The sequence below is a fragment of the Mustela lutreola genome, chromosome 4 (assembly GCF_030435805.1).
Source record: "Mustela lutreola isolate mMusLut2 chromosome 4, mMusLut2.pri, whole genome shotgun sequence".
NCBI classification, from domain to species: Eukaryota; Metazoa; Chordata; class Mammalia; order Carnivora; family Mustelidae; genus Mustela; species Mustela lutreola.
The window spans coordinates 11,995,223-12,139,401 of NC_081293.1; the positions used below are offsets into that span (position 1 = coordinate 11,995,223).

The 144,179-nt window shown below is 43.1% G+C and overlaps 2 protein-coding genes across 2 annotated transcripts; both read left to right on the forward strand.

Moving 5' to 3' along the window:
* Window positions 1-422: 422 nt before the first annotated feature.
* CACUL1 (CDK2 associated cullin domain 1) lies at window positions 423-74,555 on the forward strand. Its single transcript, XM_059173057.1, has 9 exons — window positions 423-1,209; window positions 24,447-24,573; window positions 25,767-25,869; window positions 46,534-46,629; window positions 48,873-48,975; window positions 54,846-54,935; window positions 57,919-58,057; window positions 64,802-64,845; window positions 65,268-74,555. Exons 1-9 carry the CDS (start codon window positions 834-836, stop codon window positions 65,306-65,308), a joined length of 1,119 nt encoding a protein of 372 aa, XP_059029040.1. The 5' UTR covers window positions 423-833; the 3' UTR covers window positions 65,309-74,555.
* A 56,226-nt stretch (window positions 74,556-130,781) lies between these two features.
* Window positions 130,782-135,639, forward strand: PRLHR (prolactin releasing hormone receptor). Its single transcript, XM_059173058.1, has 2 exons — window positions 130,782-130,910; window positions 131,182-135,639. The coding sequence occupies exon 2, from the start codon at window positions 131,188-131,190 to the stop codon at window positions 132,298-132,300; it is 1,113 nt and encodes a 370-aa protein (XP_059029041.1). The 5' UTR covers window positions 130,782-130,910; window positions 131,182-131,187; the 3' UTR covers window positions 132,301-135,639.
* Window positions 135,640-144,179: the final 8,540 nt, after the last annotated feature.

Sequence of the window (144,179 nt, forward strand, 5' to 3'; positions counted from 1 at the left end):
CTTGCTATGTTTCAGTTTTTATTCTTGGTTTTGAAGGTTTCGGTTAGTGTGGGCTGAGGCCCATCAGCAGGCCCATCAAGGGCCACCCAGGGCAGTCCCATCCATTTGTAATGCGCGACCCCAGGCCTCTTGTGGCCTCCTAGCTCCGTGTCGACCAAAGGTCTGGACGGCGAGACCCTGTGCGGCGCAAAGACACAGTAAATCCGGCGGGCGTAAGAAAAACACCACGCAAACGGGGCCCTGTGCCGCAGCGAACGCCAGGTTTGGTGCGCATCTTCAGCAGCCGGCCAGATTCCGGTCGCCCTGGTAACCAGACACAGAACGCGCGTGCGCAAACTCCCTTGTCACGTGGGGCCGGCCCGGGGGCGGGACCGACGCCTGCTCCACCCGACCCGGGGCCCCTCCCCTCTCAGTGCGGGTCCAGCCGGGGCGGGCCAAACCTCTGCCCTTTTGCGTGGGGGTGACTTACAGCTCCTGCCCCTTTTTGCTTTGCTTTCTCCTGGCTCATTCCTCGCACCACGTGCCCTCTTGGCCGCTCCCCCAGCTGCCCTTTCCAACAGCCTGTTGGAAGTTGCTGTAAAATGTCGTGAGGGGCGCGGCCGCTTTACGGCTGCCTCTCCCAGGCTAGAGCCCGGGAGCGCCCACCGCCGTCAGCCCTGTCTGTAAGAGTCGGCCCGGCGGAGACGGAGATACCCGGCGCCCAGCTCCCCTCTCCGCCGCGCCCGTGCCGGCCTCCGGCGATGTGAACTCGAGGAGGCTGCGGTGCCCCCTGGCCCGGGGTTGAGACGGGCGGCAGGTGCCTGTGAGGCGGGCGGGTGCTGGGGGCCTGCAGGATGGAGGAAAGCATGGAAGAGGAGGAGTGGGGCAGCTACGTGGCGATGATGGACGACCAGAACCACAACAACTGGGAGGCCGCGGTGGACGGCTTCCGGCAGCCCCCGCCGCCGCCGCCGCCGCCGCCGCCCCCCTCGTCGATTGCAGCCCCTGCGCGAGAGCCGCCGGGGGGTCAGCTGCTGGCGGTGCCCGCGGCCTCGGTGGACAGGAAAGGCCCTAAGGAGGGGCTCTCGATGGGGCCGCCGCCACCGCCGGAGGCCAATGGGGTGATCATGATGTTGAAGAGCTGCGACACGGCCGCCGCCGTGGCCAAGGCGGCCCCCGCCCCCACCCCCAGCTCCACCATCAACATCAACACCTCCACCTCCAAGTTCTGTGAGTCCAGCCTCTCCCCAGCAGCCTTGGCTTTTCTCCTCCCCACCCGGACGTCGAATCCACCCTTCTCGGCCAGCCCCGCTTCCTTTGTCTCAGGCCTGGGTCTCTCCTCTCCTCCCCGCCTCCCTCCCCACCCCCCCCTCGTTCGGTGTCTGCGGCCAGCGCCGGAGCGGCCCTGGCTTCTTGTGTTACCTGGCCTAGAGGAGCAGCCGGGGGCGCACCCAGCCCCAAGTTCTCCTCCAAATGCGATCTTTATCACAGCCGGCTGTCTCGCCACGTTCAGAAGCTCTTTTCTTCCCCGTGCCCCCTTTCAAGTTTCGGCCTCAAACGTGAGGAGAAAATAAGGCCGTCTGAGTTTCGTTCGGGAGAGTCTTTTATTTATTTATTTTTTTTTTTTTTGGTGACCAGATTGAAATCTGGCAGTTGTGTTCTTGTGCTTTTACCTTGTCTGCGTTAACCAACTCAGAAATTAGAAAGTTGACCAATATCTGCACCTCGTTCTTTCCCTTCTAAAGTGTGCACGTTCTGCGTTCTGATAGAGAAATGTAGGAGTTGTTTCTTGGATAACACCAGTGCGGTGGGAGGGACGTCCCGTTTTGAGGCCAATAACGTATAAAATAACTTTTCAAAGCTTACATTCATAATAAGCCATTTACTGTGTCCAAGTCCAAGATTATGTTGAATATTGAACTTTATGTTAGTGATCTGCCTTGCCTTAATGCTCAGTTTCGAGCAGAAAGATTGAAGACTAAAATCTTTTGTAATTTTGTCCCCTAACCAGGAGGTATGGTTCTATAGCTAGGGAAAATAAATGCTTTTGCTTTGAGTGGGGTTTTTTTTGGAAGTGGTGGCAGTGGTGAAAAGTGACCGTGGCAGCCAGATTTTAGTCTCCTATTAATAACTGCAGGTTTTGAATAGCATCTGGTAAAGCAACTGGAGATTTCATTTCTAGTTACTAATTTTATCAAGCGGTACCAGTAATTGTCCAATTAGCTGTGCGGAGGAAATATCTGCCTTGGTTCAGATATACAATTACAGCCTTACACTTTTGTTTTTTTTGGTGGGGACAAGCACATAATCTAATTTATTTGCCTTCAATATAAAGCTTTCCTCAAGGATATTCATGTGTAGGTATGATTGGTAATCGGGTCTAATTTTTTTTTGTATCATACATATGTGAGAATAATATAGTTTGTGTACTGAAGTCTGTATAGTGAAACCAGGCTTTGAACACAGTGGCTGGCTGATTCTTCTAAATTCTGACCAGAGCTTGTTTTAGTGCTTACATGGTTCATTTGAAGAGTTCAGAAAATACCATGAAGTTAAGAGCAGAAACCAGTGAAATTAGGAACAACAGATTTGCTGAACCCAAAGATTGTTCTTTGAGGAGTAATAAGATACGCTTCTGATAAGATCAAGAAAAAAGATGCAAATATAATTAAGGAGAAAATGGGAAATAACTATGAGAATTTTAAAAAGGATTTTATGAAAAAAAATTTTATGAACTATAGGCTAATATGAGAGCCTAGATGAAAAGTATAAATTCTTAGAAAAATACGAACAAAGTTGGTATCAGAAGAAACGGATAACTTGAGCTTAATATTTAACAAACTGAAATGGTAAAGACCTCCCCTTTCAGAAATTGTAACGAGATCGGTGAGTTGCATTGAATTTTAAATAATAATTTGTTTTTACAAGTCGTTCTGGGACATAGGGAAACAAAAAGATGGCTAGCTCAATTTATAAGGTTAGTGTTAGTGAAATCTTGATTTTAAACCTAGATAAGGACAGTATGAGAAAGTTACAGATCTGTTTCAGTTATTAGCATAGGTATGAAAATCCTCCTTCATGTCTGTGTTAAATTGTGATCCGTGGAGTTTAAGAATGTGGATATGATTCAACATCTGTTTACTATTAATTTATCACTTTAAGAGACTCAAGGAGAAAAATCTTGAATCTCTTGATACCATAAAAATATTTGATAAAATCCAACAACGATATATGATAAAAACTCTTAGCAAGTTTGGAATATGAGATAACTGATTAAGGTCATTACCAAAAACCTACAGCAAATAATAATACTTAATGTAGAAATTTTAGATACATTCATTTTAAGATTACTAACAATGATGCCCTCTATCACTGTTTTTTAACATGGTAAAAAAAAATCCTGGCTGACATTACAAAGGGAAAAAATAAGAAATACAAGGATATGAAGGGAAGCGTAAGAACTAATTATTTGCAGATATTGGTCACTTACCTAGAAGAACCATTAGAATCCAGAGAAACTATTACAACTAGTAAGAGTTTCGCATGGTTACTGGATTGAAGATCAAACTATAAAAATTAGTAGCATTTACTACATAAGCTATAACCAACTAGGAAAGGTAATCAAAAGTAAATATTGTAAAAAATAAGAACATCAAAACTGTAAAGTCTCTAGGAATTAACACAAGCATACTTAAAAATTTTAAGAAGAAAACTTTAAAACTTTTTAATAAAGAATAGAAGAGGATCTAAGGAGAAACTTTCCATGTTCTTGGGATATATTTATTATTATGAGTGTCAGTTTTCTCCATTTTAATCTATAAATTCGATTAAACTACCATCAAAATTCCAGTTGGTCTTACAAACTTAGTAACCTAAATCTAAAATTCGTATGGCAAATGGGATAAAGTTTGTGAATAGCTAAAGCAGTATTAAATATTTGTGTTGGTGGAGCTTGGTTTATCAGAAATTAAGATACTGTTTCAAGGCTATAGTAATAAAAACTATAGTGTAAGTACATGAGCAGAAAAGTAGACTTGCGGAACAAATAGGAGAGACTTACCCATATGTGTTCAGGAACTTAAGGGTGGCATCATAAATCACTGGAGACAGGAGTCATGTTGGGAAGAGTGGCTCACTACGTGGAGGAAAAAAACAAACCTTAGCTATAGATAGGATGGGTTATGGATAAGTTAAAAAGACCTAAATGTAAGAAAAAATATTGACATAAGAATTCTTGAAGAAGCTCTTTCTTTAAGAGATAAGGACTTCCAAAGCTTCAACAATTTATAAAAGTAAAAACTAATGACTTTGATTATATAAAAATTAAAGCTTTTTATTCAGTGAAAGACAAGAATGAGAGAAGGTATTTGCAGTGCTCAAAATTGATAAGGGATTAATATGTAGATCAGACAAGGAACTACACATCAGGAGAGGGCAGCAACCTCTAGAAAAATAGTCAAAGGTTATTCATAAGTAGGTTGCAGAATAGTAAATCTTAACATGCATAGAAAGAGGTATTTGCAATTATTAAGTAATCAGAGGCAGGCAAGTTAAGAGAGTAGTAATGTCTTTTCCCACCTGCTAGGTTGGCAAAAAGTAGAAAGCTGGATGGCACCAAGTGTGGGTGGGGATACAGGATTTGCTGGTTGAACCAACAATATATGGACCTGTGAGGTGTCCAGATGCCCACAGTCTCTGTGGACCAGATAATGAGAGATAGCTGGAGTGTTGACGAAGCCCTGAGCTATGACAGTCACAAAGTGTGTTTCTGGACTGTAAGATGAGAACAGCTTCTAGTGGTATGTTTTTGGAATAGGTTAAAAAAAAAAAAAAAAAAAAAAGCATTTCTTAGCTTGATGGATGCATATGAGGTACCAGGGATTGTGTTGATTTGTCCCAATAGAGAGTTTATCTGGAACAACTACCGTTGGAGTCACTACTTAATTTGGTTTACTATAATCCACAGTCAATCACCAAGATCCAAGTCTTCTGCACTGGCTGCAGTAGGCTAGTGAAACAGCATGTCTTTCTGACAGTCCCCATCCTGCCATCTTTTAAGTCTTTGGAGTTGGTATTATCCTTTCCAGTTTCCACAGAGATGTACAGTTGCTTTGGATTTATTATTTTGTTAGGAAAGAGCACATCTAGGACATTTTACTTGCCCCCCCCTTTCTCCCCCCCACTTAGCCCTTCTTATGCTGTAAACCCTTACTCCATAGTTTAGGGAGACTAACTGTGTTCAGGAACCCGGGGTGGGTCCATGGAGTCACTGGGTCCACTGTAAGATGGAGCAAAGCCAAAACACTTCTTTCTCCATGTGCCTTCACAGCTGTTGATCTGACTGGTTTACCACAGTGATGTTCTGGTCCCTAAGGGTTAGCATGGGCTTAGAGCCAGTGTTGAGTAACCCCTAAAAAGCCCGAGTGATTCTGTTTCCCACATGCACTGTCTCCTTATGAAAAGCTGCATGTTCTCTCGGAAAGGCTAGGAGGAAGACTCCCAAGTATTCTCTTGATGAAATTTTGTAGGGTTCTTACTCAGTGGAACCCACTGTTTCCTTTTTTTTCCAGGGGCTCTAAGTCTTTGAACAAGCTCAGTCTGTGTATTACGTGACATGCCATAATTCTTACATTGTGGCCACTTAAGGCACGCCTCAGTTTGATATACCTAGAGGTTTTTTTTGTTTTTGTTTTCCTTTTTTCTTCTCATCACGTGTATTGCCCACTGTTTTTCCGTAGGACACCATGGTTAGCCACCACCAGGGATCCAAACCATTCTGTTGACAGATCTGGTCCTCTTGCCTTTTATAACCATGCCTACTTTATATCTGAGGATTAACAGCTTCTACTTATCCTTTGTCACTCTGGGAACCCACTGTCCCATTGAAATCAGGGAGCCCCTTTTAATGGCAGTATTGACCATCTTTAACCAGAACTACAAAGGACAGCCACCATAGCAGTTTTCAAGGAAATTAGTACATCCTTCAACAATACATTTAATTCCTTGAGAAAGGGTCTTCTTGGAGAACAATTTAAGTGTGTTGTGTGTAAAGCACTCAGACATTCTGCATAAGGCTGGATTGATTCATTCTGCGTACTAAGGAATATCTGTTGTTTCAACCTCTGCTTCCCTCCCTCGTCCTGTTCATTCTCCTCCTTCCTCTTTTTCCTTTTTGTCCATTTCCTTCTTTCTCGTATACCTTTTCTCCTTTCTCCTCCATTTATATTCAATGAATTGTACCCATTTGAGGCATAAAATTTTATCTAGGATTTGAGCAAGCTAAAAGCTAGCCTGTTACTGTTACTACTGGATGCTGGCAGAAACGGAGACTCCTGGATCAGAGAAAGAAATGTGTTATTCATGGCACAGCAAATAGTTTGAAAATAAGTGTATTTGTATAGGTTTCCCTTTCCCCAGGTCTCCAGAGGCAATAAAGTATGGCCAAGATGGATGCTCCCTTATTGGGTTTGTGTTGCAGCTGAAGAATATTGAACGTGGGGAATCCACTGCTTTTATAGAAAGTAGTAAGCGAGCTTGCTCTTTGTTTAGGGGAAGACATTACCTCATCTTTCAAGGTTACCAGCTATAGGATGGCTCAAGTTCAAGAGCAATTGGTCTGGGCCTTGCAGTCTTAGCACACTCAGCAAGACATGTAGAAGTGCAAGAAGCCCAAGGAAGACTCTCTCCAACAGTAACCACTAAATCAATCAATAGAACATGTTCATCACTGAGATATGTTTTATGTTGCTTTGCTTTTAGTACTCTTGCCCCTAGCCCCTCTGCTTTCTGTTAACTAGGTTTTACTGATAAATGGTATCATCTATATTATTTTATGCTTGGCTTCTTCACCTTGTTTTTGAGATTCCTACATGTTCTTGCATATTACTACATTTTAGGGCAGAGTTCTGTTTTGGAGGGGATACCAGAAATTGTTTATCTGTTCATATGTTGGTGATCATTTGGGTTGTCTCCAATCTCGGTTATGAATAAAGCCGTTTTGAACCATCATGTAGGTTTTGTGTAGACATAGGTTTTCATACAAATACCTGTAAGTGGAATTGCTTGGTCCTATATTGGTTGTATATTTTACTTTATGAGAAACTGCCAGTCTGTTTTTCAGAATAGTTGTATCATTGTACATTCCCATTCAGAATGTATAAAAGTTCCAGTGCTCCACATACTTACTGATATTTATTTATTTTTCAAGATTTTTTTTATTTGACAGAGAGAGAGAAATCACAAGCAGGCAGAGAGACAGGCTGAGAGAAAGGGGGAAGCAGGCTCCCTGCTGAGCAGAGAACCTGATGTGGGGCTCGATCCCAGGACCCTGAGATCATGACCTGAGCTGAAGGCAGAGGCTTAAGCTGCTGAGCCACCCAGGCGCCCCCTCACTGATATTTATACCGGGTACATTTCCCATTCTTGGTATTGTAAGGTTTGTTTTAATTTTAGCCACTTTAGAGGAAGAATAGTAATTGTGGTTTTATTTTGCATTTCCCTTTTACACATGCTATTGGCTTTTTCATGTGCTTATTGCCCTTTAACGTAATTTTGTTTGTGAGAATCTAAGTTTTTCTTGGGTTGTCTTATTGCAAGGCTTCATCATTAGTTTTAGATTCATATTCTGTGGGATAATATGTATAGTGAATGTTGTATCTGTGACAATGTCCTGTGAAGAACAGAAGTTTTAAGTTTTGGTGAAATCTGACATCAGTTTTTCTTCTATGGTTTGTACTTTTTTTATCCTAAGAAATACTTTCTTTCTTCACAGTTAGGAAGATTTTTTTGCCTATATTTTATTTTAGAAATCTTACGGTTTTAGCTTTTATGTTTAGGTCTATGATCTAAGTTATGAGTTGAACCTGTGTGTAGTATTATAATATGTATAATAAGGATTGAAGTTTTTTTTTAAACTTATATATGGATATCCAGTTGTTTCAGCACCATTTATTGAAAAGATTATCCTTTCCTCACTGAGTCACTTTTTTTTTTTTAAAGATCTTATTTATTTATTTGACAGAGATCACAAGTAGGCAGAGAGGCAGGCAGAGAGAGGTTGGAAGCAGGCTCCCTGTTGAGCAGAGTGTCTGATGTGGGGCTGGATCCCAGGACCCTGAGATGATGACTTGAGCCAAAGGCAGAGGCTTAACCCACAGAGCACCCAGGTGCTCCTACTTTGGCAACTTTGTTGAAAAATAACTGACCATATATGTGGGGGGTCCAAAGTCCATTAATCTGTTGGTGTATCATATTTAGGATGGTTCTGTCTTCTTAATGAATTGGTTGCTTGATCATTGTAGAATATCTTTATCCATCTTTGGTAATAGTCCTTACTCTGAAGGCTGCTTTTTTTTTTTTTTTTTTTTTTAATAAAACATCCTTATTTTATTATTTGCATAATACATCTTTTCCTATTTTATTTTAATGTATCTGTGTATTTAAAGTGTATTTCTTGTATACAGTATATGATTTTGTTTTGCGTTTCTAAGTCTAGTCTGACAACCTCTGCCATTTATTTATTTATTTTTAAGGATTTTATTTATTTATTTGACAGAGAGAGACACAGCGAGAGAGGGGACATAAGCAGGGGGAGTGAGAGAGGGAGAAGCAGGCTTTTTGCTGAGCAGGGAGCCCAATGCAGGGCTCAATCCCAGGACTCCGGGATCATGACTCAAGCTGAAGGCAGATGTTTAATGACTGAGACACACAGGCACCCCACCTTTGCTTTTTCTTTCTTTCTTTTTTTTTTTAAGATTATATTCATTTTGAGAGAGCATGCAAGCATGCACGCGAGTTGGGGGAGAGGCAGAGGCAGAGGGAGAGAGGAAATCTCCAGCAGGCTCCATACATAGTATGGAGCCTGACCTGGAGTTTAATGGCATGACCCTGAGATCATGACCTGAGCCGAAATCAAGAGTTGAATGCTTAACCAGCTCAGCCATTCAGGTGTCCCAATCTCTGCCTTTTAACTGGAGCATTTGGACCATTTACATTTAATGTAATTAACAACGTGGTAGGGTTTAAATCTACTGTCTTCTGATTTGTTTTGTCTTTGTCCTTTCTGCTCTTTTCTTTTTCTTAAATTTCCTCTTTTCCCATCTTCTTTTTGATTAATTTTTATGATTCATGTTTGTCTTCAGTTTGGCTTATTAGCATGCCCCCCTTTTTTTTTCTTTTTAGTGCTTATTTTAGTATTTACGATATGAAAATTAAGCGCATCACAATGTACTTTCAAGTATTGACCACTTCACATATAATGTAACAATCTTATATCAGTATACTTCATTCCTCCCTCCTGTCCTTTATGCTGCATTGCCATTGTCATAATGGTACTTCTAAGTATAACAAGCATCAAATATACAGTTATTAGCTTTGTTTGAAATATCCATTTATCTTTAAAAAAATTGAGGTGAAATTCATGTAACATAAAATTCATCATTTTAAAGTGAACCATTTGGTGGCATTTAGTACATTCAGTGTTGTGCAACAATCCCTTTATCTGGTTCTAAAGCATTTTCATCACCTTAAAATAACATCTGGTACCTGTTAAGCAGTTACTCTCTATTCCTGCCTCCCCCTGCCTCTGGCGTCCAGCAACTTGCTTTCTGTCCCAATGGATGCACCTATTCTGGATATTCATATGGATGGAATCATGTGTGAAATTTGTCTTACGTAATCAAAAACTGGAAAATAATTCTTTTTTTGTTTACTCAGAGTTACTGTTTCTGTAACTTTTTATTCCTTTGTTTAGACCGGAGTTTTCACCTCTTATTTTTCTTCTGTCTTGAGAACGTACATTGATATTTCTTACAGTACAGTCCTTTTGGCCTTGAATTTATTCAACTTTCATTTGTCTGCAAGAATATTTTACCTTCATTTTCTAAGGCTATTTTTGCTGGATATAGAATTCTAGATGGGCAGTCTTTGTTTTGTTTTTTCAACACTTTAAAGATGCTTTTCCTTTGACTTCTGGCCTGCCTTTTTTCTTATAATACATGTCCATATAGTCTTATCTTTGTTCCTCTCTCTAACTTGTCCTATTTTTCGGGCCACTCTGAGGATTTTCATTTATGGATTAAGTTTTCAGCAGTTTGATTGTTATGTTTCTTGGGGTAGGGTTTTCTTTAGGTTTATTTTTATTGTCCATTGAGCTTCTTGGATTTGTAAGTTTTTAGAATTTGTCAAATTTAGAGCATTATTGTTCATCATATATATACTTAATTATAGTTAATGTTGTATAATTACATCAATACATAATCATAATTATGTAATTGTAACAATACTACAATTATATATAATCTTAAAAAAACTTTACCACTCACCTCTTGGTTACTAATGTGTTAGACCACTTATTATTGTACCCTAAACCACTAAGGTTCTGTTCATTATCTTTTTCAGTTTTTTCCCCTCTCCCTGAGCCTCAGTTGAGTTACTTTCCATTGCTGTGTCTTCCTTGATACATTTTCTTCTCTGTTACTCTTGCTTTTATTCAGCAGGAGTTCTAGCTGTTGTTGTTGTTGTTTTTAAAAGATTTTATTTATTTATTTGACAGACAAAGATCACAAGTAGGCAGAGAGGCATGCAGAGAGAGGAGGAAGCAGGATCCCCGAGGAGCAGAGAGCCCGATGTGGGGCTCGATCCCAGGACCCTGGGATCATGACCTGAGCCGAAGGCAGAGTTCCAGCTGTTTTTAATGTTGGCTCTCATTGAGTCCAGGTTTCAGTCAGTTAACTGAGCAAACTATTACAACCATATCTAGTTCCTTGAGGTAGTACAGTAAATAATCTTTAGTAAGTATATTCCTTTTGATAAGTCTTATCTAAAGTTGTTTCGTTCTTACTCAGTAACCCTAGAATCTGATCCTACCTGCATTCTCTAGGTTTTTGTCAACAAGGTGTTAAAGTCTTTGAAGTCTTAAAGTCTTCTGAAGTCTCTAGTTTTTTTGGAATGTAAGCTGACTCCTGTTGGTTTAAATTTGGTACTTGTTATCCTAGGAAATCTGATTTGCTTGGAAGTTTAGGGTCAGTGAGGGCTGCTTGCAGGTAAGGCATGAGGAGATATTTTCACAGAGTCTTTACTTAGGTAAAGACTAGCGTCATGTTGTGGAGGAAGGGTACTTCTTAGGCAGGGAAAGCTCAGTGACTTTTGTGAGGTCAGGGTTCCCAGATGATCAGACTCCACCAAGCTGGTCCCATTTCAGGTCTCAAGGTCCTACTGTTCTACAGTCAGTATCCTTTCAGTTAAAAGATTTATCTAAGCTTTGAATTATTTTAGTATGGTAATTGTTTAACTTGCACAATCATTCTCTTTCTCATTTTTGGGCTATGTCAACCCTGTGCCTATAAGAACTAAGATTATTTTTATTTTTTAAAATTTTTTAAAAAAGATTCATTTATTTATTTGACAGAGAGAGAGATCACAAATAGGCAGAGAGAGAGAGGAGAGGAAGCAGGCTTCCCACCGAGCAGAGAGCTTGACGCAGGGCTCGATCCCAGAACCTTGGGATCGTGACCTGAGCCGAAGGCAGAGGCTTTAACCCACTGAGCCACCCCAGTGCTCCTAAGAGATTCTTTTAATGACAGTCATGGATGCTCTTTAGTCTTTGTTCATTGAGCTAATCATTTTCTCAAAGTTTTCACCTGTTAACAGAATCAGACAGCCCTTCATAGTCTTTGTTTCTCATTTCCATCCTAACTGCCATGTTGTTTCAGAACAGTCTGCCATGTTGTTTCCTCAAGAAGAACTTTATTCTGGGTCAGTGCAGGTGATAATTTGGGTACCTCTTTGCTGCTTCCTGCCGTGTACTGTTGCATTGTGTTATCTGATGTTGGCACTGCCATCATTGCCTCTAAATCCAGCTAGATTGGTAAACCAAAGCCAGCTTCCTGGCTTTAGAGAATGTGCCCTGTCACTACTTCAGTATTTTATTGATTATAGTTCAATGCAAGAAATCACTCTAGATACCCAAAGCAAGAAGATATTTAATACTGGAAATTAGGTCCTCTAAACATTGTTGAAAGGTTGGAGGTGTAGAAGTCGGTGAGGTGGCTCCATTCAAGCTGAGGGCAGGCTGCGCCACCACCATCCTGTGTCAGGATGCGTCGCTCACCTCTGAAGTGGATCACTAGACACTGGTGCTTGAAGTTTTTTAACTTTACTTGGCAGAATCATAAGCCATAATAATATGCTTTGTCTCACTTTGACCTTCCAAATTCCACTCAAATGTGTCTCATTGGTGGAATCTAATTTGGGAAGTGTAATTAGCTCAGCTTTCCATTCTGCATTGGTTAGCTTTCTATGATGGTAACCCCCAAATAACCCCCAAATCTCAGGAGCTTATGAAACAACATAGGTTTACTCTTGTTCATGTTATATTCGTGGCTGACAGTTGCTTGTGGCTTTTCACGTGTCATCTCATTCTCAAGAGCAGCTCTTTTCAGGGTCCTGTCACTCTTGGCAGAGGCAAACAGAAGAGAGTGGACAGAAGCACTAAATGGCTTTTAAAGCTTTTGCTCAGATGTAGCACATGTTACAGCTGCTCATATTGCAAATATATTAAACAGAATAGAATGGTTTCCTGTCACGGTGTATTGAGGATGGAGGCAGGTGGGACTAGGGTATGAGGATAAAGGGCAATGAGTGGATCGAGACAGGGAGGGTGTGTGTGTTGGGGGGGGGGGCGGGCGGATCTTGCATTAACTGATACTGTGCCATGATCTCCAGAAAATTATTGACCAGTGCACCAAAAGTTTCTCTTCTTCAGATGAAGAAAAGTTTCATGGAATTTTAAATGGGATTTGAATTCCATGAAATTATTCTGTTTTTTAAAATTAATGATTAAAAAAGGTGTTAAAGTTGACTTTTGAATTAAATGAAAGTGTTAACTGATTTTGGTAAATCCTGCCCTTTACATCTGCCAGTTTCCAGATTGGCTGATCCTTTTACAAGTGTATCAGTTAATGCATTCAGGTCTTAAAATATGCACTGTTTGTAGCATCTGTGGTGGTTTGGTATCTTCTTGCCTTCCAGCTTAGTGGAGTTGTGCTGCAGTAAGTGACACTATGATATTGATTAATGGGCTGAATTTCAGGGTCTCATTGGGAATCTTGTCTTGCTGTTTTTTGACACGTTATTGTACAAAGTGACGTCAGTGAAGCTTTAAGAGAAAGCCATAGTAATGTTTATATAAGGCCCAGTCCCAAATCCCTAAAGGAATGAATGCTGCTTATTTCTTCTTTAAACTGTAACTCTGAGCTGTAGACCATATGTAATCACATGGTAAACTGTTAAATACTATATAAAAATTATTGTGGATAGCCTTTTGTAACACTTCTTAGCAGGACAAACGTGGCCTTCTGTTTTTCTTCCTACTTTTATAGTCATTTGGCTATTAATCTCTATAGATAGAGTTATAGATCCCATAATTTGTAGATGCAGTTGTGCTGACCAGACATCTGAATGGTATTTTATCCCATAGATATTTATTTAGGGTCTTCTGTATGCCAGGGTAGTATTTTAGACTCTGGTGATGAGACAGAGTTTAGTGTAGGAGATGATGAGAGATAATTATGATATGATTAAGTGCTGTAGTAAAGCTGTGTAAGTACATGGTAGAGGAAAAAGAGAATCTTTTTATGAAAATGAATGAAAGCTTTTCAGAAGAGGGGCCCTTGGGTGGCGCAGTGGGTCGGGCCTCAGGCTCTTAGTTTCAGTTCTGGTCACGACTGTGGGGTTGTGGGATTGGGCCCTACGTCCCGCTCTGTGCAGAGTCTCCTGGGGTTTCTGTCTCCTTCTGACCCACTCTGCACTGTCACACTCTCTCTCTTTCAAATAAATAAATATTAAGAAAAAATAAGTTTATCAGGAGGATTGAGGAGGTGGGACTGGGTTCAAAGAAACTTCCTTTGCAGAGGGGGTATTCTGTGCCTAATACCCAGAGCTGACATTGTTGGAACACGGGGTATGCAGATCAAGTGGTGCAAATTAAACACAGATAGAAAGGTGTGTAGTGAGGGACATGCCATGTTAGGGGCAGGACTTTCTTCTGTAGGAATAGGAATAACTGAAGGGTATTAGGGGAGCTACCTTGGCAAATATGTCTTATTTTGTTAATTTAGCTTGGAAAGGATCATGAATGGAAGCCTGGAGACGAGTTAGGGGGTTGTAATTGTTGTAGTCCAGACAAGAGATGATGACCTGAATAAATAAAGCATTGGAAGAGGTCATGTCTCAGATTTTGGAAATATTTGGGACTAGGATCTACAAAATTTGGGGGTGAAGGAGGGAGGATACAGATCTGGGAGGAGCATAGGGGTGTGTGTGTGTGTGTGTGTGTGTGTGTATGTGTGTCTTTTTTAAGGTCTACGGAATAGTAATGTAGAGAGGTCTAGTGGCCAGTTGGTGAACTCTGAGCTTTCTCATTCCCCGTGACTTATTGGAAATACTAAAACAAAAATGTCTTCTCACTAGATTTTTTTCCTCTTTCTGAGGGCTTGAAATTTACCAAACTCTTTGGCTTTAAAACAACACAATTTTTTTTTTTTTTAAATACAGGTTTATAATTTATAAACTCAAATTGTATGAAAAAATACATAATGAAAATCAGTGATTCCCTCCCCTGCCCTTTCCTATTCCTGGACCTGTAACCCAGAGTCAGTCACTTAGCATTCATTTAGCTGAGTTCGTTTAGCTGTTTCTTCTAGTATTTATCCACACACTTCAGTGTATTAATGTTGTTATTGCTTGATTTATCACTTGTATATGATCAGTTGACTTCCAGTTACTAATATGAGGTTTTAGTTCCTTTATACCTCTACCTACCTTACCTCTTCAGTTCTTTCAATATCACAACTTTTTGTTCATTTAATAAACCATCTTTACATTATGACTCTCTAAATATTCACCAGAAGGCCAGAAGTGCACTCAGATTCCATTTTCTTTCACATAGATCTTTGTTATTAGTTGCTTTGTGTGTACTTACATCATTTTTGTTAAACTTATTTTTAAAACCTCAATGGCTTCATCAGATCCACCATATTTCTGTCACTGGTGTTTAAAAAATGTCCAGTTAGGGGTGCCTGGATGACTCAGTGGGTTAAGCCTCTGCCTTCAGCTAAGGTTAGGATCTCTTTCTGCTCAGCCTGTTCTCTGTCCCCACCCCTTGCCTCTCTGCTTGCCTTTCTGCCTGCTTGTGAAACTCTTTCTCTGTCAAATAAATAAATAAAATCTTTAAAAAAAATGCCCAGTTAATCAGCATTTTCTTTTTGTCTTGAAGTTGTTAATCTTTTTCTCTTTATTCCTTACAGCCACTACACAGTTGCCTTGCAGGGGCTTCCTAAATAGTTGGAATGATTGCTACTTGATGTCTTCCTTTTTATTGTTTTCCTGTGTGTGTGTGTGTCTGTGTGTGCACGTGCACACGTGTGTGTGTATAGAACATACCTTCTAGTAGCTTCCTGAGAAAATTTTAGTATATTATAAAGTTTCAGGTTTCTTTTTCTAAAATTTTTGCCTTCACCAATTGACAGTTGGGTATAGAATTAATATTTTTTAAAAGATTTTATTTATTTATTGGGTATAGAATTATTAAGTAAAAACTTTTCCTTGGAATTTTTTGTGTTGCTTCATTGACTTTAAGCTTGCAGTATTCCACTGGGGCATTCAGGTGTCATTTTAATTTTTGTTCTTTGTATGCGGCCTTTTCTCTCTTTGAAAAAATTTCTGAGATATTTTCTTATATCAATGTGTCAATACTTTTTTCCCTTTACATTTTTTTTCTATTCCTTTTTCCTGAAATGATTAGTAGTCAGATGTTGAGTTTCCTGTTTTTGTCTTCTATCAACCACTTTTTGCTATATCCTCTTAATGTTTGGGGAGAATTTCTTAATATTTTCTACGTTTTTTTTTTAATAGCTGCTATATTTTTATTTTAAGAGCATTTGGATTGCTGCTTTTTCATGGCAGTGGCTTTGATTTTTGTCTTAACCTCTTTAAGGATAATAATTATAGGGTTTTTTTCCCCAAGCTTTTAAAGTTCTCTTAATTATCTTTTTTTTAAACAGATTTTTTTTTTTTTTAAGATTTTATTTGATTCAGAGAGATCACATGTAGGCAGAGAGGCAGGCAGAGACAGAGAGGGAAGCAGGCTTCCTGCTCAGCAGAGAGCCCAATGCAGGGCTCGATCTCAGGACCCTGAGATCATGACCTGAGCCAAAGGTAGAGACTTAACCCACCAAGGCACCCAGGCGCCCCCTCTTCCTTTTTCTAAGGGAGGATCTTCCATCTTGGGGAAGATCCATGGTATCCTAGAATTTATGAGAAGGAGCAGGATTAGATGTTTGAGTGTTTCTTATGTTGATTTTTGGCTTTTACTTAATCCATCGGCCCTGAACTTCATACAGACATGCTTGTGCATGTGCCCCTACCCTCTTTATGTATCTTTGTCTCAGAGTCCCAGCCTTATATCTTTCAGTTTCTATACAGATTCCTTTTTCTTTTTACTGTTTTGTCTACAGATTTTCAGCCAGTCTTCACCTCTCCCCTCCCTACCCCTATTCTCTGCCTCTATTCCACACTCATTGTATCCTGTCTTCAAGCCCTGAACTTCTCTGGATCCTGCAGGGCTAGATTAGCTCACTTACTGGTGTTTCCAACTCAGCACACACTGCCTTGTACTGCTATTTCAGTTAAACTTTCCTGGTTTTAAATGTCATGGAGAGATTAACTTGTAGGAAATCAACAACAGACTTTTAAAACTACAGCAGACCTACACTTAGAATGATTTACACCTATGTATTCAGTTGAGCAGATGCTTCCTATATGAATATTAGATTTTGGATTAGTTGGAGTTAGAACTATAATAGATGATAACCCCTTGACTTTTTCATATGTACTGTCAGAGCATGTTCACTTTGTCTCAAGTGTGATGTTGTAATTGTAGAATAATAGCTCTCCTGAAGGTATATAGACTTCAGTCTTGCTGTAGGCCCCAGCAGCTGGTTTTCTGAGACAGTAGTGATGGATGTTTGTACCATTACATTTTGTGAAATTGAGAAATGTGTGGATTTTTAAGCAGTAAAACAATAATGAAATGCATTTCCTATATAATTTTTATAGTGTTTTGAGGAAAGAAACATGATATTTGAAAACAAAGCAGGTTATATAGTTTGACATAGTATGTTACAAGCCTTTTGTGGACTAAAATGTTTTCCTTTTGGGGACAATAGGATAGGATGGGGTAGGAAGCACAGAATCCTTAAACAATGAGTTAATGAGGACTTACATGAAATAAAAATAAGATATCAGTGTTACCTGTTTATGTGGATGTAACTTCATTTTTACATGGAATGATTTTATTTTAAGGTTTTATTTCTTTGTTAGGGAGCACAAGTGGGGTGAGGGGTGGAGGGAGAAGCAGACTTCTTGTTGCCACCGTGTGTCCATCCATCAGTAAAAATCTAGGAAACTTGTGTTGTCCAAAAGATTACCACCTGGTAGAATGCTCCATTCTCTACACCATGTGGGGCTTGATTCCAGGGCCCTGGGATCGTGACCTGAGCTAAAGGCAGACTCCCAACTGACTGAGCCATCCAGGTGCCACCATGGAATGATTTCTTAATAATCAATCACAAATAGACATTTTATACTGTCCATAGCATTTAATTGAATTTAATTGAATTAAACCACAAATTCTAAACTTTCTAAACAAACCAATACCTGAAGCATGCAGCTTTGAAAAGGTTTTTGCCTACTTTAGGACTTAACATTAAGTTAAGTTAATGTTCGTTAACATTAATGAACTTCGTTAGGACTTAACATTAGCCGCTGTCCTCTATTGGCAAATGGAAATACATCTGAAGAGTAGGGGGTTTTGTTTTTTTTTTTCCTCCTAGTAAGGAAAAGGATATTTAAGGTATTTGGTGATTTCTTTTTACTTTCTTTTAAGATTTGATTCAGTTTTTAAAATCACTCGTTCTCTTAGGAACAACTAAGTATTACTATCTCTTGTCAGTATTAAGTTATTTTCCTTTTGAGAGAAATAACTCGATTTTTTTTTTTTTTTTTTTTTTTTAGTTAATACCCCATTTATTTACTGGAATATACTAACTCGTTCTGATTCAGATTCTCCTGTTTCTTTTAAAGAAAAGAAACAGAACACCACCTTCACCAGAGGCTTCCCCCATCCCCTAGACTTTGTTCTTGGCCTTCAGCTTCTCTCTGTCCATTATTTGAAAGCATTGTCATCCCCTTGTGCTGTAGAGAATAGAGCATTCTACCAGGTGGTGATATTTTGGACAGCACAAGGTTCCTAGGTTTTTACTGATGGATGGACACACAGTGGCAATAAGAAGTCATAATTTTTTTTTTTTTTTTTCCGAGATCACATAGACCAGCCAGAGTTAAATAGAAAACCTAAAGCTTTTTTTCCTAGTACACTCTTTCACCTTATCTGGTTGTAATTAATTATAGTTAATCTAAAAAGTCATTGCTTTTGAAACAACTTAACCTCTTAAATTTGGCTTGATCATTTAATTCATAATTGCCTTTGCTGCATTCTTAAGGAGTCAATTCTGATTGAAGGTGGTGTTCTTGGTGGGAGAAAAAGGATGTGGAAGAGTAGAATGTTAAGGAGTCTTTGATATGAAAACAGTTCCTAGTTGTTCCTTTAAAAATTTTCTTTGATGCATTGGCACCTGTATTTGACTCTCCCAAGTTGTTCGGGACAAAGCATGTGCTAGCAGTCGAGAACAGAACACAACTGTGATGCTGGCTGTCCTGTGGCTGTCAGACTTCAGCAGGTGTAAGAATCCCCTGGAGGGGCTTGGTAAACAGATTCCTGTATTGTGAATCACTGCCTGCTCCTCCCCAAGTTTCTGATTCAGTAGTTTTGGGTTAGGGCCTGGCATTTGGCATTTACAACAAGTTTCCAGGTGATGCTGATGCTGTTCTGGGTATCCTGATGCTTTGAGAACCACTGATCTAAGGTAATGAGAGGTCTTTGCAGTAGACTAAGTATAGATTAATAATACCTGATATGATTTCTGAATATATCTTCCTCTTATAAACAAAGAAATAACAAAGACATTCAAAGGAAATAGTAGAGCTTCAAAGCCTGGCTTACTTCAGCCTTTGTGAAAAAAAAAATACACTTTAAGCTTTAATTCCAGAATGACTAATAAGTGGTATGCTGTCAGCTGTTTTTATAGTAAGGATTTATTTTGACTTTCATTAACTTAATTTATTTCACATATGTTATTGAGTACTTTACCATGTGCTAGGCACTGTTCGGAGTTGGGACTCGAGTAGTAAATTTCTCCTCTGGGGGCTTATGTGTTATTTGAGGGAGATCAATAATAAATGTCAAGTTTTGATAAATTACTTGAATTACTTGAATAAAAAAGTATGAGAGTTGAACATATTAACTCCTATATTATTAACTCCTGGTATAAGTTATATATTTCTAATAGTTTCTTATTTATTAGTAACCTGCTAATATTTCTTGAACCTTAGATTTCAACTATTCCATGTGTTTTAGACTTTTATTTCAGTTTATTTTAGAGAAAGGTCAATTAAACAGCTCTCTCAGTAAGGGTTAGACTGCGTGAACTTGTTATCTTATGTGTTCCTAGTTTTAAGTCTTGTGGCCAGCACTAGGGTTTTTACATATTTTGAACTTCACTGTCTCCAGAGAGCACTGCATGCTTCAGTTCTTTGAAGTGTTCATTGCTTTACTCATTTGGGTTCCTGGCCTAGGCTTGTTGGCTTTTGAGTTTTATAGCACCTTCTTTAAACTTCTGAAAAGAAGTGCATTATTTTCAGCTGGAAAATCTAACCTAGATAGAATTTAGTATTATTTTTTAAGCTTTTATTTATTTGAGAGAGAGAGAGAGAGAGAACGAGGGGTGGGGAAGGCAGGCAGAGGGAGAGAGAAGCAGACTCCCTACTGAGCAGGGGAGCCCTATGTGGGGCTTGGTCCCACGACCCTGGGATTAATACCTGAGCGGAAGGCAGATGCATAATGGACTGAGCCACCCAGGTGCTCCCCAGAGTTAGTAATTTAATGGTAATTTCTTTTTTGTTTAGTTCCCATACTTTGTATTTTTTTTTGACAGTCTGTACTTTCTTGTGGACAAAGTTAAAAGTGATTGACTGCATTTCTCCAACAAGAAGATCTAGTTTTAAAATTGAGGACTACATACCACACAATTCACAGACATGCTTTGTATATATGTGTATATATTTTTCAATCAGGAGTGGATTGAGATTAGCAGGGAGATAACAGATACCTTAAAGTTTATGGGATTGTTATTTTAGTGTTGCCTGCAGATTATGACTGCAGGTGTGAAGAACCTTCCTGATCTTTGGCTGAGAGTATATACCAATGTTTGTTCATTCTTCAGACTACCTCCAGTTCCTCTGATACTTGTCTGTATTCTGTTCTTTTACTACAATGGTGAAGATTGGCTAGTTTCCTAGAAGAAAGTTATATTAGCTAATATCTTAGTCCATTCAAGCTGTTACAACATGTCAGAGGCTGAGTGGCTTATAAACAGCAGAAACTTATTTTACATAGCTCTGGAGGCTGGGAAGTCAAGGCGAAGGTGCTGGCAAATTCAGTCTGGCAAGGGCCTGCTTCGTGGTTCATAGTAGACTGTCTTCTTACTGTGTCTTTACATGGTATAAGGGGCAAGGAAGCTCTCTGGGGGCACTAACTCTCTTCATAAGGGTCTCACTCTCATGACCTAATCACACCCCAAAGGCCAAACCCAGCACCATCACACTGGAGGTTGAGATTTCACCATACGAATTTTGGAGGAAGGGACACAAATATTCAGTTTACTACAACAGCTGTCATTTAAGGTCAACTGAATTGGTTACTTACATGCTTCTTTCTCATGCCAAATACATGTAGAAATAGATTTTTATTGTATTTGTATTTGGAAATGTAGAGTGGAAATAGATATGACTTTTTTGATATGGAAATAGGCTTTAAGATTTTCCATGATCATGGCTTTTTCATTTTGGTTTTAAATTCTCTTTTTAAAGATATGTAAAAGCAGAACATTAAAACAAAAACATGCCACATGAAAGACACCTGAGAGGCATCAGCAATGACCACTTCTGTAGCGGACTCCGTTCTGTACTTACAGCTGCACGACTTTACATTTTAGCTTCTTTTCCCTCCTTTGTATCTTTGACTTGGTAATTTGCTGAGGTGTAGAGCCTGTGCTGGAGAAGTGGGAGCGCTCCCCACCTGTAACAGAGGTGGAGTTCATTGAAAGCAGCAGTCGGGGTGCCCATGGGATTATGTTCGTTCTTGGCTTCTGTACTTGAAGTTTTCTTTCTGAGGATGTCACTTACCTTCTTTAAAGTTAAACTTTTGGTGTAGAGCAGGTATGTGATATGGCTTAGGTGATAGAATGATTGGAGATTTAGTAACCTAGAATCCCATAGAGCAAAAGGGATGTTCTTTTTAGTTATTTCCAGTTTTCTTTTTTGGTTTCCTTTGAGTCTTTCAAAAAGCAGAAAGGTGGTATTTTGGAGCTAGTGTGTAACACTTCTCCACATTGGCCAGTCTCCAGTTTTCACAGGGAAAGCAAGCGCCAGCTTCAGAACCTTTTATCAGGCGGGAGGACACGGCTAGAATTTAAATAACAGCACTGTATTTATTTCTGTACCACCTTTTGTTTAGTGGAAAATGACACTGCTTTTCTATTTTTTATTACTTTTTCTTCCTCCTTTTTAAAGCACAAATAGTTGTAAGCACAAGTGGGGGATACTAGGAAGCACCTGCAGGGCAGTGGAGAGAAGAGACAAAAAAGGTAAGGAAGCCAGTAAGGAAGTCACCACTGTGGACAGCGGGAGTGCAGACGCGTGGGGAGCTCTGGGAGTCCGTGCACCTGCCCCTCAGCCTTGTCTTACTCCAGAGCAAAGGGAGCTGCTGGGATATTTATACCAAGTTCTCATTCGTTGTTACTTGAAGGCCCCTGGGGTTGTTGATTATTCAGAACTTCCAGGCTGTCCCTCCTTCATCAGAGCAACTCTGATGGCCAGAGAGAACCCTGAGGCAAATAATGGTTGGTGTTGACAGTGGCCTTTTTGGACAGAGTAAATGGGTGGGCCACCAACCGTTTCCACTGGATTCTCAAATATTCTAGGCTGCTCTTACAGCCTCCTCATCCTAGTAAACAGCAGCCCCATCCTTTGATGCTCAGGCCACAAACTTTGGAGTTGTCCTTGCCATTTCTGGCACTTCTCCCTCCAAACCATCAGCAGATCTGGTTGGCCCAACCCCTAAAATTTATTCGAAATCTGACCTCTCTCACCCCCACCACTGCCTCCTGCTTCAGCCCCCATCATCTCACAGCCTCCTGACTTTGCTCACTTCTAACATAGCAGTTGGATGAGCCACAGAAAAGCTAGGTCAGATCACCACATCACTTCACCCAAAAACCCTCCAGTCCCCATCTTACTCAGAGTAAAGGAATGGCCACTAAGGTCCTCTGTGATCTGGCCATCTCTGTCCTTATGCGTGTGTGTGTCCGTGTGTATATGTGGATTCAGTTCTTTTTGGTTTTAGACTTATGTGTAGTCAAAATATTTGTTCTCCATTCTTTTCAGTGCAGGAATTCATTTGTCAAGATTTTCATTCCATCTTTACAACTACATGCTTGCTGATTGTCTTGTTTTTAAATTTTCATACAGTAGAGGCGCCTGGGTGGCTCAGTGGGTTAAGCCTCTGCGTTTGGCTCCAGGGTCCTGGGACCAAGCCCCGCATTGGGCTTTCTGGCTTAGCAGGGTACCTGCTTCCCCCCTACCCCCGCCTGCCTCTCTGCCTACTTGTGATCTCTGTCAAATAAATAAATAAAATCTTTTAAAAAAATTTCATATAGTAAATACACATTCTTATGATGTACAGTTATGTTGGTTTTGCCAAATGCCTGGAGTGCTGTATCCACTAGGGTGGTTCTACACGGGAGTTCATTCTCCCATGCTGCCCTTTGTAGACTGCCCTCCCTACCTTCCAGGCCCCAGTCTGTTTCCCTTCTTACAGTTTTGACTTTATTAGCATCATATAAGTGATTCTTTCTTATTTATTTTTTTAAATTTTTGAGAATCTTCTAATATGCAGCCATTTTGGTCTGATTTATTTTTCATTTGGCTAAATACATTTATGATTATTCCATGCTCTATGAATCAGTAGTCATTCCCTAAGTGTCCTTGAGAATAAATTTAAGCAAGAAAAATGAATTGATTTAAAGAAAATACTGAACAACAGTGACAGAGGTGGTACATACATAAGAGAAACATTTTGAACCTGAATTTAGAAATCAGTAATGTGATACAGAAAGGTGCTAGATAAAGTCTTTATGTGGTACTTCTGGCAGTCATTAGCCATGTACTCTTGGGGAAGTCAACTCTTTGCTTGCCAGTTTCTGGTAAAAGACATAATAAAATACCTGACTGAGTATTGTTAGCTCCTATCTCCTGAGATAGTGGAGTTTCAAAGACACATGGTATTTGGGCACCTGGGCGACTCAGTAGATGAATCCTCTGACTCTTGATGTCACCTTGGGTCATGATACTGGGGTTGTGAGATCAAGCCCCATTTCTGGGGCTTGTCCCTCCTGTGCCTCTCAAATAAATAAAAATAGAATCTTAAAAAAAAAAAATACACAGGGTATTTTTGGCTTTGGGATAGCTCTTTGCTCCAGGGCAGGTGGGTAGTCGCTCTTTTTTTTCACACTAGCATTTCATTGTTGCGAAGCAGCTGTTGGTCTGGATTTCAGAGTTGTTAGGACCAGCTGTTATAAAAGCTTTATGACCTTTGGTGAAGGACTAAGAGCCAGACAGTAGGAATGAGGTAAGCCTCATTGTGGGTCTCCCAAGTCATTGACGTTTTTCTGTTGGGCTTATTAAGTGTAAGATAGGTAGAATCTGAGTCAGAGCTGTGGAAGTGCTGGTGGTGCCAAAGATCCCTGCAAGTTTCTAGCAACCTCTTTTGTTGAGGTAACGTTTGGACTTTAATCCTTGTAGTCCTGTTGTTAGTTAGGTTTCCTCAGGGGTGTCTCAAAAGGTTGATTGTTGGGGTTTATAATTTCATAGAATTTTATTGTGGTTCATGGATAGGCCGTCTTGTCATCTCATTGTCAGTGTATAGCCAAGAGTGAGTGTGTATTGGAGAATGTCCCACTGTTAATAGATAATTGAAAAAGGAAACCAATGATGCTTGCTTGTTTTGTTTTTATTTTTTTATTTTTAAGGACAGACTCATGGTCATTCCTTTTTACATCATAATTAATGGCTGCTTTAAAAATCCCTGACAAGATTGGTGTTTTCTTTGTTTTTTTTTTTTTTTTTTTTTTGAAATGAGCAAATGAAAGGAATCTGAGAGCACAAAATTGCTGTGATTTGTGTTTACTTTACATGTGGTATATAGTAATCTTTATTTTACTTTTTACTTTTAGTAATGAATGTTATAACTATTGAAGATTATAAGAGCACATACTGGCCAAAATTGGATGGTGCCATAGATCAGCTTTTAACCCAGAGTCCTGGTGACTATATCCCCATATCCTATGAACAGATATACAGGTAAGTCAAGATTTCATTTGCCTTGGTTTGAGAGGGTATATTAAGGTCCATGACACCTTGGAATATGACAGTGTATGTACACATGTAATATCAGGTGAGGAGGCTCTCTATGTTAATTGTATATTCCACACTTGGAGGTTGGAGTTTGAATTATACTTTCTGCATCAGAATTGGCTTTCAAATCAAGGTAGAGTTAAGCCGAACTCTCCTAAACTTCTTCCCGCCTTAGCCTGCTACCCCCACAATACATAATGAAGAAATTCTGGAGGTCTGCGAATACGATGAGAATGACAAGTATCTGGTGCAGAAATACTTTTTGTCTCACATGGAGACCCTAGTTTAATCTGTTGATGTTTATTGATATACAGTCCTAACTATTTCTGGTTATTTTGTTGGCCAGTTCCTGATAAGTGGAAGCAGCAATTAGTGAGGGCCTGGGATGGGACCAGGAGATCAGCCTAGTCACAGGAGGAGGTGACAGTTGTGCTGTTCTACACAAGTGATGCACAAAGAGGTTACGTTACAAACCTTTTTGTGAGTTAGAAACTTGGTACTAATTTTCACTCTCTCGTGTTTTGACATTCACTGAAATGAGAGAATGAGAGAGAAGCTGGTTTGTGAGTAGTTATCGTAGTCAGATTTTCAGATTATCACCCAATACTAGGTTATCTAGTACTGACAAAATGTGTAATGCAGTACTCAGAAGGATTTACTGCTGGTGGTAGTATCTCTTTCATCTGAACACTGATTGGGGCAAGGTAAATGTCTTCTTCAAAGTGATGATTGGTCGGGGTGTCTGAGTGGCTCAGTTGGTTAAGTGTCTGACTCTTAATTTCCGTTCAGATCATGATCTCAGGGGTTTGAGATGGAGCCCTGGGTTGGGCTCCTTGCTCAGTTCAGAGTCTGCTTGAGATCCTGTCCCTCTGCTCCTCCCCTGTTTGAGTGTATGCACTTTCTCTCTCCGTGTGTGTGTCTCTCTCTTCAAAGATTAAAAAAAAAAAATTGTATTTAAAAAAAAGTTGTGATTGGTCACTTTTTTTAGGTGACCAATTAATTATTGGTCTGCATTAATTATTAGGTGACTGAATTAATTATTTAACTAGTGACTGTGTATCCAAAGTATGCATTCCTCTTAGGTTGAATAAAGTACTTCATTGTTAACTTGGTTTTTCTGTTTTGGTTTTCCCCCACAGTTGTGTGTATAAGTGTGTCTGCCAGCAGCACTCAGAACAGATGTACAGTGATCTGATTAAAAAGATAACTAATCACCTAGAGCGAGTCTCAAAGGAGCTGCAGGTAAAGAACCGATTTTTGCTTCTGTGGGATTTTTGGACTGGTTGGAATTAGTATATATAATACATATTCGGAGGCTTATTAATTTGATAATTGTATAAGTTTATAAATATTTCCTAGATGAATATTGACCAAATTATCTAACCTTTAAAATAAATTGTTGGAAAATTAGATATAAATTGTAGAACTTTTTAGATTGAATATACTTCAGACTTTAACTGATTCCAATTATTACATGTCAACGTTTCTTTTTTTTTTTTTGCATTTTAATTTTTAATTTTTTTTTATAAACATACAATATATTATTAGCCCCAGGGGCACAGGTCTGTGAATCGCCAGGTTTACACAGTTCGCAGCACTCATAGCAAATACCCTCCCCAATGTCCATAATCCCACCCCCCTCTCCCAACTCCCTCCCCCCAGCAACCCTCAGTTTGTTTTATGAGATTCAGAGTCTTATGGTTTGTTATGTCAACGTTTCTTTTATTTAAAACTTTATTTCTGCTAACTTCAGTATTTGATGGCTTTTGTAATATAAATGTATGTATATTTTAATGTTTTACTGTAACTTTTTTTGGTATTCTCTTTGAAGAGTGGTGTTTGCCTGCTAGTTTCTGATGTTTGCTAATATAAAAACAACTGATGTCAGCATTTTGTTGATAAACCTCTAGAGAGGAACATCATCCCAGCTATGAAATCTGGGTGGGAGCAAGTAGTAGAAGTACTCTGTTTAAGGAAGCATTTGGCTTCTGATCCTTACCCCTTCCTGCCTTGGTGAAGTTTCCAGTGCTTGAAGGTCAGGGACTATCTTTATGCCAGGGCCAGATGGTATTTTAGTTCTGACGTAGAAGTACCATGATGTGTAGAAAAGTCACTCAGCAGTGGATGAGCACGGTACGTACCACACCTAGAAAGGGCTCTTGCAATTCTGTAGCATCCGCAATTTCCAGCAACTGCTGGGGCGGGCTTTGGCCTTGGATGATGTTCCTCCCTTACCTTGTGGTCTGAGGTATCTTGGTCTTGTTTACCCCAAACAGTTGTTGCACTAAAGTAGCCTTTTTTTTTTTTTTTTAAATTATAGTGAAAGCTATGTTTATCATAGCCAAATATATACTTTTCCTGCTGTAAGAGTATAAACTGTTTTCTTAATCTTTTTGGCACTAAATATGAAATCTTTACTCATGTAACAAATATATTTAGCACCTAGGCGTTGTATCTAAGCTGTAGATGAAACCCAGGATCCATGCATTCCAGCTTTTGATTGTCTTGCTTACTGATTCTTGACTCTACCCTTGCCCTTATTTCTCTCATCCAGTTGATTACCAAACCTTGTTTACTCCCTGTTTCTCTCTTGGCTCTTGTCCATCTCTGTTCACTTGCCGCTACCAGTCTAGGATACCATCCATCGTTTCAGTGTTGTGCCGAAATGCTCATCTTAGCTGGCTCTGCCTGTAATCTTCACATCTCTTACTTGTTCTTAATTTCTGTCAGAGTGGCTGTTTCTAAAGCACAGATTTGATGATCATTTTTCTGTTAGATTGAAGTTTCAACTTTTTAATATGATTTAGGAAGCCTTTCATTATCTGATACCTTCTTATTTCTGTGGCCTGATGCATTACGTCTCTGCTCCTGCATACTGAACTTTTTCACTTCCTTGAACAGTTTATGTACCCTTTCACTTCTTGGTTTTTGCCATGTTAACTTGACTGCCTGGAACACTTTGTTTTTCTCTGCCTTCTTATTTTTTTGGTCAGTGTGAACATACCATTTTGGCTGCAGGTTGGACATCATTTGTTTTGGAAAACATTCTCTGATACCTTGTTCTCCCAAGCCTAGATTTGGGGACCCCTCATCTGTGCTTCTGTAATACGTAGCATATTATTGTAGTTCATCTGTGTATTTCTTGTTTAGCTGTGTCTGTCCCTCCCTCTGTCCCCTATATTCTGAGAGGGCAGAGGAACATGTGTGCCTTCTTTGTTACTGTGTTGTTAGTACCTGCTGAGTGAAATGTATATCAAATATTTACCAATAAATAATTTACTGCTTGTTTGAATAAAGTTTTTCTAGTAGAACTCTGAATGTGATCCTGCTTTTTAATATCAAGTTTTGGGGTTCAGGGAGTACCACGGCTTTCATTAGATAAGCAAAGAACTCAGTATCCTCAAAAAGGATTGTTTTCATAACACTGGTTTGCTATTACTGAAATAATACTAAATAATCTTCTAAGACAGAATGCAAGACAAAGTATGTGACTTGCCTTATTTATATCTATGAAATGTGAGTCGGATATTGTATTATACTTGGGCTCTAACTTCACGTATAGATCATAAATAGAATTGTGATTTGCTGAATTCATTTGTCATCTTGGAGTTTTGCTTGAGTGGATTTTTCTTTTTCTTTCTTTCTTTTTTTTTTTTTAAGATTTTATTTATTTGACACACAGAGAGAGATCACAAGTAGGCAGAGAGGCGGGCAGAGAGAGAGGGGGAAGCAGGCTCCCCACTGAGCAGAGAGCCCGACACAGGACTCGATCCCAGGACCCCGAGATCACGACCTGAGCTGAAGGCAGAGGCTGAACCCACTAAGCCACGCAGGCGCCCTCTCTTTCTTTCTTTTTTTTTTTTTTTAATATTATTTTTAAAAAAGATTTTATTTGAGAGAGAGAGAGAGAGAGAGAGAGAGCATAAGCAGGGGAAGGAGCAGAGGGAGAGGGAGAAGCAGATTACCTGCTGAGCAGGGAGCCTGACGTGGGGCTCCATCCCAGGACCCTGAGATCATGACCTGAGCCAAAGGCAGAGGCTTAACCGACTGAGCCACACTTGGCTACATTTTTGCCATGTGTTTGTTTGACCAATTGTCAGTAATGAAGGTAAACTTGTTACTTACCCAGCTGGGCTCTCTGGGGTGCCAGTACTTTGAAATCACTGAGGTTCAGAGAGTGAGTTTCTGAGGTTTTGGAGAATGGTTCCTGTGAGTATTCATTCTTTATCATGAATGTCTGAATGTTCATTATACCTTTATTGATGCACCTTCATTTATTTAGCTGTTGTTGGACTGAGGAGCTTTTGCATTGCTTCCAGTCTTTGGCTGTTACTACCAGTGCTGCAGTGTTCACTATATGTGAACATATTTTAGTTCATGAAAGTTGTACCAGAGTTGCACTCTAACCATTTACACGTATATCAGTGAAATGTCTGTTTTCCCCCACCCTTGCTAATAAAGCATATTACAAGAGTAAATAATTTTTGCATTATATAATAAGAATTTTGATTAAAAACTAAAACATAAGAGTGCTATCTCCTTTGTGTTAGCATTTTGGAAACCATCCTGATAAATGTAATATATGATGTAAAGCCAAGGAATTTAGTTGATTTTTAGAATCAATACATGTTCTACTTGGAGCTCAGCAGTATGGCCTGAAGGAAAAATCTTACTGCAGAATATCTTTTGTAAGATTATAAAGTCTAACCATTATTAAATGGCACGGTGAAGTGAATGAAAACATGGGGACCTTGGTTTCAGTCTCAATTCTGCCATGCAGCTGCTGTGTTCCTTTTGATTAAACATGGTAATAACAAATTGTAAATTTTCTCAGCATCAAAATGAAATGGCTTTACTGAAGTACCTGGTTGCTCTAAGTAGTGTTCTAAGATAACCTGTGTCCTATCTCCTGCTTAGCCAGTGCTGCTTTGTTGTTTTTCCAGGTGTAAACTCATTAGTGTCCACCTGTGTGGAATGTTCTGGAGTCTTCATGCTCCCCTCAGAACAGAATAGGCCACTGTCATTTCTTCTATAGTGGACTCCTAGCATCTTGTCAGTAACAACCCTATCAGCAGTGATTGTGCTGTGTTATTTCTGAGTCATGTCTGGCTGCCCCACAGGTTCTCATTTGAGGGCAGGGGTTCTGTCATGTGTCTTTTTATCCTTCATGTCTGGCACAATCACAACTCAGCAAATGATTGGTGAGTGATTGCTCAGCAACCAGAATTGACCTCTACCATGGAAAGAGTAGCATAATTAATTTCATATGATCACTAATCTTTATGTTCTCTAGATGTTTAGGCATTTTATTAATTTATTTAGAGTTTAGTTAATTTGGTTTATTAATTTATTCAGTATCACAGATATGTAGCATAATGTTCTTATTGAGACCTTAAGGGTGCTTTTCCCGTGAAATAGAACAGGATCCAGGAGCCAGAAAAGTTGTATTCGGTTGGAATGGTTTTGTTTATCACTTTGATTTTAGAAATGAAATATTGTTATTATGAGCTAAATGGATGAGTTACATTTGGCAGATAATCAGAAATGTAGTGCCAGTGTTGATAAATCAATAAGCTGGACCTTCAGAGTGTGGGCCTTTATCTTTCAAGGGTATCTTAAAATAGTTGATGGTTTGTATAGTTTACGTGTCAGAGTAATTTATTCATCTCCATCAAAAGTCATATTCTCATGGGGAGACTGAACAGTATATGAAGTAACGTTCCATGTTCTCCAGTTATTGACTTAAAAACTAGAGAATACTATTTTCAGAGATTTCAGAAGGTTTTAATTTGTGTAAACCTAAATATCCTTAAGGAAGGGTATAATCTCATGTGCTACCTCTTAAAAATTTGTTTCTTTCTTAAAAGAAACAATGACTTTTCCAGTACATAGTAAATTTATTTATTTATTTATTTGTTTTTAAAGATTTTATTTATATGAGAGTGAGAGAGAGAGCATGAGCAGGGGGAGGGGCAGAGGGAGAAGCAAGCTCCCTGCTTGGAGCCTGATCCTGATGTGGGGCCCATCCTGGAACCTGGGATCATGATCTGAGCTAAAGGCAGATGCTCAGCCAGCTGAGCCCCCCAGGCACCCCTCACTTCAGTAACTTTAAAAAGCATTTTTTGTTAAGTTTATTAAGTTACTAAAATCACTTAACTGGCTAACCCCACTTATTGTGCTTGCTATTATATTACACTGCATGTAAGTTTCTGCTTTTCTGTCTACTACTAGGTTGTTTGAACTGTGACAGTGTATTTTGCCTTAGTTTTTTAAAAACCATTCTCCCCTGCCCCTGACTTTTGCACTTAACTCCTCTCTTCTTTAAATGTGATAAAGTCTCTCTTAATATATTTTCCTTTTTCCATGTCTCCAAAACCTCAGATGTGACTTGCGAGTCATGATTTTTTTTAAATTTTTTTAAATATACCAATGACTGCAAATAGATGACAAGTGTCCTAGTTTAGTGAATAATATTCTGTAAGTTTTAGAAAATTCTGTTAAAATATTTAGCAATCACCATACTTTTGGTTGAGGGCTCAGACCGGAGTCTCTAAATGTATGCCGAACATTTCAAGTTGGATTTATTCTTGTGGATGCCTCTTCTTGTGAATTCCTCTTCACTCAATTAATTTTCACACTCAGACTTGAGATTCATGTTCATCTTCGACTCCTTTTTTCTCCCTGACCTCTTGTTTCCAGGTGATTGTCAAGGTTGGTAGAACACTGTCCTTTCACTCGCCTCTCCCCTTTCCTTCTCCATGTCATTGGCGTGTGTCTCCAGTATTCTCCTAATTGATTTGTTTTTCCTCTCTTACATGTTTTTGGGGGAATAAACTTCTAAAAACACTAATTTGATGGGCATTTTTTTTGTTCAAAAACCATAAAGACTCGCTGTTGCCTTTTTCAGTCACCATTGATTTTTTTGATTAGTATAAAAAACTGAGCTGGTTGATCTGTTGAAGGGGTTCCTAGAGGGCAACCTGATGTACCCAGAGCCTTCCATCCAGGTGTGCAGGGGACTCTGTTAGGTATAGCAGCAGATATGTGATGGATAAGACTAGATAATTTGGACCAACCCTCCTACGGATAACAATTTAAAACATAAACGAGGTTGCTGATAAAACAATAAGGAATTATAGAACCAAGATCTGAGAGAGGAATGAAACCCAGAGAGAGGAGTGTAGCATTTCAGCCATTTTTCCTCTAGTGGCACTTGTTTATTTTGGAAGAGGAGGCTAATAGGCTAAGAAATTTAATAGTGTTTTGATGGACTTTTGGGGGTAGAATGATAAAAATTGGGAATTTAAGGTCCATCACATTTGAAGGATCACATCCCACAAGTAGTAAGAATAATAAGTTACAGACTGTTGTAGCTGGAGCCTGACTTCCTGATCCATTAAGATGGTCTGGATTTACTGGTGCCTCTAGTTGCTTACCAAAAGCAAAAGTAAATTATCTGGAGAAAAATGACATTATCCTAGGCATCAAATTAGTTGCCTCATATTTCATAAACGGTATCTGGCACTCAGTCAGAATAACTAGTCATATTAGGAGGTGAGCATAAAAGTAATAGAAATGATTAATACATTTTTAGACAAGAATTGAGAGAATCCATCGCCAGTGGTCTCTAACCTTAAATAATGAAGAGTGTTTTTCAGTTAGAAAGAAAATGTTCTAGATGAAAATTTGGAGAATCAGGTAGGGATGAAGAACAATAGAGAAAATAAATACTCAAGTGTAGAATAATAATGATAATGTCTTACATGGCCTAAGATATAGTTAATCAAAACACATGACAGTTGCATATAAAGTGGATGGGAGTAAATGGAGGGGCACCTGAGTGGCTTAGTTAGTTAAGTGTCTGCCTTCAATTTAGGCCATGATCCCAGGATTCTGGGATCGAACCCTGCATCAGGCTTCCTGCTCCTGCTTCTCCTTCTCTCTCTGCCCCCCGCCCCTGCTTGTTCTATCAAATAAATAAATAAATAAGATCTTTTAAAAAAATGTTCTAAGGCCCTAGCATCATGTAGGAAAAGGTAAAAGTACTAATTTAGTTTATTAGACTGATAAAATAAGGATGCAGTTTATAATTTCAGGATAATCACTAAAAGAATGGTAAAAGAAAGTACAATAAACAGGATAATAGAGGGAGAAAATGGAATAATTTTGAAAATAAACAAGGAAGTCAAGAAAGGATAAAAAAGTACAGAGAACAGATGGGACATATAGAAAAAACCATAAGATAATAAATTTAAACTTCCTTGTATTGATTGTTATATGAAATGTTAAAGACTACTTTAAAAGAAGTAAGCAGATTATTAAACTAAATGAAATTCTGCAACCTTACTAAATGCTGCTAATAGGAGGCAGAATATTTAGCATTCTTTTACAGGCAGAAGGATTGCAAATAAATGATGGAAGAAGATACACAAACATCAGCCAGAAAGAAAGATGATATAACTACATTGATTTTGTTAATAGTGGTAGATTCAGAGCAAGAGGTATTATTGGATATGAAGAAAACGTCTTGTAATAAAAAGTTCAAGTTCCAGAAAGGTAACATTTCTAAATGTGTATAGATCCCATAACATAGCCACAAAAATTAATAGACCCAAAAGGATAAACAGATAGATCCACAGTCATAATGAGAAGTTAACACATCAATGACATTAGTAGCATTTATTTCAAGAAATTAGAAAAAGAATACAAAGGAAACCCAAAAGAATACAAAAGGAAAAAGAATTAGGTCACAATCTTTGCTAGTAGACGTTGGGAACAATAGTATTCAAGGAACTGTCTTTCTGCTTTGAAAAGTGCCCTGTCTGTCTAAAGGTGAAATAATCTAAGCCAGATGGAGGAATAAGGAGGAAGCAGCATTAAAGTGAATTGCCATTGGGGGGGTCCAGGTGGCTCAGTCAGTTAAGTGTCTGCCTTGGGCTCAGGTCATGATCCTGTGGTCCTGGGATCAGGGTCTGCATCACGCTCCCTGCTCAGCCAGGAGTCTGCTTCTCCCTCTCCCTCTGCCCCTGCTCATGCTGTTTCTCTTGCTCTTTCTTTCTCAAAGAAATAAAATCTTTAAAAAATGAATGCCATGAAAAATGGTGGGTGTTTGGGGAGGGAGCTGTTTAGGCTGAGAGAACTTCATAAGCAAAGGCTGTTTTTGGAGAGGTTTGGGTAGAAAGGAGTGGGCCTGTGAGGATAGAGAGTATTTGAGGGAGATTGGGAGGAGATGAGGCTGGAAAAGGAAGATTGGAGCCCTTTTGTAGAAGCCCTTACATGCCAGGAGTTGCACCGAGCAAAGACTGGTGTGGAATACAAGTGAGTACTTGATGGGTTGAAGTAGGAAAGAAAGGGAGGCAGGGAAGTAGTGGTTACGATAGACCAGGTGAATTACAGGTCCACGATTCTTTATCTGCAATTCCAAAATCACAAAAAAACCTTTGCAAATGGATGTTTCCTCTTAAGTTGGTGTCAGAACTCATGTGGTAGTAAGACTTGGTCTAAACTCGTGATGAATTTGGGGGGAACATTTATATATTTCTTTTCCTGAAATATCAATGTGTTATGTGTTTTCTCCTAGAAATATCAGTGTGTTGATATTTCTAATCTCTGTTGGGTATTTTACATAATACATTGTGTAGATATCACTATACCGTCTAAATCTGTGAAGTTCTGAATTATGGCACACATTTGGCCCAAGGAATCTTGGAAAAGAAATTGTGGAGTTGCTGGTAATGGGAAGAAGTATCTAGAAGAAACAGTATAGCTAGAACCATGACCAGCCGGAAGAGAGGCAGGGTAAGAGGATTGGGAGATCTATTTGGTTTCCATAGAAGTGTTGGCAGTTACTAGAGGGGACTTGGGGAATAGGGAAGGAGGGTGATAGTGCTTTGAGAACATTCAGGTCAGCAAACATTGAATGTCAAAACATTGTGTGAGCACGTGTGCTAGACTTAGCGTGCACTGCAGAGATCATTAAGATGCGGGTTTATTCTTTAGTACTGCTTAGGCAAAGGATGTAATGATCATTTTGATAGACTGGAATGGGATGAATAATAGGATAGAGATAGGAAATGAATCACAAATCTTGCTAATTTTCCTCCTTGTAAAGTCTCAAATTTATCCCATGCTGTGTGCCTAGCTTAGGTCCTCATGGGTACTCCGTGGAAAAATAGGAAGATTTCTAGCTTGAATCTTTACTGTGCAAGACTGTTTTGTTGCCTCAGTCCTTTTTTTTTTTTTTTCAGACTTAGGTCATCTATTTTCTTTTTTAAGATTTATTTATTTATTTGAGGAGGTAGGGGCAGAGGGAGAGGGAGAGAGAATCTCAAGTAGAGTTGCCGAGTGCGGGAACCAGTGTGGGGCTTGATCCCATGACCCTGATGAGAGCATGACCTGAGCTGAACCACCCAGGTACCCCTCATATCATCTGTTTTCTTAATCTTTCGACTCTCTTATTTACCTAAAGAGCAAAGACCATACTCCTTATCAAGGATTTCAGGGCTCTTCACACTGTGAACTCAGCAATATAGTGTTAACGTTTTTGCTATTAAAATTTAAATGGGGGGTGCCTAGGTGGCTCAGTGGGTTAAGCCTCTGTCTTCAGCTCAGGTCATGATCCCAGGGTCCTAGGATCGAGCCTCGCATTGGGCTTCCTGCTCAGTGGGGAGTCTGCTTCCCCACCCCCGCCTGCCTCTCTGCCTACTTGTGATCTGTCAAATAAGTAAATAAAAAAAATCTTTAAAAAATAAATAAATAAAATTTAAATGGGCTGTGTGTTTTCATCTTTGTGTATTTTCTCATTTACTTTCTTTTGCCACTGTAGTTGACCCTTGAACAATATAAGGCACCAATCCCCCACGCAGCTGAAAATCTGAGGATAACCTTTCACTCCCCCCAAACTTAACCACTAATAGTCTACTGTGGACCGGAAGCCTTACTGACAACATAATCGATTAACACAGATTTTGTTTATTTGTTATATACTGTATTTTTATAATAATAAGCTAGAGAAAAGAATATATTAAGAAAAAAAGAAGAGAAAATATATTACAGTACCATACTGTATGAAAAAATCCATGAGTAAGTGGACCCATGTAGTTCAAATCCATGTTGTTTGAGGGTCAACTCCCCCCGGGCATTCTCCTTGTCACGGTTCGCTGAGCTTTTAATTTCGGTGTCCCTGACAGTATTCAGAATCACTTTGTCTTCTCTGCTCCTAGAGCACTGTGTGTGTGTTGCTACTCTTGGCCTTAGTTTAGCACTTTGGCACAGGTTTAGTTACTAAGCAGGATGCCATCTTTGCAGCATTGTGAGCTGCTTGAGGTCCAGAATCCTGAGGTACTACTGTTGGTTTCTTTTGGCTTATTGTAATTGTGAACTAGCTGAGTACTCGTTAGACAAAGTTTGCCTTTCTCTTACTTTTCAATGCATGGTAAGAATATACGTCTCTATCCTGTTGAAATTAGACTCAGGCACGTGACTTGCTTTGGCCTCTGAATTGTGAATTCAAGTGAGGTGTGCATGGTGAAGTGTGTACCCAAAGATCTGAAGCCTTCAAGATCAGCTGTTCAGTTTTCCATGTTTCCATTTGCTTGCTGAGGGAATGGTGGCAGATGATAGAGGCTCTCTTATCCTGGGTCCCTGAGCAAGTTTGACATGGGGTAGACTCTCAAGATGGGCCTGTAAAACCTGAGAAAGAAAGCTTTGCTATGTATTTTTTTTTTCAATTTTTAACCCATTAAAAAAATTCTGTTTTGAGATATAAGCACATTTAAGATACAAGCATGTACTCTAATAACATTCATCTTTTTAAAAGTGTACAGACTCACTGGTTTTTAGTGTAGTCACAAAGTTGTGCAACCGTCACTGCTAATTTCAGGACATGTTAGTTGCCCCAGAAAGAAAGCCAGTCGTCACTGGCAGTAATTCCCGCCTTCCCCTTCTCCCAGCCACTGGCAGCTGCTATTCCACTTTCTGTCTCTGTGGATTTGGCTCTTCTGGACATTTCATAGAAATGAAATTAGACAATATGTGACCTTTGGTGTCTGGCTTATTAATTAACTTACAGTGTTTTCAAGTCCATGTTTATATCATGATTAATACTTCATTTCTTTTTATGGCTGAATAACATTCCATTGTACTATATTTTATTTATCCAAACTTTGTCATTTTAAGTCACTGAGATTTTAGGGGTGGTTTTTTGACTGATAACAAAAAGTATTTGAGTTGGCAGTATTTAGAATATCCTGTTTGCCCCACCATTTGGACAATTGAGTTTAATGGATAGAACATTCTTTACTCTTAAAACTGTCCTTCTGTATTTTGATTATTTTTGTGTAGGTCTGAATCCAGAATCCATTAGAGCAGTCATGAGGCTTTTGCCCCCACATAATGCTGATAAATTTATGTATTAATGCACTTTATCCTGTTGAGAGTGTATTTTCACTTTCACTATGTAAAAACTGTTTTGCTGTTTTGATCTGCTAGCTTTCTAGCCAGTAACCCATTAACAAGTGTGTTTCTTCCAGCAGTTTTTCAGTGATTTGTAACTTACACTGAACATTATGTACATGCACAGAGTGTTTAAACGGACTTGGTTCCCAGGCCAGGCCAGAACATTAAAGTGTTAGGAAAACCACCTATAATACTAACCTGAGTTCAGGTCCCCAAGAGAGACCACAAACACAGAGGTGGAGAAGAAAAATGTTGCAGTGTTTATTCTTCCAGTAGGGCTGAATTTGGGATGGTTTACATGACTGTTGGTCAACTAATTACATTTTAACCACTTATTTTAATAAGATTACAGTAGTGTTGATATCTTTTGAGTTAAATCCATCTTTGTTAAGTTATAATTCGACTCTGAAATCATCTACTAGTAATAATGGAAATTTATAGAGACTAAACCATAATTAGTCACCATTACTTAACTTAGTTTTGTTCTTCACGGACATCAGATTACATATAAGGTTTTACTACCAGACTGCCAGCAAACTGAACCAGATTCTCTTGGTTTTTAAAATCAGAGCAAGGTTTGCTTTGCTGTTAATGTTCTGTCCGGTGGGTGGCAGCATAACGCAGCTGGTTGTCTTGCATGTGGTCATTGGATATATATGTATGTTTTAAAGGCTGTAATTTCTACATCTGTTGAGCTGCACAGTGTGTTTTTAGAAAGACTTTCATTCCCCCAAATATGCCATTCACTCTTTGTGGAATGAGGATGATTTTAGGTAATTAGATGATTGCCCGTTCTCCCTAAATGGATTTCAAGTGAAATAAATTTCATTGCCAACTGGTAGGGATCTTCATATGTGTATTCTACTGAATTTTTTTCTGAATAAGTTATTTGGAGATTCATTTTTTGATTCAAACTAAAACTTAAAGCAGTTATAGCAAAGTGGTACTTATCTCAACAGAATTTGCCAGTGAGACCCTCAGCCAATGTAACCCTCAGCAGACCATAATTTTAATAAGTTTACTATCATATTTTTAAGATGGGGACTGCGTTTTCTTTTTATATGTCCTCATAGGGCTTAAGATAGTGCCAGACCTAAAGAGAGATTCAGTAAGACACTTACTGGTTGATTAAAAAGCTTATGCTTGAGGTTACTAGAACCATCTACTTGTCTGAATTAAAACAGCATCTTGAAAATGGAATTTGTGATGAGCAAGAGAGATCGCTTAAATAATGAGCAATTATTTGCAGTTGTCACCACAGTATACAGAGTGCACTGTGAGTTATATTCTTTTTTTTTTTCTTTTCTTTTCTTTTCTTTTTTTTTTTTTTTTAAGATTTTATTTATTTACCCGCACACAGAGATCACAAGTAGGCAGAGAGGCAGACAGAGAGAGAGGGGGAAGCAGGCTCCCCACCGAGCAGAGAGCCCGGGGCCCGATCCCAGGACCCTGAGACCATGACCTGAGCTGAAGGCAGAGGCCCAACTAACTCACTGAGCCATCCAGGCGCCCCAAGTTATATTCTTTTTAAAATAAACTTTAATTTTGAGACAGAGTTTTGTACTTGGAAAAGGTAAGGAAAAAAGTTTTCTTTGAGAAAGAAACACATGGGGTAAGTGGTAATTTTTGCTAAGTTTTAAAAGGGGTGAAGTGTGTAGGAGAGTGAGAAGTCATCCTAGTCCACCTGACTTCTTTAGGCATTTTCCTCTGTTATGTAATCCTTGGACCTTTTGTAACTGCCGTGTCACCTAGCTTAGTTATTGTTATATGGATAAGCTAAAGGAATCCAGGATCTCAGAAGCTGGACTTTTAATTCCGTTTACTCTCAAAGACTCAGTGCAAACTTCTATAAAGAAACTGGAGAGAAGGTGTGGACTGTCCTTGTGCGGAGACTCCCAGGGATTCTATACTATTAGTTTACACTTGGCCTTGAATGATTAGTCACAGCTTCTGTTGTTTTCTTACCAGCTTTTATGGCTGCCATTACCGATGGAGAAACTTTCCTTAAAAGAACTGGTCATTTAAAAAAAATTTTTTTAAAGGTTTTATTTATTTATTTTTTAAGTAATCTCTACCCTGGAACATGGGGCTTGAACGCATGACCCCCAAGACCAAGAATCACATGCTCTACCAACTGAGCCAGCCAGGGAGTCCCAGAGCTGCTCACTCTTTAGAATTTGTTTCACCTGGTTGGACTGGGCAGCTGTAAAACACAGAGAACCCTGATGAGCTTGGAAAATAATGTAGTTTAACTAGGTTTTTTTGTTATCAGGGTAGGACTGATGTTCTTTAGCAGCTTTCTGCATTTCAAGTAGATGTGGAACTTCACTGTTACATTCTAATTACTTTCTAAGCACTAAATTTGACAGCAGTCAAGAAGCAGTTAAATCTAAAAGAAAAATTTATGTAGAGTTGTACCACTAATGTTAAAATGCTAAGATATCATATTTTTACTGATTTTATATAGTTTGTATAATATATGTATATATGTATAGTTTGCAGCTAAATTGTTGCAGTTGTCCTGCAGTAAATCACGTCTTGTGTTAACTCAGCCCTTTCTTTAATCCTCTAGATTTCCTTCCCATAAAACTTCTTTTCCTGGTATACACTTGAATTCTCTAAGTGTTTAACGGCTGCTGGACTGGCTGTTTAAAGAGTCTCCTGAAGTTCTCATTAAAAAATACACACTTCTGGAAGGTTTCTTGAGTCAGGACTTAGGAGTGTGGCAGAGGAATCTGTCCATCATTAACAAGCCCTTCAGATGATTTGGAGAAGAGCATTCTTCGAGATTCACTGGCCTATGGAAATGCAGCCTTGTTCCTGAACCTGCTGTTACTTAAGCAAGGAGTGGTGCCATCTTAGGTTTAAATATAAGATTGTTTTGTTGCTGAGGCCACACAACACTTTTGCACCACTGAAGTTCTAGTCTGGAGTAGAAGGATCCATTCAGACCCAGATAATATACATAGTTAAGCCTAGTTTAAGTGTCTCATGAAGAAGGGCAAATGGAATAGACAGTGGTGTGTCCAGATGGTTCATTATGTTGTAGAAATATATTTGACCTGGCAGATGATGATATATAGCTGGGTGATAATAGCAAATTAGAAAATAATATAATTACATATTTTTTAAAATAAGCATACACACATAAACGCAAGAACAGAAGAAAATGTTAATGGTAGTTATCTACCAATGTCAGTAGTGGTGGTTTTTCTATAATAGCATTTTAAATCTTTTAAAATTTCAGTAAACATGTATTACTTCTATAAAGATACAGGTTTATGGCCTTCTTATGTTTTTTTAGTCTTCCTTCCCATCCTTTCTTCCTCCGTATTTCATTTTAACATGCAAAAGTCATTTATTTGAAGACAAAGTGTTTTTGTGAACATAAAAGCACGTAGTCCTTAACATTTTTTCTATGTTTCATTTTGGTGGGATGAGGCAGAGGTGGAAGAGGAATGATATAAGTATGAAATTGTGGAACTTGTTTGTATTTTACATCTGTGGTGTCCATTTTGGTAGCCCCTAACCACAATGAAAATGAAATAAAAACTTGGTTCCTTGGTTTTCATTAAATAGGTTTTAAGTGCTAAGTAAACCTACATGGCTAGGGGCTACCATATTGGATAGTGCAGATATGGGACGTCTCTGTCATCACAGAAAGTTCTCTTGGCCAGTACTGACCTAGATCATAGTATTTTCAAGTCTATTGGCTGGGAAATTATTTAAATAAATCAGTTGTTATAAAATTAAATATACATTTAAGAAGAATAACTGACCAAACTTCCTTATCTGGCTTTCAAAAGTAAGGATAACAAACTTGTTTTTCTTTCCTTTTATGAAGGCGTGGTATGATATAGCAAATCTTAGCCTTATGTCCTTGCTCTAAGGAATATACTTAGTAACTAAATATACATATAATACTAGTGATATTAAGCAGGTTAGGTCTTCAGAATTAGGGGGGGTCAAATTATTTTGTAACTATCCATAAGGTTATCATCTAGTTCTTTATTTTACTTAAATTTTTTTTTTTTAAAAAGGCACAGTCTATTAAACAATAGCTATAGGAAGTTAATAATTGGTAACATTGTGGTAGAGAAGATTAGCAACAGGCTATTCATGTGGAGATTGGTTAAATGGTAAATTCAAACATTTTACTTAGAGGAACAGATTTCTTAAAGTATGGTTTGAGGACCTCAAGAGTTCCTGAAATCCTCTCAGAGGGTCTGCAAAATTGAAGCTTTTTCTAGTACTCCTAAGATGTTATTTGCCCTTTTTTGTGGGTTGATATTTGTTCTGATGTTCTGATGGTATGGTTCTGATACCTTACCACGGTATGGTTGTTGATATTTGTTCTGATGCCCACCAAGCCAGTGGTGGGCAAACTATTGATGCCGTTGCACAAATCTTCCACCCTTAGAAAATGAAAGCATTTCACTTAAGAATATCCTAGATGAAGCAGCAATTTTTTTTTAAATTTCACAATTTTATTGTGATTTTTAATATACTTAAAATATTCTCTGTAGAGAAATGGGAAGCTGCATATCAAAGTACAGTGATTGTTTTAAGAAAAAGCACTTGTGTGGTTGGTGAATTTTGAGCTGAACTAGAGGGGTGTTTTTTTCCGATAGAATAGTGTTTTTATTTGAAAGAATGACTGACTGACAGACAAACTGGTTATTTAACTTGACTTTGGTATTCAACATTTTCTCAAAAATGAAGTGTGTCACTTCAAGGAAAGCAACTGGCAGTCTTTGTTCCCAATGATAAAATTCGAGCTTTGAAGTGAAAATTAGAATTTGGAAAGCCTGTATCTACTACCATGACCTTGATGGCTTCCCAGTACTTAAAAAGACTCTTCTGATGAAATAGGTGGTGATAATAACAAATGTAAATTTTTTTCTTTTTGATGTATAGTGAAATGCATCAACATGTGGAAGACATATGCAACTCAGTATTTTACAAATGACCAATTTCTGATGTTATAAAATGTATGTATTAAAAGATTCATTCAAAGTAGAAGATAGACCAATGGGTTTTAATGTAATAGAGTACAGAGAGTTCATTAATAGTTTCAGATTTCCTGTTTCAACTAACCTTTGAGAATCTTGTTAAGTTTTAAAGAAAAACATGCACAGTTATCTAAAAAGGATACTGAAGTATGCCTTCCTTTTCTGCCTACATATCGGTGTGAGGCTAGGTTTTCTTCATTTACTTCAACCAGAACAACATACCACATCTATATGAGAATTAAGCAGACTTCTATTAAGGCAGATGCTAAAGAGACTTGCATAAATGTGAAAACAGTGCCATTTTTCTTCCTTTTTTGGGAAAATAGTTATTTACATATAACTAGTTTATAATATAAAACATGTAACTTTTATCATTAAATGTTAAAATGCAGACTTCATTAATACCATTTTAGAATAAATTAGTACATATTTTTATATTTATATATTATATGACCCATATAATAAACAAAAGCTTTTTGGAATCTTCAATTATTTTTAAGAGTATAAAGATCCTAAGACCAAAATGTTTGAGAACCACTAGAATAAAAGTCTCCAAGGTATGTTCTTAGGAAAAGTATAGATTGGTGTGGTTTTATGTTAGCATCTGTGTGGAAAAGGATATATGTATATATATATATATGGGATACTTATTTTCATATATGATGTTTAATTCTTCTGGAAGGTTATAAATGAATTAAGTGTTGGTTCAGTGAGGAAGGAATAAAGGTAAACTCTTTATTTCCTTTTGAATGCATTTAAATTTTAAACCAGATGAATGTGTTACTCATTTAAAGAAAAAAAAGCAGAAGAAATTGAAGCATTCCTACGAGACACGTTATAAATTTTGGGGAATTTGGCTCAGTTATGAAGTCAGAGCAGGGTTGGAGCAATAGTTATTTTTCTGGCAGCTTGCGTTTCCTTCCTTCCTTCCTTCCTTCCTTCCTTCCTTCCTTCCTTCCTTTTTTTTCTTTTGAGAAGAAAATGAGACTTGCTTATTTTAGGGTAAAAAATATCATTTAATGTCCAAGCCAAATACATTCATGTTGAAATAATGTAAATCAAATAGGTAGCAATTTCCCCCATGGGGCCTAAGGTATACTGAACTTAAGTTTTAAGGAGGGACGATTTGTTATTTTTTAAATGGCAGTTATTTCTAGTTCCTTGTAAAGAGATTGGATTTATTTTAGAAGACTTATAATTTATAGTCCTGTCATTTGAAAGGTTTTGAGTAAGTGCTGCGTGAAATGTGGAACTAAAAAGCTAAATAAATGTTCTGACATTTGATTTAGTACAAAAAGTGCTTTTTAATACTCATAACCTTTGAGGCTTTGGGAATTCTTGAAAAGAATAACTAAGGAATTCAATTTTATTTATTCTCTGCTGTTAAGTGTGCCTTTTGATCAGTGTTCATACTTTCAGCTTTTGAATAGATAAAGTGTCCTTTTATGAAAAGAAAAATTATTTTAATGCAAAAACTCTTCAGTTTCTTTTTCTCATATAATGCTTCTAAAATTTATTTCTTTGAGTGCTGAAATATCATTTCCAGAGTTCTTTGCTGCAGTTTAGAAAAAGATATTACATACGATTCTGCCCAGTAGTTAGAGTTATAAGTTTGCCCATAATGTAGAACCATTTTCCCCAATTTCTCTAGTTAACAAAGAATGCATTTAATAATATTAATAGGTTTTTCTCAAGTATTAGGCAAATAGATAGTTAATTCATAAGGGAGTTTACTTACCCTCACTAGTTGCATATGCCCTTATAACATCTGACATTTTTCAGAGCATACACATATCATTTTCTTTGATTTTTGGCACATCTTGGAAGTAGCACAATTAGTATTTTTCCTTTTTTTGTATTTATGGAAATTGAAATTCAGAAGGCTAAATGCAGTGCCTGATGTCAATACAATCTTGTTAGGTAGTAAGGAAGTAGTTTCGATGGAAACAAGACAAGGTTAGGATTTAGATTTAAGCAAATTTATATTTAAGCAAGACCGTCCTTGCAGAAAAATGGATTTATCTCTGCATGCTTTCTTGCAGGTTTGCGGTCAGCTGTGGAGGTTATAAAGACAAGACAGAGGTCTTGCCCTCTAGGGGCTTGAAGTTTAGTAGCAGAGGCGACCTGGTGGGAAAAGTGAAGAAGTGGAATGGTGCTCTATCTGAGGGCCCTGTGTCTCCGGCAGTTTGGAGGAAGTGACACAAATCTAGAAGAGTGAATAGAAGTTAACTAGAGTGACTGATTAGGGGGTGTGGTAAAGGCATTCAGGAAGAAAAGATTCGAGAAAATCTAAAATAGCACATCATACTGTTAGTGCGGTGGGAGTGCTCTGCTGGGCTGCGTGCGAGAAGAACAATCCGTGAAAGCAGAGTGTGCTCAAGTTTTCTAAAGTTCTCAGCCTGCTAAAAGAGGGATGCAGTGTAAATGGCTGCGAGGACTCGGATGACTAAGGTTTGAGTCTTCGTTCTTGGGCTTACTAGCTGTGGGACTGTAGATCTGTGACTCTGAGCCCTAGTGGCCTCGTATGTACAATGGAAATAACATTCAGTTTGCAGGTAATTAGGAAGACTAAGAAAAATAAATTAAAAAAAAAAAAAGGATCTTGTATGTGCCAGATCTCTAAATGTGCAATCGTGGAAGATGAATTAGAAGTAAGGAACATTCACTACAATATTCTAACATCTCAGTAGAACTGAAAAAAATAAATGAAATCTTATATTAAAAATAGTATTGGAACTTTTGGACGTTTTAAAAACAGCTTAGCTGAAGTGGTTTTACAATTTAATTGTTTAGTATTCTGGAACCTCTCAGTGTGACATTTCCTTGTTTTCGTTGTTTGAAAGTAAGACAAAAGGAAAAGTAAGACTTTTCCTTTTGAAAGCACGGTATGTTTGTCAAGTAATGAGAATGCCATGGGTTAGAGTCACTTTTGTTTGCATGATGATTTGTGCCATGCCCATCTCCAACTCTCTGTGTCTGGAATGAATTCTTAGCTGGAAGACCTGGGTCTATCCTCTTTTTTTTCAGATAAGTGACTTGCCCATTTGTGTGTTTCTTCAGTATTAAAATGATACCTAGTTAGTTTAGCTTTAGAGAATAAAATGAAACAGTAGATGGGTATACTTTCCTAAAACATAGTGCCTTAGTCCGCTGGGGCTGCCGTAACAAAATGCCACAAACTCTGGGTGGTTTAACAACAGAAATGTACTTCTCCTGTTCTTGAGGCTGGGGGGTCTAAGATGAAGGTAGCAGCTGATTTGGTTTCTGTTGAGAACTCTCTTCCTGGCTCGTCCATAGCTGTGGGCCTGCTGTGTGCTCACATACAGTGTGTGCTGGGGGCGGGTACGTGGTGTGATAGAATAGAGGAAAAGACAGAGGAAGAGATGGGGAGGGAGAAGGAGCCATTTGGTGTCTTTTTTTTTATGACCCTAATCTTAGAGGATCAGGGCTTGACTCTTAAAACCTCATTTAGCCTAATTGCTTCCTTACTCCAAATACAGTCACACTGCTTTGGGCTTCATCATGGGAATTTGGGAAGGGGAACACATAATTTAGCCCATAACATGCAGTAAAACAGGAAGTGTTTCTTTTGATGGCCTTAGGACTTGGTGTTTTGATAACAATGAGTTAAAAGCCAGGCATGTATTATGTTTATTTGATTGCTCTTTAGAGGTGAGGATATATATGGACCATTTAAGTCTCTTCATAGCTAATTGGTTAGCTATAGAAGTGGTTTACAGTCAAGTTGGTATTGAAGTCAGAATATTATTGTGCCTAAGGTAACTGTAAAAATTCAATAGCTATTTTAATAGTATGTCCTGTACCATTTCCTGAGTATTTTCTCTCTTTCTTCATATTCTAGGCTCAAATATGGTTTGGTTCCTATAGGAAATGTCCACATAGCTCAGTGATAATTTTTAAACTGATTTATCTTAATAAACACAACTTGTGAATGCAGCTTTTTACTCACTAACTGAGTAAGACTTTTAGCTAACATGGTATAAAGTTACACAAGTTTTAAAGACTGCTAAACCACACCTCAGTTTTGCATAGCGGATTTTGGAACAAAGATAGACGTCTTAACCTTTAGCCTTCTCCCTTTCTTTATTGTAAATTTCAATATGAATTTTGACTTGGGATGTGCTTGGGTGACTCAGTTGGTTAAGTGTCTGCCTTCAGCTCAGGTCATGATCTCCGGGTCCTGGGATCAGGCATTGAGTTTCCTACTCAGCCGGGAATCTGCTTCTGTCTCTCTCTCTCCCCCCCCCTGCCCCTCCCCAGCGCCTGTTCTCTCTGTCATAAAATCTTGGAAAGAATGAATTTTGACTTAGACTTCTGAGTCTGCATTTTTTTTTAAATTTATCTGAGTCTGCATTTTAGATTAAAGGTCTTCAACTTGGTTTCCAAGAATAATCACGTTTAATGTTCTTTCTCACAGGCCAGCCCTCCAGATCTCTATATTGAAAGATTTAATATAGCCCTTGGACAGTATATGGGAGCATTGCAGAGCATTGTGCCTCTTTTCATATATATGGTAAGTTAGAGCTGTTTTCTCTTTCCAGGTATCTCTGTTGGTCCAAGTGCAGATAGATGAACTGTTTATCTTTTGCTATGTATTATGTTAAAAATAGAAATTCATCTATTTTAGTAATGTTTGATTGTATTGACATAGAATTGCTTACCCTTTTACTGCATAAAAATTCTATAAATAACACTGCTGAATAGACAGGCATACAGGAAGAAGTACTGAGTGATCAGTACTCAGCATTTATTTTATTTCTGCCGTATGGAAGACACTGTGCTTGGAAAGTAAAGATATGTGAGAAAGCTTTCTCGTCCTCAGAAAGTAAGAGTTAAGACAGCTGTCTAAAAACATGACATGATAAATGTCAAGTAAGTCATTCCATAAAACAAGTAGAATAATAAAATTTTCTTCCATTATGGTGATGTGCTCTCTTTCATTTGGAGAATTATGCCGCGAGTATAATTTTTAGTCTCTATGGACTTTATTGATTAGTCCCTTCTTCTTCCTAAATATATAAAACCATAGAATCTTAATGTTAGTGTTCCTATTGAAGGCAGGGGCCCTTAGCAATCATTATCTAAATTCCTTTTTGTTTATTAGAGAATGGGACATTTGGGTTGATCCTACATTCTGTAGCATAAAGATTGCTGTATGTGGAATACTAATCTTCAAAAGGATTTCTTCTCCATGAAATACAGTTTACTGAAAGAACAAAACAGAACATTGAGAGAAATCTGTATTATCAGCAGAGGACTATTAATTTGTGGAAAGATGCTTATAGTAGAAAAATAAGCGGTGAAAGGTAATGACTTGTATGTATGCTTAGAGAGAAATCTTCTCCAAATACATTAGCTGAAAAAGGAAAAATGCAAAGCAGTGTGTAATATTCTTCATAAAACGTGTTTCTTTATTAGGGAAAAAAAAGCATATACACACACACACACACACAAACACACACACATCCATGTATTTGCAAGGAGCATTTTAGAAAGAACATACAAGTTTTCCCAGTTGAATGGGGCCTTTGAGAATGCAACAGAGACTGGTTTTTATTGCATGGTTTTATTTTGTTACCATGTGCATGTTATTTTTATAATTTTCATAATCTTCTGTTTAGGAGAATCAGTGAGCAACTTATTAACATTCCTGTTTTTATTTTCCATACCTGTATATTGAGTTAACATTTAACATGAACAAATTTAGTCTTGTTTGGCTGGTCATTTTTTTTTTTTTTTTTTTTTTAAGATTTTATGTATTTATTTCAGAGGGAGAGAGAGTGCGAGCACAAGCAGGGGGAGAGGCAGGCAGGAGAGGGAGAAACAGGCTCCCAGCTGAGCAGGGAACCCGATGTGGGACTTGATCCCAGGACCCTGAGATCATGACCTGAGCAGAAGGCAAAGGCTTAATCGACTAAGCCACCCAGGTGCCCCTTGGCTAGTCATTCTAATCATGATGCTTTTGGCTGCAAAAAAAACAGAACACCTGATTCAAAGTGGTTTAAGTAAATAAGGAAAAGTTTTAATCTCTTGTAATAAAACTAAGCAAATAAGGCAGTCTCTGCCAGACTTCAATAGGCAGTCTCATGGTTCTATAGTGTTACCAGGGACTCAGGTTCTTTTCTCCTTCATGTACACAGCATCTGTTTCAGTTTGTTCTAGTGGTCATAAATGAGTTACAAGATATTTTGCACCGAACTAGGCTTTGCTCAAGCTGTTTGCTCTATGTTGGGTCACATGTCTGCCTTTGAACCAAAGACCATTCCTAAGAATGCCATAAGCTGAGTAACTTAGAGGAATCAGTGAAGCAGATTGTATGTTGGGGAATCAACCAGTGCATGTCCACTGCCTGCTCTCAGCGCAGATCATTGATAAATGGGGTACCTTTTATTAGTGTTTCCTGTTGTTGCCTTTTGGTGGTGATACAGTATTTTTAAAGGGCATATGTGCTTGTTACACAGTGTGGTCCGTTTGTCTATTCATCTCTGTATAGTTTATGTTGAATGTCTTCCTGTGTTCTTTTGGAGGTGTATGGTTCATAACATTTTATCTTTATCTTTATGTGCTTTAACTCCATGCCAGAAAGACAAATAATAGTAGCAGGGCTTTTGTTTTTTAATGTTGGGTTTTTTTTGTTTAAATCGATACCTTTATTAATTATTTCCTAAAATAATTTATTTTTTGGTGCTTCAGTTCATTAGACAAATCACTTCCCCCTAATTAAGTCACTAAAAAACAATTTATTTTCTTCTTCAGAATAAGTTTTACATCGAAACCAAGCTTAACAGAGACCTAAAAGATGACCTTATAAAGCTGTTTACGGAACATGTTGCAGAAAAGCACATTTACAGCCTAATGCGTAAGTAATTCAGCTTATAAGGGTGAGATAACACGAGCGATGATCTTTTTGATTTTTGATCAGAGAGCATTGGCATGTGCAGCCATTATTAACATCTGAATCGTATAGCAAGAGGTGTTACAAGTCCAGCTATAGAGACCCTGAGGAACTGAAAATGGAGAGCTGGGAGTAGCTGAGCTAGGTCATGGGACAGTGCCTTTATATCTGGCCTGATACTTACCTTTTTTACCCTCCTGACAACGGGGGAAATATTTATAAGGGGTTCACCCTAACTTTGTTACTCGTAATTCTAGAAGGAGCGCAATATTTTATCTTTGAAATGGTAGCACAGAATTCTTTCTGATTTTTACTCTTTGGTGTAAAATCCCTTGTCTAGTCTAGTCATTTATTAACTATATTTTAGGCAAGCTCTTCAGCTTCTGATCTTGAGTTTTTTCTTCTATGAAGTGAGATTTATAAAAGGTTTAACTTGGTAATGTAGATTGGTAAGGAAGCAGATCAAAGCACCAAGTTCAGTTAGTTTTTCTCTCCCCCCATTCTTGGGCCCCCTGCCCCCTCACGGTAGGTGGCGTCTTATCCTACGTTCAGTAAAAATGTATACCTCTCTAAGTGGAGTTTAGGAAGTTCCTTCAACCTAAGGTCTCAGCATCTTTTAAAAGTTCATGTTTTTTGCAGTATATCATTGAAGTCATTTTTTAGATTTTGGCACATACTTGGATTTATAGTATGTATTTTTAGCTTTTCTAATACTCATAATTACTTTCTGCCACAGTGAACTTTTACCAGTATTTACAGAAGAATTGTTCTACCCTTGACCATCAACTTTTTTATTTTTGAGTTTAAGAGAACAAATTGTTAAACTTTGGGCCAGTTTCTTCCAGAAAGGCCAAGTTTTCAAATAATACGGTTGATTAAGGTAATATTTGTTTCATTATTATATTCCCAACGGATTCTATCAGAATAGAGACCAAAATCTTGGGAGCATGACTTTCTAAAAATTTGGACAGATGTTTATAAGCATCTTTAAGTATAATCTTCTATGATATTCCAGGTCTTATAACCACTAAAGTATTACCTCTGATGTTGACATTTTCTTTACTTTCATTGCAAAATGGAACACAGCATTTTGAAGTCTTTCTATTAAAATTCTTTAAAGAAATGCTACTGCTTTTTTTCTCTGTGAATCTGTTTTTATATTTATCAGTTAATTTAGAAATCAATGTTATTGGGCATATGCGAAGAAAATACTTGAAGAGAATATATAGTCTTCCAGATCTGATGAGAGAGATCTCTCTTCTTAATCTGTGTGAGCTTTCCATAGATTCATGATATTTTACAAGATCACACCCTGTGAAGAGTCTGCATAAAGGCCTGTTGATGTGAAGACATAAAGTCAGGGAAAAAAATGAATTTTTTTTTCCTCTTAAACCTTCAATTAATTTGCACTTTATTTTTCCAAAAAAGTAATAATCTTCCTCTTGTTCATTATATAGTTTAGTTTTCATTCAAAAGTATACTTAAAGGTAGATAGGCCTTTCTTTTCCAAGTAAGGTGTAAAATTCCTTAAGCTTTTTTTTTTTTTTTAATTTCATTTATTTATTTGACAGAGAGAGAGAAAGCACAAGCAGGGGGAGCAGCAGGCAGAGGGAGAGGGAAAAGCAGACTCCCCGTTGAGCAGGCAGCCCGATATGGGACTTGATCCCAGGATTCTGGGATCATGATCTGAGCCAAAGGCAGACACTTAACTGACTGAGCCACCCGGGCGCCCCAGCTTTTTTTTTTTTTTAAAGTAGGCTCTACTCCCAGTGTGGAGCCCAGTGCAGGGCTTGAACTTACGACCTCAAGATCAAGACCTGAGCTGAGATCAAGAGTTGGACACTTAACTGACTGAGCCACCCAAGCTCCCCAAATCTTTTGTAAATTGTATAAAACTGAGCTTATCACATGTTTATTGAACAATTACCAAGCATTGTGCTTAGAGTAAGGGATTCAGACAGTGACCATTGGCCTCATTGGTTTGGGCTCTGTAACAATAAGGGACACTCTAAGTATTTATTAATGCTCTAAGTATTTATTAATGCTCTGTATTTATTAATACACTTGGGGCACTTGGGTGGCTCAGTGGTTTAAAGCCTCTGCCTTCGGCTCAGGTCATGATCCCAGGGTCCTGGGATTGAGCCCCGCATTGGGCTCTCTGATCAGCAGGGAGCCTGCTTCCTGCTCTCTCTCTGTCTTTGCCTGCCTCTCTGCCTACTTGTGGTCTCTGTCTGTCAAATAAATGGATAAAGTCTTGAAAAACAAAACTTAAAAAAAATACACTCACTGCTTACTCTGTAGTGGGACATGTTCTAGATACTTTACTAACATTTATTTCTCAGTTGTAGTAGTCATTACTTCATGTTACAGATGGAGAAATTGAGGCATAGAAAGGTTAATATTAATTAAATTGGAAAAACGGAGTTATGAAGAAATGATTTCTCATCTCTAGTTGTACATTTTCCTATACTTGCCCCTCATTCCAACAAAACAAATAACTACACTCAAAGTCAATATTCTAAATTCTGATTAGTTTCTGTGGCTTTAGATAAATTTGAAGATGCTGGTGTTTCATTTATTATTACAGTTATTATGCTACCCCAAAACATAGTCTTTTTATAAAGTCTTTTATTTTGCTCACAAACCTGCAGTTAGGGCAGGACTTCATGGGGTTCTTTATCTCTGCTGCACTCACCATGGGCCGATGTGATTTGCCCAGGGGTTGGGGACTTTGAAGATGGCTCACTCATGTGACTGGCAAGTTGTGGTGGCTGTAGTTTCCTCTCTTGTGTTTCCTCTAAGAGTGAGTGTCTCAAGATGCAGGAAATGGAAACTGCCAGTTTCTTAAGTCCCGGGCCTAGAAATTGGTACAATGTCACTTTTGCTGTGTTGTGCTGACCAGGCAGTTATCTGTAACTGGATTCCAGGTATGTGGGTGTGAGTATAACTCTCCATGGGAAGAATTTAGGGAAGAATTTAGGGGCCATGTTTTGCAGCAGAGCCAAATGAATACCCCCTCTGCTAAGGAATAATTGGTACTCTAGTGCCCTGTGTCAACAATTGTTTCATGAACGAAGACAGTGACTTCCTGCTGTAAATAAAGGTCGTTTTCTACCATCTCTCCATAACATATGTGCTTATAAAATAAAATCGCTTCTACCTTTGGCTGGTAACAAAATTGTTTTCCTTTGAATTTGATTTTTACTTTCATTAAACTTTGAAAACAGAAATACTTTTACCTTAGCCAGGGTATCTGTAGTATTTCTATATTGCTGATTCGGAGCAAATGTGACAAAACAGGCCAGTTAATGGTAGAAGTTTCTTAAGAAAATGTAGTATGTTGAGTTGCAGTAAAGGTTTGTAGTTCACTTTTGACAGAGGGCTTTAAAGAGTTACATGATTATCAGTTGTTCTTAGGTTCTGCCTTTAGTTCAGACTGATGTAGTTTGAATTTCTTTTTTTTGTAAGATTTTATTTATTTATTTGAGAGAGAGAGAGCATGAGAGGAGAGAGGTCAGCAGAAGAAGCAGACTCCCTGTCGAGCAGGGAACTTGATGCGGGGCTCCATCCCAGGACTATAGGATCATGACCTGAGCCGAAGGCAGTCCTTAACCAACTGAGCCACCCAGGTGCCCTAGTTTGAACTTCTTAAATGTCAAGGATATTTTTAATTTTAGTTTTGATTTTAAGAATTACTGTTCAAATTAAAAAAGGAGAGAAGCCATCAGGTGAAGGTATAGCTCTGAGGAAAAATTGAAGGAGGAGAGGATCTTGGTTCTGGCTCCAGTTCCACTGTTAGGAAGCAATGTGACTTTTAGGATGGTATTTCATCTCTCTAGATTTCAGTGTCATAAACTATAATAAAAGAGGTCAGTCCTAGGAGTTCAGGAAGGACCTAGTCTAGTTTCAAAACTGTTAACTTAAAATCAACAATGAGTGGAATTGTTGTGGAATTCTTGTTTTTTAGTTCCATAATTTTGGGGAGAAAACGAAGAGTAAAACTTCATTAGTACCCATCACATATAAGATCTGTATTTCAGTGGTGGCATGGTTAACTAGAAAGAATACAGAATTCAGAGTGAAACACAGGTTCTTAGACCTCTCTGCCACTTAGCTCTGTGACTTTGGGTAAATTATGCAGTGTTCTTTATTTTGTTTTGTTCTTAGCCTCAGTTTCCTTATTTTTAAAGTAGTTGATAATTAAGTTTGTAAGAAAGTAAATCCTAAATAAAGTTTAAAAGAATTAAACTTATAAAATACCTAGCAGTTGTTAAATACTCAAGAAATATTTTCTTCCCAGTCTCAAGCTGCTGCCCGTCCCCCCAGATGCCCTTCTTTTTCCTTGAAAGAGGAGACCAACTAACAAATCTCTTAAGCACCGTTCTCCTAAAAAAATTTAGGTGGAGAGGATTTTAGTGATTTTTTAACACCTTCTCAACTCTGTAATTGTTACTGAATGCAATTCTTTTCAGTAATTCATCCCAGATAAATTTTTATGTATTTTATATATAATTTAATCTGTGAATATATCATTTCTTCATTTACAAATATATATATTTGACTACATAATTAATGTGTGATTGAATGTGAAGAGTTAGTGGGAATAAGACTTACGAAGGCCAAAACGATTGTCAAAAAGTAGGGAAATGAATGAATAGAAAAAGAGCCTCCATATGGGGCACATGTTGAAATTAGAGATAACCTTGAGTTTGAAGAGACTCCCAGAACCTAAAATTTAGAATTGCAGTTTTTGAACATTATATCCTGAAACGTGATTTTCTGCAGTGCTTAACATTTGTCATCCTTAAAACTTACCTGCGGCATTCAGAGTTATCACTGTCTATTGCTGAGAGATAGAATCTGAAGGATCCACTGGAATGGTGCACCCCTGTCCTTCATCATATAAATTCAAACGTAGCTTGCATTGTATGTTTAAAAACTATAAAATCATTGCTGGTCAAGTGAGGAGGCGCTTTCATTTTTGAAAAGGCATAGCCTATACAGCTTTATAAGCCTGGCTTAGAATAAAATTATGCCAAGTCTTGTGAGTTTTGGGGCTACTAAATTACAGGCGGTCTTTGAGAGAGAAATTAAAAAATTAGCTGTTTGGAATCATTGGTATCTGTTGTATCCACTCAAATAATGTAATACATTTGTATCTGTTAATGGTATTATCTAGAGAAATCTTCTTACTTATTTAAAAATGTTCTAATAAAATCTTTGTTGGAGAATGTAACCTAAAAGAAAGCTGACTTGGTATGGTCGGTCAGGGTCATGTGGTGTGAAAGTTAGGAAAGTGAGGATGAGCCCCGCGATCTCTTGCCTATATGTTCAGTAAGGAAGAAGTACGTGCCGCTCTAGTGTTCGGGAATGTGAGTCTCTGACTCCCATCACAGTTACTAAAATTACCAGTAATGTGTCTTTCAGAAAAATCCCAAGAGCCTCTAATATGTTGATTTGGGGAAAGAGGAATGGTTGGAGGAGTTAGAGAACATTTTATTTTCCAAATGTAAATTTTCTGACTCATGAACTTAATGGGAAGCACTTTCAGTGCACTCGCTAAGTACCATGAATACTACTGCTTTTGGAAAGCTTATTTTCAGAACCTCCATGAATTGAATAATCTCCATTAGTGTTTTAACAGACCTGCACATATTTACTTGTTAGATTGAGCTCTACTGCAGTGGATTAAAAAAAAATCTTTAGCTTATAGACTTGGTTTGTCCTCTGGGGCTGTTTTTCTTGCACTTGTTTTACTTTAGTTTTGGGAGAAATAATAATAGAGAAACTTGCCATGTTCTATCATTTTTATAACCCATTTTCTCTTCTTTCAGCTTTACTTTTAGAAGCCCAGTCAACACCATTTCAGGTCACACCTTCAACTATGGCGAATATTGTGAAAGGCCTGTACACTCTCAGGCCAGGTAAAGAGCCATATATCTTTTGGGGTTAGACTTGTTTGTTTGTTTATGACAGCTCCAGCCTTATCCAAAGGTCAGAGTTTGTCTATGTGTTTTTTGAGACCTAATGGTATTTGGATTTGTTATAGCCAAAAAAAAAAAAAAAAAAAAAAAAAACCTCACACGAAAGCAAAAACTCAGTAGATACTGCACTCATCATTGTGAAATGTAAACTCAGGACTCCCCTGGAATTCCTTCTGTACTGATGAAAACCAGCTAGTTTAAGAAATACAAGAACTAATTGGTAGCAGACATTTTGGACAAAATTGATTCTCATATCCAGTATTAATCTCTGTCTTTTGTGTTGTGGAGTTTCTCCTTTACTTGTACCCCCCCCCCACTATAGATATGCATCGACATACATCTTCCTAGGCATCTCATCTTCCTAGGCCCATTGTAACTTGTAGGGAATCTAGAAGTGTTGGTAAAATTACAGTCATTTCATAAGTTTACTGTGAAGAAAGAAATACTGAGAAAAGCAGAACCAAATGTCAAAGAGCACTATATTCAAAGGCATGGTTGATAAATTATCTCAATGTATCTATCTTAAAAAAGCTACTGAATTTAAAGGAATTCCAAGATGTTTTGTATATATCTTCCTGTTTGTAAGCCAGAATGTCAAAATTTTCATACAGTTGTATAGCAGATTTTTTTTTTAAGATTTTATTTATTGATTTGACACAGAGAGAGAGATCACAAGTAGGTAGAGAGGCAGGTTGGAGGCGGGGAGAAGCGGGCTCCCTGCTGAGCAGAGAGCCCGATGTGGGGCTCGATCCCAGGACCCTGGGATCATGACCTGAGCCAAAGACAGAGGTTTTAACCCACTGAGCCACCCAGGCGCCCCGTATAGCAAATTTTAAAAAAATCTGTAGTAGAGAGATTGCAAAAGTTCTCAGGATAGAACATTGTGCTACCACCTAGAAACATAAGGGATGCTTTCTTGACAATACTATTTTTGTGGAATTCTCTTGTCGTTTAAGGATTAAATGAAATAAAACATTATCTAAAGAGCTTAACATAGTACTTAAACATAGCTAATAGCATTAGCTGTTTTTATTACTATCCAGTTAAGTCCAGTAGTTATTTTAATTAATTGATGGCTTGATTGTTTGCTTAAAAATATGTCAGAATTTAGCTTGCTGAAATGGAAACCACTTAAAAACAGTGGTATTGTAGGTAGACTGTGATGTCAGAAATACCTTCTTTCCCAGGCTACTTTAAGCAGTTAGTCTTCTAGAATATCCAGATGTCATGTTACCTTAAATTTTCATCAGGTCTTAAACTTTGTTCCTCATAACTTCATAAACAGGTTATTCTCAGTAATTCTATAAAGTAGCAAAAACATTTTATTACATATGTCCTATGAACTAATGTTTGTAGTTTGACAGTTTTATGTTTATTTTACTAGATGTGCTAAAAATGGCTCATGAATTTTTCTTTTAGTGCTAGGTTATGAATGATTTTCTTTTATTTTGGAAGACATCCAAGTGCATTATAACAAATTTCTAAATTCTGTCTCCCAAGTAGGCAGCTTTATCAGCTCTGGCTTTTATCGTAAATAACAATATTGCAGAATAAAGCCAGTCACTACATATAGAAAAATTTATAGGTATATTTTTATCTGGGTTTGAGCTCTTGTAATAGGATTCATACTACTTGTGAGGAGAATTCTGTATTTGAGAGTTGTCCTTTTGAAAAGGAGAATTTTATCAGAGAATAACCTTTTGCTGCCCTAGGCATTTTCGGAGATACTGTTAAACATATTTACATGCCTTCCCAGTACCCATTGTGTTCCTAGTTTGTTAAAGTAGTTTTATTCACCTGACAGATTAAGGTTAAAATATTTTAAAGTTATTTTAAATATTTTAAAAGTTGAATTTCAAGTGTAAAAGTTGCATTCATTGCACTGGTTCTCAAGTGCTGATCTTTGTATGATGAATACATTTGAACTTAAACTAAATTCCTGAGCCCTAATCTTTGTAGGTTCTTAGGACTATTAAAATTTTTGGTGTGTTTCCATCTGATCTTTAGAAGCTTAGTTTAGGCACAGTGCCAGCTGTCCCATCCTGCACTTCTTCATTTAATACACACTCTTTTCTTTGATTTCTTCATCTTTATTTTAATGATTGCCTGGAGTTCCATAAAATGGCAGATCAGTCTGTCTCCCGCCACCTCTCACTGATGGATCAGTGGTTCTCCTGGGGGCCGTACTGAGACTCTGAAGGTATATTTGAGTTGAGCTAGAAGGAGGGACACTGTTGAGAACATTTTGCCATAAGTTTATACAAGGGAAGAGTGGATTGTTTTTTGTGGTACTTGTTTTTTTTTTGTTGTTGTTTTGTTTTGGTCATGTCTAACTTAACTGTTCTCCTGTTGGACATGTTTTACTTACCATTGACCCAGCACTGCACAGCATCAAACATGTCCGCCCCCCCCCCCCCCCCCCCGCCGGCAACTCCCAGATTTAGAATTATTTACTCAGATTACAGTTTTTAAAGTGAGTTTACTGGATTAAACCCAGATTGACATTTTATGGTTTTTTGATCTGTACAGCGAAGATGTTTTCCAAAGGGAAAATTTGAAAGGGCAGCCTTTAAAAGGATCTGAAAGGGTAACAGTGCTAAATTAGGACCAGCAACAAGGAAGGCAGAGTACCCTTGTTACAGGTGGATGTTATTTATATTTAGTGTTCACAGATAAAGGGAAGAGAGTGTTCATTTATCAGCAAAATGTAAAAATATCTGCTTTCTTTGTACTGTTAGTTCTTTTTAGAAAGGAGATTTAACCTGTTTGTAGATTTCTTGTCAGAATGGGATTGCATTGCTTTTTTCCCCACTTTAAGTTTGGTTTAATAACATATATTCTTTCTGTGAACAAAGAAAGCTTTCCTTTTTTCATGTAATTTGTCTTTATGATTTCCTTAATGGATCTTTTCCTTCCCTCACAGAGTGGGTTCAGATGGCTCCAACTCTGTTTTCTAAATTTATTCCAAACATTCTCCCTCCGGCGGTGGAATCTGAACTTTCTGAATATGCTGCTGAAGATCAGAAACTTCAAAGAGAACTTATACAGAATGGTTTTACGAGGCAAGTTTTTTTTTTTCTTTTTAAACAAAATCTGTCCATTTCCTTTGGTCACTTGGTTTGACGAGGGAGGCCAGAGTTCTTAGAATGGGAAACAGCCACCAAGTAGTCAAGGTGATGCTGCTGGGGGAGAGGTTAGCTGCCGGTCTCTGGAAATGGTGAAGCTGGGATTTGAGTATATGGAAACTGCCCTTCACTAAACATGGATTTGGAAGAAAGGAGCTCTTTCTGGGGAGCAGTGAGGCTGGGAAGCCTAGAAGGGCTCTTCCAGTTGTGACCTTCTCCACTGTTCTTAGCATTGGTGAGATGTTATGATTACTTATAATGTACTTCTATGACTGAACTAGTAAATGACTAGTTTGTGACTAGTCAAAGCAGCTTTTCGATTCTAGTTATCTTATTTTTGCTTTTGCCCTAAAATCTACGTGTTTCTCCTTAAAAAAATAGGATATCTCTTTATATGTGCCCAGAAAATTTGCCTTGCTTGGTTTTGATATACACGTGTCAAATTTTAGGGGTGAGTTTTAGTTTTAGGGGTGAGTTTATTGATGCCTGATTTTTCTGAAATTTGCAATTCAGGATCCTAGCTATAACCCAGAAAGTCTTGAAAAGTGCATATTTTCAACCGAAATAGAGTATTCTGTGGGAAAACACCCAAGTTGCATCACCAGATCATTGAAGGGTACAGTAAGGCCTTACATTTTCATGATCCTTACTTTTTACTCAGCTCTTTTCTATATCTTCTCTTATTTAATTCCTGACATTAAAGGAAGAAAGTTATGGAAAGTTAAGACACCTTGGTTCCTCCCTGAGGTATAGTTGTGATCACAAATAGTAGGTTGAATTTTGACTCGCTTATCTGACTAGGGCTGGGGATGGACATTCCTCTTTTTTATAGTTTCTGAGGCCAAGCTAAATCTCAGATAACCAGTCTTGACCAAGATTATTTTTACTGTCTCTGGTCTCAGCATAGGTTAGGAAAGAAAGCAGAAAATCTGTTCTTTGCAGCCTTACGCATTGCTGTTTATTCCTGTTTCGTCCTGGTGCCATCTGTATTCCTGTGGATGCGGGGGCACTGAGTAATCCACGGGTCATTGGCTCACTCACTGGCAGCTCACAAAGGAAAGGCTCCTGGAAGCTGTGTAGGTAGGTCTCGTAGACCTGACTTTCTTGGGTCAAGTTAAGGGAAGGCAAGGTCATAGAAAATGCTGGAATGTTGGCAGGTAATTTTTCTCCTTCAAGTCCAGTGGTCAGGTGTTTTCTGACATTAATTACCATATCTCTAATAGTGGTATTATTTTCATATAGAGAATGAGCCTGTTTAATGCCATAGTAATTTTGCTTACTTATTTTTAAAGAGCTATTATATTCATGTGGTTCAAAAGTCAGAACGATACAGGGAGTACACATTGAGAAGTTTTGCTCCTACTTGTCTCCCCATCTATTCCTACCCCTTTAGGTGACTGTTTTATTAGTTCCTTATGATTCCTTTCAGTGCTTCTTTTAATATACAGATACAGGCAAACACAGCATGTATTCCTACTTTTACTCCTTTCTTATCCCTTCTGTCGTGTAGATAGAACTTGTGTAACTAGTCCCTTGTGGATGGCAACTGGACTTATTTCCAGTTCTTGCCGTGACAGAAAATGCTGTGATGAGTACCCTTGTACATGCATAATTATGTACCTGTTGCCGGTTTATCTGGAGAGTAAATTCCCATAAGTGGGATTGCTGGGTCAAGAGTAAATGCGGTTGTAACTTTGATTAATATCACCAAATTGCCCTTCATAGGCGGTTCGTGCCATTTTGCATATCCACCAGCATAGTTTGAAAAGTTCCTCTTCTTCATGGCCTTGCCATGGCTTTGGATTTTCACTGGTCTGGCAGGTGAAAAATAATTACTCAGATTGTTTTAATTTGCATTTCTCTTACTAAGAATGAAGCTGAGAATATTATCAGGTTTGTATTTCTTTTCCTGTATATGGCCTGTTTATGTCCTTTGCTCACTTTTCTATTCGTTAGCCTTTTTTCCTTGAATTCTAGGAGCTATTTTTATATTGAAGAGATTGACTCTCTGCCTGAGATAAAAGTCTGTTAGTTTTCACAATTTGTCTATGACTTTGCTTATAGTGTTTTTTTGTTTTATTTTAAGTCATGCAGAAGTTTTTTATTTTTGTGTAATTTTATCAGGTTATATCTTTATGGGTTATGGGTTTTGAATTGCAGTTAAAAGTTTTTTCTTAAGTAAATACAAAATAATCTGAGTCTAACTTTTATTGTTTTCTCTAGGTTTACCATAATATTGACATCTATGCTTTTATTAATGTTTTTATTTAAATGGTTGCTTTTAATTTTAGGGGTGAGTTTATTGATGCCTTTAAAAAATAAACAGGCTTCTGAAAAATTTCATTTCTATGAAGCAATGGATGAAGGTAGCTCTTGTGGATTTCTCTGAACACCTTGAACTCACCTTCCACAACAGTGTGTAGAACTATGTAAACATATCCAGAAACATTTTCCTAACCCTTATTTTGGAACTGAAAGAAGACACTGGGGTGCAGGGCTGCATTTAAAGTTCGTATTTCAAGAGGTGATGTGATTAACCTGTTTTGTTGCACAAACCAGATTGGGCCATTTCTAGAATTAACAACATACTATACATTAATATGAGAACAGATTATCCTGTTGGGTACTTTGCACATTGTAGGTCTTGCCTAACCTGACATTCTCGGACTTCCTGCAGTCCACTGCTGAGCTGGCCCACACCTGTCGGAAAGGATGGGCACACGTTCTATACTTAGCAGTTGAGAGCAAGTCTGTCTATGCTTCCAGCTCTTGTGTTTGGGCCTTCCACATTCTGCCCTGCCAGACTCAATGCTGCCTTTGACCATTATTTGACTAGGATTGTTTTGGAAAAAATGGTGTCCATGGGTGCAGAAAACCTTGAAAATATAATACGGGCTATTTAACAAGAATTCTGTTACTGGCTGTTCTGATTGAGCAGTCATTTTATGGTTTATTCCTAATCAGTCACATGATTCCTGTTCAGCTTTGTGAACTATTTTTTCATTTAGGACTATGTTCTGTTTGCGTGGATTGGTCCTGAAAGGCAGCACCCAGCTTTGATGTAGATGGCACAGAATGTCTTCGAAGTGTTTTGAAATGATGTGAATATTGTCAAATATATCCTCGACTACAGTTAATGGGTGTTTCTCATTTGAGCTGGAGTTTATGTGAAGCATCTTTAGATACATGGAAATAGACTTATTTGTAAGCTAGAATTAACATATAAGCTAAAAACAGCATTTTGTTTTTATCAGTTATCTGTGTAATAGAATTGATTATTGGAGGATGGGAGAGAGCAGGTTGGTGTCTATTACATTATGGAGGAAAGCTTGTTTGGGAACTTCTAACATGCATGCCCTCAGATGGAACCTTCTCTTTCGAGCTGGCCTGTTGAGCCTCTTCAAAGCTTGTAGTAAATAGCTTTTAAAGGCAAGTATTTTGCAGAGTAATTGTTACTTGGATTTCTGGTACAAAATGGTACCTTGTAGGAGTATTGTTGATCTTTTCAGTTGAGAGGGTCACTCTGGAATTGGCACTTTTTCATCTAGTAACAAGGGTCTGGTTTTGAGGACAACCATAGCTTTCTAGACTTGGGGCGTTAGGTGATGTCTTTGGCAGCCTCTTGAGTAGATCACATCTACATTATCTCTCTGTGACTTCTGTTTTCACGGCTATATTTTTCTCCTATTAATTTTGCATGTTCAGTTTTTATTTAACCTTTCAGGGGTGGGAATGAAAGTTATCTATAGAAGTTGAGGTTCTGGATAGAAAATCCTATGTCTTCCTTTTTGATCAGCATTAACTTATTTAGAATATTTGGTGAATGTTACTGTGATGGTACTCACAGAAGATAATATACAAGTGTAGTTAATAATACAGGTTACCAACTGGCTTTGTAGGCACAGTGTTAACAGGAGGTGTTTAAAAAGTGGCATTAGGACACAGGTGTTGTGAGCTCTGTAGGCTGTCTAAGGCTAATACATGCTAAATGTGGTGCATGGTTTTCTCTAAATGCCCAGCCTAGAGACGAACCCTCAGAGGCCATTTGGTGTCTTCTCTTCCTGCCTGGTCATTGAGACTCCTCACCTCGCCCAGCAAGAGGTTTCTGTCCTGGGAAACTGCTAATCTAGAAGATCACTCTGAAGCACGAAATAATCACTTGGGCTGTCATCTTCATAGTCTGTCTCTAGAGGCCATTCATCAATTATTCACTGATTTGTTAATTCAGCAAATACTTATTTTTTTGCTAGATACTGTTCTTAGGTACTAGATAAACAAATTCCTGTTTTTTTGTTTTGTTTTGTTTTTAAAGATTTTATTTATTTATTTGACAGAGAGAAATCACAAGTAGATGGAGAGGCAGGCAGGCAGAGAGAGAGAGAGAGAGGGAAACAGGCTCCCTGCTGAGCAGAGAGCCCGACGTGGGCCTCGATCCCAGGACCCTGAGATCATGACCTGAGCCGAAGGCAGCGGCTTAACCCACTGAGCCACCCAGGCACCCACAAATTCCTGTTTTTATGGAGCTTATGTTCTAATGTTGGGAGATAAATAACAAACACGTAAGCAAATTATTTCAAATAATAAAAAGCGCTGTGAAGAAATTGAGACAGAGCATGGGCTAAAGAGTGAGGGAGTGACCAGGGCATGTGTGAAGGGCTGGTCCAGCTAACTGGGACATGAAATGCCTTCGCAGGGCCAGATATTGCAGTGAGGCCGTAGGTGATAAAGAGACAGGCACATGGCTAACTGGTGGCACGAGTGCTACCAGCAGGGAAGATGTCAAGTACCAAAGTGCTGGCAGGTCCCAGGGAAGAAGGAGAACCAGCATGGCTGACATACAGTGGGCGGTGGGGAGGTAGGCAAGAGCCATGTCTCATAGGACTGGGAAAATGAATTTGAATTGATTCTTAACTGTAATGGAAAGCCACTGAAATAATCTAATTTATGCTTTTACATAAGATTGCTCTGGCTCTGGCCTGGGCTAATAATAAGACTCTTGCAGATTGAGTAGGGGAGAGATAATAGTGGCGTGGGTTGGGAGTGTAGCCATGGAGTTGATGGGAAGTGTTTGATTTTGGATTATGTTTTGCCAAAGAGTGCTCCAGAGGGAGAGGAAGAAAGAAATCAGGAATGAGCTAGGATTTTGGTCTGAGTAGTTGAGTGGCTAGTAGTGCCATTTATTGACGAGGACTAAAGAAGGAATAGGGATGGAGTGGAGTCACTGGCCATGGTATACTGGCAGTATTTAACCATCATCTAAGTGTCAGTGGTGAGGAAACAGTTGGACTTACAAGTCTGAAGTGTAGGGAAGAAATGAGAGCTGGAGACAGAAATCTGGGAGTCATTGGCGTATGGATAGTATTTTAAGTCACAGGACTGGTATGATTGCCGTCCTCAACAGTGTAGAATATATACACGGAGAAGAAACAGTGACCAAGGACAGTGCGGGGTAGAGCCAAAAGTGTTTTGGGAAAGAGGAGATGAACTGTGTAGATGATACTGAGGGACCGGGCAAGAGAAAGCTAGCAAATCCATTGTTCTTACTCATTACTTGAGCAGTTTAGTTATTTGTCTGGATTATTGTCTGAGAAACTGGAAAGATAAAACTAGGATATATAGGCAGCACAGGACCTAGTCAAGACTTCTATTTCCTTATTTGTAAAGTGGAACTAGAACTTCTGTAGGTGGAGGAGAAGAACTGCTTAATATATGTCAAGGTTTGTGTTCTTCTACCTGCGGGAAGGGTATTCGTATACATTAAGATTCTGAGATGGTGCGGGTACCTGGGTGGCTCAGTCATTGAAGTGGCTGCCTTCAGTTCAGGTCATGATCTCAGGGTCCTGGGATTGAGCCCCGCATTGAGCTCCCTGCTTAGTGGTGAGTCTGCTGCTCCTTCTCCCTCTGATCTCTCAACTCTCTTCTCAAACAAATAAATAAAAATCTTAAAAATAAAAATTCTTAGATTTTTCACGAAAGCCTTAAGCAGAGTTTGGTCGTAAGGCTTTCTGCGGGGAGGGTTGCCTGGGTGGCTTAGAAGATGGAGCATCCAACACCTGATCTCAGGGTCGTGAGTTCAGGCCCCATGTTGGGCTCCCCGCTGGATGTGGAGCCTACTTAAAAAGGGGGGTGCATTTTGAGGGAACATTTTGGATTCATATTTGAAGTTTGTCCTAGTATAAGCCAGGTCACTAACTATGTTGGTAGCAGAATCCAAGTTTATCTTCAAAGACATTTTTAGTCTGAACCTATTCCTAGAACCCAGTATAAACCATTTTTATGGCTAACCCTTCCTGCATTTAATAGCTTTCTGTATTTAAAAGGCAGCCCCTGGAGTGCCTGGCTGGCCCAGTCATTAAGCCTCTGGTTTTGGGTCAGGTCATGATCCCAGGGTCCCTGCTCAGCAGGAAACCTGCTTCTCCCTATCCCCCTGCTTATGTTCTTCTCTTGCTGTCTCTCTTTGTCAGGTAAACAAATAAAATCTTTTAAAAAATAAAAAATAAAATAAAAGGCAGCACCTCTTAGCTAAGAATATTCAGGTTTAATGTCAGTTTTAAGCTATGCTGTTAGAACTGAAATACCTGCTTTCCTTCTGTTATGGGTTCCGTCCCTTCATTTCTCCTCTTTTGGTGTATGAAGATGTCTGCGTGTTCTGTTGATTCCTTCTTCTTTTCTTATCCCCAGAGGTGACCAGTCCCGGAAGAGAGCTGGGGATGAGTTGGCTTATAGTAAGTAACAATGTTCCTTACCATTTCTGATGGCTTCGTTATGCCAGGCAGCTCCTGGTGGGGGCGGTGTGGGGAATCTAAGGAAATGGTGTTCTCCAGGAGGCACTCTGTGTGGTCAGGGCCAGACTGTAGAGCAAGCTGCGGCGGCTCTGGAGTCTAGTTGGTGGCCGTGGTTTCCAGCAGTTGTCAGGGGCCTCCCAGATCCCTGATCATACAGCCCCTTTCACTTCAGTCAGCTTGTTTATATATATAAACAAGCTGATATATATATATATATATATATATATATATTTTTTTTTTTTTTTTAACCTCCTTTTGGGGATTGCAAGAGGGGCGAGAAATACATATTAAATAGATTCTTACCATTATCAGATGCTATTTGCTATTCATACTTTTTTCCGTTGCAATGTTTTTTTTTCTAGACAGCTCGTCAGCATGTGCAAGTTCCAGAGGGTACAGATAGTGAATGTATTGACTGTACTTTCCTTCCCGAAAAGAGGACACACTGGAGCTGCAGAGACTGTATTCGGAGCACAGCGGGGGGCCTGCAGACACTCAGGAGCTCTGTCACAAAGTTGTTCTTGGAAGAGGATGTTGGACTTCTTTCTTTGGTTTGTAATTTTAAAAAAAACAAAAAAACTAACAAAAACAAAAAACAGTTGCTGCTAGACTTGGGGATGATTTTGAAATGGGACAATCTTTTAATGAGTTTATCTACAGATTCTGTGAGGAACAAGCATCTTGAAAAGCGACTATTGCTAAGGGAAATCCAGCAGCCAACATCAGCAGCTTCCTCCAAAAATACAAGAACAGAGAATCTTTTTTTTTTTTAAGCACTTGTTTTGTTCATTCATGGACTTGGCACTTCAGCACATTGGCTTTGCACATCAGAATCTCTTGCTTTAAAATCAAGCAGATCATTACAGTACAGTGTTTTTTGCCCATTACCAAAAGAAACAACCCCTTTAAAAAGAGTTGGTCTTTGTTTAGCATTAGAAAGTCTCGTTAAAGGAAACCGCTAACTTGGCTTCTGCCATAACTTTCCCCCTCACCAGTTCACAACTTTTTTCTACTCTGTGCCTTGAGCTTTGTGCACTTTGCAACTCTGTGACCATGGTGTTCAACTCATAAATGCTTCGTGAAAAGGTTTATGGTATCACAGACTCCCCCACTAAGGTGTCAGGTGTGACTTTGTAGCAGGATGCTTAATTGGGAAAGTAGAAGCGTGTTGCTCACTGGTCGGATCTCCCCCTGCCTCACTGTGGCATATTCATGTTCATGTTGGGGACCAACTCTGTAGAACATATCCATTCCCTCTGTCACATCACATGATTTCACCAGCTGCTGGAGGACTGGCAGGATGCTAGTGTAGGAATGCACTGCTCGTCAGCACTAAAGCTCCCTTTTTAGTATCGTGGAGAAATTTCCAGTGGTAACAGCTAGTTACTGTGATGCTCTAGGAAGCAGATACAGTTATTCAATCCAAATATAATAAATGGTGTGGGCTTCTGGATCCATTTCATTTTAAATGGGTGAGATAGGTACTTTGAAAAACAAAGTTTGCCGTCTGCATCTTTTTTAGCATTATATTCAAGTATACTAGAGAAGTAGCATTGCTGTTTCAAGCTTCCTTCCAGCTGTGGCACAGCTATATATTTTTTTTTCCCCTACACCCACAGTGCTGTTTAGGTTCTTACAAAAGACTCGAAAGCTTATTCTAGTTGTTTCTGGAAGGCAAAGAAAAATAGATGTGACAGGTGAAAACATTTTTCTTCTCAATTTTGCTTGACTCTAAATTGAGCCTATTCTCGACTCTGTTTGGCTATGTCGTACTACTGTTTACCTCTTCAGAGAACTTGGGGCAAAACAAGATGTATCAGGGATAGTGTCACAATTCTGATTGTCAGGTTTCTCGTAGAGTTGCCTTTGTCAATTCAGTCTGTCTTTTCTCGGGAGCAGGCTGGATGGGAGAGTTTGGAGTGTGATGATAGAAGCAAGGAAGTCATCTGATAGAAGTCCTCTGGTGGCAAAATTACTGATCGGAGAAGTAAATGTAGAGATTGTCAGATTTTTTAAGTACTTATCAACGAGAGTTGGTGGATTTTGCAGAGGACTTTGACCCAGACTCGTTTAACTCTGTGAGCATGTTAGATTGTATTGGTAAACACTGAATTACTGTAAGGATATACACAGGCTCTCACTGTGCCCTGTGCAGGTTGATTTGGTACCCCAGCAACATTGTGGTGTCAAGGAAGAACTCCACTCTATCATGAAGTCCAAATTTTACTTTATGCCATGGCATGCTTGCTGCGGGCTTATAAATAGAACACCTGCGACTGACGTCTCTCCTGAGTGGTTTTAATAATACTTCTGAAAGGAATAAAATTGGGGTGTTTCTTTAAATGTGGATGAATTCTTCATTATCCTAATAATGTGCCCAAATCCTTTTTCTGGGAGAGTATTCTTCGGTCAACAATGGAACTTTCTCTATAAAAGCATTGTATTATGATGTGAATTGGCATTAAAATCTTTGGATGCTTTAGCATTATTAAGTTAATGGAGAAATATTTTATATTGTCTTATTATTATTATGTTTATGTTAACAAAAAGTGGGCAAAGTTTGCAAAATTTAGTTTCTTTGAATATTTGCACAGCGGCTGCAGCTCACAGTGGGCCAGGGCTTGGTACTACAGATCCATGAATGGGAAGACACTGTAGAAAGAAAATACTCATCTTCCTAGCGCATGTGACCTGGTTGCTACTCGTTATCTTGGCCCCTTGAGGCACATTGCGGGATGAAAACCCTATTTCTTTATGTAGAAATTGACCTTGCTTATTTAATTGGGTTTCTTAGCAAAATTCCGAGTTTGCAACATGAGAGGAAATAAGATTTGCTCTCCATTTTGTATTGACTAAGCATGGTCAGCCAGAAAGTATTTTCCTCTCATGTTTACTTGTATTCTTCTTGCCAGTACTGTATCTAGTTTTTCCATCCCAGTTAAGTCCTGGCTTTTGTGGGGCCCAAATCACTGAGGACAGAAAATTGTACATTGATTGTCTCATTAGGCTACACGTAGTTGATTCGGCGAGCCTGACTGGTGTGTGTGTGCAGCCTGAAACCAGACTCTCCAGAAGAAAGCCAGCTTGGTCACCTTGGAATAATGACCTGTCAAAGTAAATGACGATGGTTTTGAGAGACGGTACTTACTTTCAGAGTTGGCCTTGTGCTTCAGTAACAGTGTCCTCTCCTGGTCTCTGTGGTCACAGCTGTACCCTTACCTGACAGGAGCTACTGCTTTGTTTTCCGTGGGGCGGAAAGCCAAACCTCATAGAGTGTGACTCTTAATCTAGTAGTTCTTAGGTAGATTTAGAAGAAACTCAAACCTGGATGCATGAGTTGTGCGTTATTAAATTTTGTGGGAAAGTTACTTTTTTTTTTTTTTTTTCTGTCCCTTTTACAAGATTGAGGCAGTTCCTCTCCCTTTCTTTGGGGTATCGGAGGGAAACAGTGGTAAGTGAGCCAGCAGGAGGGTGGGCGCCCAGGGCGTTCCTACGGTGTGCGTCTCTGGTGCCGCAGCCTCATAGAGCTGCCACTCCCCTGGCTACAGACGCCGTGCTTTCTGTCGGGTTGCAAATTTGCACACAAGAAGAATTCCTCAGGAAGAGTTTGCACATGCATCGCCTTGCAATATTCTGTAATGACCGAACAAGGGACTTGAATGTTTTTCAACACAAAAGGAGAACTTTAGAGTGGTGGTCTGTGCACACGTACTGGCAAAGGTCATGGTGATCTAGCAAACACGATTGGTTTCTGCAGCATAAAGTGAGCAGGAGCACTTGTATCATAGTATTTAAATAAGCCTGTTTAATCTCCAGAGTAACCCTTCCAGATTTTGTCTTCTTTTCTTACTGAGACTGGCTATATTTTCCTCTGTGTTTTTTCTGTTTTATGGCAGTTAATTATTTCCATGATTATTATAGAAGCATTGCCCTTGAGCTGAAATTCAGTTGTTTAATAAGCAGCTATTATTGAAAATAACTGAACATTGTTTTATGAATATACACTAATCTGAGATAATAAAGTATTTTAAAACTAAGAAGCAAAACAAAAAACGTACGTTAGGTATCCAGTCAGTTTGGATGTTTTGAGCTGATTTTCTTTACGGCGTCTCATTGTGCTTCACAGTATTATGTTTACTTTACTCCAGGTCTAGGCCTCTTAAGGGGACTTTAAAATGTAAGATCAGAATGTGAATCCCTTGACTGACACCTAGAATAGGTTAATAGGACCTTTTCAATTGTGGTTGCAGTTTCCAGTAAGATTGCGTAAGATAAAGTTCATGTTTATCAGAAGTTAAAATAGGAGTTCTTGGAGAAATGGCTTTCTTGTTACTTTCATTACGCTATGGAAATTTGCCCCAGTTTCTGGCCACCAGAATTGATGAAAGGACCCCTGATTTTTTCAAGGGTAACGATCTGTTTTATCCCCTTAGTTTTGATGAACTAAGTCACTGACGCTTTCCCTCCTCCCCTGACCAAGACCCTATTTTGAACTTCTTTCCAGAGCTGAATGGCACAAGTACATATACTATTTCTGCTGATGTTGATGGTGTGGGTGTGGGAGAATTAGAGAAAATCCTCCTCAGAGGTATGTTCTAACAGGACCTCAGTACATGTTGTACTCCCTCTGGTCGAAAATTATCTTCATTTCTGGTTGGACTGTGTTGCTTAGAAAAATGTTAATGGTTTAAAATTCTAGGAAACTTATAGTGTGGCTCTGGGGTAAATTTTGTGGTTTAGAAAAAAATAAATATTTTGTATTGATTCTAACATGTCATTTCAATGTGGCGACGATGTACTAAATGCAGTAAGACTGTGGATGTTCCCTCAGAAGGGTATGTTTTGTTAAACAGATGGCAATTTAATTGCTCTCATTAGCTCTGTTTGTCAATATTATGACCATGCAATGCAGGAGAAATTGCTCAGATGTGAAGTTGTGGGAGCTATGGCTGGAAACAGGAATGCTTATGAGTAAATGGGAGGTCGAATGCAGACAAGAGGCTCTTGCCACCCACCAGCACAGCCAGAGCAAGGATGAAGCAATGAAGTCTAGTCCCTGGTGGTGCTTATTTGTTGGAAAGCATGGTGGAGCTTAGAACAGGGTGTTATGTACACCAGCTCTTCCCAATCCAAGAAAAAATGGTGGATGAAACTCTTCTTGATGGGGGATTAAAGCCACTGACTTTGGCTCTGACCTTTAACTCTTGATGGATTTGGATTCACTCCTTCTGTATTAGGGTGTATACCATCACTCAAAAACATTGTGGTTAATGAAAATAAATCTTGTACAGATGTCCTTGGCTTGTTATGTTGATACTTGGTTCACTGTAACTTTGTTAAAATACAGAACATACGATTTCCCTTACAGTATATTCATAATGCCTCCTAAATAATAACCACACTTAGCACATTGTTCTGTCAGCTGGTTAATCAGCTGGCAGGGTGAGTGTCCATCTTGACCTTTGTACCAGTGATTGGAAAAAAAGGGCGTGAGTAGTTAATTATATACATTGAGTTACCTAGGCTGCATATGTATGCAGTATCTATACATATGTACATATATATGTCATTTTTCTTCTTTAAATACTGGCACATTATGGACCTTTATCAGAAGTTTCTGACTTGTGGTTTTTTGCATTGATGATACCATGCTTTTAAAAAATAACCCTTTTTTCTTGCTATGAAATTAATATTATTTCCTAGGTTTTATGAAATCTCACTTTGCAATTTTAGTTCCTTTTCGCTTCGCTTCGCTTTCTCTTTTCAAGTGTCCTTCCTACAGTGTTCTCGGAATGCCAGTTGTCATCCTCCTCTTTTTTTAAAACCCAAGCTGTGTTGTACTGGTACCTTCTTTTTGATTACTGCACACAGCAGGATTCCGTGACTGTCTTTTCTCTTTCTCTGCATTGAAATCACCTGACAGTTTCCTCCTTCAGCTTTTTCTTTGTTTCAGCCACGTAGGGAGTTATTTAAATCCTCTCCCTTCCCTTAGCAGATTTTCTTTTTTAACTGAACATTGAACTTTTCTACTAGAGTCAGTTCTTTGAGTATGTTAATATGTGTTTAATTTATTTTCTCTGTTGGCTTATGTCTTCATAATCTGAAATTCTAAAACATTTTGAATTTCAAAGAACATGGTTTCGTAGAGGAATATCTTACAGATAATCTGAGAGCAAAAGTCTGTCTTAGCTTTACTGAGTTGTGTGTTCTTGCTTGGGTAAGGTTATTTTTCTCAACCTTAGTCTCCCCATATTAAGCCCTCTTTCTGCCCTAGATTACTCATGATAGAGCATCTTCCTCGGGCAATGGGTTTCATTGGCAAGAGGAATAGAACAATTCTAAATTTCTTAATTATGCACCTTAAGTGACTAATAATATACTTCAAAACATATATTTAAAAAAACGGCCACAACTATAAAGAGAAATAAGGTAATCTACCAATATAATGGGCATCTTAAACATACGTCCCTGATTAATTAATAGATCGTGAAGACAAAATCATGACTATGAAGGGCATGAAGATTTAAATAGCATAATTAATAAATGAGACCTGATGGAGATACAGAAAATCTCCCTGCACTTCCCAATGAGAAAATAAGCGTTTTTTGCAAACCAAATCTAACATTGCATTTAAAGTACAAGGAATGATGACCAAATTGGATTTATCCCAGGATGTAAATTGGTTAATATTAGAAAATCAGTCAGTGTGACTCATCTGTTAATGGACTAAAGTATGATCAGATTGTGAAAATCCAAAGAGTCTACAAGGCAAATTAAAAGACTTAAGAGCTTATCAAGGTTGCTGGAACAAAATCAATATGCAGATGTCAGTTACATCTCTATGCATCCAGCTACAAGCTCTCATGTCTCCACAATTTATTTTTTTTAAAGATTTTATTTATTTATTTGACAGAGAGAGATCAAAAGTAGGCAGAGAGGCAGGCAGAGAGAGAGGAAGGGAAGCAGGCCCCCTGCTGAGCAGAGAGCCCAATGTGGGGCTCGATCCCAGGACCCTGAGATCATGATCTGAGTCGAAGGCAGCGGCTTAACCCACTGAACCACCCAGGCGCCCATCCACAATTTAAATATAATTAAAAATTTATAGTAGGAACAAAACAATATAGAGTATGTAAGAATAAATCTTAAGAGCTGTGTAAGCCTATTAATGACAAATGGTGATTAAAAAAAAAAAAAACAATACTTCTATTGATCTAAAGGACTATGATGGAGAAGATTATCTTGGTCTCAACTCTTTGTCCAAATTGGCTAATAGATTACTGCAATTCCAACAAAAAGTCCCAATGGTTTTCACTGTGATACTTGACAAGCTGATCCCAAAATGTAAATGGAAGAGCAAAGGGTTAAGGATATTCAAAACATTATTAAAAAAGAATGAAGAGTGAGGGGAACTAGCACAACCAGATTTTAAAGCTTACTCTAAAATGAAAAAAACAGAAACCATTACTCAGACATCTAAAGAAGCAACAACAAAAACTTTAAAATGTAGTGATTAAAACAATGTGAATTGGGATAGAGATTATGAGTAGATGAATAGACAGGGACAGATTGCTCAGAAACTGATCCAAATTAATACGAGAACTTAATTTTTAAAAGGGCAGTCATGGCAGACCCCAGGGAGAAGGATGGATTATTTAATAAACGGGGCCTTGGTAATTTTTCACAAAGGGAAAATGTGAACTGGACCTTGCCTTGCATCAGGCACAAAAAGCAATCCCGGGTGGATTAAAGGTTCACACAGTAAAATTAAAACTATAGAACTTTTAGAAGACAGTATAGAAGAATATTTTTATGACTTTGGGGAAGGGAAGGATTTTATAAACAAAGGAGGTTGTGCAAACCACTGAAAAATGAATAATTTGGCTACATTGACAGTACTTCTGTTGACTGAACATTTCAGAGTGAAAAAATGAGCCCAAAGTGGAATATGATACAGATGTTCACAGTATACCTAACTTGTTAACGAGCTATCTGCATATAAACCAGTAACAAAAAGAGAAATGGCAAAGATGCAGACATTCATAGAAGAAGAAACAGAAATGACCAAGCCTGAAAACATGTCTAACTTGATTAGTCATCAGGAAATTATTCCATAAGTATCATTTTCTGGCCATCAAATTGTCAGCCACCCAAAAAAAAAAAAAAAAAAAACCCAAAAACAGAAAATACCAACAATTAGAGAGATGACAGCAGGGTCTTTTTCATCTGCTGCTGTTGGCGTGTAAGATAGTGCTACCACTTTGGAAAACAGTATTAACTAGTTAAGTTGACCACAGATATATCGTACAGGCAAGGATTTACGTTCAGAGAAACTCCTGTGTAGGTGTATACACCCAGGAAACCCACAGGAATAGTGCGGTGGTAGTGTTTGTAATAAGAAGAGAGCCCAATGCCCATCCACAGTATAATTAGTAAGTGAGTCTCTGTGTGGAATTCTGGAGAGCAGTGAGTGTAGTGTAGAGCTTTGCACATCGTGAGTGAATCTCAGAAGTGACGTTGGCTTAAGTCAGAATGATTCATGAGTAGTAAAGCTAAAGAAAAGGAAGATTAAAAAAATCTTTGTTAATTTTGACAAAATTAACAAGGTCGTGGTTTCCTTAGGGATGGGCTGGAAGGAAAGCAGAGCAGCATGGGCTTGTAAGCACTTGATAATAGGAACTTTTTGACCGTTGTAAATACGTCAGTTCTTGAGTTAATATGTATATTCGATGCAAAATCAAATGCCAAAGAGTATTTATTTTTAATACAAGTTAAAAATTCATATGGAAGTAGAACATGAAAATAGGAGGATCTTCATTGAAAGGGGAGGGAACTTGCTGTACCAAAAAAAATTTTTTTTTCTTTTAAGTGCAATTAAATTTTTACACTCATACAAAAATAGACCACTCAATTGAAAATAGTATTAAAACTAAACTCAGATGCTTCTAAGAATTTAGAATGCATTAAAGGTGGCTTTTTGAAATAATTCTGACCATGACGGATTACTCAATAAAGGTGCTGGTTTCAGTAGAGAAATTTATTCCCATCAGACCATTCACCAAGAGAAATTCCAGTTGGACTAAAAGTTTAAGAATAAGTTACAAAAATGAGAAGACAATATAGTTCATATCCGGGGAGATTGGAGAAGTTTATTCTAAGGATGTAAGCAGTGGCAGGAAACAGCGCTGTCCAAACCTGAGTGTGTGTAGAGCACCACCCCGGCATGTGCATATAGACGTGTATTTTTAAGTTAATGTTTATGTACTATACTGATACACATAAGGCAAAAAAAAAAAAAAAGTGAAAATGTTTAAAGTATCTTTTGTGTGTATTGTAAAAAAAAAATACCTTTGCTCTTTCTAAAACTTTTTTTCTTTTAGTGAGAGCTGTACAATTAAAAGTGCTTATTATTTTTGAAACCTCTAGTTTTAACATTTTGTGATAAAAATTACTTAATTTCTGATTCTAAGGTAAGTTTATTCTAATGCTGGGTTTTAACGGCTATTGTAGCTTAAAAAGCCACTTCATTACCATCTGTGGATCCAAATAACTGTGCTTAACCAAGAAACAATGCTCATTTTCCACTTCATCTACTAGTCTTCAGAAGTGTTTGTTGAAATCTTTATAATAAATTTCCATCTTTCTCACCATCAGTACCTTGTTCTTGCTCAATTGCAAGTGTGGCATTTTTACTGGTTAAAAAAAAAAAAAATGGGTTCAAAACTTACTGAAAGTCATTTTTGGATTTCATTTCCCAAGTTTTAACTTTGTACTTACAAGAGTTTTTAATAGGTACCAGTTCATTTTCATAAAGCTGGAAACACAGGTCTCACCATTTTCAAAATGCTTTTAACATGAATTTGTTTTGGAAAAGGTAGCTACTTTCTTACTCACTGTTAAAATATCCTCTTTATCTTGAGGGGCAGGTAAAGTCTGTTTTGTTTTTTTTTTAAATACTTTTTACATTGTATATTACCGACAGGCACTTGTCACCACAAGAAAGGTTGGCAAATTGCAAACATTTTCTTTTTCTCAATAAATATATATCACTTTAAGTTTGACAGTACTTTTTAGAAAACCAGCAGCCTCTTGGGATTTAAATTTCCCCTTCTCAACAGGTTCCACAGGAGAAGCCCTACAGAAAGTGGTTTGATCATTTTTTCCTACTGTTCCCAGGGATGGTACATAGCCATCTCCCAGATGCGCACAGAGAAGTTCCATGTAATGGTGACTTCACAGCATAAGGGCTGAATTCTCTCCCGACCCCCCCTCCCCCCCTTAAGACGAGTTGGGAGGAGAGAGAAGCAGAGCAGGAGAAGACTGTGAGCTGTGCTCTGGGGAGAAAAACGCCTTGGATATCCCCTAGAAGAGATTTTCCTCAGGAAGCAGCCTCCAGAGCTACCCGTGGAAGGCAGGGACGCCCTGTGTGCACAGAGTCCTCTAGGGCCAGCTCCAGGCTGGCCCGTGGCTCTCCCCAGCTGATACCGGGCGAGGTCTTAGCTGGATTGGGTGCTTCAATCCCACTGCTAAGGTTTCCTGCACTTTCCAGGGACATCTGGAAGCAGGTGAACCGCATGAAAGACTCTGGGGAAGGAGTAGAGCCCTGTCCGATTCAGGGAGCCAGAGCAGTGCCCCCATCTCTGCGCGGTTGGTGCCGGCCGGCCGGGGTCCTTTGCTGGCAACCCCCTTTCTGGCCTCCACTACCTCCCGCTCGGGTGAGTTCTCCAGGGATGGACCCAGGGTACTTCCGGGCCCCCAGGAGGAGGGGATGCAGAGGTGCAGGTAGTTTCCTGCCACCTCAGAGGATGCCTCTCAACCCTTTCCCTCACGGGGAGCGCAGTCAGGGCAGAAGCGCTTGCCTTGGCTCTGTAGAGGACCATCTGTGGTCGTGCTGATGAAGTTCTAGAACCTAAGTGAGGTTCGGTGGGCTGAGGTCCGGAGCCGATGACCAAGAAAGAATTCTTGAGACATCTTTGGTGCAAAATGGTGGTTTATTAAAGCACGGGGACAGGACCCGTGGGCAGGAAGAGCTGCTGCCCCGGGTTTTGAGGGATGGCAGGTTGTGTACCTTGCGGTTGGGGGGTGGTGAGGGAGGGGAGGTTTCAACGGAGTTTCCGTATGTTAGGGAGGGCCTGCAAGGTGCCGGGAGGAGGCCTTGCCCTTGTGGCGTGATCACTGTCGTCTTTAGGCCAGTCATTAACATCAAGATAGTTGGGAGATTGTTGGTGGAGTGTTCCAATCCTGCTGTCATTTACATTCCCTTCTACCTCAGCCGCCTCAGTCTCATTTATGGTGGGCAGGGAGACAATTAGGGCTTGAGGAACTGAGAGTTATTTGCCTCTGGAGATTTGTGCTATTGACAAGGTAACCTCCCTGTTTGTAGATCTCTAGGACTTCTGTAGAGCAAGGGAGATTGCTGTCCTGCAGGATTGTGATCTCTGCAAGTGAACTATTTATCGTTTTATGGCAGGCAGGGGTGCCTGAGGAATGCTACACATATTACGGAGGGGAGGGGGTGCAAGGCGCCGGCTTTTGCTCTGTCCTCAGCCAGCCTCCTGCTCCCTCATCAGTGCCCTCGAGGACAAGGCTTGGTGGCTCGGCCAGCAGGCGCGGTTAGCCGACCACTGCCACACCCCCTCCCCGCGTGTGTCTGCCCCTCTGGCTCTGTGCGTGTGCCGAGGACATCCTATAGATGGAAGTCGAGTGTGGGTTTGTCCTGCAGGAGCCTCGAGGGGGGTCAAAGCCCACAGCAGTGGGAGGAGGATTCTACACGCTGGAGAATCAAGCTGGAGGCTGCGGCTTCTGAGCAGCGTCTGGCGCCCTGCCTCCGCCTCCCCCGGCTGCTCGCCTGCGGCACCGCGCAGAGGCCAGCGCCCCCAGGGGCCCCTGTCACGGCTTCACTGTTCTCCACGGCAGAAGTCGCGGTTTTCCCTTCCGTCTCTCCGGGCAAGGTTTGGCGTTTTCGCCAAAATCCGTAAGCTCAGTCTACACAAGACGACGTCCGACAGATCCCAAGAGAGAGACTCTGTGCAGGACGCCTGGCCACTCCCTCAGCAAAGGTGTCGTGGGCATGAGAAATGAGGAAAGACCAAAAACCCGTGGTGACCTTGGAGACATGGTGATCACAACACAATGTGGCATCCTGGGACCGAAAAAGGACGTTTGTGGAAAAGCTGGAGGAATTGGAATAAAATCTGCGGCTTAGCTAGTGGCGTGGTACCAGTCATGATTTCCTAATTTCCAGAAATGACCCCCACATCCGCTTTAACCCTCAGGGAAGCTCTGTACTATCTTCGCAATGCTTCCATAAATCAAAAACTGATTCCCAAAAGGTTTTATTTAAATCCCATGGGTCTCTCAGGGCTGGAGAGGGGTGTGACATAACAATCACCAGTTTGTGCTGCAGAAGCTCACAGCGGCACACGGTGTGGGCCCGATGGCGGGTCGCCGAGCCCCACCAATAAAAATACCTGTGTTTTGAGATAAATGTTTATCTTCAAATCAAAGGGTCTGAGCTTAACAACACCTGTGTTTTGGTCCTACTGTTCTCTTGCTGGTGTTGACAGTACATTCCAGCTTCTAGTCAGGGATTGGAGAATTGGGTTGGTATTGGTATTACCAGCCCAGCTTAGCCAAAACAACCCGGCAACTCATCAACTGACGGAGGAAGCTTTGGAAGACGGGCAGTTGAAGTCCTTGGCCCTTGGGTCTCCTGTGGCTGGGATGTCTTCCCCCAGGGCACTCGGGGAGTCCCTCTCTTCTGGGTTCCTTACACCCTCTACTCTTGGGCTTTAGTCACATACTCCCTGGTTCCCACAGAGCTGGAGTTTGCACTTTGACCGAAAATCATGCTAAGTCAAGCTGATCCAAGGTGTGAGACCAGGAAGTACTGTGCAAACACGGCAGGAAGGTTACAGGCCCCAGCCCCACGTGCTGATAGGAGAGCAAGCCGAGGAAAGCAGGCTTTCTGCTGGGAGGGCTATCTTAGCAGGGGTATGGGGGAGCCTTGGAAAGAAACAATGGGCAAATGTGAGAGGCAGGTGCTCCAGTGAAGATTGGATGTAAAGGCATTTTTTAAAAATTTATTTATTCTAGAGAGCGAGTGCGTGTGCCAGAGGGAGAGGGCAAATGAGAACCTCAAGCAGACACCCCCGCTGAGCACGGAGCCCAGCGCAGGCCTCGATCTCATGACCCTGAGATTATGACCTGAGTCAAAATCAAGAGTCAGCTGCTTAACCAACTGAGCCACCCAGGTGTCCCAGCCATGAGGGCATTTTTAAGAGCTGAGACTGCCAGTCATATCAGGCCATCCCGGGCCAGGGCCCATGGGGAGCCACTGTGGCCTGGACACATGGGGTGGTGCAGGGCTTGGGACTCAGGCTAGGGGAGCAGGTGGCAGAGCTGGAACAATGGTTGGGACCTCTCTGGCAGCGTGGAGCAGGAGACAATGGACACGGAGCTGCGTTGGGGTCAGCTAGCTCCCAATTTATGAGCAGTGCGTCCCTGTGTAGGTCACTCCAGCTCTCCACGCCTCGGTTTCTCCTGCCGTAAAGCCAGAGGGCTCAGGCTTTCGCTTGTTCTGTGGCTCAGATGCTTCTCATCCTTCAAAGGATAAGAACCACCACCGTGGGGACTCTTCCACTGTCCCGTCACCCAGCGTCGGCTGTGGGCTGGGCACTGTGTGAAGCATGCTGTCCATCGTCTCACAGAGGCTCACAGCAGCTCTGGTTTCCAGTGACAAGGGTGGGGCTCACAGATATGATGTGACCTGTCCAAGGTCACCCACTGGGGACACAGCAGCCAGTCCTCAACGAGTGCACACTGTTGGTTGATGTAAGGGCTGCAAGATGTAACCAGAATGCAGGCTGGCAAGCCCAGCAAGTGCTCGCGGGCTTCCCTGCGGTGGCCCTGCTGCTCCTGGGCACAGCTATCTGGAAGGCAGAGGTGTCCCAGGGCCATGAACGGCCTCCCGCCTGGTGCTGAGTCCTCAGCCTGCAGGCTGTCTCGTGCCAGCAGTGTTCTCTGCTGGGCAGTGCCTTCTAAGCTCTGGGTGGCCACTTGGCCTCCAGGCAGAGCCCCACCTGAGTGGCCAGGCTCAGGGAAGACCAGACTTTCGGGGCACACGAAGAGGAGCCCCACAGGTGGGCAAGAGCTCGCTCAGCAGAGCCAGAGACTCCCAAGGCCAAAATGACGTCCCTGCCAACAGCCAGAAATCTCAATTGAGTGGCTGATTGTTGTTTGCTGTTTGGAGGGACAGAGATCAAAGCCAAGAGCACACAGACTCAGGGGACATTGCACCCTGTTGCAGGGAGAGCTCAGCTTAGAATCTGGAGCAGACCGGGGGAATTTTGGCTTTACCTTTAATTCATCAGGCAAGTCACTGAACCACTCTGACTTGGAGTCTCCTCATCGACAAAACCAAAAATTGGCCCATGGCGGTGAACACCAGTTAGGGTCCTCTGACCTTCCATTTCCCTTCGTATAGTTCTCTTCAGGGGATTGTTCCTCCTGTTTACCACAGTCTTGGGGGCACTGCTGGGGAAGCCCTGGGCGGGGAGACTGCCTGAGCTGGGAGACTGACTGAGCCACCTAGGCTTTCTCCCCCGGAGCTGGGATGGTGTGCGGAGTGATCGCCGTCTGAAACCGGCAAGAGCAGAGAGAGAGGGACTGGGTGTGGGTCCTGCCACGGAGATCCCTGGCGCCACCAGGTGCGGGGGCTGCAAAGCATGGCTCTCAACACTCCTTCCACCTGGTGACCACCCTCCCTTTGCCCACCGTGGCCTTATCTCCGTCTCCAGGGGTGGCAGCCGGTGACTAGTACTCACAGCCCAAGCTCTCTGGCTGGACCCCCAGAAGATCCCTTCCCCAGAGTGAGGACTCTGCTACCCACTTTGGAGCCTTTCTTGTTTCTTTTCTTTTTTAAATTTTTATTTATTTGAGAGACAGAGAGTGAGAGAAAACAGAGGGGACAGGGGCAGAGGAAGAAGCAGGCTCCCTGCTGAGCCGGGAGTCTGATGTGGGACTTGATGCTGGGACTCCAGGATCGTGACCTGAGCTGAAGGCAGCTGCTTAACCAGCTGAGCCACCCAGGCACCCTGGAGCTTTTCTGAAACATGGTGGTGGACAGATCAGTGAGCACACTGAACATTTCTTCCTGCTCTGCATTTTCTCTCTGGGCAGTAAAGGGAGACATTGCAGGGGATCCAGGATAGAGTAACCTGGCGTGGGGTCCCTAGGAGCCCCCGTTCTTGATCTGGCCCTGTCCTTGACCCGCCTGGTTGGCACAGCCAGGCCTCTGGTCCACGTGAGCAGGTGCCCCTGTGCAGCTTTGAGAGTCTCTCTGGTTACCAAGCCTTAATGAACTGCAAAACACTTCCCCCCGCCGCTCTCCTCCGGCTGACTGTAAATTGCTTTTGCCCTGGTGCCCGACACAGTGAAAATCGCATTTCCAGTCCCCAGGCAGCAGTAGGTGTTCTGCGGCTGCAGCGGGAGCTGGCAGGGAGGCCCGGGGCCCTGGGAGAGCGGGAGCCTGAAGGGAGGGGCGGGCCATGGACACCTTGTGGGGACATCGTGGGCTCTTGCAGGTGGGGATGGGTGTCTGGATGTCCTGGTGTCTGGAAGGAGCCCCTCGAGCAGGACAGTGAAATTCAGGCCTCAGTTTCTGTCTCTAAATGAGGTCATGTAGGAGAACAGCCCCACTGAGCGAGTCCTTGTTCCAAGCTCTGTGTCCACCTACCCTCACCCAGCGCTGGGAGGCACCCCATTTTCCACATGAGGTCCAGTGCTGGTCCCAGGCAGAGCTGTCTGAGTTGAGAGGGCCTTCTGCTACACCATGGTCCTGGGGAGCCAGTGGGCCATCACCCCAGGTCTCCCGGCACCAGCCCCTGGGCCATCGCCTCTCCAACACTGCTCCATCCACGTACCCGTGCCTGGCACAGCAGCCCCAGGGGGGTACCTACTTGCAGGGGGAAAGTTGGAGGGCTGTCTGGGGCCTTGTCATGGGTCCCCTGCCACCTGGCGAGACAGAAGTGGAGAGCTGGTGCTGTGTTAGCTGCTGTGAGGTTTTCTTCTTGACGTTGCATACCGGGTGCTGGGTAGCTGATTGGTTCTTAGGAAGAAGGCAGATCTCAGTACTGCCCCTTAGGGCAGTGTAGTAGTGGCCTGCCTTTTCCCCACCCATACAGCGGCCTTGCACTGGAGGCGCGGTTAGTGGTCATCCCGGGAAAACCAGGGCGGCTCTGATCCATTTCTTTCCTTTAAAAGTTGTGACCACATGACGAAGAACAACAGAGGTTATGATGATACTGTCTGGCCAAAGTCCACTATCCAAGTTGCTTTTTTAACTTTCTCTTCTTTGGGCTAAAATTAGGTGCCTGTTTTCCTTTAACTCAATAAACAGCCACTGAGCAGCCCCCACGGATTAGATTAGGCGGTCTCCATGGTAGTCGGTGTGTCTACACATCTTATTAGACCCATACCTAGGCTGTGGGCTCAGAATGGAAGTCCTTGGGAAAAAACAGTAGCTTTCTATTGTTGCGTATGTCTGTTGCCAGGTGTGAGCTCGGCACCTTGGATACACGATGGCATTTAAGTCCCAGAGGAGTCCTAGGAGGGGGCTACTAGCATTCTCAATCCCATTTTACAGAGGGGTAAGTGGGCTCCAGAGAAATTTCGGTAGCCCATCTGAAATCCCCCAGCTGCCAGGGCATAGAGGTATGTGTGGTCTACCTTGAGTGTGTCCCCAGAGGCTGTGCACCTAGTCCTGGGCCACCCTGAGGACCCCGGAGTGGGAAAGAGGCTCTGAGCCACCTCGGTTTTACAGGACACTGCACAGCAACCAATCATTGACCTCCAAAAGGCTGCTCGGGCTGGCTCACTCTGCAGCTGAAATGCTTTTAACTCTTTATGGCCACCCTCGGAGTCTAATTGGAGCCTAATTGGCCCTGATGGGCAGTTAAAGATGTGATTAACGGAACAGAGGGCGAGTTAGCACTTAACTGCACTGTGGGCTGGCAGCGTGGAGGCTGGTGGGGCTGGGAGCTGGGAAGGAGGCGGTGGAAGGGCTCCGGACCTTCGGTCTTCGAGCTCCTGTTCTGCCCTCCTCCCCTTTGTCTGCACAGGAACAGAGAGGGGTGAGTGTGGGCGGCAGCGAACCAGAGAGGACCTGAGAGGCGGACACAGCCGAGCAGCCTGAGCCATCTTGGGCTCCCCACACAGCTACCCCAGGAAGGAGGAACTCACCCAATTCCCCGTTTCCAGATGAGGAGCGGAGGCTCAGAGAAGCAGGTACCCAGGGTCTCACAGCCAGTAGGTGGCAGAGCCGAGACGGCCGGACCGAATCAGCCGCACTTGAACTGTTCCCTGCTCTGTCATCCCCGCGGGTGGTGGTGGCCACCACGCGCCAGTGGACCCCACACCAGTAGCAGAGCTTGCTTATTCCCGAAGGTCCCACTGAGCTGAGCCTCCCTGCCTGGCTGGCATCTACTCCGCAGGCTAAAAGGGCTGCCGGATCTCCGTCCGCTTATGGGCGGCTGAGACCCATCCTGCTGCCAAAGCTCAGAGCCTTATGTCGACCTGCCCCCAACGAGCTGCAGTCTGGCCCCACGTGTCTGCCCCTCACCTCCTCCAACATGGCTTGCATCAGAGCTGGGTCGAACGCCTTCTCCCGACATGACTTTGCAAGGGGTCCTTGGCCAATAGGCAGCCCTTCTGTTTTCTCGCTGGCAAGAAAAGGGGGGTTCCTGAGCTATGGTGTGCACAGCTGGTACCTAGGAGGCTTGTAACTCCCCTCACCTCCACGACCCCGATACGATTCTGATTCTGTAGGTCTGGAGCAGGGCCCGGACACCTGCATTTCAGCTGCGTGCTCCAAGGTGTCTCGAAGGCACGTGGGGCCCACCACGTGTGGGAAGGGGATGCCGGCTTGATCCGGTCTAAAGTTTGAATTTCCATGTGGTCTAATTGAAGGCTGATTCTTAGTCACCCTCAACTCTTCTGATCCAGGCTAAAATTAGAATCCCCGGCGCGGCTGACCTTTCCATTCACCTGTCACCGTGCGCTGAACACCCACTCGGGTGCCAGGACCCGGGATGGGGAGCTGACAGGGACACAGGGCGGTCCCCGAACGCCTGCTATAGGGTTCTCATAACAGAGCCCTTGGCAACAGCTAAGTGGAGTGGAACATTCCATCGGGGGCCCAGGAGGTAGGTACATGTATCCTGTTTTCTGCACTTGAAGGTGCTTTTCTCCGGAGTGTTCTCAGTCTCCCCAGACAGGGGCTTGGCCCCGGCTCCCTCCTCCCCTGCCCCGTGAACCCCACTGCAGCTCAGCGTGCACAGACCGTGTTCGGGGGTGCTGCTCTGAACCCCCCGCCCGCGGGGGAGCCTGCTGTCTGCTGGCTCCTTCATGGTGGTGTGACAGCCCAGTTAGCAGGGGATAGGATGGGCCGGGGGTGGGAGGTGCTTTGGAACGGAGTCCCCCAGAGCCCTCCGCAGTCAAGGGCTTTATTAATATAGATTAATGAGCATAAACAGGATTCTTGATTTCCTCAAATAAATGGATTTTGAGTGGTTACTCTGGCAACGAGGCCTACTTCCATTCGTTATCCAGGAGAGGGAGAGGGAGCGCGGAGGGGTCTCTCCTCTTATCCTTGCGTTTCACAGTCTCTGAGTTTGGGGTGGGGAGAGCAGCGGTGGCGTGAGGAGGGATGTCATTCAAGGGGCTCCGCTGGCCTCTTGGTATCAGGCCAGGCCCTGTGGGGAAATAAGGCAGATCTCATGTGAACTCCTAGGCCCCCAGTTCTGGGCCAGTGGGCCCGTCCCCAGGGGCCATGAGGGCAGGCAGCCGTGCTTTGGACATCGGAGGACACACGGAGCTTGTCCATGGAGCACCAACAGGACATCTCGTGCCCAGAGGTTTCTCAGCTGTCGTGGTACTGGGAGGGAGGGCTCTAGCTGGGAGTCAGGGTACTTTGTGGAGGGTGTCCCCGAGCTACCCTCCACCCTCCCTGCACGAGCGGAGCTGGGTAGCACCGGGCCACCCTACCAGCCGCTCAGAACTCTCACGGCAGACACAGTGCTGACCCGGCATGAGCAGTGACTCCAGACCAAGGCCAACGGCCCATCAGACGGAGAGCAGTCTTCGGGCTCAGCTGCGCTTCTCCCCCTCACCGTAGCAGCCCCCCTTCCTTGGGCACTGCCTGATCTGTTTCTGCCTCCCAGGAGCAGAGGGAGGCTCAGCGAGGGCGGGCGCTGGTGCGAGGTGGCACAGTCCCCCCACCCCGCCCCGCACAGTGCAGACCCATGCCGTGGGCTCCAGCGCCCATGCCCGTCACGTGAGTGGTCCCTTCAGCTCTTTGTTGAGTGTCTGTTTTGTGCAGGTGCTGTCCTTGAAATCAGGGAGAGCCTAAAGCTGCTGAGCACGTGTCTGGGACCCCAGCGTCAGTCGCATCCCATCCCTGTGACCCCCTGTCCCCAGGGAGGCGGTCGGTGTCCCTTGGTCAGTATCACGCACCCACCACACAGAGGCAAATACCCCCACTTCAGCTTCTGGAACGTGGCAGAGAGATGGTCTTCAGAAGCCTCCTATCGGGCTCAGATGGGGAAATGGCAAGAGAAGAGCTCACGGTCGGTCCTTGCCCTCCGAGCCAGGCCTCCGGGGAGGAAAACCAGCACAGGCAGGTCCGGGTCCTGCCAAGGGGCATGGCTGGGCTTCTCGCCTGTCCCGGTGGGGAGTCTGTCTTCCCAGGCAGCATTTGGACGCTTTCTCCTTGTCTTTGACTGGCTCTTGCGCAGCCCTCCCCAGGACAGCCTTACCACTGGTGCCCACTTGTGCGGGCGCGAGGACCCACAGCAGCAACTCATCTGCGAGGCCCTGCGGGGACGCAAGCTTCCCGGAGCCGACTGTGCTGCGGACTCGCGCCCCTTCTTCCCCCACCCTCCCGGCCTCATTCCTCCTCCTTCCCGGCTTCCCCCCCCCCTCCTCCCCTTCCTCTCTTCCTCTCCCCTTCCTCTTTCTTTAACTTGATCATCCTCTCGGGAGTTCAGCCTGAATGAATGCCTTGCACGTGTCTACCCCTCATTACCATGTTGAGCACAGTTAAAATTTCGCTTCATGATTCTTAGCTGCCATGCCCGAGAGGCGATGGCAGACCCAAGAAGCGGATGCGTGAGAGCAGTCACGTCCACTACGGTACCTACGTGGCGCGTGTGGCTCTTTCATGACAATGGAATGAAGCATTCCGTTGCTCCCATGCACCAGCCCCCTTCCAAGCAGTCAATCGTGCTGCACGGCCTGGTGGCTTCCATCTTGCAGGAAGGTCCCTGGGACGGGGCTGGTCTGGAGGCTGCGGTGTGGGGAAATGCTGGAGGGCTTGGGGCGCGAGGAAGCCAGGTGTGCCATCTCTTGGTGGCTGTGAGGCCAGTGGCTCGGGCTTGGCTGCTGAGGCTTGGCGTGTGCCTGGAGCCACGAGGTTGGTGGTGGGGCGGGGGGGATGGAGGCCAGGCAGGCCCACAGGAGACGCCCGCCTCCCAGTATTATCAGGAGGATCACAAGTCCCTGCACCTGCCACAGGTCTCAGTGCCTCTCCTCGTGCCCATCAGCTCTGGGCACCTGCAAGGGCTGTCTTTACTCTGTCTTCTCGCTCCCTCTCTTTCTAAAAAAGTTGTGCCCCAGATCCCCTCACCTTTCCTTTGTCCACCGATAACCAGCCACATTAATCAGCCTCGTGTATTCTTTTATATTGAAAATAGGTAAATAAGCAAATACATTCGTATATTTTAATTCATTCTCCTCCCTACATGCTCCTTCCTCTTGCTCAGACACCCCTCCCCTGCAGTTGGAGGCCACGCCCTCTCTCCTTTTCTCTCCGTGGCAGTGGCGTGGCATCCCTCCACACTGATGTGCTTGGCTGGTCCCTTACCCACAAACATTTGGGGGCCTCCTTGCTTTGCCTGCTGCAACCAGGTGGCAGTGGAAGTCCTGCACGTCTGCCGTCTGGACCATGACCAAGTTCATCTTCAGGATTAATGTCTAGAGGTGGAATTGCTGAGTAAAGCAGGACGTTGGCTTGCTTGGGCAGCTCACCCTGCTCAGAAGTGGTAACAGTCAGCTTAGCCCCCTGCTGGCCCATCTGAGCCTGCCTGTCTGCCCACAGCCCCACTGCAGGGCGCCTTGCTAACTTTCTGGCTTATTCTCAGTCGGACAGGCAGATGGTGTATCTCAGTCTAGTGTGATTTGTGGTTCTCTAATACTGATTAGTCTGAGCATCTCCTTACGTGGTCAGGGGCCCTTTCTGTTTATGTTTCCTTCATCGAATCAGCATTGCTTTCTTCCTGATGATGGACCAATGCCCTCTTTTTCTCCTTCTTATTTGGAAAAAAAATTAAAAATGCAGGATAGTGCGGAGAACAGTCCAAGCGAAGCTCTAGAACCGTGCTGTCCCACAGAACTTTGTGGGAAGATGGGAATGTTCCAGAGCTGTGCCCTCCCGTAAGGCAGCCCCGGCCAGGGATGCCTCTTGAGCTCTCGAAATGTGATTAGTGTGACTGAAGAATTGAATTTTAGGTTTTGTTTACTTTTAGTGCGTTTCAATTTCAAGGTCAGTAGCCACAGGTGGCTAGTGGCTCCTGTACTGGACGTCGCAGGTGTGAAAGCATTGATTTGGATAGCCTGCGGGCCCCTGCTCCAGGACGCCGAACCATTCTCAGTGCTTCAGGACCCTCCTGGACGCAGGTTGTTTGCAGCCACAAAGGCTGTGCAGGCTGCAGTCACATAGCAGTGACTTTGAATAGAATATTAGGAGGGCGATGAAGTTGGTAGTCAGGGTTTGAATCTAGGCCCTGCGCCTTCCTAGCTGCGTAGCCTTGAACAAGTTACTTGACCTCTCGGAGCAGGCTTTCTAACCTGTGAAATGGGGTGCAGGGGTGGGGATGTATCACTGGCATCTGCTTTTAAGTGTTTGAAGATTAAAAGAGATAATTTAGTAAAGTGCACTTGAACCCTGGCAGGGGCCAGGCCCACAGGAGGTACAGACACAATTTTCCAGGTTTGTCCTGACCCCAGCTCAGTTAATGAGCCAAGAGGAGTCTCAGGGCTCCCGGCACCTGGTGGATATTTTCTTATTTATTCTTCCCTAAACCCCCTAAGGCATAGCTGCTGTCCTTGGCCCCAGTTAGCAGGTAGGCACAAAGGGAAATCGAAACAGTGAGGTGAAATAACCTGCCTCAGGTCACACAGCTAGGATGCGGCAGTCTGGGCTTCAGGTCTCCTTCCCTCCGGAGTCGGCTCCACACAAAACTGTCTGTGATTGACAGGCGGCTTCAGCGTATATTCTCAGAGGCAGTTTCTCTCAAGGTGGTCCGGGGACCTGCAGAATCGGCATCATCTCACAAGGTGTTAGAAGGGTCAATTCTTGGGCCTCAGCCTAGAACAACAGAAACTCTGGGGAGGGGCCAGCCACCTGTGTTCTGAGATGCCTCCCAGGTTGATTCTTGAGCCCTAGAGCTTGAGAAGTGTAGCTCGTGGTGGGGCCTTCAGAATGCTGGCTTTGAGTTCCACTGGGGTTCATGGCTTCAGCTGTCTCTACTGGCCCCATACAATCCACTCCCCAGCCCGGCGTCTCCCTCTTGCCCTGGCAGCTCCGATCCATGTTCCTACAGTGCCCTCCTCTCCAGGGCTGCTTGTGGACGCAGAGGTGGGTGGTCAGTGAGGGCTGGCCTGGCCCCCGTCCCCTCCACTGCTGGTCCAGCTCCAGGATGGGTACCACGAACCTACTGTCTGCAATAGGGCTTGCTTCTCGGGCTGTTCTCTGCCCCGTAAGTAGCCCCATGGAAAGCAGCGTGGACGATGATGTTACCGCTCCGTCGTTCATAAAGGGCTGCGTCTCTGGCTGATGATGACTCAGGGTGACTGACTGTCAGCCTCAAATGACAGAGATCAGGGGCCCTGATGAGAATGCCTGCCACCCCCGGAGCTCCCAGACCCTCAGGGGAACGGAAGGGAGGAGGGCACGGAAGGATGCGGGCCCCAGACAGCCTGGGGAGGCTCTGGTGCTGTCTCTGCAGAGCTCAGAAACTGGGAGCCTGGGCCTCCTCCGAGGCTGGGAACTCAGACCTCCAGCACCAGCAACTGGCCGCTGAGTGTTTTGGAAGTGGCCTCAGAAGATTCTTGTCCCACCCCTGTTTTACTGAGATATAACAACTGACATAAGTTTAAGTTTAAGGTGTTAAGTTTTAGGTGTGTGGTGTGACTGATGCACGCCTAGATCACAGAGCAGTGACCACCATAAGGTGAGTTCACGCAGGCGCCGCCCCAGTTGCTGTTTTTGTGGCGGCGGTGAGAACATTAAAGATCTACTCTCACAGCAACTCACAAGTGCGCAGTCCAGAATGGTTAACCGCCGTCACCAGGCTGCATGCTAGATCCCCAGACCCTCCCCGTCTTCCGGCTGGAAGCTTGGAGCCCTCGACACCATCTCCTTCGTGCCCCCACCTCCAGCTCCCGGCAGCCCCCAGTCTACACTCTCAGTTCCTACGAGCTTGGCTTTTCTGGATTCCACATCTAAGTATCGTACAGTATTTGGATTCTCCGACTATTTTACTTAGCATAATGCCCTCAAGGTCCACCTGTCCTGGCAAATGGCAGGATTCCCTCCTTTTTTATGGATATCTGTATCTACCCCATTTTCTTATCTGTGCATCCACCGATGGATCCTTAGGTCGTTCTCGTGTCCGTGGACAGCGCTGCGATGGACGTGGAGGTGCAGGATGCTTGCGGGAGAGTGACTTCACGATCCTGCTGTGCAGCCACGGCTGGAAACCACTGAAGAAAAGCAGCACGTCTCACCCTTGAAGAGAGGCTGGGACAGCCTGGAGATGCCATTTCAGAGGTGGGTCCCGGACTGTGAAGTTGCACCCCCGTATCTGATTTAAGAAAAGTCACCCATCACTCAGCTATAACCCCATGTGTCTGCATCAGCAGCTTTCCTGTTTGATTTGGTGACGGTGCTATTTGGTAGCTTATTAAAGGGCAGTTCATTTTTGCTTAGGAGATTTCATCAGCAGAAAGCCAATTACCACCACTTCCTTAGAGAATTTTAACATTTATGCTAATTTTCCATGGAAGGTATTTTCGATTCATTTGCATGACTTGCTATTTGGCAAGATGATTCTTGGGGAATGGACTGCTTATGGTGTTCAGGTTAAGCCACTGCTTATGGCGCAGGGTTCAAAGTCTTTTGGCCAGCCCTGGGGAGAGAAACCATACAGGTAGTTATTTGGGTGAGCCCCTGACTGTCCCAGAGCAACCCCCCACCCCCAAAGTTATCAGGCTCTGCCCTCACTTCTTTTACTTTTGGAGAATCTACTGCTGAATGTGTTTGAAAACTCAATCTTCTTATTCAAATGCTGTAGTTGACAGCCAGAGAAATATGAGGCTCAGAGAAGTTAAGCAACTTGCCTAAGGTAGCACAGCCAGGCCATTAGACCAGAGAGATGCTGCAGGCCCTACATTGCCAACTCGCCAGCAGTGTCCAGCCCATGGCTAAGCAGCTCCCCCGTATACCAGGTGGCTGGTGTACCCCCAAGCAATCCCTGATACACTCTCCTGGTGGCGGGATCCCTGGGTCACAGCCAGACTGCCCAGAAGAAACGCAGACTGGGAGCACGAGCTGGGAGGTTGGGACCCAGCACCCTCGCTCTCCCACTCTCCTAACAGCATGACCATCTCCCCCTGTCCTGTCTCCTCCATGGCAGTGCCAAGGCAGGGTCAAAGGTCGTTTCTTAAGACCCATTGAGGCATTCGGAGGCCAGAGAACAGAGATGCCTATGCCTGCCCTTCCTTTGCTGCCTTGTTCCTTAAATGTCCTCCAGCTGCTCTGAACACCCAAACACTTGTTGGGGAGCAGAACACACTGTTAGGAGTTCGTGGGCTCCGGGCCTCTGCCTCGGACTAGTCAGTAACTTTCAGGTCCATTGCGCAGATGAAGCAACTGAGCCCCAGAGATCAGTCTGGATTGGAGGGAGGCAGGTCTGAACCTTGTTTGGGGTGGAGGGTTGGGGCGAGACTAGTGTTGCTGGCTGTCCCTCACATCTGGCCATCCCTTCCCCTCCCCTGGTCTCCGGTGGATGGCAGAGTGAGGAACAGGCTGGACAGAGAGGGTGTCAAAAGCTAAAAATGGAATGGAAATGACCAGGAACCTTTTGTTGGGGTTTTGGGGATGGAGCCGCTGCTGGGGCCTGGGGCAGGACCAGTACCCCCATGGCTGAGCTCTGGCCCACAGGGTTGGAAGTTTCCTGGAGATTGGGATCCCCGTCCTCCTGCGGGGGAGGGGTCAGGTCCAGGCATGACATCATTGCGGCTGCAGGAAGCCAGAACTTCTCTGGCATCTGCTCCCTTTGGGCGCCAGGCCTCCAGCCGGTGTGTAAAGAGCCACACTGGGCAAGTCTGCCGTGTGCCCTGTGTCCTCTGAGAGCTGGTAAGGACTGTGGCTCCTCCCTCCCGTGACCACTGACCGGATGAAAGCATCCGATGTGGGTGCCATCAGAGCGGCACCTAACGGAGGGGCTGCTCGTTCCCACCCCAGTGAGATGCCCATGCCCCTAACTTGGGACCTTCTGCACCTTGCCCACCTGTCCGGCTCTTACTGCATCATGCTTGAGAGCAAGTGCAGGGTTCAAAGCCAGCCGCAGCCTCTGCCGTAGCCTCCACTCCTTAACTGGACAGTTCTGTCAAGCTGTCGGCATCTCCACTCCTGGTCTGTGCAGGGGGACGGTATTAGGACCTGTCACACACACAGACAGATGGAACGTTACCTGAGATCATCTGTGTGAAAGGTTCAGGATGCTGCCTGGCACATAGTAGCTGCTCAGTGAGTGGTTCTTGGTCATGGGGCCATCGGGGGAGTGGGGAGGGAGGGGGCACCTAGAGGCAGCCCCGGGGAGGGGCAGGGTTGGGGCTGCTGTCTAAGCTAGGAGGAAGCCAGGAATAAGGACAGAGGGAATCAGCTGGAGGGCGGCAGCCACCCCCCCCCCCCCCACACACACACACAAGGTTTTCTAGGCTGGCCATGCCCTCCTGTCTTGGGTTCCCCACTCTGGAGGCTTTAGGGCCCAAGCCAAGGGCAAGCACCCAGGCTTTAAAAGCACGTGAGCTGGGGGCTCAGTCGTCCTACCTCAGCATCCTGCCGATTTTTGTCCACAGCCCTGGTGAGGGGAGCTGGGCCTCTCATGCCTTCTCATTGAAGTGGCATTTTTCTATTTCTGAGAGGCTTGTGCTGGGCAAAGGCAGCTGTGGTGGGTGTGGGGAGGGGGAGGGTTGGTGCTTCAAGCAACCGGCCTGGGTGATGGTGGGGGCACACTTTCCCAGCCATAATTTAAAAAATAGAGCTGAAAAACAGTCAGACCTCCCGTGTGACTCAGCCCCATTATCCCTAATCACGCGAAGAATTCACCAACCTCTGCCCTGCAAGTTCCTGCTGCAGGGCTTCCAGAACGCTCCAGCTTTGGGGTGGGGGAGACCAGTAGGGGGGCGGCTTACAGCAGCACAACTTGCTCCTGAGCCCTCAGAGGAGGATGCTCCTACCCCAGGAAGGAGGCCCTGGAGAGGGGTTCTGCGGGGGGGGGGGGGGGGGGGGGGTAGGGGGGGGTTGGGGGTGTGGGCTGGGGCCGTGTGGCAGGTGGGGATGTGGGCTCTGCAGCGGGGGGCTCTGCGTGGGGCCTGGCTCCTCCCGGCTGGAGCCATTCCTGGTCTCACGTCCTGGCAGGCTCAGCCAACAGCTCTCAGGATTCCCTGCCCCGAGACAGGAGGCATGGCTTTGACACACGAGAAGCCTCCATTTCAGAAACCTTTAGTATACGCTGAATAGAGGCATTAGAAATGAGGAGGCAGCCCTTCCAGGGAAGGACTCTAAAAGATGTCTATTATACCCTATTATGTAAAAAAAAAAATGCAGTTTATAAGACTGTGCGTAGAGTATCGTCTTAGGCTGCTCAGGCTGCCATGACAGACCGCTGTGGGCCGGGCGGCTTCTGCATTTGCTTTCCCAGAGTTCCGGAGGCCGGGAGTCCAAGATCAAGATCGAGATCCAAGATCAAGGTGCCGGCCAGGGTGGTCCCTTTGCAGCCTCTCTTCCTGGCAAGCGAAGGGCTGTCTTCTGCTTTGTCCTCTCTTACACAGGACGTCAATCCTATCAGAGCAGCTGCCCATAGCCTCATTCAACCTTAATTACTTCTTTAGAGACCTGGTCTCCAAGCCCAGCCACACTGACCGGGCCATGACTTCTGGGGGCGGGTCCAGATGTCCAGACTATAACAAGGAGGACACTCCGGAGCCGGACCTACCAGGCTCCAAACCGTTGCTCTGCTTGCACGTTGGGTCGCTTGGGTGGGGAGGGACGTGAACTCTTTGAGGTCCTCAGTTTCCCCTCCTGAACTCCTGGGGAGGTTGTACCTCTGCCTCCCACCTTCCAGAAGGGTCGTGAAGACGCCGACGACCATGAGGCTGGGAGAGAGCCTTGTAAATAGTCGGAGACCCTGAAATGAGAGGTCGTCTTGTGAGAAAGGAGAGCTGGGAACCGTGGGGGACCCCCACCGTCAGGCTCAGCTGGGGTCGGGAGGGGTGTCGACAGAGGTTGCCCCTCCCCTCCACCCCACTACTCTTCAGGTGCAGCACAAACACAGGCGTCTGAAGGCTGGGCTGGTCCCCTCAGTGGGGGTGGGGTGGGGTGGGGTGGGGTGGGGTGGGAGGTTGCCATGGGCGACAGGGCACCGGGAGTCTGTAGGCCCCCACCCCCTGCTCCAGCCAGGGAAATCAGCTGTTTTCTGGACTTACTGAATTATCAGGACGAGATGGAAATTTGGCTTATCTGCTGGTAGGTAGCTGATTAGAGCCTTTAAAACTCTAGCAAACCAAACCCAAACAGCCCAGAATGGCCGCCCCCCAGCAGCTCCTGACCTCAGCTGTCAGAGTTCCTACTGAGATGGTTGGGGGAAGGGGGTGATCAGGCTCAGAAAGGACAAAGTTGCCGAAGACAGAGGGTGCTGGGGGTGCTCCCCGTATCTGGAGGGCAGAGGTCTGAGTCCTCGCATGCGTGGGACAGGCCCCACAACCAAGAACTAACTGGCCCCAAATGTCAGTAGTGCTGAGAGCGAGAAACCCTGACGTATATGGGGTTGGGTGAATCTTTCTTGTTTGGGGCTGTTCTATGTGTGGTAGGAGGCACACACGTGAGCACCCTTAACTCAGAGCCAGGCACCTGGGGGTTAATCCCTCAATGACATCCGAGGCCACCTCTGCATCTGGGAGACAATCAGGCAAGCAGCAAGCTGTCTGCTCCTAGCTCAGAAAGCAGCTCTACGAGCTAAGATGTTTCTACACGTTTAGTGTTTGTTCTCAGCCTCTCTAGGAGAAAAATACGCCCCCAATATTGGTCATTATCATGGTGACAAGGTTTCTGGGAGATTGTATCTAAAATGTTTTATCCCAGGTGTTATCAACTGGGTTCCTCAAGAAAGAAATGAGCTCCTTCCCATTTGGAACCCAATTCCCTCCCTGTCCCCGCCCCCCCACGGGGATCACACCGCCTTCTCAGGCAGAGAGGGGAGGCGGTGGCCGCAGGTGCTCAGGCTGGGCTGTCTCGGGCTTCGAGTCCTTAACAGCTTCCGAGGCTACTTCTCCATGAACCAGCAATCTCAGGAGTGTGTCTGCCATTTATTATTTGATTAGCCTCTCCAAGGGCATCTTAATTTGTCCTTCCCAGGCACGTACTCTAGCCAGACGGTTTGAGAAATGATGTCTCCGAGTCTGCTATAATAAGACAATTATTCTGGCAGCGTCCCACACCATGGCAATAAGTCCTGAGCCTGGTCAAGGCCTTAATTTCCATCTGGGGTGAGAATGCACGGAAATTTTGAGAAGCCATAGCTTTCAGACGACCAGTGTCCGGAGGGAAAACTCAGGCAGGGCCTCGCGTCTGGGGGGAGGTCTGTTCCGTTGGCCGGTGTGTGTACTGTGGAGACCCGGGAGTCGTGCATGGGAAGCACCTGGACCTTGGAACACAAAGAATAGAGCTGGAGTCGCAGTTCTGCCCTAAGTGTGTGCCTTTGGGAAAATGATTTAACTCCTGGGGACCTCCCCCGCCCCGAGTACCCTTGCACCACCCTGGGGAGAGTCTCAAGGCCAGGAGCAGAAGCTGTGATGATTTAAATTTGCATCTCCATGTGCAGAGATGAGCTGCCTGAAGCCCCATCCGTTTGCTTAAACCTCGGAGGAGGCAGGCTATGTGGGGCCCCCCTGGACAGCAGTCACCGGAGCCAAGTGAGACAGCGGGCACCACATGTTCATTGAGTTGCATGAAACGTGCAAAATCACTTCCCAGTCACTACCTCCATTTCTCAAAAACACAAATCCATTTTGTGAGAAATTAAATTCCACAGAAAAGTAAGCACAAAAAGAATAGAACCAATACCCATACTGTCACCACTTAATAGTTGTTAACATATTATCCTATTTTCTTACCTGCTTTAAAAAAAAAAAGTTTATTTATTTAATTTTAGAGGGCGAGAGAGGGAGGGAGGGAGAGAGAGAGCAGGGGTGAAGAGGAGCATGGAGATGGGGAGAAAAGCAGACTCTGCTGTCAGTGCAGAGCCTGATGTGGGGCTTGATCTCGTGACACTGAGATCATGACCTGAGCCGAAACCAAGAGTCAGACGCATAGCCAACTGAGCCACCCAGGTGCCCCTTTATTTATTTATTTATTTACTTATTTAAAGTGAATATTAGCAATGGATAAAGTTTTTTTTATCTTCCTTATTCCACTTCTGTCCTCTATGCCCTTGAAGTGACCTCCAGCGAGGCTGCTGTAGACCCTTCCGCACATAGATGATACACAAACTTCATTTTAACTTCTGTTTTCACTGTCTGAATAGACCCCTTTCTGCTGCCCTCTTCCTGGACATTCAGGTGGAGCTTCCCCCAATTCTGTGAGCGCGTGTGTGCGTGCACCTGTCTTGTGTGTCCGCCAATGTCAGAAACGTTCGGATGCTCGTTTCCAGCTTTACCAGATCCTGCTAGACGCCACCACTGTGCTCTCCCTGGCTGCTCCTGCCCGTGGGGCCTCCTCTGGTCAAGCCCACGAGCTGCTGACCAGCCTCATCTTCTCTAACGACGACGACCTTCCTGGTTTCTCCCCGCTAGTTCTTCCTGCTTCTCTTCTGGGCTTCTCTCCCCCAGCTCCAGCCCCACAGGCTCTGCTGTTCTTTTCTGCCTGGACTCTCAGTTCACAGAGAGAAGCCGATCTGGCTGAGTCTTGTCTCATCTGGCCAGCACGACGTTCTTGAAGCATTCAGAATGTGAACCCTCGGCCCCCAGGGACCCCCAATATCTTACTCCAGCCATACTGATGTAACCCTTCTGGTATCCACCGTGGAGACGTAGGTTGGCTCATTCAGTGTCTTGCTCAGTTTTCTTCTGGGATAACTTCTTCCACGGCAGAGGCTGGAAAGCTAAGATCAGTGTTTTCCTAACTTCCTGCAGGTGTGGCTGCAGAACTGAATCAGAGTCACTCAACCAGGTGCATTTCTTGGGATCTCAAATCAGAACTGAGTCAAATGGGAGATTCGCACCTGTTTTGCTGCAGTGTTTCCATCAGGCACAGTGGAGCTCGGGAGCAGGCAATTCTAGGGGCAGCTTCCTGACCCCCAACCACCGGTGGTGTAGACCCAGAGCCAGCAGTCGCTTCCTGCGTCTGCAGCTTCTTCCTAGGCAGACGGGGTAATTCCTTTTCCCTGGTGAACCAGTTCTGTGAAGTTTTCTTGGAATCTCTTCTTAGCCTAGAGGTTATTTATTCTTCAGTCCCTTCCAATGACTCGGTAAGCACTTGATTCCTGGAATTGGAGCCACTTCTGCTTAAACTAGCTAGAGTGGTTATTATTGTATGCGACTGAACCCCGACTGATTGGGGTCCCGAAGGAGCAAGTTTTTGATTCCTGATTTATTCCTTTAATTTTTCTGAGAGCACATTCTGACTTTACTTTTATTCATTTATTTATTGAGCCATCCAAAAATATGAATTAAATATCTCCTAGGTGTCTATGACTATGCTGAACATGGTGGATACAAGACCGAGACAAGATGATACCAACCAACATCCTTCTTCCAGTCTTGGGGAATGCTGTTCTCCTGTCTTCTAAATGAGGAACTACATGTATGTCTTTGATGCCTTTTTTTTTTTTTTAAAGATTTTATTTGTTTATTTGACAGAGAGAGAGCACAAGTAGGCAGAGCAGCAGGCAGAGGGAGAAGGAGAAGCAGGCTCTCCACTGAGCAGGGAGCCCCAAGTGGGGCTCGATCCCAGGACCCTGGGATCATGACCTGAGCCGGCAGCCACTTAACAACTGAGCCACCCAGGCACCTCGATGCATTTTTTTTTTTTTTTTTTAGCAACACTCGCTGCCACCCTCCCCATGGTCCCTTTGTAAGTTCCAGCTTCACAGTGAGCTTCAATAAATCATTGGTTAGATAGGACCCTGTGACCCTATCCCAGTGTATCCTCGTGCAGATGAAATGACAGACAAGCCACGAGGAAAGGGGCTGCTACACGAGAAGGTCACCTGTGTTTCTGAGGTTTCCAAAGGGCAACGGTAGCATCTGTCCCCCTACTCCAGTCAACTGGGTCTGAGGCAGCTGATAAATTGCTACTTTTTCCCCAAGACAAAAGGCATTATCAGCCCAGCTGACAGAAATAGCTGCTTCTCTCGCAGCCAATTTGGAATCACATCTGGGATGGTTTAAACTAACCAAACATTTCTTTTTGTATACATGGATGTTCTAAGTGTTGAGATATGTCATGTGCCAAGAAAGGAAATGAAAATAACCCCACGGAATATCTCTGACTTAAAATGAGTCAGGGCTGCTGAAGGGACATGCACACTTTCTTAACTTTTTCTTTTTTAGGTTGAGAGGGAGCTTGTGAATTATTTAACCTAGACTTCAAGATAAATATTGCAAAGGATAAAGAGGGACCTTTCATAATAATGAAAAAGGCCAATTCATCAGAAAATGTAACAAGCCTAAAAGTATATGCTACCAATAACAGAGATTCAAAACACAAGAGGCAGAAGTGACAGAACTAAAGGGAGAAATAAATCAAAGCAGGAGATTTTATTACCCCCCACTCCATAACTGATGGAAAAGCATATGGTAGACTAAAGCATATGGAAGATATGAACAAAACTATCACCCTATTTAAACTGGTTGACATTCATAGAACCTCTGCCCATCAATAGGAAAACACACATTCTATTTCCCTGCAAATGGAAGATTCTCCAAGATAGATCACATGCTGGACCACAAAACAAGTCTCAATAAATTTCAAAAAGTTAAAACCCTAAAAATCATGTTCTCTAACCAAAATGGAATTACACTTGAAATAAAAAATGAAATATCTAGAAAACCTCTAAATATTTTGGAAATTAGGCAACACACTTTTAAACAATCCGTTGGTCAAAGAAGAAATCAAAGGAGAATAAGTAGCATAAATTGAATGAATAATCAGGTTCCTTTTCACTCTCAAAAGCAGAGTGACCAAGTGATCTGGTCTGCCCAAGGGCTATCCCAGTTTTATTACTGAAAGTTTCGTGTCCCAAGAAATTCCCCAGTTCTGGATAAACCAAATCATTGGTCACGCAGTGAAAGGTTTGCACTCACTATTAAGTTAGGTGGCCGCCTTAGGCATGGGGCTTCTTTCTCTTTCTTTTCCCCAGTTTTATTGAGTATGGTTGACTAATAATTGTATGTATTTAATGTATATGAATTGATGCTTTGATAAATGTATCCATTGTGAAATAATCACCTCAATCAAGCTAATTAATATACCCATCACCTCACATAGTTACCTTTTCTTCATTTATAGTGAGAACAGTTGAGATTAATTTCATTTTCTCTATCTATTCTATCTCTATCTATTCTCTATCTATTTCACTTTATCTATCTATTTCTCTATCATATTCTCTCTACCTATGAATAGATAGAGAGTTAGGTTGTTTCCATATCTTGGCTATTGTAAATAATGCTACAGTGAACATGGGAGAGCAGATATCTCTTGGAGATCCATTTCCTTTGTATCTATACTGAGAAGTGGGATACTGGATCACAAAGTAGCTCTATTTTTAATTTTTGGAGGAAATTTATATTGTTTTTCACAATGGCTACACAAATTAAATTTTGACTAACAGTGCACAAAGTTCCCTTTTCTCCACATGCTTGACAACATTTGTTATCTTGTCTTTTGGCTGATAGCCATTCTAATACCTCTATGGTGATATCTCATTGTGGTTTTGATTTGCCTTCCCCTGATGATGAGTGATACAGAGCATCTTTTCATATACCTATTGGCCATTTGCATGTCCTCTTTTGAAAAATGCCCATTTAGGTCATTTGCCCATTTTTTAATTGGGTTGTGGGGTTTTTTTGGCCATGGAATTATATGAGTATTTTGGCTATTAACCCATTATCAGATACATGCTTTGCAAATATCTTCTCCCAATCCATAGATTGCCTTTTTGCTTTTTTAATTGTTTGCTATGTAGCTTTATAGGTTGCTACAATCTTGTTTATCTTTGCTTTCATTGCCAGTTCTTTTGGTGTTGTATCCAAAAAAAGTGTGCCCACACCAATATCAAGAAGCTATCCCCTTTGTTTTCTTCTAGTAGTTTTATAATTTCAAATCTTATGTTTAGGTCTTTAGGGGTACCTGGGTGGCTCAGTTTTAAACATCTGCCTTTGGCTCAGGTCAGAGGGGAGTCTGCATGTCCCTCTACCCATCTCCCTGCTCATGTTCTCTCTTTCAAATATATAAATAAAATCTTTTTAAAAAAGTCTTATATCGATTTTTAAAAAATTATTTTTATTAACATATAATGTATTATTTGCCACAGGGGTACAGGTCTGTGAATCACCAGGCTTACACATTTCACAGGACTCACCATAGCACATACCCTCCCCAATGTCTATAACCCAACTACCCTCTCCCTAACCCCCAACTCCCCAGCAATCCTCAGTTTGTACTGTGAGATCAAGAGTCTCTTATGGTATGTCTTCCTCCCAATCCCATCTTGTTTCATTTTTTTCCTTCTCTACCCCATAAACCCCCTACCCTGCATCTCAAAGTCCTCATATCAGATTGTATGATAATTGTCTTTCTCTGATTGACTTATTTTGCTCAGCCTAATACCCTCTAGTTCTGTCCATGTCATTGCAAATGGCAAGATTTCACTTTTTCGATGGCTGCATAGTATTCCATTGTATATATATATCTCACATTATTTTTACCCATTCATCTGTTGATGGACGTCTAGGTTCTTTCCATAGTTTGGCTATTGTGGACATTGCTGCTGTAAACATTCATGTGCACATGCCCCTTTGGATCACTACATTTGTATCTTTATTAGTGTGATTGCTGGGTCGTAGGGTAGAATTTTCAACTTTTTGAGGAAACTCCATGCTGTTTTCCAGAGTGGCTGTACCAGCTTGCATTCCCACCAACAGTGTAGGAGGGTTCCCCTTTGTCCACATCCTCTCCAGCATCTGTCATTTCCTGACCTGTTTGTTTTTTGTTTTTTGTTTTTTTGTTTTTTTTTTAGCCATTCTGACTGGTGTGAGGTGGTATCTCATTGTGGTTTTGATTTGTATTTGCCCGATGCCAAGTGATGTTGAGCACCTTTTCATGTGTCTGTTGGCCATTTGGATGTCTTCTTTGCAGAAATGACTATTCATGTCTTCTGCCCATTTCTTGATTGGATTATTTGTTCTTTGGGTGTTGAGTTTGCTAAGCTCTTTATAGATTTTGGATACTAGCCATTTATCTGATATGTCATTTGCAAATATCTTCTCCCATTCTGTCAGTTGTCTTTTGGTTTTGTTTAGTGTTTCCTGTGCTGTGAAAAAGCTTTTGATTTTGATGAAGTCCCAATAGTTCATTTTTGTCCTAGCTTCCCTTGCCTTTGGTGATGTTTCTAGGAAGAAGTTGCTGCAGCTGAGGTCAAAGAGGTTGCTGCCTGTGTTCTCCTCAAGGATTTATTATTATTTTTTAGATTTTATTTATTTATCTGACAGAGATCACAAGTAGGCAGAGATGCAGGCAGAGAGAGAGAGGGTGAAGCAGGCTCCCTGCTGAGCATTGATCTGGATGCAGGACCTGATTCCAGGACCCTGGGATCATGACCTGAGCCAAAGGCAGAAGCTTTAACCTACTGAGCCACCCAGGCTCCCCCTCCTCAAGGATTTTGATGGATTCCTGTCTCACATTGAGGTCTTCCATCCACTTTGAGTCTATTTTTGTGTGTGGTGTAGGGAAATGGTCCACTTTCATTCTTCTGCATGTGGCTGTCCAATTTTCCCAGCACCGTTTGTTGAAGAGACTGTCTTTTTTCCATTGACATGTTTCCTGCTTTGTCAAAGATTAGTTGACTGTAGAGTTGAGGGACTATTTCTGGGATCTCTATTCTGTCTTCTGGGCTCTCTATTCGTCTTCTCTATTCTATTCTCAATGATCTATTTGTCTGTTTTTGTGCCAGCACCATACTGTCTTGATGATGACAGCTTTGTAATAGAGCCTGAAGTCTGAAATTGGGATGCCACTAACTTTGGTTTTCTTTTTCAACATTCCTCTGGTTATTCGGGTCTTTTCTCATTCTGTATAAATTTTAGAATTATTTGTTCCATTTCTTTGGGAAAAAAATGATGGTATTTTGATAGGGATTACATTAAATGTATAGATTGCTTTAGGTATCATAGACATTTTCACAACATTTATTCTTCCAATCCATGAGCATGGAACGTTTTCTCATTTTTTTGGTGTGTCTTCCTCAATTTCTTTCATGGGTACTTTATAGTTTTCTGAGTATAGATTCTTTGCCTCTTTGGTTAGGTTTATTCCTAGGCATCTTATGGTTTTGGGTGCAATTGTAAATGGGATCAACTCCTTAATTTCTTTCTTCTGTCTAGCTGTTGGTGTATAGAAATGCAACTGATTTGTGTCCATTGATTTTATATCGTGATACTTTACTGAATTCCTGCATGAGTGCTAGCAGTTTTGGAGTGGAGTCTTTTGGGTTTTCCACATAAATTATTATATCATCTGCAAAGAGTGAGAGTTTGACTTCTTCATTGCTGATTCAGATGCCTTCAATTTGTTTTTGTTGTCTGATTGCTGAGGCTAGGACTTCTAGTACTATGTTGAATAGCAGTGGTGATAGTGGACATCCCTCCTAACCCAACTTTAGCAGAAAAGTTCTCAGTTTTTTCCCATTGAGAATGATATTCATTGTTGGTTTTTCATAGATGACTTTGATGGTATTGAGGTATGTACTCTCTATCCCTACACTTTGAAGAATTTTGATCAAGAAAGGATGCTGTACTTTGTCAAATATTTTTTTCAGCATCTAATTGAGAGTATCATATGGTTCTTGTTCTTTCTTTTATTAATGTATTATATCATATTGATTGATTTGTGGATGTTGAACCAACCTTGCAGCCCAGGAATAAGTCCTACTCGGTCGTAGTAAATAATCCTTTAAGGTACTGTTGGATCCTATTGGCTAGAATTTGCTGAGAATTTTTGCATCCGTATTCATCAAGGATATTGGTCTGAAATTCTCCTTTTTTTGATGGAGTAGGTCTTTGTCTGGTTTTGGGATCAAGGTAATACTGGCCTCATAAAATGAGTTTGAAAGTTTTCCTTCCATTTCTAATTTTTTGGAAGAGTTTCAGGAGAATAAATATTAATTCTTTAAATATTTGGTAGAATTCCCCTGAGAAGCTGTCTAGCCCTAGGCTCTTGTTTGTTGGGAGATTTTTGATGACTGCTTCAATCTCCTTACTGCTGCTTATGGGTCTGTTCAGGTTTTTTATTTTTTCCTGGTTCAGTTTTTGTAGTTTATGTGTCTCTAGGAATGCATCTATTTCTTCCAGATTATCAAATTTGCTGGTGTATATTTGCTCATCATATGTTCTTATAATTGTTTGTATTTCTTTGGTGTGGTTTGACTTCTTTCATTCATGATTTCATTTATTTGGGTCCTTTCTCTTTTATTTTTGATAAGTCTGGCCAGGGGTTTATCAATCCTGTTAATTCATTCAAAGAACAAGCTCCCAGTTTCATTGATCTGTTTTATTGTTCTTTTGGTTTCTATTTCATTGATTTCTGCTCTGATCTTTATTATTTCTCTTCTCCTGTTGGATTTAGGCTTTCTTTGCTGTTCTTTCTCCAGCTCCTTTAGGGGTAGGTTTAGGTTGTGTACTTGAGACCTTTGTTGTTTCTTGAGAAAGGCTTGTATCATTATATACTTTCCTCTCAGGACTGCCTTTGCTGTGTCCCAAAGATTTTGAACAGTTTTGTTTTCATTATCATTTGTTTCCATGAATTTTTTCAAATCTTCTTTAATTTCCTGGTTGACCCATTCATTCTTTAGTAGGATGCTCTTTAGCTTCCATGTATTTGACTTCTTTCCAACTTTTCTCCTGTGATTGAGTTCTAGCTTCAGAGCACTGTGGTCTGAAAAAATGCAGGGAATAATCCCAATCTTTTGGTACTGGTTGAGACCTGATTTGTGACCCAGGATGTGATATCTTCTTCAGAATGTTCCATGTGCACTAGAAAAGAATGTGTGTTATATTGCTTTGGATGGAATGTTCTGAATATATCTGTGATGTCCATCTTGTCCAATGTGTCATTTAAGACCTTTATTTCCTTGTTGATATTTTGCCTAGATGATCTGTCCATTTCAGTGAAAGGGTTGCTAAATTCCCCTACTATTATTATATTATTGTTGATGTGTTTCTTTTCTTTTCTTTCTTTCTTTCTTTCTTTCTTTCTTTTTTTTTTTTTTTTTTGGTTATTAATTGGTTTATACAGTTTGCTGCTCCCATGTTAAGGACATAGATATTTAAAACTGTTAGATTTCTTGTTGGGATGGGGCACCTGGGTGGCTCAGTGGGTTAAAGCCTCTGCCTTTGGCTCAGGTCATGATCTCAGAGTCCTGAGATCGAGCCCCACATCGGGCTCTCTGCTCAGTGGGGAGCCTGCTTCCCTCCTCTCTCTGCCTGCCTCTCTGCCTACTTGTGATTTCTCTCTGTCAAATAAATAAATAAATTCTTTAAAAAAAAAAGATTTCTTGTTGGGCAAACCTTTTAAGTAAGATATACCCTTTAAGTATGATCTCCTTCCTCATCTCTTATTATAGTCTTTGGCTTAAAATCTAATTTATCTGATATAAGGATGGCCACCCCAGCTTTCTTTTGATGCCCATTAGCATGGTAAATTGTTTTCTACCCCTCACTTGATATCTGGAGAAGACTTTGTGTCTAAAATAAGTTTCTTGTAGACAGCATATCGATGGGTCTTGTTTTTTTTTATCCATTCTGATACCCTGTGTCTTTTGATTGGGGCAAATGGGCTAAAGGTCCATTTACATTCACAGTAACTATTGAAAGATATAAAGTTAGTGCCATTGTATTGCCTGTAAGGTGACTGTTACTGTATATTGTCTCTGTTCCTTTCTGGTCTACTACTTTTAGGCTCTCTCTTTGCTTAGAGGACCCCTTTCAATATTTCCTTTACAGCTGGTTTGGTGTTTGCAAATTATTTCAATTTTGTTTGTCTTGGAAGCTCTTTATCTCTTCTTCTATTTTCAATGACAGCCTAGCTGGATATAGTTTTCTTAGCTGCATATTTTTCTCATTTAGTGCTCTGAATATATCATGCCAGTTCTTTCTGGCCTGCCAGGTCTCTGTGGCTAAGTCTGCTGACAATCTGATATTTCTACCATTGTATGTTACAGACTTCTTGTCCTGAGACAAGAGCTGTTTTCAGGATTTTCTCTTTGTCGCTGAGACTTGTAAGTTTTGCTATTAGATGATGGGATGTTGATCTATTTTTATTGACTTTAAAGGGGGTTCTCTGTGCCTCCTGGAATTTGATGCTTGTTCCCTTTGCTATATTAGGGAAATTCTCTACCATAATTTTCTCCAATATACCTGCTTTCCCTCTCTTTCTTCTTCTACTGGGATCCCAATTATTATTCTAATATTGATTCATCTTATGATATCACTTATCTCCCAAATTCTCCCCTCCTGGTCCAGTAGTTGTTTGTCTCTCCTTTACTCACCTTCTTTATTCTCCATTGTTTGGTCTTGTATATCACTAATTCTCTCTTCTGCCTCATTTATCTTAGCAGTCAGAGCCTCCATTTTTTATTGCAGCTCAATAATAGCTTTTTAAAATTTCAACTTGGTTAGATTTTAGTTCTTTTCTTTCTCCAGAAAGGATTTTATTTTTCCATAAAGGGACTCTCTAATATTTTCCATGTCTTTTTTAAGCCCAGCCAGCACCTGGATAATCATCATTCTGAACTCTAGTTCTGGCATATTACCAATGTTCATATTGATTAGGTCCCTAGCCATTGGTACTGCCTCTTCTTTTTTTTGTGGTGAGTTTTTCTGCCTTGCCATTTTATCCAGATAAGAATATATGAAGGAGAGAATACAATACTAAAAGGGTGGCAAAGACCCCAGAAAAATATATGCTGACCAAATCAAAAGAGACCCAAAACTGGGGGGAGAAGAAAGGGGAAAAAATAAAAATAAAAGAATGAAATATATATATATGGCTGTTATATAGAACAGAGCCACTCACTTGATTTTGGGTATATTCTGGTCTCTTAGAAGAAACTACCTCCCAAAATTATAAAGAAGGAAAAACTTATATACAGACAAAAATAAGAGTAAACATGATGAAGGGATGGAATATGACTGTAAAGGTGAAAATTTAAAAATATTCTAAAAAAAGAATTGATAAAATAAGAAGTTGGTTGAAAAAGAAAAAAAAAAAAAAAAAAAGGAAAGAATGTGATCAGGTTGGAGACTAGAACACAGCCCTGTGCTAGATTTAGGGTATATTTTGATCTATTAGAAGAAATTGCATCCCAAAATTTTAAAGAAAAAAACCCTATATATGTATTAAAAATAACGTTAAATACAACAAAGGGATAAAATATGACAATGACAATGAAAATTTAAAAAGATTTTTGAAAAAGGTATTGATAGGATAAAATAGTTAAAAAATATTAAAATAGGAAAGAAGAAAAATTTAAAAAATAGAATAAGAAAAAATAAAATAAAAAAAAATTAACTTTGAAAGACTAACAGATCATGGGCAAAAAGCCATGAATTCTATGTGTTGCTTTCCCCTAGCTCTGTAGTTCCACTGTTCTCCTTGATTGGTGAACTTGTTCTTGGCTAGATATTCTTGATAATCTTCTGGGGGAGGAACCTATTGCCATGGTTCTCACATGCCTTTGCCAGAGGCAGAATTGTACCACCCTTGTCAGAGGCCAGGTTAATTAATTGGCTCGGGTTGAGTTTGCTCTTGGAGCTTTTGTTCTCTGAACGCTTTCCATAGAGCTTTGGAGGATGAGAATGAAGATGGAAACCTCCCAATATCCAGCCATATAGGAGGTAAGAGCTTGGGGTCCCACTCCTCTGTGTGCCCTCAGAGGAAAGCAGTCAATCTCTCCTGTCTCTGTAGTCTCTGGCTGCACTTAGAGCCCATCTGGCCCATGACTGAGCATTTCTATCTCTGACGCATGGCCCCTTTAGGAGTCTCCAAACCAAGCAGATTCCTGCCGCACCTCTCCACCCGGAGGAGGAAGGATGGGGGTCTCTCTGGATCTGCCACTTGTGGATTCCTTGCTTGAAGAGCAGGGGCCTGACTGTGTTTTGGATCACAGTTTAAGGTAACCCCAAGCTGAGAGCTAACTCCTTGGCTCTGTCTCTGTAGTTGGCTTCCCCACTCTGATACCTGGCAGCTCTGCCACACTCAGACCCTCCGGTCTCTCTACGACCCCATGGGTCCTGAGACCACACTGTCCCTGTAAAGGCTCCACTCCCTGCTTAGCATCTGGAGCAACATCCCTCAGTGGAGCAGACTTCTAAATGTTCTGATTTTGTGCTCTGCTGCTCTCCCTTTGCTGAGAGCCGGCCCCTCTCCCCATGGTCTACCTCCCCAACACTTTGGATTCACTTCTCCGCATGTCCTACCTTCCAGAAAGTGGTTGACTTTCTGTTCCTAGAATTGCTGCTCTTCTCTTCTGTCTCCTGTTGAGTTTGTAGGTGTTCAGAATGGTTTGATAACTATCTAGCTGAACTCCTGGGACCTGATGATATTTTAGTCTGCTACTCTTCCTCCCTCCTGCTTCTTCCCCTTAGATTGATTTTGAATTGATTTTTGTATACGATGTGAGATAAGGATCTGTTTTCATGCTTTTGCATATGGATCGCCAGTTCTCCTAACTCCGTTTATTGAAGAGACTGCCCTCTCCCCATTGTGTGCTTTTGGCAACTTTGTTGAAGATCGGTTGATTGTTGAAGCTTGGATTTATTTCTGGGCTCTCTATTCTAGTCTTTGGGTCTCTATGTTTATTTCTTGTGAGCAGTGTACTGTTTTGAAAGGGCTTCTCCATTTTTTATAGATGTGGCTTCAGTGGGATAATGAAAAGGCTTGGTTTCCAGTTCAAGCTATGCCATTTGTTAGCTGGTGACTTTGGGGGGAAGTTATCTCACCTTTCTGGGCTTCAGTTTGGTCATCTCCCAAACAGGGGCTGAGATCCCCTGCCTTGCAAGGTGTGTCTGAGAAGTAAATGAAACTATGTGGCTCTAGTGGCTGGCATGTGGGTGCTTAGTCAACAGTGTCTGTGATTATTACTGTATCAACTTGTTACAAACAGATGTTTTGCTTATTCCAACTTAGGGAGGGTCATTAATCCAAATGCCCTATTCAACATTATCATTCTTGTCATAAAAATAGCTAATATTCCTGGAGCATTTGCCGTGAGCCTCTCACTGTGTTAACTGCCTCTTAGGCATCTAGGCATCTTATGGGGAAAATAGTCACAGGGAAGGGTTGTAATTTTCCATAATCAGACAAGTCACAAGTAGATATGGCATCAAATTTTAGACCTTGTTAGCTCAGGGCTTCTTTCCACAATGTCCTGGAGGGTCTCTAGTTTGTGGGGGCATCAGAAAGCTGAGGGCTGAGGGATTGGGGAAGGTCCCAGCAGCCCTTCTATGAGCCCCATCCTTTTCTGAATATCCAGCGCATGCTCAGAAATGAGTATGGGAATGGGCTGGCTGAAGAATCATCCCTACTGCTCCCTGTGAAAGCCTGGGGAGAGTCAGAGTGGAGAGGGGCTGCACTGGTCACAGAGGTGCTGTCCCCAACTCTTTTCTGCTCCCTGACTCAGCGCAGCTGATCTGCAAGCCAGCGAGGAGATCCCTGCTCCTCTCTGAGCCAGAGCCCTATTCTCCAGTGCTGTCCTTCTCGCTGTGGGGAGGGCAGAAGTTGCAGACCCCACCGACCTCCAACTGCTCTCTTGGGACCTTTCTCTTCCTTCCCACCTGCGACTTTTCACAGAGTTTTCATGCTGGCTGTGTCAAGGCAGTTATGTCTCCAGAGAGTCCTTACTGAGGTGAGAGACAAGAGCCTGCGTGAGGCTGCTCTGACCTGGCAGAGGATGTGGCTCTCTGGGTGCAGGGTCTCAGCCTTTCTGTTTGCATTTCTCATGAAAGAGCAGCCGCGCTAGATTCAGAGCATGTTTCTCTGGCAAAAATGTGCTGATCACCCTGATGCTTTGTTGGATGGCAAAAACTTCTTTGGTTCCTATTTTCTTCCCTGGAATTGGCTGATCCCATGGCTCAGATGCTCCAATGGCTCGCAGGCATCAGAATCCCCCATGACATCAGGCTGGGCAGATGGTCCCTGCACATGGCTTTACCTCCCATCTGTACATGAAAGCACCCATCGAAGTTGCTCATACAACCATATGGCATCGTCACCTGGTTGGACGACAACACCTCAAACACAGCATGCCCCAAAATGAAACAATCTTCTTCCCCCAAGGGTGCTTCTCTTCTCATCCCTCAAGCCAGAGGCCCTGGAATCTGCCACCTGTCCTTCCCTCCCCTTGGTGAGAATCTGTTTTCTCAACGTGATTGATATGACTGCTGATCAGAAAACTAGCTATGTGAGCGGATAATAGAAAGGCATTAGCATGAGCCAGTAGAAATAGGAGCTCAACTCCTGGTTACTTATTTATTTATCTCCTGGATAAATCTAGGAGAAACTCAGCGGTCCAGCCAGGTCTTGATGAGAGAAGGACTTGGGGGAGGAGAGGGAAAAGAACTGAAGACAGGGGGACTAGAAGAAGACAGGACTGGGCATCAGCACCCAGGTGCATTTGAATCTGATGCATTTGAGTTCCAGGAAACGTTTGCGTGGGAACTATGTAGACAGAATCCAGGAGTTAAGAGCAAACTGTTGAGCTGACAGGTGTTGAGGTGACTGCTGAGTGTAAGGGCCTATTTAGCCAGAGCGATTCCATCTCGGTCAAACAGTGATTTTGTTGTTTATGCAGTAAAACTTCAACTGACCCTCCCCCGCCCACCCCTCCATCCCCCCAGAGGAACTTACTTAGAAGCAAGTCCAGGAAACCAGTAAAATATGGTCGACCAGTCCGTGATAACAGAGCCCAAATCCAAGGGCGGGTCAGGTCAGGTGGAGATAACAGAGTCCTTGAAGGCAAGGTTGAGTCAGGCCAGGTGGAGACATCCAATCACTATCTCCCTAAAGAATGTGGGCCCCGCCTTTTGGGTGCCTTTTGGGTGCCAATTCTGACCAAGGTGATAGGCTAGTTCAAATAGCTACTATAGGGTGAACTGTAATTCCATTGGCCACCTGTGTGGGACCTAGCATGACTATGCAACTTTCTCTGTGTGTTACAGTCTCACTGGCCACCTGTGTGGGGCCAGGCTCAAGCACATGACCTTTGCTCTATAAAAGCTAGTCTGTGAGGCTGGGAGGGGTGGCTCTCTCTGTAAGAGCCGGCCCCGACCGGTCGGGTTGATTCTCAGTGCTGGCGTGAAATAAAGCTTTGCTTGACTTTCACTTTGTATCAGTCTCGCTCCTTTGATCACAGACCCTAACACTGAGGACAAGGAGCCAAGTCGAAAGTAACACTCAAGCCTTCGTTTCTGTCCTGCTAGGGTCACACCAGTGGCAACGGAGAGAGAGGCATTGACTCTCCAGCAGCGCTCTGGGCCAGGGCAGATGGTGGCAACAAGCAGTGCCGTGGCCTGAAGGTTGGAGAGGGATCTTCTTACCACTTAGGGACTCTGAACAAAAGCCTCCTCGACTTTTCATGGACCGTGGGAGCTGGGGTAAGGGAGCAGGAGGAGGGTCGAGCAGAGAAGTACTGAGTCCAAGCGGAGGAAAGATGTCAGTTGCGGTGTAACCTTCCATGAGGTGGCCTCTGAACGAAGGTACTTTATGAGTGTAGGCCCAAGTGTTAATTCATGCAGATGTTTAGATATTTGCACCAAAACTTTCTATAGTGGTAACTTGCTGAGTTTTGTTTTATTTTGTTGTGTGACTCCCCAAACTCCCAGGGATTGGAAAAAACAGGGTAATTATTTGTAAGGATTTTGAGAAGTATCAAAATGAAAGGTCAGCATGGAATTGAAACTGTCTTAATCTGTATCTTAGCCTTTTGTGGGTTAATTCTTGGGGAGCACAGTAGTGCATTTGGTGAAAGGTATATAAGGCATGGCAGTTGTTCCATAAACTTCCTGGCTGGAAATTTTAGAATTATTTTACTAGGCACAAGTATAATATGGGGTAGGCTGACCTGATTAAGCTCCCCAATCTCAATGGCTTAATACAGTAAAATTGTATTACTTGCTCATGTCACCATCCACTATGGTTCCGTTGTGGTCATTGGGAAGGGGGAGGAGGGCTTTGTCTGCTCTATAGGATCCTTAGGGACCCATGTTTCTTCCAAGATATGGTCTTCCCTCTTCAAAGGCCCTCTTTGTATTCAGCTGGCAGAAAGGAAAAGAAAGGTCACAAAGGAAAGAGGATTTTTTTAGGAGTCAGATTTGCAAGTGGTGTTCAGCAAGCCTACCTGCATTCCACTGGCCAGCACCTGGTCACATGGCCAACCTGATTGCACAGGAGGCTGGGAAATGTAGTCCAGCTTGTGTCCAGGAGAAAAAGGAAATTGAATTTGATGAGAACAGAACAATCTCTGCCATTGCACATTTCTTAGATGACTTTGGGTGTTAATTTGATTCTTCTTTTGATAGTCTTGGTTCATTTAAGCCACTGTGGGACAGCACTAAGGTTGGTAGCCACATTCCTCTGAGAGACTGGGTAGGGCTCTGCACTAAAGGTGCTTATGACAGAGAAATAGAAAATAACAAAAGTGAAAACAAAAATTAAAGAGAAAAGAAAATTGTGGTATTGTGATATAATAAGATAAATACATATTTTGGTCTTCCTCCAAGTTTCCTGGAATAGAATCTTTAAAATGCCTGCAACTTCCAAAGTGATAAGAGCTATAGAGCCATTTTTTGTTACAATATTTTGGTTTAATGATACTTAGTTTGTGTTCCCATTTCCTGACATAGCTCCAGAGTGATGAAGGTAAAATGGGTATTTTCTGTTATTCACAGGGTCCCTCTTTCAACCTCCCCACTTTATGTTAATGAGCGACTAGGGAGGGGGCAGGTTGCCAAGGGAACCACCCCAGAGGTGGGGGTTGGGGATAGGGTGGGGGAAAGTCACCTTAGAGAGCTGACTACCTCCTGGGAGGGGAGAGGGGCTGGAGATCTACTCAATCACCAGTGGCCAGAGATTTAATCAATCCTCCCTGTGTAACGAAGCCTCTGCAAATAGGCTGGTTTGGTGAACAGAGGGAGGGGCTGGAAGGGTGGGAGGTGTGGAGAGGCTGTGGTAGCTGGGCACTCCTGTCTCCAGATCTTGCCCTATTCGCCTTTCCTCTCTGGCTGCTCCTGAGTTATAATCTACTGGTATAATGTTTCTTTAATTATAGACCCATAATCTAGTTAAGTAAATTGTTTCCCTGAATTCTGTGAGCCGCTCTGGTAAATGACCAAACCCCAGGCAGGTGTTGTGGTTTGTCACAGCTGGACGTAAACCTCCAATTTATAACCGGTCCGAGGCACAGGCAATAATAGCCTGGTGTCAAAGTGTCCAGGGGCAGCTCGTGGGGCTGAGCCCTTACCCTGGGGATCTGAAGCTGTCTCCAGGTAGATGGTGTCAGAACCCAGTTAAATTGTAGGACACCTGCTGGGGTTGCACAATTGCTTGGTGAGGGGGTGAAAAAAGCCTGCACTTCCAGTCACAGGAATGTGAACATGATAGACGCCCAGTACGAGAGTAAGGGAGAAAGAGACTTTTTTTTTTTTTTTTTTGTCAAAAACATTCAAATATAGAGCTCCCGTGGAGCAAAATGAGAGGAGGATTTTGAACAAAACCGTAGGAGCTGATATTTTGTATTCATTCCCTTTCAGTTGTATCTTTTGTTGGAGTGCATGGAAATGTTCTTTTTTAAAATTACATGGGTGGCTCTGTACCTTAGCGCTCCTGGGTGGATCTCTGGGGAGAGGGTAAGCTTTCTCTCTTCAGATCGTTGGTCTGCAAGTGATGCCCTAGGACAGGGGATGTCTTCACCTACGCACTTTGAAGTCAGGTTCAGAGAGCCAAGCCAAGAGTCAAAATGAGCCGAGGAAATGGAAATTTGTAGACCTCAAGGGAAAGAAACACAGTTATTTAAACACAGGTTCTGTTGAGGTAGGAGATGCATGGGCGGCCCTTATGGGAAAGGATTATGTGGATTATGTGGAACAGGGTGGTGAAATGTGGAAAGACACGCGTAAAAGGAGGTGGGTTGTCGAGTACTGTGCCTGGTCCTCGTTGTGAGCTCACTTGGTGACGGCGCTGCTGGATGGCATCAGGGCGCAAGGGTCCCCACCAAGACTTCTGGGACTGCTATGGGAGAGCTGAGCCAGAAGTGGATGGGGGCTGGGTCCTGCCCAGCTCCAAGCACGGCCTGAAGGAAAGTAAGGCTGTGCCCCACCTCCTTGCCTGGGAAACGGAAGCCCATCTTGCTCCTTGATAGGACGCTGAAGCAGTGGCCCCTGGAGAGAGATCGCCGAGCCCTTTTGGAGGAGAGGGTGCCATGGGCCTGTTTGTCCCAGGCTCTGTTGTCCCCTGCCCCCTGCACTCTCACCTGGGGGTTACCAGAGGTGCCCCGTGGAAGGACAGGGAGGAACTCTGTTTGGAGGAGCCCACAGGCCGGAGTGCTCCTGCCCTGGGTTGTATCTGTTCCCGCCCTGAGGAACAGGTGCTTTTAAAAGGACATCACTCTTGACATCTCAGACGGCCCTGAAATGCAGTGGCAAAAATGAAGTTGCCTTTTCTCATCATGAAAGATATTTACCTTGACCATGGGCAGCACAGCACTTAAAAAAACAAAAACAAAAACAAAAACAACAAAATACCACTCCAACAAATGGCAGGGGTGATGAGGTACACAGGACAAAAGGGGAAAGAAGCAAGTCAAAGTCCTCCATCTGCAGTGGTAAAGAAAACAGCTCCTTGATGTAGCAGACAGGCTGGGTACGAGGGTGCCCCTCTGCCTGAGAACGGGGTTAGGAATTGATTATATAGCATCATCAGGAAATCATGTCAATAGGGACAGTGTTATTATTTTATAATACATTTTAGTATAGAAGTACACTAAAGTACATTTTAGTACAGAACATTTTAGTGTAGAACAAGAGGGGAAAAAATGAAGCAGAAAGAGCAGGTGGAAGAAATAATGATATCTGGGGCACCTGGGTGGCTCAGTGGGTTAAAGCCGCTGCCTTCGGCTCAGGTCATGATCTCAGGGTCCTGGGATCAAGCCTTGTGTCGGGCTCTCTGCTAGGCAGGGAGCTTGGTTCCTCCTCTCTCTCTCTCTCTCTCTCTCTCTCTCTCTCTCTCTCTGCCTGCCTCTCTGCCTACTTGTGATCTCTGTCCGATCAATAAATAAAATCTTTAAAAAAAAAAAAAAGGAAGAATGATATCTGAGCTCCTTTTTTTAAAGAGATAAAAAGTTGGGGAGAATTTGGGTCAGAGGGATTCTCTGGTTTAGAACAAGGAACCAAGTTCTGCCTGTCGACATAGAGCTAAATTGGCAAGCTCAGGACCAGAGCACGGGCCCCGCAGACCTTGAGGGGAAATACTCCCGGCTGGTATTTGAGGAACCCGGGATGGGCAGGTGTGTGTGCTAGGTGCTCTGCGTAGCATGTGAAGCAGTCAGAAGGGTGCTGCTTGTGCCCATCTGCCTTCCCTTTGATGTCCCTTTCCCCACCCCCAGCCCTACACAGAAGTCTGGCACACCCTGTGTATGAAGGCCTGAAGGGCGGTTCAGGGACTTAGCAAAACTCTTTCCATCGCTCCCTGCCTCAGTGGGCTCCCCTCGCTGCTCCCCTGGAACCCCGAGGCAGCCTCCCAGCGGGTGCTCCACCTCCTGCTTTTCCCCATTCAGTCCCCTTCATCCTCCCCCCCCCCCCCCCCAATGAGTCCCAGTTTCTAGAGGGGAAAGCTCCAGATTCTTAGCCTGGCTTTGAGGTCTCTTCCAGATGTGGCCCTGTCTCCCCTGCTGGCCTTTTCCAAGCATCTAACTCTCTCCATCCAGAGCGCCCAGCTACCTGCACCACTGGCATCCTGGGGCTGGGCCACTCTGACCCAGCAGGTCTTTGGATTTTTTTTTTCCCTCTTTCCATCTCTCTCATATGCTAAGAATCATTCTGGGCATGTCCTGACTCATCCATTGAGACTCAATCTAGCTACCTCCTCCTCCGGAGCTTCAAGACGAGCTTCAAGAAGGGTGGGATCCAGGTGCGTGGTCACTGTCAAGATGCTCTTTTGCTCCATGTCATTTACCACTCTCTGCTAGTCGGCTCTATTCTTTCCCTGCAGGTGGGGGCTTATCTCACCTGGTAGATGAAATGAGAATCTGTCTTAGGGAGGGCTTGTTCCCACTTTGAACTTGAGAAGTCTTAGGGAAGAATTCTGATGGCCTCACTTATGTCAGGGTCAGGGGCCCGAACACCTCTGATTCAATCACCCATGGTCAAGGGGAAGGGTCATTATCATTCATAATGGTATCTAAATATGGATCACTTTCTTTCTTTCTTTTTTTTTTTTTAAGATTTTATTTATTTATTTGACAGACAGAGATCACAGGCAGGCAAAGAGGCAGGCAGAAAGAGAGAGATGAGGAAGCAGGCTCCCCACTGAGCAGAGGGCCGGACGTGGGGCTCGATCCGAGGACCCTGGGACCATGGCCTGAGCCGAAGGCAGAGGCTTTAACCCACCGAGCCACCCAGGCACCCCTGGATCACTTTCTTATTAGCCAATGTACCAACTTATTTCTAATGACCTTGATACCGACGAACACAGTGAGTTCGTACTGGACTTGCGGCCAGCTAAAATGCACACCTTTCTACCTCTTCCATATAACCTGCCACCAGGCCAATTCATGGAAGATCAATTTCCTGAATACCAATGTCCATTCACCACACTGACTAAAAATAGAATAAAATAAAATAAAAAATCAGATAAAACTAGGTAGTTTAAACTTACTGATTTTCCCTTGGTCTTCATAGAAGTGTTTTAAAGAAGTTCAGTTTATTTTTGCCCTCGCTTCCTGTTGCTGACGTCAGAGGCTATAGACAGAGGCTGATGGTGAGGACCGCAGAGGTGGGAGTCCCAGAGGAAACAGCGGGCAGAGGAGGCGACATGAATATATTTATAAGAACATGTTTGTAAGACGATAGCCTTAAGATGATACAGTCATTGAATATAGTTAACTCATTTAAAAATATATTCAAGAAAATATATGCACAAAGAATATTTTTGCATGTAAACGATTCTGCTTGCCGTATTCTTATGAGTAAAAATACATTAATGAAGAATATATTTGTAGGGCACTTCCTACTGAAGACACTCTCATGCATACATTTGTTGGAACCTCAGTGTCTCCCGCTGGGCCCCTAGGTCTTGTTTACTCTTCTTTTGTTTGTTTGTTTTTTTAACCTAAATAGTTCCCGTGCCTTCCTCTTTCCTCCTGCATGTGGCTTGTAGGTTTCCTATCAGTTTCCCATATACGCAATAGTCATATACACACAAGTTTGCCCCTGTCTTTCTTCCAGACTGGCTCCAGGGGAGGTTGAGCCTTAAGCCAAGGAGTAAAATATGGGGACAGGCATTTCCTTACACTCAGACTCTATATTCCTATTCATTATCATCATCATTGTCATAATTACTATTATTAATATGACCTACATGTGTGTTCATTCTTGATGACTGCCGACCACAGTGAGCTCGGGCTGGGCGTACAGCCTGGAAACCTCCTCACACCTCGTCCACACGGCTTGCCTCTGTCCGGGGGAAAAGATTCTCTACTTACTAGACCTGTGACCCTGGAAAAATAACAGGGACTTCATCTTTGTTTTCCAGACCCTTATCTTTGAGTGGGAAGAAAAGGTTTGAAATCTGACATCATTCGAAAGTGAGAATTTATACTACTGATGTTTTAAAATAGTTTCAGAAGCATCAGGGTCTCATACACAGTTTGGAAATAGTTCTCAAATTTGTAGACGGCGCTGGCTCTCAGTTTTATATAAATCCTGGCAACACCGCGTCTTGGTGGCTTGAATCTGTGACTGCGTGGTCTTATCGCCCTTGAGCCTTTTCCTGTTTATTAAATCACATCGTGCTTTCGTTGGAGTTCTCTGTGGCAAACTCCGAGACTTAATTAGATTTTTATCTAGTCAGAAAAAAAAAAAAAGCACATCATGTTTCCAGACAGTGTTTTCACCTGAGCTTGAAGGCACTTCCCTTCCTGGTCTAGAATCTGAGCGTGCCTTCAACCTGCTTGTTTCATCCTGACTTTTCTTGCTCAAGGCGCACATCAAAATTAGCCTTTCAATGCTGATTTAATCTCTGTCATAATTACATGGCTCTTTACCTTTGAGACTTAAATTCTTGATTTGGGCTAAAAAACCACAAAGCTGCTGGAAATAAAAATACATCTAGTTAATATTTTTGTAAGAATCCCATGATAGTAGGAGGCATCATGCCCGGATTCGGTTAGAGGGAGGTGGTTGCTCATTTGGGCGGGCGGCTGACGCAGGCCCTGCCGTGCTCCAGCTGGCGGGTCTGGTCTGCAACAGATGGGCCAGGCCCTTGAGGGAGAATGGGAAACATCCTACAAACTGAGCTTCAAGCCTCTGCTCCCCTAGCATTCAGGTTCCCGGCTGTATTATGTGGGTCGTGCCGGCTCCTGTTCACTGAGGGCTAAGTCTGTGCCAGGTGCTAGTCATTTGATCTTACGAGATAGGGATGCAAATTACTGAGTCCATTCTAGAGACAGGAAAACTGAGGCCACCTAGAGATTAAGTAATGGCTCATAGCCATATTCCTGATGTGCGGCAGAGCCTGGAGATGAAACCAGCGATCGGGCTCCTCATCCCCACTCTTAACCCCAAGCTGTAGAGCGAGAGAGCGGCCCTCTCTATCTTATGAAGGAATTAAACGGGTGACTCTGTGTGTGCCGCATGAACTGCTTTGCAAGGTCAGAAGCTCCTTGGCATTCTTAGCAGCACCCGCCGCCCTGATGCCCTGCCCTCGCGTGGAGCAGTGGGGTGAGGAGGCTGGAGGACCCAGGGTCCAGGTCCTCAGGAAATCATTCAATCTCTCTGAGTCTCAGCTTCCAAGTCTGGAAAAGGAGCACAACAATCTTACCTACTCCTCAAGGCTACTGTGTCACAGAAATAAAACGACGCCTGTTGGGAACCCCCAGAACCACCCCAAGGGGCTGACAGGACTGCTAACTTTGAGCGCTAACCACACGCGAGGCCCTGCCCGGAGCCCATTATGCTCGTCTCCTCTAGGCTCACGGGAGCCCTAGGAGGTGAGTGTGGTTACGAGATTGACTTTACAGAAGAGGAAACAGGCTCAGGGAGACTGGGTGACTCACCCAGCACTGTGGCCAGAAGGGGTTAGGACTGAGCCCCCACCACATGCTCCCACCACAGTCCCTCCCCCCTCCACAGGAAGTGGTTCCCAATGACTCCCTCTGGGTACCCACTCACTCACCCCGATGCCTCCTCCCGTGTGTGTGTGTGTGTGTGTGTGTGTGTGTGTCTGTGTGTGTGTGTTCCCACCACGACAAGCTTATTCCCAAGCATAGCGTGTCTCTTTAGCAATCCTGTTCCCAGGCCTGCGTCCTGTCTCCCTGAAACTCTAACTTCAGAGCAGTTGTTTTTTTTTGGGGGGGGGGGGTGCGGGTGGGCTGCAGCGGGAGTGTTTTCCCATTTCCCCGTTCCTGTTTCTGGGTTCTGGCTCAAAACTCTGCCCAGAAGGGGATGTTTGGAGCTTCCAACCTTGAACCACTGAGCTTAGGGATGGCTGCTCTGGACACAGACGCGGCTGGAATAACGACGCAGGCCAGCAAAGGCTAATGCCGCAGGGGACGTGAGCTACGCTCTCCGGATTAAATCAGAATTAAATCAGAGGCTGTGCTGCCTGAACGCCTCGGTCTCCGGACTCCTGGGATGGCGGGGAGGGAGCTGGGCTGGGGAGGGCGCGGACACCTGTCAGCACCAGTCCTCTTCCTGCTCATCATGGGGACTGTCCCGTTGGTTCTCCTTACATCTTAGAGGAACCAAAGCCCACCTCCTCTCCTCCAAGCTGATCTCTTCTTCGTGTGTCTACTTCGGCTCTGAGGTCCATTTCAGTGAAAAGAAGGAAGGTGAACAGACATTGTACAAATCAATCCTTTCTCTTGTAAAATCAGTGCTTTGCCTTCAAGGGATGTTAGGGAAAAGGCAAAGGGTGAATTTGCAGATACAGTGCTGTCTCCTTCTCTCTTCAGGGAAAGCTTTTTTCCTCGATGCGTCCCGACGGACTGGAGCCAATAGCGTGTCTGACAGGTGGCTTCATCTGGGTTTAATTCAACCAGAACTTACAGAATACTGTGGAGAACGGAGAAAGATAAATCACCGTCCCTGGCTGGTCTCACAGGGACCATCAGGCAAACAAGCCAAAGCCGTACAGGAAGCCGTACAGGCCCAGAGAGTGGGTGCCCGGGACACAGGGGGTGGGCTGCAGGCGTTGGAGGGGCTGGGCACTGGCACAGAGGTCAGTGTGGACTCAAATGGAGAGAAATTGTCCAATTTTCTCTTGCTTTTATCAAATAAGCTGGATTTTCCAAGATAATCATGTTTGAAGATGTTCTTACCCATGTGGGTTGGGCACAGCCTTGTCGCCAAAGGCATTGAGCCGAGAAGGAACCAAGCCAACCTCTGCATCCAGCCCTTTTCTCTACTTTTCCTACTGCATGGGCACAGCCAGCCTGGATTTCTATTTTGAATGAATAGAAGAGACATGTCCTAAAGATGCGGGAAACCATATGGAAACTGTGACTCTTCCAGTGGTCACTGGCATCAAGGAAGCACCGGCACCCCAAGGAGAAAGCACAGGGTAGGGCTTCCTGAGACCTGGAGGCGGAACTTGGTCGCACCACTGATTAGCTGGGTAACCTTGACCTATCACTCATCCTGGTCTCAGTCTCCTCACCTGGAAAAAACTCCTTTTGCCCTTGAGCTGTCTCTCCCTGGGCTCCTTGGGGACAGACCTAGGGCAGTGGCCGAGCACCGTTAGGTCGAGCCAGTGACCCAGCAGCAACACATTCTCAGCAGTTGGAACCCCCTCTTTCCTAAACCGGAAGGATCAAGGCTGGTTTGGACATGTGGAATTTCAACCTGAATTGACCGGGACCCCAGGGGCAGCCTCTGCTCTTACCTTGTGCCCAGCTGCAGGCCAGACTGTTTGGATCCAGTCCTTACTTGCCCTGCTGTCAAATGCTAAATGCACTGGCAAAAGGTTTAGGGTTTCCCAAGGTTTCTGAGACGTTACTTCTTAAAACAGGAAAGCTGCGTCCAACTTCCCTCAAGATATTTGTGGGTTTTTTTTCGCCCCATGACTCTGTTGCCCATCTCCCATATCTCCATCCTATTCCCTAGGCAGGGCACCTTCCCCGCTTAGCAAACGAAGGATTCTTTCTGGGGTCCCCTCTCCTTACAATGCAGGCAGGTTATAAATAAAAAAATCCTTTCCCCATCATGCAGAAATTAGGGAAGTGGGGAAATCAGAGAGGAGGTAGAGCCAGACGTGAGAAACAACACAGACAAGTGTGCCTCTTGCATGCAAATAGGGACCTCGAAGCCATGTGCGCAAGACAGCCCCAGAGGGGAGCCGTGGGCATCTCAGAACAAGGAAGGACAATCAGGACCACGGACCACAAAGCACAGCCTGCCCACCCACTTGGGAGCAGTGGCGTGTGACAGATGGTTAGCTGTCCCAGGAACCGCTCCTTTGACAAGGAACAGAACTTCAGCTGGGCATGTGTGACATCCCAGTCTCCCTTGCAGCAAGGAATGGCCATGTGGGCTGTGGGCAGAAGAGGTATGTTACTCGTGGGTCTTGCCAGGAAAAGGGCTGGGAATGTGTTTCCTGGGATTTCTGACGCCTTCCTTCTGCCCAGGGAGCCAGAAGAGCTGGGCCCAGAGACGGGGACCACATGTTAGATGGCAGAGCCTCTGGAAGGGAAAAAATCTTGTGTTGTTGAGAGAGAAATTGCTGTGTATTCGAGGTCTCTTAGAAAACCAGCGCAGCCTGCATTCCCATGAGGCAGCTACTGCTGTACCAAGGCAGAGATGCTGTCCGTCCAATTCATCTCTTCTACACCGATTTGAAGAGTCCCCTTAGACGCAGGCTACATCATCTCCTCGGGAAGACAAAGCAGCAGGTGCAAGTCATGAAGTAGAAAACACACTGGGAGGGGTGCCTGGGTGGCTCAGTGGGTTAAAGCCTCTGCCTTCGGCTCAGGTCATGATCCCAGGGTCCTGGGATCGAGCCCCCGCATCAGGCTCTCTGCTCGGCAGGGAGCCTGCTTCCTCCTCTCTCTCTGCCTCTCTGCCTACATGTGATCTCTGCCTGTCAAACAAAAACAAACAAACAAAAAAAAACACACTGGGAAAGGGATAGACCTTAAAAGCTAGTGTGGCATGAAAAAAATGAGGCCCCAGATCAAGATTTATGGCACAATAACATTTATGTAAATTAAGCCTCCCTTCAAGCTCTTAGCACTTATTTCAAGGATTTACATGTATATTCAAGGATATATATATATATGAAATCATTAGAATAAATGCCTATTAAGGGAGACAGGGGGAAAAAATAAAACATTAACAGGGAAGGGGCCTTGCTCAGACAGATGATGATAATTGCTGGGATCTGAGGAGTATGGCTAAGTCCCCACCTGATGTTCACACACACACACACACACACACACACACACACATGCACTTTTTTTTTTAATAAAGATTCTTGCCTAAGAAATATCTCAGGTTGCTCTCTAGCTATGTTTAATTTTCTGGGTTTAATGTAAGAGGAAAAAACCCTCTTCCTTCTTTAATTACATTTTTGAAATTTGTGATACAAAAGCAGAGTAGCTGGGGAACAGTAGACAATTACAACTTTTTAAATCTTGCAAGCACATGCATCGTTGGTCAACAGGGGAGCCTTCACCTGTCCAGAAAATGCCTGCAGAGTGGGAGTGAGGACTTGGGTTGGCTGGATCTGTTGAATCATAGGAATCAAGCCAAATGCAGCTCACTTAAACCCTGAAGCCTGCCAACACTGACCCAGGCTGATTTTCCTCTCCGTGCTTGGGGCTCGAGGGCTGACGCGTCGAGAGGCGAGCGCAGGTACTCAGCTCTTTCCTGCAGGGGTTCTTCCTCAGTGAAGTGTGAATCCGAGGGCCCAAGGTTGTTTCCTAGATGTGGAAGGCCAGACTTGTGGTGAGCAAAGCCACAGTGAGGCTGTGAGGGGTGTCCAAGTACATCAGACTGAAGGTGGACCACCTTCTCTTAAGGTAGAACTGGAGACAAATGCCGGGCAGGTGTCTGGTCAGATGATGGCATGTAGATAGTTGACTATCTCAGGGCCACAGTCTTGGGCTCCTGGACTATGAGAGCTTATGGAGACTTTCCAATTATCTAGGTCTTCTCCCCAACCTGCTTTACAGAAGAGGACGTGGAGACCCTGAGTTGGATAGGGCTTGCCCTGGGTGTCTCAGACAGTTAATGTAAGTGTGGGAGTTTGTACCCAGGTGTCCTGATTCATAGGCTGGAGTCACGAGTGTCCCCCTTGGCACCTCTTCAAGCAGTAGCTCCTTGTCCCAGCTCACTCCTCCAAGAGCCTGGATGGCGATGGGCCCAGACTGTCCTATGGACTCCCCCTGAACAGGGATTCAGTAGCTTAGATTTTGCCTTGGGTATTTCGTTAGCTGTTAGTTGGGAGGATGCAGGGCTGTTCCTCACATCCATGAAGAATGTTGCATTCATTACCATAATTATCTGACCATTAAGAGAACTCATGTCTTCTACAATGAGCTCTTAAAATTCATTAAGTGAAAGAGAGTTCCCTGCAGCGCTGGTGGTCAACATGAATTGGGTCCTAGCTCGTGACTTACAGATTCCCTTTTGCTGAATGGCCCCAGGAGAATTCTCCCCAAGGAGGAATATGGGAACATGTTTATTTGATTTGATTTTCGTTTCTCTGAATTCAAATCTGGAGATTTTACAAAATAAGTAACAAATGCAGGGCTGTATAAGAATATCTGGGGCAGCCAGAAAACGTCGCCACTGATCCTATGCTTTACCGTCAATCCAAATATTGATATGTGGAATATTCTTTTCCAGCTTTATGGAGATATCATTGACATATAGCAGTGTGTAAATTTAAGGTGGATAATGGGTTGATTTGATAACCTTACGTATTGCAAAATGATTACCACTGTAGCATTAGCTAACCCCTTCATCATATCACATAATTACTATTCCTTTTTTGGAATGAACATTTTAGATCTACTCTCTTGCTAACCTTAAAATATATTCTACTTTAATATTATATACTTTAATGTTATTTTGGTTATATTAACAATAATGACCATACTGTACATGAGCTCCCCAGAATTTGTCTTATAACTGGAAGTTTGTACTCTTTGACCAACACCTGGAACATCTCTATCGTAGTAAGTTTTGTAGGAAACAAAAATTTGCACACAACCTATATGTCTGTCAGTACTTCTTTTCTATGGGTTCAAACATATGTATGTAAATGTGCAGGGGAGGGGCCTGTGTCTCCTTTGAGGGAGGGACTGGGATTGAGGTCAAGGGGACTGTAGGTTTACCTGTTTCATTTTTATTAAACAGGAGAATGTACTTATGTGCTACTTATGTCATTAAAAACAACTTGAAAAAGGTAAACTATAGAGAAAGCACCGAACTGGTATAATACACTTATCTTCCAATATCTATCATATAAGGAGAGAGGGAAGGCTGAAATTCATTGCTGGGCTCCCTGGCACTGGCTTTGTGGCCCCTTGGCTGTAATCCCAATCACGCTGGGGAAGTAGGGAGGCAGGATTATATAGATTGGCCACTTAATGGCAGACAATAGGACTCACAGTTTGGTGTACATCAGATAATAAGCAGTGCCATTTTCCTAGGCATCACCATCAGTTATTCTGACTTCATGGGTCTGTCTTGTCATTTAGCGATCTGCATTTTAAATAAGCACCAGAGTTGATTCTGATGAAGGTGGTCTTCGGCCACACCGGGAGAAGAAAAACGCTTTCCTGCTCTTTACCTTTTGCAGGGACACTGCTCACGATCTCCTCCCATGATATCCAGGACTGCTCCATGGTGACAAAGATAAGACACAGGGAAGACACACCATCCCAGACATTCCAACTCTCAAGTTACCAACTCTGAATGTCATGTATGACTGCACACACATGCATAATACCCTTGAAAAACACCATGAAGACCATTCCAATTCTGCATTTTGTCTAAAAAAAAAAAAAAATTGGAAAGGGCCTCTCACCTTAGATGGTCACACTAGAATGAATTTAGATGTGTCTATGTAATAATTCAGAGATGGACATAATGAGATGTGGTTTGGGTTCATCATTGAGTTTTGTCAGCAGACACATTTTAATGGAAACCCAAATGAGAGGCTTCTGCAAGGTCAAGGTTCCCACCTAAAGGTGACAACAAAGAACGCTTCACCGCTAAATGGCACAATGCAGATGCAAGATGATTTTTTTGCCATCCATAAAAGCCATTTCTAGTGGATAATGAACCAGAGTTGGAATCAAAATGGGAAAGCAAATTGCCTTGTCTCTGCCTTTCAAAGAGAACATAATAAAAATGGCTTTCAAGTGTTCTGTCTCTGCGTTTTATTTCTCTGTTTTTGTATTTGTAAATATTTTCTACTCCTCATAGATGAAACTGAGATATCCCATCCATGCAGCTGATATCTAAAGTATTGATGAAAGTCGAATCAAAAGTGAAAAAATAAAATGTACTGAGATCTTGAATATGAGAAGTTGGTCAAGCCTTGTGAGGTTCTTTGTACAGAGTATCACCAGAGAAGGTGACCTGCTTGGGTTGTGGATCTTTAGGAATGCAATGAAGTTCAGGGATGGTTGCAGTGAGGCCATCTGTGATGAGAAATCCCAGCTATGCCATAGACAGGCAGGGGCTAGAGCTGCTCTAGAATGTTCTAGGGCCCCAGAAACTCAGCCAGACTGGATCACCCCAACCCTGCATAATTGCACCAAATACAGGCTGTGTTGTCAGCATCCTTCATGGACCACTTGGGATATTGTCAAAGACTATATTTCAAAATGAAGCAATCAGCAAAGAGGAAGAAGGAAGCAATTTTACCCAATTATTCCACCCAAGGCCCTGACAAGGGAGCAGGGATTGCTGGCAGTCCTCCTCTGGGAAGAAATGACGTGAAGCAATGGCTAGGGAAAGAAGGGGAACCTGACACAAAGCTTCAGCCTGAAGAACATTTTGATGATTAGAAAGACATAATGAGCACTCATTTCTTGTTCATTTCCTGCCACCTGAGCGCTTAACTCATGCACATTCATGAGGGTCCGAAGTTGTGCATGGCTCACATAAACATTGGAAGGGGAACATATTTAAGTAACATGGGCAAGGTTGAGATGGCTGAGTTAAAAATGCTATGAACACTTTAAAGACTCTTGTGCTTAAAAATAAGTATGATCTACAAGGATAAACAATTCAAATTTACAAAAGTAATTAGCAAATTTCCTGGTGATCATTAATGTCTTTCTTTCACAGCAAGTGGTGGTAGTGGCATTGACCATGGTCACACATCTCAGTGATTTTTGTAGCTGTCTTACTCCATTACAGGTTTTTAGACAATAATGTCCTTCTCCTCCTCCACCCTCCCTTCTTCTTGTTTTGATTCTTCTTACAATATCTTGCCCTGGACTTTGCATACCTGGTAAACAGTGGCAAAATGAGGAGAAGCATTTTTTAAAAAAATTTTATTTATTTATTTGACAGACAGAGATCACAAGTAGGCAGAGAGGCAGGCAGAGAGAGAGAGAGAGGAGTTAGCAGGCTCCCCGCAGAGCAGAGAGCCCCATGCGGGGCTCGATCCCAGGACCCCGGGATCATGACCTGAGCCGAAGGCAGAGGCTTTAACGCACTGAGCCACCCAGGCGCCCCGAGGAAAAGCATTTAGACTGAGAAAGGGAAAATTCTTCTCAAAAAGACTGTCTTCTGGAGTAAAGTTTAAGTGGAAGAGTTTGAGAATGTCCTCTAGAATGACCCCCTCTTGACAAGAGGAAGTGACATAAGTCAGGACAAAGAGTTATCCAAGACTAGTCACCATTACTGTGTGCCCACTATGTATCAGTTCTTCCATTCATGTTGGATCTTCTCCAAATCCTCCAGAAGTGGGCATCATTGTGGATTTGTTATATTTTCAGAGTGGGGGTTCTTTCAGGATAAAAAATTTGCCCAGAAGCTCACATTTAGTAGAGGTACAGCTGTTACACAAGCCCAAGAACCCTGTGCCATTCCTTCTTTGGGCTCTGGGACCAGTTCTCGTCTCCATTTGGCACACTTGGGCTTACCTTATCTTTGGAATTTTTTTCTTCCTCTTAAATATCACCTTTGTCTGTTCGCCCTGTTGCTATTTCAGGAATTGATGAGACATGGGAAATGAAATGTTTTCCAAATGCAGTGCTGGGGTCAAGATGTCTGAAGAGAGTTGGCCATGAAGGCTCGTAGTGTTTCTAAGGAGGGTACTTTGTGTACTTTGCCTGTGCTGTATTGTTGTAAGGCAGTGGTTCTCAACCAGGGATGATCTTGTCCCTACCCCCAGTGGATGTTGGCAATGACTGGAGACATTCTTGGTTGTCAAAATTGGGTATGTGTGCCTACCTTCCAGGGGGTGAAGGACAGGGATATGCTGCTAAACATCCTATAAGGCTCAGGACAGCTCCCCGTGACACAGAATTTTCCAGCCCAAAATATCAATAATGTTGAAGTTGAGCAACCCTGGGATAATGTGGTGCTATGTTCCTAATATCTTTGGAAACTAGTTTTATTTGGCATTTTATTTTTCATAAAGAGGAACACAATGTCATATATTAGGGTAGGTTAAATTAATATATTATAAAATATTCAAAAGTCAACCTTAATTCTCTCATGTTTCTCTTGACACTTTCATTCAAAAGGAGGGAGAAGCAGGGTAGGAAATGAAGAGAGCATGGGATCTCCTCCTAGCTTTTGGTCTTTATAGTGTCACTGCTATTAAACACCCATAACAGGGGACACTGAATATTTATCATGACTCATGACCGCTCATCATGTGCTTGTATTTGGAGAAATTCCTCATTATATTCCCAAAGTGGAGGTCAGACTCCAAATTCCCAGAATACTTTGCAATTAAAACTCAGGTTTGGCATCCTGGCTCTGCCACTCTGATGTGCCCGAATGAGACTTGCATTCAAAAGTGAATGACCCGAGGAAAGGGGGCCTCATTTTGTTGGACACGGTGCAGCAGAGGTGCCTGGATTTTAGGGACGGTGATGGCTGCAAGATTGCATTCCTAACACGGAAGTGGCCTTGGTGGAGGTGACAGAACCAGTAATAGGTGGGGCTTTCTTCACCAGTGATAGTTTTAGAAGCTTAGTCTTGAGGCTGGTTGCCAGTTTTTCCAATAATGTGGGCTAGTGCCAATTTTTTTTTTTTTCTATTTACACCAGCCAGAGTGCGTTCTAGTGTTTGCAAGGAGGGACTCAGGCTGATGCACCAAGTCTGTCAGCAGCAACTTTATTTGAAACCTACAGTCCTTTCCAAAGACTCTTCTTTCAGTGACGTTGTGAGTTTTCAGTTTAAAAGAGAAGGCAGAGGGCTCTCCTGTCTTGATAGCCTCCCGATGTGGGGCTGTAGGGCTTTGGTAGCAGACAGAAGAGGTGGCTGCTGGAGATGTAGGTAGCTCCTTCAGGCCTAGAAGAGGTGAAAGAAAACTGGAGGAAATGAGACATCACCTCTTCCCCCAGCCAAGGTGGGGAGCTCTTAGTCTGCTGTGGCACAAGCTTTGCTTAGAGAAGGCTTTTGTATTAGATTTCAATTTTATTTTATTTTATTTATTTATTTGACGGGGGGTGGGGGCACAAGCAGGGGAAGTAGCAGTGGGAGAAGCAGGCTTCCTGCTCAGCCTGAAGCGGGACTTGATCCCAGGACCCTGGGATCATGACCTGAGTCAAAGGCAGAGGCTTTAACCCACTGAGCTGCCCAGGCGCCTCATGTCTTACTCATTTTTTTCTCACTCAGGGCATTTTGTCTACCCCTTCTCACATGGTAGGTGTATCACAAATATTTGTTGAATTAGCAGGTTTCATTGTTCCCTTTTCTCTGGTGGCAGGGAAGATTTTCCTACTCTACCTCAACTTCGTAGGTTACTCTGGGAGCTCATCCACTCCTTTCCCAGGGAGCCCACATTCAAATAGGATAGAAACAAGTCGTGTGTCCCACAGGCTGCTGTGGAGGGCATGAGGCTATTTGGGGATCACTTTTGATTTTGAACAGGCTGAGAAAAAAAGCCCAGCCAAGGACGGTTTCTAGGCAGTAAAAGAGCTTCTTCTTCTTCTTCTTTTTTTTTTAAATTTTAAAGATTTTATTTATTTGAAAGAGAGAGAGATCACAAGTAGGCAGAGAGGCAGGCAGAGAGAGAAGGGAGTCCGAAGTGGGGCTGGATCCCAGGACTTTGAGATCATGACCCGAGCCAAAGGCAGAGGCTCAACCCACTGAGCCACCCAGGCGCCCCAGCAAAACAGCTTTTAAGCCTCCACGCTTTTCAGGCAGAGCTGTGTTGGAGAATTTAAAAACGACTGGGGTGTGCAGGACAAAGCTGGAAGTGATAATTGATATGTCTGGAGTCTGTGATGAGAAGCACTTTCTCAAAGTGATCTAAGGGAAACATTTTTTTTCCACTTTAGTATGTGACTTCAGGTCACTTCTTACCTGCTGGCTCAGGTTGTTGTCTTCTGCAGGCAGCTAGCCCCGCTGTACCGAGTGGACGTCTAGACCTTCTGCACAGATCGGCATGAGAAGCCTGGGCAGGGGAGGGGAGCCTGGCTCTTGGAATCCACGCAGGACAGGCTTAAAAGAGAAAACTCTTTTTTTTGGTTGGGGGGGGGGCATCTATTTTGTTATTGCCTGGACCCAGACAAGTCTCAAAAAATTTCAGTCTCCCAACTAGTAATTTAAATATATGTATATATATGTTTCTCATATGTTTGGGCTAAGTGCAATATATCAGCATGAACTTAGTTGGCATAAAATTTTCAGATCCCTTAATCCAATTTCCCTGTGGTCCTTATCTCTGTTGACTCTGTCTTCTGTTTTCTATATCCTGTTGTCTCCTGCCATCATAAAGCATAATACCATCTTCTGAAGTTCATACAGCCCACGAGTTTTATCTTAAGCAAGGGACACTTAGGGGAGCCATAAAGATCTGTTTAGCTTAGGGACGCCTGGGTGGCTCCGTCAGTTAAGTGTCTGCCTTTGGCTCCGGTCATAATCCTGGGGTCCTTGGATCAAGCCCTGCATCAGGCTCTCTGCTCAGTGGGGAGCCTGCTTCTCCCTCTCCCTGCTGCTCCCCCTGCTTGTGCTCTCTCTGGCTCTTTCTCAAATAAATAAATAAAATCTTAAAAAAAAAAAAAAAAGATCTGTTTAACTTAAACACAATAATGCTAGGGCTACAATCGGATTCGTTAGAGCTTCCTTTGATAAACCATAACAGAGGAGGATTCCTATATTTATTTAATCCCATTTGAACCTACTTGTATTTTCAGTGTGTGCAGGTGCTTCTCTCATTCATTAGGAGGCAGTAAAGTGTGAAGTACTTTGGCTCTAGAAATCAGGTGAATCTAAGTGGAAGTTCCAGCCTCACTGCTTAGAGTTGTGCCATTATCCAACTGGCCTTGAAGAGCCAGTTTCCTCATCCCTAAAATGGATATAATAAGAATTTTGAGGCGATCAAATAAGATAAATACGTAATGTACTTAGCCGAGTGCCTGGTAAGTATAAAGCCTTCAACAAAGAGTGGCTATTTTTATCCATTCAATCATAAGAAACATTTACTGGGTATCTAGAAAACTGTTTATTTATGATCTCTCAGGTTTCTAGAGCACTATTAGTTCAGACAGGAAAGTCTAAACATTGGTATGGTTTAATTGGCATGGTTTAATCATGATGTCCTGGCTGAGTGAGAGGGACTAGCCTTCATTCCGGTGAAGACCGGAGAGAATAAAGATTTAAAGTGGACTATTCTAGTCTTAGATGTTTACTTCCTTTTTACCCTGCAAATACTGACAACAATAAAACTCATACCAGATTTGATCTGGAACTTGGCAAATAACCGACTTTCTTGTCTGGAAGATGTCCCAGTGGTTAACTTCCAAATACTGACATTTGCATGCAGTAAGCATGTCTACAAAAAGAAGGTTGTCTTTTTATTATTTTTAGTATTATGTATCAGTGATATCGACCAGAGTGATGGCTCTAGTTATGGGGACTAACCACATCCCAAATCCCTATTTTACCTTCATTACCACGATTTCCTCTGCTTAAGATATTTTGAAGCAAAAGGGTGCCTCTGCTTTTGGGTGCATTTAACTCTGTGAACATGATGGGAAACATTAGCAGGTAAATGATAAGGCAGACCCAGACTGCATTTCATTCTGATGCTTTTGTCCATATCAGATTGGCTTCAGCTATATTGATTATAACTCAGGGAGCTTGTGGGTTTAGAATAGATACAGTTGTATCACATTGATTGCTTTTCTTCCATTGTTGACTTTTCCTCTGTAGGAGTCAATCACTTGAATTTGCAAGGTGGACTAATTTTGCTTCTTTCCAGCCCAACCCAGGCATCTGCAGCTAGAGGACAAAGCACAAAAGCTTACCGGAGAGGGGACAAGGAGGGGATGAGGCCGATTCAAAGGAGGGAGGTTACAAAGCCTCCTTCCTTGACCTCCTCCCCACTGTCTTTCAGGTTAATTTGCATTTCAATGAGAACTTGCTGCCGCGGGAGATTTTATGTAACGTCTAAGCTTCTCAAATGTCGGTTACTTTTGTTATTCTTGTGGAAATCCTGCAATCACTAGTATCGTTTTTAATCCTAAAATGAGGTAAGGAGGCCTGGGTGTGTTATATGTAAGGAAGAAGACCGTAGGGTCCCAATCCTGAAGCTTGCCTACTGTCCTGGAAGAGTTAGGCAGATAAGGGATAGGTTATGGGGGCTGAGAAAGAAAGATCAGGGGCGCCTGGATGGTTCAGTCAGTTAAGCGTCCGCCTTCAGCTCAGGTCATCATCTTGGGGTCCTGGGATGAGCCTCAAGCTGGGCTCCCTGCTCGGCGGGCAGTCTGCTTTCCTCTCAGCCCCTCCCTCCTGCTCATGCGCGGGTGCGCTTTCTCTCTCTCTCCAATAAATAAGTAAAATCTTAATAAAATAAAATAAAATAAAATAAAATAAAATAAAATAAAATAGTTACAGAGTGAATAGGGGAGTACTGGGGCTAGGTATTGAATTGTGCCTGTGTAGGGTAACTGGAGTGAGAGCAGCACTTTCTGACCTAGGGAGGTGAGACAGCGTCGTCATTGGCACTAAGTGCTGGGACCCACAGCAGGAACGCGTCACCACCCTCCGGCCCCCAGAGACCCTTGTTTATTTTCCTCCACTTCACCCTACTGCTCTCCTAGTCGGCTGCCCCAGCCCAGAAAACAGGCGATGAGGCAGCTGTTTGAACCACGCCAGGCCAGTTCTCTGAAAGCGTCGGACGCAGAGAGAGGCGGGAACTCCTTAACGGTCCTGCCCCCCCGGGACCCAAGCAACGCGCGGCGGCGGGAGCTGTCCGCTGTTCTGAACTCTGTTACTTAGCTGGACTCGCGGCTCTCCAGGCACGCCGCAGCCTGGGTGAAGAGCGCAGGGGGTCCCGGGAAGGGCGAGGGCCTGAAGGTCTGCGGCGAGCTCCAGACTCTAAATTTTAAATCCCTGCCAGAACGTCCTGTCCACTCCAGCCCAGACTCTAAGCAGGGTCCAGCTCTTAGGGATGGGTCCCCCATCTCTTCCTCACATCCCGTAGTGTAGCTCAGTCCCTCACTCCACTTCTTACCCTGCTCCAGGTCATCCTGAGAGCCTGGCGCTTGAAGCGGCTCCTCCCTCTTCATCCACCGCTCCCTCCGCCGGAGCAGGACTCTGCCAAGGCGCAGCAAGCTCCCGCATCGAGATTCTCTCTCGTCCCTCTCACCCAGGTTTGTCTGCCCTTCCTCCCTTTTCTGTTTCCATCGTCTTCACACTATCCTTCTACCTAGTTGTCTAAGTCGGGTGGTGCGCGCTCCGCCCCCATTTTCCATACAAGGGAGGGCTGGTTGGGGGGGCGGGGCGGAGGGGAGGGGCTCCCCAGTCCCTCTCAAAAACTGCGAGCCCACCAGCCCACTGGGAACTCCCGAATCTGTTGAGCTCCCGCAGAGAAGCGAGAAGCCTGCACCGCCGTCGTGGGCTGAGGACCGCCAGGGGGACAGCCGGGATTCGGCCCCTCCATCCCCGGAGCGTTTTTCCGCAAGCCAAGCCCCACTCACCGGGTAGGATCATGCTCCTGGGTCTCACCTGCGTAGGCTGCAAAGGCTCTACATTGAATAGGAGGCGTTTAAATAACCGGTGCATATGTAATCTCGCATAGATTTATTTTTACATAGGGGGGATGGCAGTACTTCTGATTGTTGTAATTTATTTTGGCCAGTTATTCTAAAGGGAGTATTTGGGTATTTGAGGTGGGGGGGGGGGAGGCACGACTGGTGTAGGAGGGGCTGGATGGACAAAGGGAAGTGACGGGCTTTGATTCTCTTTGGACAGGTGGCCATGGCCTCACTGCCGACTCAGGAACCCCCGGTCCCTGACTTATTTTCTGGGTTGCCACCGGCGGCCTCAACTCCTGCCAATCAGAGCACAGAGGCCTCGGCGGTCAATGGGTCGGCGGCTGACCCAGGCGCTCAGGCCATCACGCCCTTCCAAAGCCTGCAGCTGGTGCATCAGCTGAAGGGGCTGATCGTGCTGCTCTACAGCATCGTGGTGGTTGTAGGGTTGGTGGGCAATTGCCTGCTGGTGCTGGTGATTGCGCGGGTGCGTCGGCTGCACAACGTGACCAACTTCCTCATCGGCAACCTGGCCTTGTCCGACGTGCTCATGTGCACCGCCTGCGTGCCGCTCACGCTGGCGTACGCTTTCGAGCCCCGCGGCTGGGTGTTCGGCGGCGGCCTGTGCCACCTGGTCTTCTTCCTGCAGCCTGTCACCGTCTACGTGTCGGTGTTCACGCTCACCACCATCGCGGTGGACCGCTACGTCGTGCTGGCGCACCCTCTGCGGCGGCGAGTCTCACTGCGCCTCAGCGCCTGCGCAGTGCTGGCCATCTGGGCGCTGTCCGCGGTGCTGGCGCTGCCCGCCGCCGTGCACACGTACCACATCGAGCTCAAGTTGCACGGGGTGCGCCTCTGCGAGGAATTCTGGGGGTCTCAGGAGCTCCAGCGCCAGCTCTATGCTTGGGGGCTGCTGCTCGTCACCTACCTGCTCCCCCTGCTGGTCATCCTCCTGTCTTACGTCCGGGTGTCGGTGAAGCTACGGAACCGCGTGGTGCCGGGCTGCGTGACCCAGAGCCAGGCCGACTGGGACCGCGCGCGCCGCCGCCGCACTTTCTGTCTGCTGGTGGTGGTCGTGGTGGTGTTCGCCGTCTGCTGGCTGCCGCTGCACGTCTTCAACTTGCTGCGGGACCTCGACCCGCACGCCATCGACCCCTACGCCTTCGGGTTAGTGCAGCTCCTCTGCCACTGGCTCGCCATGAGCTCGGCGTGCTATAACCCCTTCATTTATGCCTGGCTGCACGACAACTTCCGTGAGGAGCTGCGCAAGCTCTTGCTTGCCTGGCCACGCAAGATCGCACCGCACGGCCAGACCATGACAGTCAGCGTGGTCATCTGAGGGCCCCACGCCAGGGCTTGGTTGGGGAGCTTCAAGTCCACTCATCTCCGGGGGTGCCCAGCTGAGACCGGACTGGAGCACTTACGCCCAACGCCAGGGCGAATCCAATATGTGGCAAAACTTCCAGCTTCGCCCTCCTGTCCAGCTGTCTTGTTTTGTCCTTGTGTCTATGTAAAATGTGAAGTGGGCTTTGGTGGGAGTCTTGTGCTTTGCCTGGAAGAGGCCAGGGAGAGGGGAGAGGATTTATTATTTCCTCGTTATGCCCTTGAATGCCAAACAAAGCTCTTTCTCTTGGTTCCCAACAGTAAATCAGAACTCTGGCTGTCTTCCTTGCTTTCCCTTCTACTTGCTCAATGGTGAGATGAAGGAACAATGGGGGCGGGATTTAAAATGACTGCGTTTGGGTTGGTGAAGCTTTTTGGGTTGCCTTTTAAAAGGACTCAACTGAGCTATCATACCTGATATTTATGAGTCAGTTTGAACCCATTAATTCTTAGGATTCCAGGGAAATATGTATTACAAATCTATATCTGGGATTCCAGCATTTCCTGAATAAGAACTTTCCACACAAAAAGTGTTTTACTTTTAGATTCCCTTGATTTTATGGCACAAAAGTGCTCAGAAGCCAACTTTCAAAAGGTCTTGCTATTGTTTCCCTCCTCCTAATCCCCTAACTTCTATTTGAAAATGATAAGGTGTGTTAGTCAATGAAGTGGTAGATAAATAGGGACAAGAAAAATGGTACAAATGACTTAAAGGGGCATGTAACTGTGCACGGGACAGACATCTATCTGTGTGTGTGTTTGTATATATATATATATATATATATATATCTCCAGTGTTTGCCATACGGCAAGTACACAGATACTTGATTTTCTGAATACTCAGTATAAACCATGTTCCAAAGCATTCTTTGCATTCTCTAATGCTCAGTTGCAACAGATCAACAGCTGTCATCTGACTGCTCAACACCTGCTTGGTGGTGACATGCTTGGAACACAATCAACCCAGAAAGCAAGGACTGGGAGAAGTTTGCTTAAGGCCAGAACTGAAAAATCAACTACTACTCGATTGCCATCGAACACCTCATTCCTTCCAGGGTTAAGGCGACAGGTGAACACTGTTGGGCCATGATAGTAGGCTGATGATCCTCACCTTGTCCTCCTGAGAATTTTGTAAATGAAGACAAGCGCCCTGGGACAAGGGTTTTCACATTGTTGTGGGAGCAGTGAGTGGACAGTGAGGGTGAGAGTCTTGGGAAGTGATACACATTATCCACCTGTCAGACCAGCCCCCAACGCATAAAGGGCACAAACCAGTGCAGCAACTGCACATCTGTTACCATCTGTAAGACTCCAGTACCACCCTAGCTCACTATACAGTAAAATTAACCTCTCTCCTTGTCTTACTCTCTGAAATGAGCTCGTTCACTCGTGAAAGTATGCCCTGAAATGAAGGGAAAGAGGGGAAAGACTTGGGGATGACAAGGATTAAGTCCTATTACTTCAATGCCAGCAACCACGATGGGAGAGTTAAGTATTCATGGTTGGGCTAGTTAGCAGTATGCATCTTCAGTAGTTATATAGCTAGACTGCAGCATGGAGGAGGGCAGGGAAAGGCTGGCTTGGGAGAAAGGAGAAAGCAGGTTAACTTGGGAGATGCAAGTTACCTTTGGCAATGGCACAAATAAGTAATGTTCGGCTTCATCTGTGGGTGTGGAGCACAAAGCCTGTGCTCTAATAATGTAGCCCACCTGTAGCATTATGTCACTCGCCCATTCTAAATGAGCTTACCTCCCAGGCATCCCAGAGACTGACTCCAGTGCTTCTAGCAGCTCTATTACTTGGGACGCTCAAGGCCAGACAGACATTTCATGTTTCCTCAGAGCACTCTTTTGATGGGAATGTGTGGACAATGGAGGGGATGGGGGAAAGGATGGGGTTAGTTGGGGGAGAGATCTAATTGTAGTTTCTGTTTTGGAAAGTTTAAGTCCCTGGTTCTCAGCCCTGGCTGCTCCTAGAATCAATTGGAGAGCTTTCAAAAAACATTGGTGCCTAGGTCCTATGCACAGAGAGTCCAACTGATCTGAGATGAGACCTGGGCCTCAGCATTTTTCAAAGCACTTCAGGTGACTTTAATATGCATCCAAGGCTAAACCCCTTTAGAATTGTCCTCTAATGAGTCTCAGCAACATCTTAATGAAGCTTTGATTGTACCTGCCAAAGGTATAATGAATCTGGAGTTGAATTCTGACAGGGCATTGCATGCTACACTCGGGGAATAATACTCTTAGCCTTCAGACAGTATTCATCAATCACACAGAGGCAAATCTGTATAATCAGAATATATAAGTATTCATTCAATACTTTCCTTACAAATCTCCTATGAGTAAGGCAGTGCATGAGTCCAATCAGTTGTTTTTTTTCAACTTGAGATTCATTTGCATTATAAAGTTTTACACCATGAATTATTCCAAATCCTGGTTTCTAGGGTGTTAAAAAAAAAAAAAAATTGAAGCGTTCTCTGATTAGCTTGATTTAAATCTACATCAACTGTGAGAAGAAAGTGTCCTCATTAATTACTAGAAAAGCTGCCCGCTGTTTCTATGCCTACAACTTAAGTTAAAAATTTAAACATTTGCATGGACTTTATGGAGAGCCTAAAGAGGCTGGAGAATTATGTTGTGTTTATAAACATCTTTACGAATGATCCAGATTGCCACCTGAACATCAGCTAATTAATTCTTACCCTATCTAAAATCTATCTGGGACTAGTTTGACTATAAAACAAACCAACTTAAAAAAAAATCTCTCAGGAGTGAGTCCTATAGAAATGCACATAGCGCCGAGGTAGAAAATTTCATTTAGTATAACTTATTTTAGTTAATACGAAACATTCGGTCTTTTTACTGCAAGAAGTCATGAAGGCCATAAAGTTGGGAGCCGATCCAGCCCGGTACTTGGCAGCAGCCCGTTCCGAGGCCGACGGGAGGTTCTGTAATCCTCTCTGCAAGCATTGTCACTGGGTCTCACTTTTGGCAGCCAATCAATAGATTTATCTCAGTAAATCAGCTGGGGAGTGTTTCAATATGTGTTGGCAACAGTTACCTGGAAATAGCAACTCTGAGAGACTCTAAGGTAACAATATTCCAATTGATGCATGCTTCCTGAATTTTTGTTCTTGTAGATTTTTTCAGCCCACTCTTCTATTGGGAGTGCTAAGTTCCAGGTTTAATTTCTCAGGTAGGCTGGTTAACCATCTCTGTTCCGTGGCTTGCATTTCTGAACATTTAGTAGTCTTGCAAAATCAAGGGGCCCCAGGCAAGAGCGTAGCTGGATCTGAAAGTGAACCCAGGGTCTATCCCCCATGGATGAGAGGTCAGGAGCCTTTTGTTCTACCAAGTAGATCTTCGATGGATTTCCCTCCATGCGTTGATGTCTTTGTTATGTGTGTAAGATGCATGTGTGACTGACTCACTATATGAAGCACTTCAGGCTGGGGCTTGCACTGTTCGATGCCTTGTGGGTGCTCAAAAAATATTAAATCAGTAGTACCATCTCAAGTTATATACGTAGTATAAACTACATAACCTTGGGTTGGCCAGAGTCAAAGCAAAAATAAATCATGTCAAGGAAAATATGCTACTCAATCTGGATTTGTCATATCTAACTAATTCCAGGAATGAACTGTTCACTTGGGGTCTTCTATGACTCCCTGGCTCCAACCTCAGTAATGACAGCATTTCCATACATGGTACCAAGCTCTGTGCTTTTCAAAGTTGCATGCATCTCAATTGACAGGTCCATCAAAGGAAGAGTAGAGAATTTCAGGCTTAATTTCTATACTCATCCTTAATCTGGATCATTATTTAAAGGCTAACATTTTATCACTCATTTCCATCTATCACTTAGGAAATTTAAAAACATCCAAAACATGGGTCTATAAACCAAATTTGATGATTTAGATTCCAAAATATTCATAACAGGGTCATGAAGAGGATTTTCTGACACTTCTAAAATAAGACTTAAAAATGCAATTGTGGACAACTTTCCAGGGATCCACTTACTTTGCAACGTGAGATAAGCCATATGCAGATGTTGGACCATGTAAAATATTCATTTGGATGGATGAAAGTTGTAATCTTGATATGTTAAAAGACTGCATCCTCCCTCAGTCTTTGGAAGTAAAAAGCCTTATTTTGAAAATTGAGTGTGCGCACTTCCAACAGCTTTTGAATCATTCCTCTCTGCTTTCCAAGTCAATTCCTCTTCATTTCCCACTCCTTATTTCTCTATTCTGGCCCCTCTCTGCTATTTTCTCATATTATCTATAATATACATCCAATCTAAAGCTCCCTCTTCTCAGGGGAGAGGTAGTGGTGGGATTCATATGGGTTCGTATAAGGTGAATCATGTTGGAGAGATACTCTGGCTAATTCTGTCACAGAGGCAGGCTTCACCAAATCAGTGGAGAGCTGCTGCCCATTGCGTTTCCTGCCCACTGTGGGGTCCTGGAGCTCACACCATTGATCGTTTCCCAGACAAGCTCCAGGCAGAGAAGGACAACAGGAGTTTGCACAGGATCTCCAGCTGGGCCCTTAATGTGCTAAATCTCCTGGAGAGCTCTCAAGAGGGGCCTAACAACAAAAGGTCAGATGTGTTTCATTTTGTTGTTTGGGGCTGGAACAAGAAAACCAGAGCCAGAAAAAGCAAAGGACAATCTCCTCTTTTAAGTATTCCTTGCCTCCCTCTCTCAACTCAAAAAAAAAAAAAAAAAAAAAAAAAGTCCTCTTCTTGACTTGTTGATGACTAAACCCCACAGTCCCAGAACTCATCTCCTCCTTCTGGAGTGACATCTAATGATGAATGGAAAGCTACTCCCTTCTCCCCCATTACACACATTCAGTATCGCCAAGTAATGAAAAAAAAAAAAAAAAAAAAAGAGTCCTTTGAGCTGGAAAAATGAAATAAAAACTCAGGTCTGAGTTAGGAGTCAGGCTCTGGGCTTTTTCTCCAGCCCAGAAAACCACAGTCACCCTTGGGTCTTGATCCTAGAAAGACAGCCCAGTCACCTGAGTCCAGGGCTCAGCGGTTCATTGGTAACATGTCCTGGGGTGGGGGAATGGGTGGCCTGGCCAGGTGGGGGGTGGGGCCACTGTGTGGAGAAAGTCCTTCCCAGGCAACCGCCCATCGCCTGGCACATACTGGGGAGGGCACTGACCTCATTAGCACAGAAAGGAGCCAAGGGCAAGCTCAGGTGGGACGCTAGAGCACCTGAAGGTGACTTCAGCGGCCGTAATGGTTTCTTTAAACCAAGCCTCTTTATTCCCCTTTCCTGGCTACCCCAGTCTCCTCCAGCAAAACCCCTTTCCTTTCTGTGATATAATTGCAGAACTTGGGCTGTTTTCACATAACTGTTGCTTTCTGGGAAATGGGGGTCTTCCAAAGCCTCTCCTGAGACTAATAAGTCATCTCCACCTGCAGCTGTGGAAGCAAGACCTGGCCAGAACCCAGGTCCTTCTGCCTGACCTAACCGACCCCACCTTGAGGAACTGGCTCCATCAGGGCACCTAAGGGCCTGTCGTCTGGCACGTCAGGCCTGGGGCAAAGGAGAGGTCCAGCTTTCAGCGCTGGAGGAGGATCACCGGCCTAGGAGATAGTCTTGGGGACCTGGGAGTTCCGGTGGGGCCTGCCAGCTGCACCAGCACTGCCATCGCGGGCACCAGTGCTTCCCACTTGTGCAAGGGTGGGTTGGCCCCCAGGGACCAGCTGAGTGTCCATGGCCTGGCTGCTGGGGTCATTCTCCCGGCTAGAGGGCAGAGGGTGTCTCCCACCGCATGAGTGTGCTTTCAGAGGCTCAGAGGGAGTCACCAGCAAATCCCTCTGCGACCACATCCGCACGCGGTTCCTGCACCATAAGATTAACTTTGGCCCCCGAATTCCAGCACTGGGGGCACAGCGCCTTCCTGTGCTACCTCGTGATCCTCTTGCAGATGAGCGACAGCACTGTGTCTGGGTTTGGGTTTATTGTCCTCCCTGTGGATCTCTCCGCCCTCGAGGGGCTGCGCTCACGGGGCTGCACGCCTCCGTTGCAGACCTCGTTGTGGCCCATAGCACTGGATCTACACTAAGGGCTTGCCAGGGTCCACGCTGTGGTGGCCTCCGTGCCGCCTCCGGCCGGGTCGCGGCCCTTCCAGCGCCTGTGTGAGCACAGACCGGCCCGGCCGGCACGCGCCCCCAGGCGGAGCCAGGGCTCACTGCTACCGCCGTCCCGGCTGCCTGCCTGTCTGCAGGCCGGGCTCCCGTGCCTGAACGTCCTTCACCGGCTCCTGAGCCTCACCCGCAAAGCTCCTTCAGTGTCCCGCCTCTGCTCTGCCCCGGCACCGTCCTCGCCTGCGCCAACCCCACGCCCTCCAGTTCTCGCCCAGCTCCGGGGCTTGCCTTGGGTCTCCAGGCTCTGCCTCTCACTCTTCTGCTCCCTGAACCCAGGGGAGGCCGAGGCCGCCCTCTCTCTCGGCCCCGCTCCCTTGCTCTTCCCGGGTTCCAGCCCCTGGGCACTGCGGCGGGCCCCGCCAGGAGGTGGGCGCTTAGGGATGGGGGCGCAGCGGGGCAGGAGGTCTAGGCACCGAGGCGCTGCAGTGCGACGTCTGCAACCCGCCCCGTGAGGCGCGTTCAAGGTTCTTGGAGAGATTCTGGCATTGGTGGCGGGGCTTGGAGAGGATGCACTCAGGCAGTCCCTGCGGGAGCTTCTCTTGCGCTGGGCGGCTGTCCAGCCCTGGCGCGGAGAAGCCATACTTCGGGGCTCCTTTCCACCGCAAGTTCTGTCGCCTTATTCTAAGTGATCCATACTTAGTTTCTTAGGTGTCCCTTGGTCACCGTGGAAACAACGTCTGACTTTCGAGGAAGAAATCCGGAGTTTCCGTGGGGTGGAGCCCTTACCTGTGGGGCAAGCTGGTGGGGATCCAGCAGCTTCCAGGGTAAGTGGCTGAGTGTGTGTGCTTGCAGGGTGCTGCCCGGAGAGCGCTGGGCTCCCCGCGGGGCTTCTGACCAGGTTGTGTCACTTGATTGCCTATTTCCCGAGCATTATCTCTAAGTGGGAAATAACACAAAACCGTTTATACTGTGTACGTGTTGCGGACTCCAGAGATCTCATCCTTCCTGCTGGTGGAAATGATGAGGGAAGGAAGCGGATTCGCAGGTCCAGAGGAGGAGCCAGACCTTGGGGGGCCTCTTCCAGCCGAATCCCCTGGAACAATGGATTCGGCTGTTTTTCCTGCGTACCAACTGGCAGCGCCCTGCAAGATCTTCACGGTGGGAGCTGAGGTTCCTGCAACCTGGTCAGAACACACTTCATGTTTCCGTAGATGTGGGGTCAGCAGGTGGAAGAGAGCTAGCCCAGGAGAAAAACAAAAATCACCTGTTGGCCCACTGCTCCAGGAAATTGTTGATTTAAAGCCAGGCTTCTTTCTGAATAAGGAACTTCATATATATATATATATATATATATACACATATATATATATGTGTGTGTGTGTGTGTGTGTGTGTGTATGTATATATATACATACATATGTTACAAAACAACAAATCTTTTACTTTACAAAACAATAGGTGAGAATCTCCCATTCCTCTCTCCTGGGAGAGTTAACAGTTCGTGCTTTTCTTTCCAGACTCTATCAGGAGCTCACATATATGCAGTTTATAGTTAACAGAAATGGGATTAAACCATACAGAATGTTTTATAATTTACTCCCCCTTAAAATTATATTAATAATGGACTTCCACGTTGAGATGTAGGGACGGCCCTCCTTCTAGGCTGGATGATTGAGGAGGAGTCGGTGGTCTGTAGGTATGACCATAGCCATTTTTCAGCCAGTGAGTGGCATTGGTTGAAGGGACAATTTCAGGACTTAGAAGGGCTCCCAGAGCTCTGCAGGAAATGCAGAGCAGTTTGACTTCATTGTAACCACAGAGACTAGGATGCTGCTCCTGGGTGGATGGGGGCAGGGCAAGGGGAGGATTCTTTGTGGAGACTTCCCATTGATACCATCTGAGCAGGTTGTGGGAACCTTGGCTCCCAAAACAAAGACCTCACCTGTTTTTCCTTGACTGTGTCCAGATCCTGTTGAGCACTTGATCATGGCTGGAGCCACCCAGGCTGTTCCTCAGTACACAGTAGTTGCTGTTTAAAATGATACACTGACAACCCAGGGTGTGATTTTCCTAGGAGCTGGGAGGTGGTGTTGGATTCCCTCTTGTATGTTGAATTCACAAATGTCAAAGGCCAGGGGGAGGGAAGTACTTCACCTTCTTCTTCTTCTTCTTTTTTTTAATTCTTATTTTATTTTATTTATTTTTTTATTAACATATAATGTATTATTTGCCCCAGAGGTACAAGTCTGTGAATCATCAGGCTTACACACTTCACAGTACTCACCATAGCACATACCCTCCCCAATGTCCATAACCCAACCACCCACCCTCTCCCTACCCACCTCCCCCTGCCCCGGCAACCCCCTGTTTTATGACATTAAGAGTCTCTTATGGTTGGTCTCCCTCCCCATCCCATCTTGTTTCATTTTTTCCCCAAACCCTCCACTTTGCCTCTCAAATTCCTCATATCAGGGAGATCATATGATAATTGTCTTTCTCTGATTGACTTATTTTGCTCAGCACAATACCCTCTAGTTCCATCCTCCATGTCATTGCAAATGGCAAGATTTAATTTCTTTTGATGGCTGCATAGTGTTCATATATATATATATATATATATATATATATATATACCATATCTTCTTTATCCATTCATCTGTGGATGGACATCTAGGTTCTTTTCATAGTTTGGCTATTGTGGACATTGCTGCTATAAACATTGGGGTGCACATGCCCCTTCGGATCACTACATTTGTATTTCTAGGGTAAATACCCAGTAGTGCGATTCCTGGGTCGTAGGGTAGCTCTATTTTCAACTTTTTGAGGAACTTCCATACTGTTTTCCAGAGTGGCTGCACCAGCTTGCATTCCCACCAACAGTGTAGGAGGGTTCCCCTTTCTCCGCATCCTCGCCAGCATCTGTCATTTCCTGACTTGTTCATTTTATCCATTCTGATGGGTATGAGGTGGTATCTCATTGTGGTTTTGATTTGGATTTCCCTGATGTCGAGTGATATGGAGTACTTTTTCATGTGTCTGTTGGCCATCTGGATATCTTCTTTACAGAAGTGTCTGTTTATGTCCTCTGCCCATTTATTGATTGGATTATTTGTCCTTTGAATATTGAGTTTGATAAGTTCTTTATAGATTTTGCATACCAGCCCTTTATCTGATATGTCATTTGCAAATATCTTCTCCTATTCTGTCAGTTGTCTTTTGGTTTTGTTGACTGTTTCCTTTGCTGTGCAAAAGCTTTTGATCTTGATAAAGTCCTAATAGTTCATTTTTGCCCTTGCTTCCCTTGCCTTTGGTGATGTTTCTAGGAAGAATTTGCTGTGGCTGAGGTCAAAGAGGTTGCTGCCTCTGTTCTCCTTAAGGATTTTGATGGATTCCTGTCTCACATTGAGGTCTTTCATCCATTCTGAGTCTATTTTTGTGTGTGGTATAAGGAAATGGTCCAGTTTCTTTCTTCTGCATGTGCCTGTCCAATTTTCCCAACACCATTTGTTGAAGAGACTGTCTTTTTTCCATTGGACTTTCTTTCCTGCTTTGTCAAAGATTAGTTGACCATACAGTTGAGGGTAATTTCTGGACTCTCTATTCTACTCTGTTGATCTATGTTTCTGTTTTTTGTGCCAGTACCATACTGTCTTGATGATGACAGCTTTGTAATAGAGCTTGAAGTCTGGAATTGGGATGCCACCAACTTTGGTTTTCTTTTTCAACATTCCTCTGGTTATTCAGGGTCTTTCTTTCTTTTTAAGTATTTTATTTATTTATTTGACAGACAGAGATCACAAGTAGGCTGAGAGGCAGGCAGAAGGGAGGGGGAAAGCCAACTCCTTGCTGAAGCAGAGAGCCCAATGCAGGACTCGATCCAAGGACACTGGGATCATGACCTGAGCTGAAAGCAGAGGCTTTAACCCACTGAGCCACCCAGGCACCCTGGGGTCTTTTCTGGTTCCATATAAATTTTAGGATTATTTGTTCCATTTCTTTGAAAAAAAAATGATGGTACTTTGATAGGGATTGCATTAAATGTATAGATTGCTTTAGGTAGTATAGACATTTTCACAATATTTGTTCTTCCAATCCATGAGCATGGAACATTTTTCCATTTCTTTGTGTCTTCCTCAATTTCTTTCATGAGTACTTTATAGTTTTCTGAGTACAGATTCTTTGCCTCTTTGGTTAGGTTTATTCCTAGGCATCTTATGGTTTTGGGTGCAATTGTAAATAGGATCAACTCCTTAATTTCTCTTTCTTCTCTCTTGTTGATGTATAAAAAGGCAACTGATTTCTGTGCATTGATTTTATATCCGGACACTCTGAATTCCCGTACAAGTTCTAGCAGATTTGTAGTAGAGTCTTTTGTGTTTTCCACATAAAGTATCATATCATCTGCTGAGAGTATAGTTTGACTTTTTCTTTGCCATTTTGGTTGCCTTTAATTTCTTTTTACTATCTGATTGCTGAGGCTAGGACTTCTAATACTATGTTGAATAGCAGTGGTGGTAATGGACATCCCTGCCATGTTCCTGACCTTAGTGGAAAAGCTCTCAGTTTTTCTTCATTGAGAATGATATTTGTTGTGTTTTTTCATAGATGGCTTTGATGTATTGAGGTATGTACCCTCTATCCCTACCCTCTGAAGAGTTATTGTCAAATGATTTTTTAGAATCTATTGAGAGTATCATATGGTTCTTGTTCTTGTTTTTATTAATGTATTGTATCACATTAATTGACTTGTGGACGTTGAAACAACCTTGCAGCTCTGGAATAAATCCCACTTGGTTGTGTGGTGAATAATCCTTTTAATGTACTATTGGATCCTATTGGCTATATTTTGGTGAGAATTTTTGCATCTGTATTCATCAAAGATAGTGGTCTATATTTCTCTTTTTTGATGGGGTCTTTGTCTGGTTTTGGGATCATGGTAATGGCTGGCCTCATAAAATTAGTTTGGCAGTTTTCCTTCCATTTCTATTTTTTTAAACAGTTTCAGGAGAATAGGTATTTTTAAAAAAAATTTTTTTTTAAAGATTTTATTTATTTACCAGAGAGAGAGGGAGAGAGCGAGCGAGCGAGCACAGGCAGACAGAATGGCAGACAGAGGCAGAGGGAGCAGGGAGCCCGATGTGGGACTCGATCCCAGGACGCTGGGATCATGACCTGAGCCGAAGGCAGCTGCTTAACCAACTGAGCCACCCAGGCGTCCCAGGAGAATAGGTATTAATTCTTCTTTAAAGGTTTGGTAGAAATCCCCTGGGAAGCCATCTGGCCCTAGGCTCTTGTTTGTTGGGGGATTTTTGATGACTGCTTCAATCTCCTTACTGTTTATGGGTTTGTTTAGGTTTTCTATTTCTTCCTGGTCCAGTTTTGGTAGTTTATGTGTCTCTAGGAATGCATCTATTTCTTCCAGATTGTCAAATTTGCCAGTGTATATTTGCTCATCATATGTTCTTATAATTGTTTGTATTTCTTTGGTTTGGTTGTGATCTCTCCTCTTTCATTCATGATTTTATTTATTTGGATCCTTTCTCTTTTCTTTTTGATAAGTCTGGCCAGGGGTTTATCAGTCTTATTAATTCTTTCAAAGAACCAGCTCCCAGTTTCCTTGATTTGTTCTATTGTTCTTTTGGTTTCTATTTCATTGATTTCTGCTCTGGTCTTTATTATTTCTCTTCTCCTGCTGGGTTTAGGCTTTCTTTGCTATTCTTTCTCTAGC

Coding starts and splice junctions, on each gene's coding strand:
- CACUL1 (XM_059173057.1), top strand. CDS start 834: ATGGAGGAAAGCATGGAAGAGGAGGAGTGGGGCAGCTACGTGGCGATG. Junction 46,630..48,872: donor TGCCTCTTTTCATATATATG/GTAAGTTAGAGC, acceptor TTTCTTCTTCAG/AATAAGTTTTACATCGAAAC. Junction 48,976..54,845: donor GCACATTTACAGCCTAATGC/GTAAGTAATTCA, acceptor CTCTTCTTTCAG/CTTTACTTTTAGAAGCCCAG.
- PRLHR (XM_059173058.1), top strand. CDS start 131,188: ATGGCCTCACTGCCGACTCAGGAACCCCCGGTCCCTGACTTATTTTCT.